At 55.4% G+C, this 133,018-nt stretch overlaps 10 protein-coding genes across 27 annotated transcripts in view; 2 read left to right on the top strand and 8 right to left on the bottom strand.

Moving 5' to 3' along the window:
- The window catches only part of ITGB4 (integrin subunit beta 4), a 29,863-nt gene extending 27,631 nt beyond the window's left edge, over positions 1–2,232 (top strand). For all 7 annotated transcript variants that reach the window (XM_059378949.1, XM_059378948.1, XM_059378947.1 and 4 more), the window contains 6 exons: positions 130–279; positions 771–959; positions 1,044–1,199; positions 1,286–1,450; positions 1,543–1,653; positions 1,771–2,232. In XM_059378949.1, coding sequence (XP_059234932.1) covers positions 130–279; positions 771–959; positions 1,044–1,199; positions 1,286–1,450; positions 1,543–1,653; positions 1,771–1,910 — 911 coding nt within the window. In that variant the 3' untranslated portion in view covers positions 1,911–2,232. The remainder of the gene's footprint in view (positions 1–129; positions 280–770; positions 960–1,043; positions 1,200–1,285; positions 1,451–1,542; positions 1,654–1,770) is intronic.
- A 115-nt stretch (positions 2,233–2,347) lies between these two features.
- On the bottom strand, positions 2,348–8,014 carry GALK1 (galactokinase 1). The gene is made up of 8 exons (XM_059378950.1): positions 7,791–8,014; positions 6,701–6,890; positions 6,103–6,222; positions 5,790–5,925; positions 5,479–5,660; positions 2,892–3,042; positions 2,631–2,793; positions 2,348–2,545 (listed from the first exon to the last, which is right to left on the bottom strand). Exons 1-8 carry the CDS (start codon positions 7,953–7,955, stop codon positions 2,474–2,476), a joined length of 1,179 nt encoding a protein of 392 aa, XP_059234933.1. The 5' UTR covers positions 7,956–8,014; the 3' UTR covers positions 2,348–2,473.
- Positions 8,015–16,957: 8,943 nt separating this feature from the next.
- Positions 16,958–19,358, bottom strand: LOC132003991 (histone H3.3A). Its single transcript, XM_059379999.1, has 4 exons — positions 19,219–19,358; positions 18,628–18,765; positions 18,351–18,504; positions 16,958–18,262 (listed from the first exon to the last, which is right to left on the bottom strand). Exons 2-4 carry the CDS (start codon positions 18,753–18,755, stop codon positions 18,134–18,136), a joined length of 411 nt encoding a protein of 136 aa, XP_059235982.1. The 5' UTR covers positions 18,756–18,765; positions 19,219–19,358; the 3' UTR covers positions 16,958–18,133.
- Positions 19,359–23,135: 3,777 nt separating this feature from the next.
- UNK (unk zinc finger) lies at positions 23,136–55,921 on the top strand. Of its 3 annotated transcripts, none has more exons than XM_059380892.1 (16): positions 23,136–23,364; positions 41,035–41,244; positions 42,106–42,282; positions 42,437–42,567; positions 42,945–43,080; positions 43,669–43,786; positions 44,743–44,827; positions 46,371–46,513; positions 46,941–47,141; positions 47,720–47,785; positions 48,277–48,451; positions 49,363–49,464; positions 49,597–49,785; positions 52,744–52,925; positions 53,468–53,725; positions 54,480–55,921. In XM_059380892.1, the coding sequence occupies exons 1-16, from the start codon at positions 23,261–23,263 to the stop codon at positions 54,633–54,635; spliced, it is 2,433 nt and encodes an 810-aa protein (XP_059236875.1). In that variant the 5' UTR covers positions 23,136–23,260; the 3' UTR covers positions 54,636–55,921. The 3 variants fall into 3 exon arrangements, with proteins under 3 accessions (XP_059236875.1, XP_059236874.1, XP_059236876.1); XM_059380891.1 differs by having other exon boundaries at positions 23,186–23,364; positions 42,124–42,282; XM_059380893.1 differs by lacking the exon at positions 46,941–47,141 and having other exon boundaries at positions 23,187–23,364.
- Positions 55,922–56,854: 933 nt separating this feature from the next.
- Positions 56,855–70,382, bottom strand: UNC13D (unc-13 homolog D). 5 transcript variants are annotated; one of them, XM_059380886.1, is made up of 33 exons: positions 70,243–70,382; positions 69,692–69,839; positions 68,944–68,979; positions 68,571–68,678; positions 68,410–68,469; positions 68,257–68,323; positions 67,833–68,013; positions 67,471–67,515; positions 67,268–67,336; positions 67,012–67,081; positions 66,814–66,918; positions 66,613–66,705; positions 66,426–66,529; positions 65,568–65,685; positions 65,338–65,462; positions 65,128–65,218; positions 64,986–65,042; positions 64,801–64,898; positions 64,645–64,696; positions 64,433–64,566; positions 64,202–64,322; positions 63,731–63,874; positions 63,454–63,552; positions 63,149–63,355; positions 62,906–62,974; positions 61,712–61,791; positions 60,258–60,363; positions 60,099–60,170; positions 59,610–59,693; positions 59,396–59,516; positions 59,035–59,158; positions 58,392–58,588; positions 56,855–57,723 (listed from the first exon to the last, which is right to left on the bottom strand). In XM_059380886.1, exons 1-33 carry the CDS (start codon positions 70,365–70,367, stop codon positions 57,602–57,604), a joined length of 3,432 nt encoding a protein of 1,143 aa, XP_059236869.1. In that variant the 5' UTR covers positions 70,368–70,382; the 3' UTR covers positions 56,855–57,601. The 5 variants fall into 5 exon arrangements, with proteins under 5 accessions (XP_059236869.1, XP_059236870.1, XP_059236871.1 ...); XM_059380887.1 differs by having other exon boundaries at positions 69,715–69,839; positions 70,243–70,328; XM_059380888.1 differs by lacking the exon at positions 70,243–70,382 and adding an exon at positions 69,970–70,060 and having other exon boundaries at positions 69,715–69,839.
- Positions 70,383–71,094: 712 nt separating this feature from the next.
- WBP2 (WW domain binding protein 2) lies at positions 71,095–79,212 on the bottom strand. Of its 2 annotated transcripts, XM_059380896.1 has the most exons (8): positions 79,096–79,212; positions 76,501–76,609; positions 75,117–75,252; positions 73,903–73,995; positions 73,155–73,289; positions 72,866–72,988; positions 72,364–72,440; positions 71,095–72,246 (listed from the first exon to the last, which is right to left on the bottom strand). In XM_059380896.1, the coding sequence occupies exons 1-8, from the start codon at positions 79,152–79,154 to the stop codon at positions 72,193–72,195; spliced, it is 786 nt and encodes a 261-aa protein (XP_059236879.1). In that variant the 5' UTR covers positions 79,155–79,212; the 3' UTR covers positions 71,095–72,192. The 2 variants fall into 2 exon arrangements, with proteins under 2 accessions (XP_059236879.1, XP_059236878.1); XM_059380895.1 differs by lacking the exon at positions 73,155–73,289.
- An 11,785-nt stretch (positions 79,213–90,997) lies between these two features.
- TRIM47 (tripartite motif containing 47) lies at positions 90,998–95,500 on the bottom strand. Its single transcript, XM_059379047.1, has 6 exons — positions 94,686–95,500; positions 93,531–93,626; positions 93,044–93,274; positions 92,665–92,863; positions 92,183–92,257; positions 90,998–91,911 (listed from the first exon to the last, which is right to left on the bottom strand). Exons 1-6 carry the CDS (start codon positions 95,373–95,375, stop codon positions 91,271–91,273), a joined length of 1,932 nt encoding a protein of 643 aa, XP_059235030.1. The 5' UTR covers positions 95,376–95,500; the 3' UTR covers positions 90,998–91,270.
- A 10,555-nt stretch (positions 95,501–106,055) lies between these two features.
- On the bottom strand, positions 106,056–111,013 carry TRIM65 (tripartite motif containing 65). 2 transcript variants are annotated; one of them, XM_059380431.1, is made up of 7 exons: positions 110,929–111,013; positions 110,048–110,593; positions 108,694–108,789; positions 108,224–108,457; positions 107,966–108,140; positions 107,799–107,864; positions 106,056–107,320 (listed from the first exon to the last, which is right to left on the bottom strand). In XM_059380431.1, exons 2-7 carry the CDS (start codon positions 110,453–110,455, stop codon positions 106,746–106,748), a joined length of 1,554 nt encoding a protein of 517 aa, XP_059236414.1. In that variant the 5' UTR covers positions 110,456–110,593; positions 110,929–111,013; the 3' UTR covers positions 106,056–106,745. The 2 variants fall into 2 exon arrangements, with proteins under 2 accessions (XP_059236414.1, XP_059236415.1); XM_059380432.1 differs by lacking the exon at positions 110,929–111,013 and having other exon boundaries at positions 107,042–107,320; positions 107,723–107,864; positions 110,048–110,797.
- A 1,267-nt stretch (positions 111,014–112,280) lies between these two features.
- On the bottom strand, positions 112,281–118,244 carry MRPL38 (mitochondrial ribosomal protein L38). Its single transcript, XM_059380433.1, has 9 exons — positions 118,126–118,244; positions 117,842–118,018; positions 115,360–115,494; positions 115,070–115,278; positions 114,487–114,559; positions 114,311–114,356; positions 113,220–113,378; positions 112,843–112,979; positions 112,281–112,639 (listed from the first exon to the last, which is right to left on the bottom strand). The coding sequence occupies exons 1-9, from the start codon at positions 118,190–118,192 to the stop codon at positions 112,503–112,505; spliced, it is 1,140 nt and encodes a 379-aa protein (XP_059236416.1). The 5' UTR covers positions 118,193–118,244; the 3' UTR covers positions 112,281–112,502.
- Positions 118,245–119,819: 1,575 nt separating this feature from the next.
- Positions 119,820–133,018, bottom strand: part of FBF1 (Fas binding factor 1) — a 23,014-nt gene continuing 9,815 nt past the window's right edge. For 2 of the 4 annotated variants that reach the window (XM_059380601.1, XM_059380600.1), the window contains exons 11-31: positions 132,917–133,018; positions 132,471–132,609; positions 132,209–132,342; positions 131,352–131,451; positions 129,836–130,315; positions 128,620–128,718; positions 128,184–128,272; positions 127,956–128,014; positions 127,044–127,199; positions 126,846–126,946; positions 126,512–126,718; positions 125,759–125,866; positions 125,535–125,674; positions 125,327–125,445; positions 124,394–124,516; positions 124,115–124,300; positions 123,504–123,680; positions 123,286–123,423; positions 123,077–123,194; positions 121,549–121,658; positions 119,820–120,955 (exon numbers count right to left, since the gene is read on the bottom strand). The exon at positions 132,917–133,018 is cut by the window's right edge and continues 18 nt beyond it. In XM_059380601.1, the coding sequence (XP_059236584.1) occupies positions 120,872–120,955; positions 121,549–121,658; positions 123,077–123,194; positions 123,286–123,423; positions 123,504–123,680; positions 124,115–124,300; positions 124,394–124,516; positions 125,327–125,445; positions 125,535–125,674; positions 125,759–125,866; positions 126,512–126,718; positions 126,846–126,946; positions 127,044–127,199; positions 127,956–128,014; positions 128,184–128,272; positions 128,620–128,718; positions 129,836–130,315; positions 131,352–131,451; positions 132,209–132,342; positions 132,471–132,609; positions 132,917–133,018 (2,969 nt within the window). In that variant the 3' untranslated portion in view covers positions 119,820–120,871. The remainder of the gene's footprint in view (positions 120,956–121,548; positions 121,659–123,076; positions 123,195–123,285; positions 123,424–123,503; positions 123,681–124,114; positions 124,301–124,393; positions 124,517–125,326; positions 125,446–125,534; positions 125,675–125,758; positions 125,867–126,511; positions 126,719–126,845; positions 126,947–127,043; positions 127,200–127,955; positions 128,015–128,183; positions 128,273–128,619; positions 128,719–129,835; positions 130,316–131,351; positions 131,452–132,208; positions 132,343–132,470; positions 132,610–132,916) is intronic. The other 2 variants (XM_059380603.1, XM_059380602.1) reach the window with 2 other exon arrangements.

Raw genomic sequence — 133,018 nt, 5'->3', positions numbered from 1 at the left:
AGGGTGTGGCAGGGTGAGCGAGCTGCCAGGCGGGTGCTGAGCAGAGACCTGACAGCCCAGGGAGGTCAGGGGACAGAGGTCCCGCCCAGGGAGCCCCGCCACAAACTGACCATGGCCTCCCATCTTCAGACCCCCGCTTGGCTGCCGGTGTGCCCAACACACCCACCCGCCTGGTGTTCTCGGCCCTGGGACCCACATCTCTGAAAGTGAGCTGGCAGGAGCCACAGTGCGAGCAGGTGCTGCAGGGTTACAGCGTGGAGTACCAGCTGCTGAACGGCGGTGAGGCACAGCTGCTGTTGCCGGGGCTGCGGGGGTGATGTCTTGCCAGGCTCAGCTCCGGGTCGGGACACTTCGGAGCATCCAGCTGGATAGGAATCCCTCCAAATCCCTCAAACGCTAATGATCCCCACCAGACTTTCGGAGTCTCTCTTCCATGCTCCTCACTGCCCTTCATGGCCTTCTCTCTCCGGAGTTCTCATCCACCTCCCTGGGCCTCTCTCCAGGTTATTCCCTCTGCTAGGTTTTGCCTAACAAGGCTTCACTGGCCTAGGGGACCTAGAGCCTCTGCTGGCATGGGAGGTGGGAAGTGGGGCTTCCCTGGGAAGACAAACTCACGGCAGCATGACCCGGGGCCCATCAACAGCCAAAACATAGTGGAATTTTAGACTGCACTTATCCCTTGTATAGTGTACAACCTAAACAACCAACCATACCATACCAGGCTGGGGCTGGGAATAATATTGCTCCCCTGTCTCCCACCCCCATCACAGGAGAGCTGTATCACCTAAACATCCCCAACCCCAGCCAGACGTCAGTGGTGGTGGAAGACCTTCTGCCCAACCATTCCTATGTGTTCCGTGTGCGGGCCCAGAGCCAAGAAGGTTGGGGCCCAGAGCGCGAGGGTGTCATCACCATTGAGTCACAGGTGCACCCCCAGAGTCCACTCTGCCCCCTGCCAGGTGAGCTGCCTCCCCACCGCGTGGCTGCCTCCATGAGGTCTCCTACGGACACAGACACTGACATCCTTGCTCTGCTATGTCCAGGCTCCACCTTCACTTTGAGCACACCTAGTGCCCCGGGCCCACTGGTGTTTACTGCCCTGAGCCCAGACTCGCTGCAGTTGAGCTGGGAGCGGCCACGCAGGCCCGATGGGAACATCCTTGGCTACCTGGTGACCTGCGAGATGGCCCATGGAGGAGGTACTGCCTGCCCCCAGGTCAGGGGTGGCCACGGGAGGGATGGAGAGGGAGCTGCAGAGGCTAAAGCCATCATGTTCCCTGTCCAGAGCCAGCCACCACGTTCCTGGTGGATGGTGACAGCCCTGAGAGCCGGCTGACCGTGCCGGGCCTCAGCGAGAACGTGCCCTACAAGTTCAAGGTGCAGGCCAAGACCACCGAAGGTTACGGGCCAGAGCGTGAGGGCATCATCACCATTGAGTCCCAGGATGGAGGTAGGCTGCCTCACCCCTTCTTAGCCCCTGCCCCTTCTCTGGCCACCTCTTCTCTTGGCCTCATCTCTGACTGGCCTATCTGCCCATGCCAGGCCCTTTCCCACAACTGGGCAGCCATGCTGGGCTCTTCCAACACTCACTGCCAGGCGAGTACAGTAGCATCACCACCACCCACACCAGTACCACCGAGCCCTTCCTACTGGGTGAGTTACTGGGCAGGGGATCCAGCTCTCCTTGCGGGGAAGTGGGAGATACGGAGCTCACGGAGCAGGAGAGGCAGGGGCCCCAGGCAGAGTCCTTCAGTGCGTCCTCCCCTGCAGATGGACTGAGCCTAGGGACCCAACGCCTGGAAGCAGGTGGCTCCCTTACCCGCCACGTGACCCAGGAGTTTGTGAGCCGGACGCTGACCACCAGTGGAACGCTCAGCACCCAGGTGGACCAACAGTTCTTCCAGACCTGAGCCCCCCAACCCTTACCCACCCGGGTGCAGGAACCTGGGCCCCCACCCCGCCACCTCTCTCTGGCTCTGGCTTGGCTCCTCCACCCGTGGACTCCTCGTGGCCCAGCACACCCAAATGCTGACCACAGGGCCACTGCCTCTGGCTACGGAGGACGGAAGGTGTCCTCTGGGAGGAATAAAGGGCGCAGAGGTCCCAGAAGGCCCTTCTGGCAGCAACGCCCCTACCCCAGGCCCAAGCCCATTTGCACGTAACCAAAGAGCTGGAACCAGCATGACAAGGCCCCTGCTTTGTTCCACACTTAATAAAAGATTTTGCTACCGATTGGCCCTGCCCGGTCGTTCTCCCAGGGAAAGCCTGCACAGCGCGGGGGAAGTGCTTCCGACGTTGCTCCTTGGATACCCAAGCACACACCCACCTCTAGAGGCAGGCAGGCGGGTCAGTGGTGGGAGGCACAAATTTATTGAGCACCCAGATGCAGAGGGCAGGTGTCCGGGGCCTGGAGCTTTGTGCCTTGCTGCCTGGCAGGCCCCATGCCCACCGGGTGCCATCCCCGGGGAAGGCCTCACCAGTGCAGCACCTTGGCGCCATCGGCCGCCTGAGAGAGGTAGAAGGTGGCGGTGCCAGCATACTGCTCCTGCGGGAGAGGCAGGTGGGGGTCTCAGCACAGCATGGCCCTGGGAACCCACCCCTCCTACCTCTGCGTGCCGGCGCCCGCCCACCTGTATGTGCTGCATGGCTTGGGAGGTGGAGGCGGCCTCCAGCAGGGTCACGGTGCAGCCTCCAAAGCCACCACCAGTCATGCGGCTGCCGTAAACCCCGGGTGCAGACAGCGCAGCCTCAACGAGCTGGTCCAGCTCAGGACAGCTCACCTCATAGTCATCCCTGTGGAGAGGACGGAGGACAGGAGGACCTAGCATGGCCCCCTCCCAGGGCTTAGCCTCACCCTGGGCACTGGGCACTGGGCACCCCAGGGTCCTCACCTGAGCGAGTGGTGGCTCTCCACCATGAGGCGGCCAAAGGCTCGGTAGTCCCCACGGCTCAGGGCGGCTGCCGCCTGGGCTGTGCGCCGAATCTCACCGACCACGTGCCGCGCACGCCGGAAGCCTTCCTTGCTCACCAGGTCTCTGCCAGCTGGGGAGGGAACGGGGTCAACGGACCTGCCACCCACCACCTCTGAGCCCCTACCGATGTGGGGATGGGGACGCCAGGCGGTGGCCTGGGGGTGGGCTGCGAGTTGGGAGACCTCATTCGGACAAAGCTGTGCCCAGAACTTTGTGTTGGTGACTCAGGTTCGGAGTCTCTCCCCCACCCCCCGACTATAAAATGTCACTTGGGGGGGGGGGGCGGCTAGGTGGCTCAGTGGGTTAAAGCCTCTGCCTTTGGCTCAGGTCATGATCTCAGGGTCCTGGGATCAAGCCCTGCGTCACACTCTCTGCTCAGCAGGGAGCCTGCTTCCTCCTCTCTCTCTCTGCCTGCCTCTCTGCCTACTTGTGATCTCTGTCAAATAAATAAATTAAATTAAAAAAAAAAAGTCACTTGGGGGCGCAGCAAACATTGAGAGAACCCACAGAGAGCCCCCCCTCCCAGCAGGGGGCCTGGTGCACAGTGGGTGCTCAGTAAACAGCAGGGGAAGCCCCAGACCCTTGATGCTTCCAAGCTGAGGAGCAACACACGGCTGCCTCCCGGAGCCCACGGTAGTGCAAGCGGGAGAAGTCCTCCCGCTGCCGCTCATGCTGGAGCACCAGTGGAGCCTCCACTGGAGAGGCTGGGGCCCTGGAGCCGGGGGGCAGCCCAGGCACACATCAAGCTGCAGGGCACACCAGCATTGGGCTGTCCTCGCCAGTTCATGCGGAGGTGGGGAGAGCAAGCCGATTCGGTAGGGTCAGCCCTGACTGCCAAAGGCTTTGCTGCTGAATTCTGAGGGCCACGGCGGTTTGGGAACAGGCAAGGGTTTAGCGTTGAACTAGGTGACCAAAGCGACCACCTTGGGCAGAGAGGCCGAGCTGGGAGACCCAGGCACCAGGAGCCAGACAGCAGCCGCTAAATCCTCAGAAAGCCATGGTGTGGGGGGAGGAAGGCATGGAAGGGACAGAGATGGGAGAGGGGACATAAGGACACAGGTGACCAAGGTCTCGCATAGCAGTGACAAGGGTGAGAAATAACCACCAAGGGGAAGTCAGCAGGGGAAGCCTCTGGGGAGGATGGATGCAGAGTTCCATTGGGAATCAGGTGGAGGCTCCGGAACCAGAGGTGGAAATGGGGGGAGGCTCCAGCCGGGGGAGCAACGGGCTGCAGGCCCCAACCCCAGGTGGCGGCGGCGGCGGCTGAGGACTGAGAAGTGAACATAGACAACAAAGTGAGCCATGAGCATTATGGCACAGGAAAGAGGTTCAATTTTCAAAGAGAAGAGAACTGGCCGTGTTTCCAAGCAGGAGAGGAGCCAGGCAGGGCATAGGAACCAGGCAAAGGCCTTTTTACACAGGACTCTGCAGAAGGCAGAGGCAGCACTGGGGTCCCCAGGGAGGGAAGACCCCCCCACACACGAGTGGTGGGGAAGGTGTGCAGTGGAGCGGAGGGATGCCCAACGTGTTCCAGCATGAAAACCTCCGTCAAGGTCACCTACAATGAGCAGGCGGGGCAGTTCTGAACGGGACAGTTCACCAAGGAGAAGGACAAGACAGTCCCACAAGGCTGGCCAGCGTCCCGGCAAGGGGCACCTGCACCCTGCCAGGGAGCGCGCGGCTCCCGAGGCCAGCAGCCTGGCCCGCAGCTGAGAGTACAGGCTGGGGGCCGAGCTGCCCACTTCGAGGCTCAGCACTGCCTCATCCAAAACACGCAGAGTAGTAACAGCCTCTGCTCTACACGGTATGGCAGAACAAGGGGATGTTGACCTGAGCTTCAAACTATCAAATATACTATCTTCCCGGCCACATGTACCAGGAACCATTCAGATACATGCACCTTTGGACTCTGCAATCCTACTCCTCTGAATCCAATCCTAAGAAAATACCGAGAGAACACGGAGACACTTATGTATGAAACTGATCGTCACGGCGTCATGTGCAATCGTCAGCAAATGGTCACGTTACAGCACACTCATGTGCCGAACTTGTCTGTAGCTTTCACAGGCCCTGCTGATGACGTGCCTCTGCCGGCCCAGGTAAGAGTTCTCAGATAACGTTAGAAAAAGAGAAACAGGGCGCCTGGATGGCTCAGTTGTTAAGTGTCTGCCTTTGGCTCAGATCATGATCCCGGGATCCTAGGATCAAGACCCGCATTGGGCTCTCTGCTCAGCAAGGAGCCTGCGCCCCCTGCCCCTCTGCCTGCCTCTCTGCCTACTTGTGATCTCTCTGTCAAACAAATAAATAAAATCTTTAAAAAAAAAAAAAAAAAAAAAAGGAGAAAACAATATGAAGATTCCAAGCAGCCCTGCTGAGGTTGGCGGGTCTACAAGGTTGGGGGAGCAGGCAGAGCATAGCGGAGGTCCCTGGAAATGAGGGGTTCGTGGCAAGGTCAAGGCTACACGGAGGGCCCGGCTGCCCCTCAGGGCCCCCAGCCAGCTCTCACCCTCTAGCTCCTCCAGCCGCACCTCCCGAAGGCTCTCCTTGCCCAGCGCCCGGGCCACCTCTTCGCACTGCTGCCGCCGCAGCGGGTACTCGCTGGAGCCCAGGGAGTGGCGGACATTGGAGTTGGTGATGAGCACGGCCAGCTTGGGTTCTGACAGCGGCACCAGGCTTGTCTCCAGGGACCTGGCATTAAGTTGGAGTGAGGAAGAGGACAAGCCCAAGGGTCCGCGTGCCACACGGGGCAGCCAGGGGGCCCTGCTCCACCCAGAAGCTCCTGATGATGGGGGGGAGGGTACAAGGGGAGCCCCTGACCTGCAGTCAATGAGCAGCGCGTGGCCTTTCTGCCCCAACAGTGCGATGAGCTGGTCCATGATGCCACAGGGCACCCCTGCGAAGCTGTGCTCGGCCCGCTGACACACCTGAGCCCGGGCAGCTATGGACCCCGAGTCTGCGGCACAGGGGAACTTGGGGAGGCTAGGGCCCAGGAGGGGGTGTGTGGGTTGGGAGCCATGGGAGCTCCAGTGACACTCCAGGGAGGTTCCCCACACCCTTCCCGAAGGCACAGCAGAGGGAAGCTCTGACAAGCAGAGGAGGGCTGGATCGGGGGCTGGGATCTAGGAAGTACCTGGGCAGAGCTGCTGCAGGAAGGTGTACGTGGCCACTTCCAGGGACGCGGAGCTGGACAGCCCACCCCCCAGGGGCACGGAGCTGACCACCACTGCGCTGAAGCCAGGGAGGGGCGCAGCTGGAAAGAACGGGTGGTGGTGAGCTGGTCCGTCTGGGACGACAGGCCCGCAAAGGGCAAGTATTTTAGCAATGAAGGGAGGTGACAGCCTGAAAGCTGCTTCCAGGGACAGGTCTCAATTGTCAGAGGCCACCTTGGGCCCAGCACCCTTCATCCTACCCTCCTAAGGTAAGCTACTTAACCAGCAGCTGAGGTACCTGGCACACAGTCTTCCTAGCTCTCCTCCTGGTTTAGGTCTCTGGAGGCCAGCAGGCTAGAGGTTCGAATCCTGGCTCCTCCCATCATCTAATGGGCAGTTGAGGGAAAGTTCTGGAACCTCTCTGGGCATCAGTCTCATCATCTGTACAATGGGGATACTCTCCTCCTCCTGCAAGCTACCGGGGGGGGGGGGGGGGACTAGATGAGCTAAGGAGCTTTGTAGCTGAGAGGTGGTGCTCCTAGTACTAGTGCAAACTTGACCCTGGCCTCAGCCCCATACCTGGGTAGTGCTGAATCACTCCCTTGACATAGTTGGCCCAGCGGGGGGTTCCGGGCTCCAGTGACCTCTGGGCTGTGGGCAGCGGAAACTGCAGCCGCCGGGGTTCATCAGCATCCTCCGAGGTGGTGAGGAGGGAGACAAGGCCATCCGCCCGGGGGCTGCCCACCAGCACAGTCACAAGCTCCAGCGCCTGGCGGGAGAGACAGGGAGTATGTAAAGCTTCTGCCCGCTGACCAGTGAAGGAGGCTCCCTCCCATACTAAAGTTCTGAAGAATGAGAGGTTTCAGTCCCTTGGAGGCTCAACAGGAAAGGAATGGGGGGTGTTTCGGGGAAGAACCAGAGTGCTGAGTTGGCCCTGGGGGCTTGGGTCCTGCCTCTGTGTCTTCAGAGGCAGGGCGGGAGCAGCAGACGTGCAGTCCTGGACTCTGCCCTGAACACGGGCTCCCAGCTATGGGGCGAGGGGGAGGAGAGCTCGGAAGGCAAAGAGAGTCAGAGGAGCTCCAGCTGATGCCTTGCCATCGTGGAGTAGTCTCAGGTGCGCGCGGAACCCACTCACTTGCCAAGCTGCACCAGGTGAAAAGGGCCCCAGCTCTAATCGCTGCCCCAGGAAGAATCAGCTCTGTGACCTTGAGCAAATCAGTAGCCCTCTCTGGGCCTCAGTTTCCTGTCTGTAAACTGAACCGGCTGGGCCCGGAGCTCTAGGGCTAGCTTCCTCAAGTCTGCAGTCGGGGGCCCCTGGAAGACAGAGCCCGAAGCGTCCCCTTCCGCATGCTCCGTCGGGGCCCAAGTCGAGGTGGCTCCCAGATTGATGGCGAGGATCGTCAGTCTACAGAGGGCGGGCTCGAGCGACGAGGCGTCGGCACACCCCCTCCTAGCTTACTTCCTCGCGGATCCCCCGCTTCCTCCCTTCCCACGTGGGAAACTCCCCCTCCCCGGGTCTCTCCCATGCGCTCGTCCCCCAAACTCCGGGGAGGTTGGCTAAAGTTCGGTGCGGCCGCCCAGCATCCATGCAGGGACTAGGCACCTCCCCGCGCGCCGCAGGCCTGCCCTGCCTCGGGGGAGGCTCGGGGTTCCCCTCCCGGCCCCTCACCATGGGCAGCACCAGGCCCTGGTTGTAGTCCGTGTGCTCCCCGATCAGGTTGACCCGGCCGGGCGCCGACACCGCCAGCTCGGGCTCGGCCCCGAACTCCTCCCGGAAAGCTCTGCGGGCCTCGGCCAGCAGCTCCGCAGCCTGGGGCTGTCTCGAAGCGGCCATGACGCCTGCCCTGCAGCGAGGCCCGGTAGGCGCGGGATGCTCGGGGCGGGGCGGCGCGGGGGCGGCGCGCATTCCTGTACGCGCCCCCCGCCCCCACCCGGGGCTCCTCCCGCCCCCGCCGAGCCGGGCCCGCCCCGCCCCGCCTCCCGCCCCCAGCCACCTGCTGGGCGCGCTCGGCCGCGTCTCCCCCTGACGCCCCCACCGGGCAGGCGGCGGACTTTGCGAAAGACCGGCGGGTGCCCAGTAGAGCGGTATTGGCTGGGCTGGAAGATCTGGGCTGCCCTTCCCCGACCCTGGCGCCGCGTTCTGTGCTCCCCACACCGGCCCGTCCGTTCACCTACAGCCTGAGCTGGGGGAGCCCGCGTCCAGCGGACCTGGATTTCCCAAAGGGCTCTCCTAGGTCCTAGAGTCCTGCCTCTGTGCGAGGGCGTCAGACCCTGATCCTGAGTCTCCGAGAGGGGCCTAGCACGCGGAGTAAATTGAGACCAAGAAAGCCAAGTTTGGTGGTGACCAGGGAGCCGCTTTCTACAGGCCCCTTTTCTAGACTGGCCCCGCCGGGATAGCTGTTAGCAGTGGAAGACGGAAGGAGGGTGGCAGTGGCCAGCCTCTCCCGGAAGGACCGACGGCAGCGGGACTGTGGGCCTCAGCAGGTGCTTCCTCAGTCCTGAGCCTGGGATGCGGAGGCTGACACTCGCCACTTCCTCTTTCACCGGCCTGCATCCTGAACCTTTAAGCGGGTCCCAACCCCCACCTGGACACGGGTCTGCGGTTGCTCCGATAGGAAGCCGCGGGGCAGAAACGATGAAATGTTAGCAGCCTGTTTGGGACGAGGGTGGGGGCTTGGTGGAGAGTCGTGGCCAGAGATAGAGCTTGGGATCTGCTCAGGGGTTTGCCCAAAATGTAGCACTGAGACTCTTACCGTGATGAGCACCAGTAGTGCATAGAATTGTTGAATCTTTATATCCTGTGCCCGCAACTCATGTAACACTATATGTAACTTATGCTTCAGTTTAAAAAAATGCAGCTCTGAAGACTGCTGAAATAAACATGGGGGTAAATCTTTGTGACCCTGGCTTAGTCAGGGGCTTTTTAGATGTGACACCCAACGCACAAGAGACAATAGGAAAATGGATAAGCTGCACTTCATCAAAATTAAATACTTTTGTGCCTCAGGGGGCAGCATCAAGAAAGTGAAAAGACTGACTGAGCCACCCAGGCGCCCCACCAAAAAAGTTTTTAAAAACAGTTTTGAGGGGGCACCTGGGTGGCTCAGTGGGTTAAAGCCTCTGCCTTTGGCTCAGGTCATGATCCCAGGGTCTTGGGATCAAGCCCCGCATGGGGCTCTCCGCTCAGTGGGGAGCCTGCTTCCCTTCCTCTCTCTACCTGCCTCTCTGCCTACTTGTGGATCTCTGTCAAATAAATAAATAAATGAAATCTTAAAAAAAAACTTTTTTGTTTTTGAGCCACCTGGGTGGCTCAGTCAGTTAAACGCCTCTTGATTTCAGCTAAGGTCATGATCTCAGGGTAGTGAGATGGAGCTCTGAGTCAGGCTCTGTGCCCAGCGGGAAATACTCTTGAGATTCTGTTTGTCTGCCTCTGCCCCTCTACCGTTTGCCTGTGCGCTCTTTCTCTTACTCTCTCTCTATATAAAATAAATAAATCTTAAAAGAAAAAAAAAACACCTTTGGGAAATATGACAATTCCAAATTTCATCTAATGGCCTGCTTCTTTCAAGCACTCAGTAAAGCATTTTTTGGCATAGGCAAAACAAGAGGATCAGTGGCCCTTGAGGCCAGTTGAAATGGGATTAAACTCACAAACCACACCTTCCAGGGGGTACCACTCTCCGAGAAGGGTGGTCTGCACTCCTCTGTGAAAGCAACTCCTCTGTGAATCCTTTACCCGCCTGAGCTTTGACGTCTCATAGTTCTGCACCCAGATCTCTGCCCAAATCTCTGACTATCTGTGTGATCTGAGATTTGTGTGATTTCAGGCAGATGACTGCACCTCTCTGAGCCTCCTCAGTCTCTTACCTGTGAAATGGGGCTAGTGATTGCCGTGGTAGAAAAGCCTAATGAGGGGCGCCTGGGTGGCTCAGTGGGTTAAGCCGCTGCCTTCGGCTCAGGTCATGATCCCAGGGTCCTGGGATCGAGTCCCACATCAGGCTCTCTGCTCGGCAGGGAGCCTGCTTCTTCCTCTCTCTCTCTTTCAGCCTGCCTCTCTGCCTACTTGTGATCTCTGTCAAATAAATAAATAAAATCTTTAAAAATAAATAAATAAATAAAAGGTGATTTCCTTTAAAAAAAAAAAAAAGAAAAAGAAAAGCCTAATGAGCTTATCTTCTAAGAGGGCCCAGCCCAGCACCTGGCACTTAGTAAGCACAGAATAAACGTTTGCTGTTATCATCAGTCATCCATTAATTCAACAGATATAATGGACTGTCCTGTGCAATTGGCCAGATAAAAGATAAAAGGTGCTGGTGCTCTCTGGGAGAGGAAGACACAATCTGGCTCCCTCTGGCTAAGGGCTCTGCAGGAGGAAAGCGCTATCTGAGGGAGGAAGGGAGAGGAAGGCTCCTAATCCCTGTGCGGCCTCTCTCTTTTTTATTTCCGTTGTGTCAGTTTGCTTGAAAACACACCTATTTGCCCAAGGTTCGTTATTTGTATTGTTTTGGTTGTTCTCGGAGAACTTGGCTTCAACGGAGGGTCAGTGCTCCTGTTTGCTCGCCGATGAACTCTGAAACATTGATTTTCATTTGGAAGATGTGTTTACTCTCGGTTTTTGAGTCCCATCTAGCATGTTACGTGAAATCTGTTCGGAAGGAAGTCTGCCCCTGACTTTTCTTTTCTTTCTTTTTTTTTTTTTTTTAAAGATTTTATTTATTTATTTGACAGAGAGAGATCACAAGTAGGCAGAGAGGCAGGCAGAGAGAGAGAGAGGAGGAAACAGGCTCCCTGCTGAGCAGAGAGCCCGATGTGGGACTCAATCCCAGGACCCTGAGATCACAACCCGAGCCAAAGGCAGCGGCTTAACCCACTGAGCCACCCAGGCGCCCCTGCCCCTGACTTTTCACCCTCCCTCCCATTTCCCCGGCCAGATGTGACAGCACCTCAGGGGAGGTGGCACCTTCGTAGGGACACTGCATCCCCAGCCAAAGTCTGTCCTCTGCTCTGCCGGCTGAAAACTCACCAATATCAGCACAGCCAGAGGCAACTGTCTCACAGGACTGAGGCATCATGAGAGAATTCCCAGGGATTCCCACCATGGGGATATACTGTCCAGTGATGGGAGCCGCAGCATGCCGGCCAGAAGCCCAGTGGCTGAGGCAGGCCTAGAGGTCACTGACACACATCAGTCCAGGCCGTAGCACCAACTGGCTCCTGACTGAGGACAGGGCCTCTGGAGACGCCTCTTCTTTGCCGGAGTCCATGGCTATCTTCACGCCCACTTCTTCACCCGTGGATCCTCCCTGCTAGACCCAGTTTTTCATGCGGCTGAGGTCTCTGGGCTCCCTGCCGCTCTGGTTCCTCAGTTGCAATGACAGCCTGGTTCCCTGATGGGACTTGGGTCCACATCTCTCGCTCTAGTATCTACAGACTTCGGTCTCTGAAAATGCAGACGGCCCACCCTCTCATTCATTCTGGGAGCTTCTTTTTGTGATTGTTCCCAGAGGGTTGACCTGTCTCCTGATTTGGAACACCTTTGCCCTTCAGCAATATTAACGATAACCACTTCTGTAATATTGATACTACTAACCTCGAGCTTTGTGGTGAGCTCTGGTATCAGAGCTCGTGATCAAAGCCCAGTATCAGAGCCCCGGGCAGTGGCGCTGGTTGTTTACTACCAGGCTGTGCTCTGATTGGTCAGTGCCCTTGACTTCTATTGTCAAATATTTTTGGTCACCAGGCTTTGCACAGGTTATTTCATTAAATCCTTACAAGCCTATTAGGTAGTAACTGTGTTTATTCCCACTTTTACAGATAGGGGAGCACAGATGGGTGAAGGAACTCATCCCAATGGGAGAGCTGGGTCTTGAACCTGAGCCCAGCTGCCCCTGAGCCTGTCTTCTCAGTCACCACCTGTCCCCCGGAGCATCCTAACCAGCTACAGCTCCCGTGCAGTAAGGTGTGAAGACATAAAGCTCACATTGAAATAAGGGATTGTGGGGGGCGGGGGAGGGGGAGGCGGCTGCTCTCTCAGACCGTGGCAGCCCCAATTTCTACACAGAACACTCCCAATTCGGAAGCCAGGGCAGGACCCAAAGCTCTTGGGAACTGGGCTGATTCTTTGCTCCCTCCCCGTGCCAGGAGCAGATCCAGCCAGCTGTGCCGTGGGGCTGCCAGGGCCATCGGGCTGGTCAGCAAACACGTCCGGAGCCTCTGCTGGTTGCCAGGCATGACTCCAAAAGCAAGCGAGGCTCAGGCCTTGCCTTCAGAACATTGGGAGCTTCTTGTCCCTCTCTGGCCTCCAATGCTCCTGCTAAGAGGGGCCAGCTTCAGGCTTTGTCTTTTCTTTCTTTCTTTCTTTTTTAAACATTTATTTATTTGACAGAGAGAGCACTAACAGGGGGAGCAGCAGGCAGAGGGAGAAGCAGACTTCACGCTGAACAAGGAGACCAATGCAGGACTCGCTCCCAAGAGCCTGAAATCACGACCTGAGCCGAAGGCAGAGGCGCCACCAAATGAGTCACCTAGACGTCCCCAGGCCTTGTCTTTATTTGATGCTCCCACCGTGTCCTTGAAGTTCCCACCCTCTAGGCTGATGACCACCATGCCAATGGTCAGGGAGAAATCCAGACTCACGGGATGCAGGGGACAGCTTAGGGCCACAGCCATCTCTTCACACTGGGTGCTGCAGCTGGTCCGGGCCTCCAGGCCATAGCGGATTGGGCATGAGGACTGAGATTGGCCTGTCAGGGAGGGGAGCTCCAGGATGTAGCAAGACCCTCAGGCCCATGATGCCTGGGCCTTGGACCCAACCCCATCCATCCTGTCCCCTCTGCTGAGGCTCTTGGCACAGTACTAGGTGGTGAGGAGTTTGTGGGGCAAGGTCCTGAGGCCCAGCATGTCTAACAGAGAGGGTAGCAGAGGAGCGGGGACTAATGGAGCCCGGGTATCACCTCCATGGGGACGTGCACGGTCCCTCACACACCCCTCAGCAAAACGCCACCCAAAGCCCCCTAAGCTTGCAGCCCACCAGCCTCCCTTCCCAGAGCCTTTCTTCCTTTTTTTTTTTTTTTTTAAGATTTTATTTATTTGACAGAGAGAGATCACAAGTAGGTAGAGAGACAGGCAGAGAAAGAGAGGGAGGCAGGCTCCCCGCCGAGTAGAGATCCTGATGTGGGGCTCAATCCCAGGACCCTGAGATCATGACCTGAGCCAAGGGCAGAGGAGAGGCTTTAACCCACTGAGCCACCCAGGTGAACCCCAGAGCCCTTCTTGTCAGTAGTATTGCTGGTGCCTGAGATGGGCTTCTCCCTTTCTGGCCACCCTCCATTCCACTATGTGCATTCCAGAACTACAGCTTTCTTTCTTTTTTTTTTAAGATTTATTTATTTGACAGAGAGAAATCACAAGTAGACAGAGAGGCAGCCGAGAGAGAGAGAGAGAGGGAAGCAGGCTCCCTGCTGAGCAGAGAGCCCAACGCGGGACTCGATCCCAGGACCCTGAGATCATGACCTGAGCCGAAGGCAGCGGCTTAATCCACTGAGCCACCCAGGCGCCCCGAACTACAGCTTTCTGAACGAGAGCTGGCAGCTGCCTGGAAGAAGACCCCAGACGCTGGCACCCTTTCCAAGTCATGTATAATAACCTTAAAGCCCTTTCAGGGATCACAGCCTCACCAAAGCTCCCCTGCCCTTGCCTCCCTGGTAGAGGAGGTGACTGCAGAACTCTTAGCTTCCTCCTTGGGGAAAGGCGATGGTGGAGAAGGAAGGTCCTCTGCTCAGGGCAGAAGACTAAGAAATGCTGCCTGGCCGACAGTCCTGGCCCTGGCAAACATCAGGCATGATGCTCAAGCAAGGACACCAGAAAGGGCAGGCAGCACATCACAGAGAAGTTCTATGATGCTGTTTGGAACAATGGTGGGACCCCTCACTGCCAGGGGCTGCTGGGCCGTTAGCAGAGCCATGGAGAATAAGGACCCCCAGGAGGGAGGACAGAGGCTCTGGTCCTGCCTTACAGCACAGCCCTCTATGTATAAACTCAAAGCTGTCCCAGCTGCACTCACCTGGGCCTACAGCCTTGCTCATTCTCCATACGTGCTGACAAAGGGCTCAGGGAGCCAGAAGGGCAGCCATCTGGCCCAAGAGGGCACTTTCAGCCTTCTCCCTGGGGGTGGTTTGGGATTTGGGTCGGCAGCCTGGGCAGGGGCTTGGCTCTTCCTTCCTTCCTCTAGCCTTGGCCTCAGGAGGGCAGCTGGAAGGCCAGCTGTTTGTGCTGAAGTTCCTGGCCAAAAGCCAGGCCCAGCTGGATGGACATCCCTGAGGAATGTCCACAGGGGCAGGTGGGACTACCATTGGGCTGAGGGAAGGAAGAGGCTGTGGGGCCCCAACAAGGCAAGCCAACTGCGCTCGTCTCCCAGTGCCTGGGGTGGGACTGACCGTGGGACGCGGGCTGTGATCGCCTCAGTGAGGTGGCTATGAAGTGCTCCCAACCCAAGGGATGGGGAGGTCCGGGTGGGGACCGGATGTGCAGGGTGGGGTCTCAAAGCTCTTGGGCCCAGTGGACCACAGCACCACCAGAGAGACAACAGCTGCAGATGGGTGTGGTGAAAACTGCGCACCTCGCCCTTGTCCATGGCAGGCAAGGTTGGCCACAGGCCTGAGCGTCTGATCTCTGGCCCTCAGCTGTTGCCCTGAACACAGGATGGCCCTGTCGGCAGGAAATGAAGGGCAAGCCCGAGTCTCCCACCAGCCCAGTGGCAGACAGCTAGCTGGACTGCATCTACCCTCTACTACCCTACCTGAAAGTGACCCAGAGGGGCCTGCTTTCCCAGAGACCCCCGCCCCAATGTGCCCACCAGGCAAGAGGCAGTCCTTTCAAGGAGCCAAGTAGGGAAGAGCCCTGAGGAGTGACTGAGGACATGAGTGGGAAAGACATTTCCAGTCCAGCCAGTGGGCTCAGGGTTTCTCTCTCTACACTTGTATAGGAGACGTTGGTCAGGTGGCAGCAGAGGCCCCTAGGGGGTTGGGGAGGCCTGGCAAGGGGCATAGGATGGTTCTTGCTGGCCTCTCGCCCAACTGCTCTCCTTCCTTTCTGGCAGGGTGACAGGGACCAGTTGACTTGTTATGTATGGGCAGATCTCCGGAAGTCAGCCAGGTTCGATGTCCTTGCCTCTCTGGTGGTTTTCTTCCATACCACCTTAAATTCTGTAAATAGGATGTAACTTCTGTGTGTTGTCTAAATCATCTAGTCTACCTACTGACCAGCTTACGGATGAAGCAGGGATATTTTACAATCCAGCAGCATGGGCCCACGGGTGCACACTTACATTAAGTCTGCCTGGCAGAGAAAAGAGGGAGTGAAAGGTGAGACAGGACGGAGCACGGAGGGAGAGCAATGGGGGTCACCCTCATAAGGGTGGACCTGGCTTGTGACCAGCAATTTCACAAACACCTAGGCCCTTCGGCTACCTTCTGAAGGGCACAGGCTAAGAGCTTCAAGACAAGGGCAATGAATGGCTTGGTTCAGAATCTCCTGGTAGCAGGCCAGAGTGCTGGCACTTCCAGCCCTTAACTGGTCTGGTTGAAACCAAGTCCGTGGACAGTCAAGAAATGCAATTATTAATACACAGGTTCACCAGGCATCACTTGGCCCTGTCCAAAGCAAATTGTGACGCGTATCACCTTTCAGAATAGGGGGTCTGCCTGTCATTACTGAAAGCACCCCCCACCCCCACCCCGGCCCAGGAGTCAGAAAGCAATTTTCCAGGCATTTCCCCACAGGAAATTTTGTGAAATAGAAGTTATCAATTCAAATGAAGACCACTAACAAGATGAAATAGTCTCAACTTCAAAAACTTTATTTTTGTCTCATCCATCAAGGGCACAGGATACCTTCATCGGCTCCAGCTTTTGCCTTTCTCCTTACAGATTGTTCCATCACCTAAACCCAGGGTTATCCTGTGTGGGCAGCTTCCTAGAACCAAAAGATATTTTTGCCTTCTGGGTTAAGAATGCTCAAGCAAGTCTGGAAGCACAAGCTGCACTATTTAAAGCAGCAAATTCCCAGCTGCCCAGTAAAATCCACAGACCTCTACATCAGATGTAGGGAAGATGCGCTGGGGGAGAAGGTTCAAGTTTCACCTTACTTGGGTCATCACAACTAGTGAACTGAACAAACTGACATCACCGCAGTGAAGTCTATTCGAACTCAAGACACTGCCAGGTACACTCCCCATTAGGCCGTCCAGGATCGCGATGTCCTTCAGCAGCACAATGTTGGATCATCACAACTGGGAAGTCACTGTTCCAGAGCTGGTTACAATGAACGTTCTAGAAAACCAGCTCTTTTTATACTGGACTCCACCTCTGATGCGTCACGGAGGCTCATTAAGTTGCCAAGAATCAAACCTATTCTGGCTTGCCTCTCTCCCTAAGTCCCTTGAATTTGAAACCAAACATTTTTAAAAAATGAAGCTACTTTATGAGGGCACAACTATCTTTCTATAGCTACCAGCTCCAAATACACAGAATGCTGGTCTGATGACCCGTGTGGCTCTTGCGCCCATGTCTTGCTGACATCTAGATGCTATGCATACAGTGTACCATCAAGGGTTAAGAAAACTAGCTTTATACTGAAAAAGCAGCTTAGACCAACAAGGAGTTTTAAACTTATGTTGAAATAATTTGTATTTATACAAATTATTTTTGTGTATAAATGGTTCCTTTGTCTACCGAGCAAAACCAGGTATAAACTAAGCTCAAACTTCAGGATACAAAGAATCTAGATAATGGATGTATTTAAGCTTTGTATATTCAAATGTAGGTTTTTGACACTTGGTTGAATAAACAAGTTTATTTGTAAATTTAGTCAACATACATAATTAACCTGAAGACTTCAGTAGAAGGGTAATTTTTAAAAACCACCTGGAAGGCCATCTCTATAGTGATTTTCCCAGGACCATGTATCAGATGTAACCTAATCGACACCATCTTAATTGGCAGAGGTTCAAGCTGGAGTTGTGTGCCCCTCCCCCACAGCAAGTTTACTCTAAGGATTATTATAATACAAACTCCACAAGGAAAAGAACTTCGGTATTGTTTCCTCTTGGTAGAGAAGAACTCAACCTAGTTATGAGACCAACCACAACACAAAGAAAAGCTGCACTAACTAGTTTAGATTATTAACAGATGATGCTGGTGTGAATAACTCGGTATTATAGTCTAGAGCCCTTATAAATAAAATCCCCCCATTAGTGTTTGCATTAATCAGCTAGAGGGTTAGTTAACATGTGGTAGAATGAGGACTTATGCAAGGTATAATTTGCAAAGCATTTTACTATTATGAAAACAAGTGCAGTCTAGTTAGGAGAAAACCAACTTGACTTTAAATTACACACACCTTAATGACAAGACTCCCCACCACATGTGAATGTAAAACATTTAATTTAAAAATGTTGACACTACAATATATAAAATAGCTATTATAAATGCACATAGTGTATTCTATAGCTGCCAGGTTTACTTTTTTTTTCTTTTTCCTTTTTTTTTTTTTAAGGAAACTGTAAGTTACACTGTGGTTAAGACTTGTATCTTCACCCTTGAAAAAGCCCACATTCTATCACAGTGATGTATGGTCAGACTTAACAGCCCCAATTGTTAAACACTTGGATCAAGTCATAACCAGTTTTATTGCAAAAGGACCCTGTACACATTTATCAATTCTAGTACCTTAATAGCTACCCAACAAGTCATTAACATACAGAAACATGCATCATGAGAAGCAAGAAGTATCACCCATCCCTTCTGCATATTAGCAACTTGTCACTCCTGAGCAACAGTGCTCACATCACTGAGGTCTGTGAACAGTCACTTTTCGCATTCATCCTGAGTGAAAGATGGAATGACTTAAGTACAAATGCAACATATTATAAACAATTTCTTACAAAAAAAGTCACAAATTAAACCAAAGTATTTTACAGAATTTACTACAAAACACCATAAAAACTGCCTTCACTTAAGCTCTCTCTCCCCGTATCCGGCGAGCCAACTGGATGTCTTTGGGCATGATGGTGACTCTCTTAGCGTGGATGGCACACAGATTAGTATCTTCAAATAAACCCACCAGGTACGCTTCACTGGCCTCCTGTTGAGGACAAGAGCCACACTATTAAACTCTTCGCGGAGAAGCCACGCACGAGCCCTCCGACCCTACACAGCCGCGCTCGCCTTACCTGAAGCGCGCCAATGGCGGCGCTCTGAAACCTCAGATCGGTTTTGAAATCCTGGGCGATCTCCCTCACCAACCTCTGGAAAGGCAGCTTCCGGATCAGAAGCTCGGTGGATTTCTGGTAACGACGGATCTCCCGAAGCGCCACGGTCCCGGGCCTGCAGCGAGCAGGGGAGTGTAAGCGGACACCCGGGACGGACAGAGCGCGGCGCCAGCCCCAGGACGCGCTCCCGCACGGGCCGCGCGCCGCCCCGTCATTGTCTGCCTGCCGCCTCGCCTACCTGTAGCGATGAGGTTTTTTCACCCCACCGGTAGAAGGGGCGCTTTTCCGGGCGGCTTTAGTGGCCAGCTGTTTGCGGGGCGCTTTCCCACCCGTGGATTTACGGGCAGTCTGCTTGGTTCGGGCCATTTTCTTTTACCTAAGGAAGACATCCGTGATTCCGGGGCCCCGGCGCTCGTCCCCCTGGGGGGTCACGGGGGGACGGGCTCGGCGCCCCTGCCCTCCCGCCTCTTCACCGCGGCAGATGGCCCGGGGCCGCCGCCTCCTCCCCCTCCCCTAATGACTCAGGCTGCGAGGAGCGGCAGCAGCCTCCCCCGGGAGGGGGGGTGCGGGGAGGAGTCACTTCCCCTCCTCGACGGGCGGAGGCCCCGCTTGCCCGGAACCCGGCGTCAGGACCTCTGAATCACCACCGGGCAAAGAGGCGGAGACGCGGTTCCGGAACGAAGCCCCAAGGGAAAACCTCCCGGACCCACACCCGACGCCGGCAGCCCGAGCAGCCCGCACCAGCCAGCGCTCCGCTCCCAACGGCTGAGGCCCGCGGCATTAACGGCCGACGGGGCCTCGAACCACGAACAAACCCCCCAACGCTTACCCAATGCCGAAGTCTTAGATCGCTTCTTCGACCGCCGCGCTGCTCCTGCTGCCCAGTAAAGAGCCGCAGTCGCCGAGCAAGGAAAAAGAAGACCCTTCAACGACCGACCAAACCGCTCTGTGCTCCAAACCCCCCCTTTGCCTCCGCTTTTATACCCACGCTTCACGCTGCGTCCCTGCGTCATAGGGGCCTCATTTGCATACACCAACGACTTTTTCTATTGGCGGGAGCTTTCGCCGACGCGCTGACATCCCCGACACAAAGGCCGTGCTTCGGCCCCGCTCCCGGATTGGTGGGCATCTAGGCCGCTGATTGGCTGTTAAAGTGGCCTAATGATTGGATGAATGCAAAGAGGAATGGACGAATCAGAGGTTAGCACGAAGCGGCTCTTCTGATTGGATAAAATGAAGCTATGTTTGGATCCTTCCCTTGGTTCCAAAGCTCTACAATAGAAAGTCAATGCAAATGAATTGCATTGGTCTGTATGAGGACTTCAGGGTCCGGATGGTTAGGAATCCAACCAAATTCGCATCTCGCCAATAAAATGCAGGAGGAGAGATTACTTCAGGGAAATTCTTATAAATGTTTTCCAATGTAAAATAAAATGTGTTCCTGTGACTATTTACTTTCCCATATTGATAGTTACGTACATAGAGTAAAAGAATTAGAATTCAGCAAATCATGTTGTGCCACCAAGTATTTCATGTATCACGCATATACATTTTAAGCAAAAAGCAGTTCTTTTGTTGGTGGTGTAGATAGGGGTAAATAATAGACAAAAAAATATGTCAGTGTATGGTTTTATAAGAACTGTTTTGTACATTCTTAGGCTATCACAAAATATTTTGTGATTTCAATAGCTTAAGGAAGTAGCCTTCTAAGCAACATTTTTTTGAATTATGTCATTCAACTGAATGAAATGACTGCAGACAAAATTGACATAGTCCTAGTACAACATTTACATGTCCATTCTAAATGTACATGTCCTTCTAAACAGAAGAAAATGAAATTAACACGTGCCCTTGTATTTAATGGTACATTGGCATAACTTCTAAGAAACACGACAAATGTATAAAAATGGTAATCCCTACTTTTGCCTAAATAAATGTCTTTGATAGATTGTAATGTTCAGTTCTCCTGATGATACAGGTATATAGAATACCAAAGCAGGGTAAAGTTTGAGACCAGCCAAACAAAACTCAGAAAATGGAAGTAGAGTTTTGTGCATTTTATTCCATAGTTCCCACTCTGGGTTTACTGAATTTTTTCCCCCTGAATACTTTAAATCATCCAAATTCCGTTTACATGTGGATTTCAACTCAAATAATTATTGTACATAAACACAAATACCTCAAAAATTTACTTGTGACATCAAAGGTCTGCTCTCAGTATCAGCAGCAGGGGTGGGGGGTGGGAGAATGCTGTATATGAAGAAGCTGCTATGGTAAAAATATCTTTCACCCAATCTCTGGTACCAAATTCCTCTCATTTCTGCCCTCTCAATCTTAACAGGTACAATTTGTATTTAAATATCACCTATGTAAACTTTTATGCAATAATTTGGTGAACTTTAATTTCTGCCTTCGGCACAAAGTTTACAGTAGGGGAGGAATTAAGTTTTCTGTTTCATTCATGTAATGCTGAGAAACCAAGATGGAGGCTCTTGCCCTGTCCTCAGAACCTGAGGAAGCTAAGAATCAGGGCACTAGTTAGATCCCACACAAAAGGCTCTCAAATGTTCTGGGATGTAACCAGAAAAATACCCTGTTAACATTTTTTGACTGCCCAAATGGCCTGGAGAGGGAATTGGTTCCTAAATTAACAACCCGTTCGTGTTCCATGGATTTTCTAAAAGATCCAGAATCCTGTCTGTCCCAAGCCTCCAGAGGACAGAAACTCCAGTTTTGTTTTCTTTCTTGTAGCTTGGCTGATTACTAGAGGAGAACTAATTGCTCCAGCAAAAACTAGGTAAAGATTCACATTCATCCACTTAAAGGACCATTAGTGGGAATAGTTTGTCCTTACTCGGCTGTCATACAGCTTTTTCTTTTTCCTAAGTTAGCACAGGAGAGGAAAAGCAACACAGGAAATGGGAAAGAACTAAAAATGTTTATACAATCAAAACAATGTGGAATGTGATGCAGCATGTAGGCTACTATCCTAGTTCCTGTTCTGGCATGGGCTTGCTGAGTAACTCTGTGCAAGTTACTTCTCTGAGTTTTGGTTTCCTCTTTTGTAAGTTAAACAGTTTGGATGATATCATCTCCCAATTTTACCAGTCCACACTCATTTTGAAGCTTATGGTATACAGCTTACTTAAAGCCTAGTGCTGTGAACTCTATTTCTTCATTCACATCGCGCTTAGGTATTTTGGGGATAACATACAAGTCAATTACTTGGATTTAATAACAGCGTTAAAACAATACACTACAACTTTTATTTGTCCTTTTGGAATTTTTCATCTTCACACGCCCCTAGTGGTTAAACAATTGATTTGGCCTGTTTAGGAAATACCAGTTTCTCAACTTTGTGGGCTGACAGTTTGGCTTCTGATGTGAGGTTACTGGGGACTAAATAAAATAAGTGTCATTCTCAAACATTAACAGTTTTCCATTCACTCCACCCTCCCGCATCCCTAAGGTTAATTGGGAACATTTCTCTTTAACGTGACAATCACTAGACTAGTTAACCTATCTAATCAAATATAAATCAGTCTTAAACACATGGGATTTAAATAGATTCATTATGGAAAGCAAAGTTAAATGACAAGCGTCAATATTTTATCTATGAAGAACTTCATAAGGGGGGGGGGCGCCTGGGTGGTTCAGTGTGTTAAAGCCTCAACCTTTGGCTCAGGTCATGATCCCAGGGTCCTGGGATGGAGCCCCCCATCTGGCTCTCTGCTCGGCAGGGAGCCTGCTTTCCTTCCTCTCTGCCTGCCTCTCTGCCTACTTGTGGTCTCTGTCAAATAAATAAAATCTTAAAAAAAAAAAAAACCTTCATAAAGGTGGAATTGGCTGATTTGACAAAAGCCACACAGTGAAGAACTTCGCCCGACGAGTGGGAATGGGGCTCGGAAAACCCAGAAAAGCTGACTTCCGGAGCAGGAAACTGCAGTGGGTCATCAACCGCACCCCCGACTCAACCCCAGGCTCGGCCTCTGGACACTAGGTGACGCTTCTCAACACCCCTGCAACTTGCTAGTGTACCTGAGACTGTTCTAGACGGAGATTAAATTCGTCCTTGGCCCCTAACGCACTGGAAACAAGTCGGTCAGGCCAGGCGTCGAGCAGGGGAGCGACCCAAGCCGTGGAGTTCCAGGTTTCAGGGTTGGTAAAGGTTTACGCGCGTCTCAGCAAAGGCGCGGGAACGGAGTACTGCGTCGTGCAGCTCTACTTTAGCAAAGATTTCTCAGGCTGACTTCTGGTAGGCAGACTTTCCTTCATGCCTCCCCCGTTAGCCTGGTCGCAGGCATGAAGAGGATGTTGGCGGACTGCAGGTGCCTGCAGCACAAAGGCCCAGAGCTAAGGACGGACAATACAGATTCTGAAGCACGGCTGGGGCCGGCATCAGCATTGAACCTAAGACCTTGTAAGTCTGGTGGCGAGATAATTATTACACTGTTGGTGGTGAAACTACACTTGGATTGTTTCACAGAGGTCGTCAGGGCCTCTCTAGCTGCGGGCCCTTTCCACTCCAGAGGCTCCAGTTTCAAGGAAAGCTCTCCTACGACACTGGAAACGCACTCTTAAGAAGCAGGGACGCAGCAGGACTGCAATCCCCACAAGCCGTGGCGGGCCCTGAGCATCCGGGACACCGTCCGCAAGGATCCCTGGGTATTGTGGTCCATTCCTTTGGCAGCAACCCTCTGCCGACGGTAAAATTCCAGCCGAACGGAGGACCACAACTCCCAGCAACCCTTGCTGCCGTGCGGGGGGTCTTCACGTTCTCGTGGCGCGGCGCAGGCGCACTGGGTCCTCGGCGCGGACCGCGCAGACTGAATAATAAAAGGGGAGCGGCGAAGAGGCAGGAAGACAGGACCATGTCGAAGGGCCCCGGGCCCGGCGGCTCCGCAGCTTCCTCGGCGCCCCCGGCCGCTACCGCTCAGGTGCTGCAGGCACAGCCCGAGAAACCGCAGCACTACACGTACGTAGAGCCCCCCCCCGCCGCGCGCGCACGCCTGACGTCAGCGGCCAGCGTGAGTCACGCGCGCAGGGAGAGCGCGAGGCGGCCTCTCCCTCCCCCCCCTTCCTCCTCCGGCCCGGCCCAGACCGGTTCCAACCTGCTGGGGCCGGTCCCAACTGCCTCCAACTGCTACCAACCCCTGGTCGGGCCGTGGGGCGGGAAAGCCGGGCCCCGCCGCTGAGTGGGGAAGGCGGGAGTGCGGGGTGCGGAGAGCGCACGTCTCAGGCCGGGCCTGTGAGGCCTAACTGTTCCTCAGACCGTAAAACCACAGTATCAGGCCCTTGGGGGGCGATCAGAAGCCCAGCCCAGAACCAGGATGAGCGCCCCGGGGGCCGGCCCTGCCGCCGCTGCGAATGACGGATGGCGCGAGGTTCTGTCAGGCGCCCCGCGTTCCGTGCCCGGGAGGCCTTTTGTGTCCCCGAAGCCCGTATGTTGTCTGTGGAGGCCCCTCTTGCTGGGAACTCGCAGGGACAGCCGACCCGGCCTGAGTCGGGGACCCCGAGGGCGATGGGGTCCGAGCGCGTCTTCAGGCCCAAGCGAAGTGCGGTAGCAGAGGGAACCCCGACGCTCGCCCCGCAGGAGTCCAGTAGATGGAAAACCCGCTCCCTGGGCATCTGCCTGTGTCTGAGGGGAGGTCCCTGCCTCCTCGTGTCCTTCCAGGCACGTTAAAGGACCGCCTAGTGCGAGGTGCCTCGGGAGAAAGCAAGCTGCAGAGGCGGGCCCTCCTGTTCAGCAAAATGTTGGTTTCCAGCCCCCCGTCCCCCGCCTCCAATGCTCCTTGCGCGCCTCGCCTCCGCTTGGCGCTCCCAGGTGCTGTGCGTGTTTAGAAGGACCCCCAGGTGGACCTGAGGCTGGCAGCCCTGGAGAGCCACCCAGTACTGCCCCCCGGTGAGCCGGGAGCAGAGGGAACTAAACGAGACAGGAGGAGCTCCTGTGTGTCACTCACCGGAGTAAGCCCCGTTAGGAAGCTGTTCTGGGATTGGGGGACATGGGTTTTAGGAAGCATATTGGTTTCTTTGTGAGGTTCCCTGCTATTGGTTGAAAGAAGTTGAAGCTCTGTCTTTTCTTGGCTACAGTCGGACTCGTGTTAACTGTTACTTTTCTACTGTGGCCATTGCTTTGCGGGTCCTTCCTCCCTGGAGTTGTTTCTGCTGTCCTTCCATCGGTTTTGGTGAAATGATCTTACCTTAGAGACTTCTGATCGGTTGAGTGGTTTGGTCAAGCCACAGTATGGTTTTGATTTGAAAATCTGCAGACTTCCCATGATTGGAACTTCTTCATAAAGTGGTTGCTCGCATCATATTTTTCAGTAACCTACAATACTTGGGGTTATGTTTCAGCAACCTCTGTACGTTGTGTCATTGAGTAGACTGGAATCTGTATTAGGGTTTTCTTACCATTTGGAATTGACAGATGAAACAAGTCAACATCTGTGTAAATGTTAATAACTGATTTTTTGTTCTGTTGATGCTTATTTGTTTAAAATCTCTTTCCATTGCTTATGGGGTAAGTGCAGAGTAATCACTCTGGACTCTCAAGGTGGCTTAGAAATCAACAGAAAGCCCAAGTTTAACTGGGTGATTGGAGGTTGTGGGTGTTCCCATCTTTTTATTTCCTGTTAAGTCTTCATTTGCATATATGTTTGCATTTTTATTTCCGAAAATCAGAGGTAGACATCTTTTGTCTTCCTTGGTAGATTTATGGGCTTTCAAAAGCTTTGATGATTTGGAAAACTTCATTTCCTTGTCATCTGAGGTCTTAGGAGCACAGGGAGTTTGAGGATACAGATGTCGGCACCTGTACACATACTGGCACTGATTTTCTTTTCTTTTTTCTTTCTCTCTTTTTTTTTTTTTTTTTTTTTTAAAGGTGAGCCCATTTGTTACCCTTAGAGGTTAGACCACAGGAATATTTTTGTTTTTCTTTTAATATTTAAGATTTTGAGCTGGCCAGTATTTTTTAAATTCTCACTTGCAACATGAATTTCCAGAATTTGTACCAGTCGAATATGGCCTTCTATATTGCATAGATCCCTTTATGGAATAGAGATATAAACCCTTTGTGTGTGTGTGTGTGTGTGTTTGTTTTGTTTTGTATGTTTGTATTTTTTTACCGGTTAATTTCTTTTTTAACTTTTTAAAACTTACTTGTACATAAATTACACTAACTTTGTGTGTTTTATATGCCTGATATTATTTGAGATAACGTGCTATGCAACCATCTTTGCACTAATCCAGAAGAACCTCTTTTTTTTTTTTTTTTTAAAGATTTTATTTATTTATTTGACAGAGAGAGATCACAAGCAGGCAGAGAGGCAGGCAGAGAGAGAGGAAGGGAAGCAGGCCCCCTGCTGAGCAGAGAGCCTGATGTGGGACTCGACCCCAGGACCCTGAGATCATGACCTGAGCTGAAGGTAGTGGCTTAACCCACTGAGCCACCCAGGCGCCCCCAGAAGAACCTCTTAAAACTGAGTGCCACTCGAAGCACCTGGCTGGCTCAGTCAGAGCATGTGACTCTTGATCTTGAGGTTGTAAGTTCGAGCCCCGCACTGGGTGTAGAGATTACTTAAAAAATAAATAAACTTCAAAAAAAAGTTTAAAAATTGAGTGCCACTCATCATAATGGCAGACAGTCTTGGTAAACTTGGTTGAATCTACCAAAAATAAATGTTGCCTTTCCATAGGCAGTATTCCATAGACATTGCCTTGCCTTCTTGCCCCACAGATAAAATCCTAGAATTTGAGCTCTTTTTCCTAAACCAAGAGGAGTATTCATAACATAGTTTGAAAGATAGTTTTGTTGGTATATTCCCCCTAAACTCATGAATAATCTTGCTTTAAGAAAAACTTTGAAATAATCCTTTTAGCCAGTTGGTATAGTCGGCACTTGTGCTAGACCAGAGGAATTCGACCCTTTAGAAAATGGCTGTTAGAATTTCCTCTTACTCAGCTCCAACTGTCCGATAGCAGGCAGTCAGATGATAATGTGCACGTATCAGTCCTCTTCCAGTACAAGAACCACCTGACGTCTTGCTAGGTAATTTGTCCTTTTATTTGATGAAGACTGAATTTGATCCATCTGTTTTCAGAACAGGTCCATCTTGTATATTATATTTGAAGAGTTTTATTAAAGCGGTTTTATGAATGGGAAATTTTGGAGCAATTGCATTCCAAAATCTATCTACGAATTTAGCTAACTTTGGATTTTTTACTGGATAACAGTTATATTATTTTAAGTGTATAGTTGAAAGGTCACCCAAAAAAACATGCCCTCCAACATATTCAGGTTTCTGCCTCATTATTTTGATCCTATAACAGGATGTAAGCCTTAAAGACATTAGATCATCTTTGGATTCCTTTGCTTGCAGTTGATTCCCAAACTTATTAATGCCCTTGAGGTAAAGGAAAAATGTAATTCTAGTTTCGTGAAGGTTTTTTTTGGACTTTTTCTGGCCACTGGGTGATTTCTTATAGGTAGAGGATAAATGCTTTATAGCGTCTTCTAGCCAAGTTTTTTTTTTTTTTTTTTAAACTTAGAGACTGTTCCTGAGCATCTTTAAACAGGGTTAATGTGGCAGTACTTCCATAGATAACTATTTTGAGGCAAATTTGTTAATTTATACATCATATATTTTTATTTTTATTTTTTTAATTTAATTTATACATCATATAAATGTTCCGAATTTTACTTGATTGCATCAGACTGTGTTTTGGAAAACCCAGGAAATGAATACATATTTAAATCATTATTGCAAATTGCAATAAAATTGTAAATACATTACTAGAGTACAACTTGTTGCACAACAGAAGTCACTGGAAGTGTTGCTAGGCAACCTCAGCAAGCATGAGTTCAGTTACCAATAAATGTTTCTGGATCTTGTTTACTTGTTTATCAAGTAGAACTAATTTCTTACGGGACAAAAATTAAGAGCTCGTTGTGATCTTCACTCAGGCCCACAGAATCCCCATTAATAATTAAGTGCCCATGCTAAGGGTAGAGTCAAGTGTAGCACCTAGTTGATATTTGCTGTGAAAGTAATGATTAAAATGAAGATTTGCTTAATGGTTAAGTTTTTTTGTTTTAATCCAGCTATGTTAGATACTAAAGAAGGCTTCCCCACAATCCATTTGCATCTGCTTTGACTGGTGGTTTCTATCAACCTACAAAGACTGACTTATTGGTGAGGGCAGCTGGACAACTCTGAGAGCAACTTAGAGAAATCCATCTTGGGCACACTCTATAAAGGAGCTCCTTCTCTGGAAATAGCACCCCAGATAAGTGCACAAAAGCAAGACACCCTCGTGGACCTACTTCCTCCCGCTTTCAACACCCTGATGCCTGAAGGTGAGGTCTCCTTCCTGTGTGTCTTAGAAGCCGTGAGCTCATTTAGGTAATGAGACCCTGCAGCAGCCCGAGCACCACATACCGCAGGCTTTCCCGCCAGACCTTTGCCTAAAGGTTATTTTTCTCATAGGAGAAGCTCTAGGTCACAAGTATGCTAAAAGTAAGGTTGCATTTAAAGCTGCATTACTTTAAATACTGGACTGGTATAGGGATTATTTTCCCAAATGGGGCAGAATTTATTTAATGATTAAGTTTTCCGTTTTGTCGTTGTTACTGTTTTTAATCCAGCTATGCTTGGTACTAAAGGAGGTTTCCTACATTTGCATCTTCTGTAGTTTGAAATCGCAACTATGGACAGTTATGGCTAATCCTAGTACATTGTCTTCCCTTCTTTTAACATCTTGGATGAATTTGGGGCACACTAATGTGTTAAGTGAAGATGGATGTTGAATGTAAGTTTCTCTGCCATTCTTAGCCAATATATAAACATTACATTAGTGTAATTGCTAAAAATGCCAAGAATTTCGGTTCAGTATCCTTCTGGACAATGTAGCTTTCTTGTTTTCTTACCATAGAGATACTGTGTAGATTCACACCAGCCAGCCATCTTTAAATACCTGCATGGGCCACAGAGAGATCTGCGGAGAAAGTGTGGGTAAAATCAGTACATATGATAATAGGTATGGGGTTCATTTGGGGGGTGATGGAATGTTCTGGAATTAGATAGTGATAGTAATGCTACAACATGGTGAATATCCTAAGAAGCACTGAGACGTACACTTTAAAATTGTGAAATTTTTATGTTGTGTCAGTTATATCTCAGTTATTGTTTTAAAAAGTATTTTTAAAAAAAATCAGCACGTGAGAGTCTGTCAGGCTCATGTGGCCTGTCAGGGCTTGGCAGCATGGTTTGGTGTGGAGAGCCTACAGTTTATGAGAACCTCCTTGGTGCCCCTTTTCCAGCCTTCTCAATAGCTCAGTCCTTTTATATCCATTCTAGGTGAATGACCCGTGTTCTGGGTCCGAGGAGATCCTTTGAGATAAGAAGTGCATATTCAGCAAGTTTGAGACTCCTGGATGTTGGTGGTTGTACTTCACTTTGTCTCTGAATTGATAGCCGTTGTAAGGAACAAGCACGTTGTCCCCACTGCCTGTGTAAAAACGAACTGAGCTTCCTAGAGTGGGTGGGAGATAGAAAGTTGTTCTTGCTGAAATGTGATGAATTTCACTCTCAGGTAGTTTATGGTGTTTTAATGTTCACATTGACATTTCTTTAAGGACGAGCCACATGTTTTAGGCATTTTAAATTCTATCAGTGGCTATATTTTAGTTCTAATAATCACAAATTTTTTATTATTTCTTTATACAATCCCTCAACTTTCACCCCTTTTTTCTTTGCCAGTGTGTAGAATTTGACAGCAGTATCAAGAGCTGATGAGGAAGAGAAGATGGAAAGGAGTCTAGCGACTTAAAAATCTCATAGCATTCTCTGTGAGGTGACCTTTTTCCTGCTGGGGCTCAACTTATTTAGGAGATAAAGAAGATACTCAGGCCTGTGATAGTATCAACATGTCCTATCTGAGCTTATTTGAAATGTTTCATCCCTTTCCTTATTCTTTATATTACAATTTACTTTTTGTGTTCCTAAGTCGACTCATTTGTTTCCTACTAGTATTTGAAACACCATGTGGCCAACATGAGTCCTAACAAATTGACTGCTGATGAGGAGGGGAAAGGCCCATGTGCCCACCTTCCGGTGAGATTTTGGCCTTGTCACAGAACTACCCCCATGGAGGAGATGTAGCTATGCTTAGCAAAGAAGAGGTTGAGAAAATCTTTTGGCCTGGTGTTTTATGATGTAAAAGTTTCAAATAGTAGTTTTTATATGTAAGTTTTTATTAATAATGGTAAGAATATTGCTATGTCTTTTTGATGTAACTTTTACTGCTTAGAGGTGCCAAGTATTTGGTAGCCCACCACATTAGGATTTGTGTAAATCAGTCTATCCAAATATAAAGTAGAAGCCCATGCTTGTATTTTCTTACTTTAAAAAAATCCAAAATTTAAATTTTATGATTGAACTAAAGAGTACTTTATAATGAATATATAAAATGAATATTAAATTTCCAGGAGAGTATGTTAAAGTTAACATTTTTGTTTTTTATTTTTAGTAACTTATTTCATGGTTATTGTAATTATGGCCTGTTAAAAACTCCCTTACAGGGGCCCCTGGGTGGCTCAGTGGGTTAAAACCTCTGCCTTCGGCTCAGGTCATGGTCCCAGGGTCCTGGGATCAAGCTCTGCATCAGACTCTTTGCTGAGGAGGGAGCCTGCTTCCCCCTCTCTCTCTGCCCACTTGTGATCTCTGTCAAATAAATAAAAATCTTTAAAAACAAAAAATCCCTAACATATTTTGAACAGCTTCTAGAGAATCACTTATGCTTATCTGCCCTTACTGTTGTTTTTCTTTGTAGCTCAATTGAGAAAAGCGTAATTAACAGTGCAGTGTTTAAGAGTACTGACTGCAGGGCCAGACTGATTGGGTTTGAAGCCTAGCTCTGCCACTTACTAGCTGTGGGACCTTAGGCAAGTGACTTTCCTCTTTGTATGTCATTTTCCTGAGGATACTAATGGTACCTACCTCATGGAGTTGTTACAAGGTCTAAGTGAGTTAATATATGTGAAGTGCTTAAAAGAGCACATGGCATTTAGCACAGTGTATCATTCTTACAAATATTTGAACAAGACCCAAGTTACTGCTTTCAGTTTCATTGCTACCTCCTTCAACAGCCTTAACCAAATGCTGCTTTAGCTACATCTACTCCGAAGTGGATTCATCAGTTCCTAGGGTACATGTGGGTCAGTGTTGTCTTAACCACTGAGCCACCCAGGTGCCCCTGAGCCACCCAGGTGCCCCAGGGTCAGTGTTGTCTTAAGAGAACATATTCCTCCCCTCTGTGTCCATTCAAATTTCACTCCAGGTGCCCTTCTTCCAGTAGCCTCTGTCCGCTGCTTGTATTCTACATGATGGACTGGTGTTCCGAACGAAACAGATCTGCTCTTACAGGGCCAAAGACTTTGTTTTACAGAAAACAGTGTACAAAATAACACAGCAATTCAAATGTATATACTCACACATTCATCAAATTGGGGGTTTTTCAGGCCAGGAAGACTGAATTAAGTCAAGGTATTATTATTATTTTTTTTCTTTTAAAGATTTTATTTATTTGACAGACAGAGATCACAAGTAGGCAGAGAGACAGGCAGAGAGAGAGGAGGAAGCAGGCTCCCTGCTTAGCAGAGAACCCGATGTGGGGCTCGATCCCAGGACCCTGGGATCATGACCTGAGCCGAAGGCAGAGGCTTTAACCCACTGAGCCACCCAGGCGCCCCAAGTCAAGGTATTATTTAGGGAAGAATGAACCAGGGTTTTCAGTACTCCTCACATACATTCTCCAGAATCAGTGATATGAGTGAACCTTCTGTGAATTTTCTCTCCTCAGTTTTATCAGTTCCAAAATCTTTGGGTCAAGGGCACAGTCCTAGGAAGAAGGAAGTAGGGACATGGAGGACTGACTGCCAGCACTGTATCATTCAGGCCATTCATCATTCAGTTCTCCAGGCCAGCTCACAGGTGTCAGACCTTTCCCAGTGAAGAGTGGGGGCTGCAGTCATTTTCCCATGAACAGCGCCCCCATGTGAAAGCCTTTGCTTTTGTAAGTGCCTGTAGCACTTAAACTTGAGGTTCCTGTTTATGTTTCTGTGTGTTAGGATAGTTCCGTTGTATCCAGGAGGTACACACTGGCTCTGAGGTCCTACTATATGAACTCTGGCTAAAAGTCAGTTACAGAATCAAAGCCTACCTTAAATGTTCAGACATACTCAGATTCATTAGACGCTGACTTTATTTGCAGTACTATCTGAGCTTGCTTTTCTGCCAGAGAGAATGTTTTAAACCAGGAGCACCTGAGATTTGGAAACCAAATCTCTATAGCCCTATAGTGCTTTTTCGGAATTGTCCAAATATTTGCCAATTAAATTTTAGCTTTATTTAGTCTTTTTTAAAAAATTTTTTAAAGGTTTTATTTATTTGACAGAGATCACAAGTAGGCAGAGAGGCAGGCAGCGGCGGGGCGGGTAGGGGGAGAAGCAGGCTCCCCACCAAGCAAAGAGTCCGATGCGGGGCTCGATCCCAGAACCCTGGGATCATGGCCTGAGCCTAAGGCAGACACTCAACCCATTATATATATATATATATATATATATATATATATATATATATATATATATATAATATATACACACACATATATATAAGTATATATATGTATAAGTATATATATATATAAGTACATATATATATATAAGTACATATATATCATGATCTGAGCCAAAGGCAGACGCTTAACGACTGAGCCACCCAGGTGCCGCAATATTGTGAATTTCTTAACGAACAAAAAGGTTTTAATTCTATAAGTTATTAATCATAATTCAATAAAGAAAAGTCAAGATAACTTCTAATGTCAGTAATACTGGATGTATTTTCCCTTCTAGGTCCCCTCTCCCCCAGTTATAGTCTGGTGACATACTTCCATAATTTTTCTTGATAAATCTTTGGTTTGTACCCAGTTTTTGCCAAATAGTCGTCATAATACCCCTTAGTTTTGGGAGGAAAAAGAAAAAGGAATTTAATATATCTCTAGTGATCACACATTCCCAGGAATTACAGAACAATCCTGGTTACTTTTCTATTCTGCATGTGAGTCTGATCTCAAAATTAGCATTCAGGGTGAGGAACAAGGCTGTGCAGACATTGTGGGGAAGGTAGCTGGAGAGGTTACTGGTTTATAAGTCTCCAGGAGAAGCACGTAAATCAGAGATCGGAATTGCTTCTGTTTGGTGGGTTAGTGTACAGCTGCTGTGGACCAGGCTTGTACCACTTGCGAAGCTCTAACTTCTCTTGAATATCTGCTGTGGGCCAGCTCTTGCAGAGGTGCAGAAATGATGGACATGGTGACATACAAAGCAGTTGAAATCAACTGTTCTAGGGGCTCTCTGGGCTGTAGTCATACCTTGTAGTGGAAACCTGGAAGGAGCGTGACTAACTCCAGTGGGCTGTGTCAGGGAACCCTTATATGGAGAGGAAGCCACAGGGGGATCCAAACCCCAGGAGCGATATGATCAGAAGTGTAGGGATGTGAAGGGAAGGCTATGGCCTGTTGGGGAACACCAACTCCAGAGCAGAAGTCGGCAGACTACAGCTCGTAATGCCGAATGCAGCCTGCTGCCTGTCTTTGTATGGCCTGTGAGCTAAGAATGGCTTTTACTTTTTTTTTTTTTTTTAAGATTTTATTTATTTATTTGACAGAGAGAGATCACAAGTAGGCAGAGAGGCAGGCAGAGAGAGAAGGGGAAAGCAGACTCCCCGCTGAGCAGAGAGCCCGATGCGGGGCTCGATCCCAGGACCCTGAGATCATGACCTGAGCCGAAGGCAGACGCTTTAACCTACTGAGCCACCCAGTTTTACATTTTTAATGGTTTTTTACATTTTTAATGGTTGAAAAAGAATCGATATTATTTCATGACACATGAAAATTATGTGAATTTCACATTTGGGGATGCAGAAATAAAGCTTTAATGGAACCCCCCACCCCCATTGGTTTCCATGTTGTCCAGCTGTTTTTGCACCGTAACTGCAGGATTCCGTAGTTGTGGCAGAAACCGCACATGGCACTCTCCTTGCATGGTACTGCAGTTCGGTGTACTACAGATGGCAAGGACACTCTTAAAACGTGACAGTGTTTCAGTGTTTGCAGTGTGCTGTGTATTAGCACACCACGGTGTTTTGTTTATTCCTTATTAACAGTGCTTGCCAATCAGAACAAGCGAGGAGGAGAAAAATGGACTTTGGAATGTCATGTTTTCAGGGCACAATGGAGTGTAAATTCTTTTGTAACTAAATTAGATGGCAAAGCTGTCTTAGTAAAAGCTGTGCTGTGAGACCAATCAACATTACCAGACTAAGGAGTTGTCATTATAGTCCCAGTGCATAGGAAGGAAATGGTGAAAAAAATTAGAAATCTTAAAGGGACTGTTTTCATCACAGCAGAATTTCTTCACAAAAAAGAAAATGAGGCTATGACTGGAGTAGGTTTCTCGAGTGGCTCATTGATTAGCTGAGCTAGGAAAGCTGTCCTGATGATACTGATACTGATGATACTGAGTGAATTACATTGTGTGTGATTGCAGCAGCTGAAGAAACTTCTCCTGAGCAAACAAACTTGTTTAAAAGCATTAGCCTTTTGTCAAGAACAACTTCTCAAATGTGGAAGTCCGTGGGAGGAATAGCAGTAGTCACAATACCAGGCAAATGATTTCATGTGGTTTTCCTTCGGTTCTTGATGAGTCAACAGATGTCACTGTTAACTGTTCAGTTGATTCCTTCATGGAGTCAGTGCCTGATCTGAAGTGCCTGAAGAATTAGCATCAGTGAATAGTTACTTAAAACAGTGACAGCTGAATTAAAAAACAAAACAAAACAATGACAGCTGAGAATATTTTCAAAAAAGTTAAAAACTCAGTACATCCTGAAGTATGATCTGCTAATATCTGTTCCAGCTGATGGTGGTAAGAATAGAGGTATGGAGCAGAAAAAGATATAACTGGCCAAATAAACAAAGCTTTTGAGAATGTAAGCTCTTTAAAGCCTGTAGACTTATTCATTGTATTCATCCGCAGGTATTTTGCAGAAAAATATTTGAATCCACCGTTACTGAACTGTTAAGAGTCAGCAATGAACTTTACTTCCTCTCGTGGACTTCACCATGATAGTCAATGCCATGACTTTTTGTTAGAGAAGCTGAATATTCTGGCATGCCCTACTATACCGTAGTCTGATGGCTGAACAGTGGTAAAGTTTTCTTGTAAATTCCTGAGTTCAGGGCTGATGCTGAAACTTTTCTGAGTGAGAAGAATGATTCTCAGCCACTATTCTTGAATGTTGAAAAGCTTTGGAAATTGGCTTTTTCTGCATACTTGATAAGGCTAAAATTGCAAGGCAAACAGCCTCTTTGCAAATCGTAAGTTGTAGTAAAGTTTCTTCGACATCTAATGTTTGAATCATGTCATGTCAAGCTACTTTATACACTTCAGTTTAAAGGCAAGATTTCCATTCCTACACAAAGTTACTGTGGATGATTTCTGAACACAAACTACTGTTCCAGCAGTGATCTTGCTGCTGGATGTGGATGCAAAAGAAATTTCCTTATTTCAGAATCCATTTACCTGGCAACTAAAGAGTTTACATCAAACCTTCGATTGGAAGTGATTAAAAGGCAACTATCAAGACTCTAATAGAATTCTATAGCTGTCTTCTAAGAGAAGAATGTGCTCGATTAAAATCACGCTTGTGGAATGGTAACCGCATTGGGCAGTACCTGTCTATGAAAGACATTTTCTTTTTTTTTGTTAAAGATTTTATTTATGTATTTGACAGAGAGAGACAAAGCGAGAGAGGGAACACAAGCAGGGGAAGTAGGAGAGGGAGAAACCGGCTTCCCCCTGAGCAGGGAGCACAACATGGGGCTCTGGTCCCAAGACCCTGGGATCATGACCTGAGCTGAAGGCAGATGGTTAATGACTGAGCCACCCAGGAGCCCCGTGAAAAGATATTTTCAAAGATGAAATTTATAAAATCTGATGACAGAGTCTGCATTAACAGATAAACATTTGTAATCGATTTTTTTTTTTTTAGTTTTTTTTATTTATTTGACAGATCACAAGTAGGCAGAGAGGCAGGAAGAGAGAGAAGGAAGCAGGCTCCCCGCTGAGCAGAGAGCCCCATGTGGGGCTCTATCCCAGGACCCCGGGATCATGACCTGAGCCGAAGGCAGAGGCTTAACCCACTGAGCCACCCAGGCGCCCCAACATTTGTAATCAATTTGATGAAGGGACCTTAACTTTCCAAATCTTATCTTATTAGAGCCTCTACAAAACTCGTAGTCAATTACTATGTTTTGAATTTCATCAAAAAATGTGGAAGTTTGTTTTCTCTTGTTCTGTGAGTACATATTATTCTCAGTTTGGCCTCCTGGCCCTCAAGGTCTAAAATACTAACTGGTCCTTTATAGGAAAAGTTTGCTGACCCTGCTGTAGTCTGGTTTGTTGTTGGGGAAGAGAATAGGTCAGGGGCAGCAAAGCAGTAGAGCCCAAGTGAGGCCATGCAACACTATTCTAGAATCCGTGGGGGAACTAGATAGGGATTAGAATACCAGCTCCTTTCTCCCCATTGCCTCTAAACATATGTAGTTTTTATTTCTTTTTTTTTTAAGATTTTATTTATTTACTTGACAGACAGAGATCACAAGTAGACAGAGAGACAGGCAGAGAGAGAGAGGAGGAAGCAGGCTCCCCGTGGAGCAGAGAGCCCGATGCGGGGCTCGATCCCAGACCCTGGGATCATAATCTGAGCCAAAGCAGAGGCTTTAACCCACTGAGCCACCAAGGTGCCCCAACATATGTAGTTTTTCTGTCACTTCTGATACTTTTCTGTTTATTTAAATTCTCTTTGTGTGAAACACCCACACTGATAAATCTATTAAGTTAGTGTGGAATAGGATTTAAGGTTTAGCTGGAAATTGAACTGGTAGCAGTTGAATGCTTGATACAAGCTTGATATAACACCTCCTTCAGGGTGATGTAATTTTCTGAATTTATTAATCCCTTATGCGCTATCACTGTTAGTGGAGCAAGTGATTGAATTTAGATTTCCAATAGCCTGCTTTTTGCTGTTACTTACAGTTTTGGAAAATAAAAATAACCCAATAAATATTGAAAGTACTTTTGATTTTTTTTTTTAAAGATTTTATTTATTTATTTGATAGAGATCACAAGTAGGCAGAGAGGCAGGCAGAGAGCGAGAGAGAGAGGGAAGCAGGCTCCCTGCAGAGCAGAGAGCCTGACGCAGGGCTCGATCCCAGGACCCTGAGATCATGACCTGAGCCGAAGGCAGTGGCTTAACCCACTGAGCCACCCAGGCGCCCCAGTACTTTTGATTTTTTTAATGAGGCTTCATATATTTGATTTGAAAAGATTTTAGGAAAAGTATTAATAGTTGTATAAAGTGGGATAACAATATGATAGGTACAGTATGGTCATATCTGTGTAAAAACACCAAGAGAAAATTTACGAAAAGGCTGATAACATTAGTGATGGGATCAAGGGCAACTTTGCCAGTTTTCTAAAGTTTTTATAAGTGGGCATGTGACTTTCATAATAATCTTTTGCATTTACAGATAAACCAGTGGTGGGATAATTAATGTGATGTCCTGAAAAGGAGTGAAAGGTAGCTTTGATTTAAGCTCAGCCATGGGCAGACTGGGCAGACGTGACGGGCACTGCTTAGAAAAGGTAAATCTCTGAGCAGTCGAGGTCCATCCCTTTTTCTGATTGAAGGCGTGGCTTTCTCGAACAGAGCTCTTACTTGCCCAGGGCCTGTGTGGTGTCTGGACTTACTCTAGCCATAGTAGTTCACCAAGGCCTTGCAGTTTGGAACTGTTCTGTGTTCCTGGCTTTTACCCCTGAGTGTGGGTATTCCCAGGAGATGGGAGTGTGAAGAGCTTGGTGGTGTGGCCCTTGTGCCTTCCTCAGAGCTGGCAGGGAGAGTGAGTAGTTGGTATGTCTTCTCTCCTCAGACCCCAGGACTTCTTGGGTTTCCCGAGAGTTGGTTGAATTAGAGTGAATTTCAACCTGTTTAGTTCCTTAGATCTTGAACTTTCAAAGCCTTAAGATGTAGAGATGAGTTGGAGCATAACAGTGACAGTTTGGTTCATTTCAATCCATGAGAATAGGAAAGTGATTTCTAAGTGCTTTTCTCCCTGCATCCTGGGCACTGCATTGCCTGTGAGCACAGGGTCAGAGTGGGAGGGGGAGGATGGGAAATTCTGGACAAGTGTTTTGATTCCTAGGTAGGGGGTGGTACAGTTCCATTCACGGTTTTAGCAAAAATGTTAGAAGTTTCTCTCCTGATTGTCGTTGGCTAAAAGTGGGCTCTGTGTCTGCATGAATTTGGTCACTCAGCCCCTTCTCTCATGAGGGCTTTTCTGCAGGATATTCTGCCCTATGTGCGGAGTTGCAGGTTTCCTGCAGTGTGGTGCTTTTCACAAGGGAATGGGGATGAGGCTCTCACCTCTCCGCGCTTTGCTGCTTTGTCTGCTGGCGGTATCCTAAAGCTGTAGGGGTTCTGCAGGCTTTGCCTTTTCTGTGACTTCAGTTCTTGTGTTCATCCAGCAGACTATTTGGTTCTTACTTGCTGCCAAGGATTTTATAATCTAGTAGTAGAGAAAAATGTACGATTATTAATATGCATTGCAGGATAAAGGCTATAAAAATGTCTAGAGAACATGCTGACAAAACTTCAGAGATTCTAACTTTTAGCTGAGGATAAGGGCAGAAAGGGGAGGACCAGTGGAAGCCAAGGCACCGTGGAGGTAGTGGTATCAGATTTATTACCGTTGAAGTCAGTCTCGAAAGAGGTCTGCAGGTAAGGAAAGGGACATAAAGGGAAGTTAAAGATCTATTTGCAAGACACCAAGGACTCCAGTTTTAGCAGCTGGAATGGAGAGGAATCAAGGGAAATAAGGCTGGAAAAAAATACTGGGCCAGATGCTTAGGGCCTAGAATGCCAGGCTGAATAGTCCATGTTTATCTGGAACTACTGGGGGAAACTAAAAGACTTTTAAGAAAGTGAGAATTAAATTTGGGCTCTAGGAAGAATAAAGGAATGCTGTGTAGTAGAAATTGGATAGGGGGAGAGGCTGGAAGCAGAGACTGGTTTATTAAAAAGTACAAAGTCCCTGGCCTACCACTTAACGTGAGACCATTTGTTGCCTCTTGTCTGTCCTCTGGTATCCCTGCGAGTCAGTGCCCTTGGGGAGCCCTGGTATTTGTGTGTGGCACTGTGGACAGGGCTGTCCCAAGCAAGCATGTTGCCGAGGCTCTCCTCCAAGAGGACAGACTATGCCCAAAGTCAGGGGGACCACATCTTAGAGTTCTTCCCTGGCTGCCTCCTGGTTTTTTACTGAGGCACTGATACCAAGCAGACAAGTACCACTCAGGGTTGGCACGTTTAGCAGATAAAAATACAGGATGCCGGTTATATTGCAATTTCAAATAATGGGTACATTTTTATTATTAGTGTGCCCCCTGAAATGCTTGGTTTAATCTGAAGTTCTGATTTAACTGGGTGTCCCGGGGTCTGACAGTCCTAACTGCTCTTCACTCTTCTCTGCTCCTGGCCCCGGACTCTGCTTCCTTCTCTTTCATTTTCCACCTCTTAGCTCCTGAGTTCGTCTCCTAGTGGGTCCAGAGTCAAATGAAGTATGTGCTGCCCAGGAGGGAGGAGCCAGGGGTTAGGAAGGTGGCTGTCCCGTCTCAGTGCCAGGGTTTGGGACGTGGGTGCCGCACGAGGTACAGCTTTCTCTCTCACCAGACAGAAAGGAAGACCTTGTGTTCCGGCGCCACACCTTACCTCCTTCCCCTTTCCAGTTCCTCTCCACCCCACTCACATCCCACAAAGGTACTTGGAACTCTGGACCCAAACATACTTTCTAAGCTCATACTTAGCCCTTTGCCTTAAACATCCTTCCCACATTCTTCACCCACTAGCACCTCCCCATTTCCCTTCCTCTGTCCTAGCCTGTGCCCTTGGTGCTGGGTTCCCAAGGAACCCTCAGCCAACCCCCTTTAGAACCTTTCCCGCACTTGATTGATTCTGCCTGTTACTTGTATGTCTCTCCCAAGAAATTATGGGCTTTCAGGGGCAAGGATCTGCTTCTTCATTAGGGTCCTCAGTGCGTGCTACCGTGCTTGCACCTAGTAGCTGCTCAATAAACGTGTGCTGCATGAGCAGCAGGCTCTATTTGGAAGTTTTTACTGCCCCTTAAACCGTTCTTCAGGGAGCACCCAGCCCTAGCTTCCCCTGCCCAGTGCATACGTCTGAACACACTCCACACATCAATGAGGAGAGGGTTTTTCAGCACTTTTCGTTAGCGTTAAAGAAAACTTGTCTGGAAAGTCTCACCCTCAATCTGCCTGTCCCTATACCTTCTGTACGCCCAGACTAGTCAGGCCCCCAGTATCCGGCCGTGAGCCACATCCTCTCACCTTTGTCCCATGCCTTCTAGTTCGGGTGCGGCTCCAAGCCTTCAGGTTGTTGCTCCCTCTGTGCCGCCTTCTGCACACAATCTTCTGTGCCTTCTAGAATCATCCTCTTAGCTGGCATCAGATGCCCTCTATCAAGCCATTTGTTGCCTGCATTGTTAGGGCTTAAGGGAATGAATAAAGAGAACTACACTGCCTGCCTGTCCCCGCTGTGTAGGGGCTCCCAAGTCTAAGACCCCCTTCACCTGGATCCATAGAGTTAGCCAAAACACAGATGGATGGCATGTTCTGTAAAGGGGGTAAGTGGGTCTGGGGCCCTCCACTGGGTGGTGCATGGGCGAGTGCTCTATTGGGGTCTCTTGGCTGTTATGTGCAGAGTAGAGGGACAGAGGTTGGGAGGAGGCCAAAAGGGCAGTGCCCCCAAGTCTCCGGGTTAGTCAGGATGTAAACCGCCCCAGCTGCTGTGGGTGTGCAGTTGGGAGACCATTGGGGGCAGGCAAGCCTGGGAGGAAGAGTCCCTGCAGATGCTTCTGTAAAAGGAGCTCCTTCCCAGGCACGAACCTGTGTCATGCTAGGAAGTGTCTCTGGGAGCCAGCAGGTAGACAGGACCTTTTTTTTTCTGACTCAGTAGTTCAGAGGAATGCCTTGTGACTTTCAGTTCCAAAGTAGGAGCCTCCCTAGCCCTCAGCCTGGAGCCTCACCCCTACTCCTGGGACAGATGAGACCCTCAGGGATCTGGGTCCCCTAGGCAGCAGAGGGCCCTACAGGAGTTAGGGAAAAGCTCCTCATGCTCTTGTTTGCAGCCCTGTGATCAGTGGTTTGGCCTGGGAAACCTCAGGCAGGTCTCAGAGAGCTAAGCCGCTGGTTAAGGCCTCCACTGGCTGCCATGGGAGACCGCTGACGCCTGTGGTCTGTGGTTCTCGCTCTTCAGGCTGGCTTGGGATCGGGGTACTGGGAGGGGTCTGGATGCTAAGGTCCACCCTTAGCTCTGGGCTTCTGCCGCTGTCCTAATGGAACTAGCACCCCAGCATAGGGCCCTCAGAGGACTTGGTGGCTCACTTCTTGCTGGGAAGCAAGGGGCTTAAGTCTCTGCTCCTGGCCCACCCTCCGTGGGGGCTCTCCCTGCAGGTACCTGAAGGAATTCCGCACAGAGCAGTGCCCACTCTTCGTGCAGCACAAATGCACTCAGCACCGGCCCTACACCTGCTTCCACTGGCACTTCGTGAACCAGCGACGTCGCCGTTCCATCCGCCGTCGGGACGGCACCTTCAATTACAGCCCGGACGTCTACTGCACCAAGTACGACGAGGCCACAGGCCTCTGCCCGGAGGGCGACGAGTGAGTGTCCCACCCCCGCCCCCCGGAACCTGCCCTCAGAGGAGCCTTATGTCTCCTGGGTCAGGTGCCCTCAGAACAGGTCGGGCAGAGTCTGGAAAGCCAGCCAGAGGCTACTTTGGGGAGTACTCCTGTTGCCCGGCCTGCCTTCCTGTGGCCTGGACCTGGGGCTCAGACCCCGCCATCCTGTGGGGGAGTCCTCTTCTTCTTTACCCACTTTTGGGAAACCTGTATAGCCTTTTCTTCTCCTAAGTAGAAGAAAAGGCAGGCCTGGGCACATCACTGAGAGGGAATGTTTGTTGACCCTGCTTGTTTGAGCCCTGCAGAGGTGTAGTGGGAAGCACTGCTGGGGATCTGTGGGTACAGCTCACTGAGCCATCCCTGTACTCACACTTTTCCCAGAGGTCCAAGGCTTATTCTCTCCCACCCCCTGAGCCCCGTGCCCCCAGCCTGGTGAAGCACTGGGGCATGAGAGGTGGCCCATGCTCGGAGCAGGCCGTTCTCTGTGGAGCGCTGCAGATCCAGGCAGCACTTATTCTCCCAGGAATGTGCCCTCCCCCACCCCCGGAGCTTTTCTTCAAGTCAGCCCAGGGCCCTGGCCAAGTAGCCCGAGAGGACTCGCTAAGCAGGCTGAAGTGGGAATCCTGGGCCCTTGTGGGCCCCCTTCAAGCTACAGCGTCTGACAGGTGGTGGGAGCGGGGGTTATGTCCCCGAAGCAGGGCCTGTCAGCGCTGGCCTCCTCAACCAGCGCGCCGTCCGGGTGGTGGGGAGAGACTTCAGGGGGGAGGTGGCGCTCGTGGGCTAATGGCCCAGGTTCCATGGGGCAAAGGTGAGTGACCCCCCACCCCATACACAACGTTTCAGGTGCCCATTCCTGCACAGGACCACAGGGGACACTGAGCGCAGGTACCACCTCCGCTACTACAAAACTGGAATCTGTATCCACGAGACAGACTCAAAAGGCAACTGCACCAAAAACGGCCTGCACTGCGCTTTTGCCCACGGGCCCCATGACCTCCGTTCCCCTGTCTACGACATCAGGTGGGCTGGATGCCATGCTGGGCTCATGGCTCTGGGCCAGGGTGGGGGCCCTGGCTGCTGACACGGGGACTGCCGTAGATGGAGTGCAGGGGCCGGCACTCTGGGTCTCCCCTCATGCCCCGTCCCCACTCTCTGTCCTCTCCTTTCCTCCCAGAGAGCTCCAGGCCATGGAGGCCTTGCAGAACGGCCAGACCGCAGTAGAGGGCAGCACAGAGGGCCAGACAGCTGGGGCTGCGAGCCACGCTATGATAGAAAAAATCCTCAGCGAGGAGCCACGGTGGCAAGGTAAAGGTGGCCCCACAGATGGCTGTGCCTCCTCCTGCCCAGTGTCTGTTCCTCTCCTCTTCTGCCCGGAGCGGCCCTAAGGGTTTGGCTCACCGCCACTTCTTCATCCCACCTTGCAGCCAGCCACAGCCCTTCCATTCGGGGCGTTTCTGGGGAGTTTCTCCAGACATGCCTTGCCCGTAGGCGTGCTTATGTACGTGTGGTGTTGACCCTCGTGACGCTGCCCTTTTTGATCCTGTGAGCCTTGAGTGTCTCTGGTGGGGGGGGGGGGGTCTCAGTCTTGGCATTGGCACATGAGGCGGTCTGAGCTCCTGGTCTGAGCTCCTGGCTTCTCCTGCCTCACCTACATGACCCCTGCCTCTGGCCCCCTTGTGTAGAGACTGCTTATGTGCTGGGGAACTATAAGACGGAGCCATGCAAGAAGCCCCCGAGGTTGTGTCGCCAGGGCTATGCCTGTCCCTACTACCACAACAGCAAGGACCGGCGGCGGAGTCCCCGGAAACACAAATACAGGTCCTTTGGCCTAGGCAGGCCAGTCATGGGAGGGGGGGCGGCAGGGAAGGGATTGCGGCGGGGGCTGCTTCCGGGGTGCTTGCAGGGAGGCTGGAAGGCCAGCCCTGGGGACTACAGGCTTGCAGGTCCCAGATATAAGGGGAGGAAATAGTCAGGACAGCTGAATGATGGGGAGTCCTCTGGGATCCTCCTCTGGCATGAAATGAGGTCTTGGGTCAGACGATCTCCAGGGCCCCTCCTGTTCTGATTCTGAGGGGCAACTGCAGGGGCCAAGCCATCGTGTAGGAAATATGGTTCTGGCTATAGGCTGGCTCTCCTGGAGCGACAGAGTGCTTGGCAGTAGGATCTGGCAGAAGGGGAAAGAAAGTGCCCTTCTTGCTGATAACAGCCATGCTGCACCACAGAAGCAGAGCCAGCTTCTGGCCGCAGTAAGGCTCTTACTCGGCAGCACATCTTTTCTGTTGCGAGCCTGGCCCTGTGAAGCAGGGAGACCAGAGACGACCCTGAATAGGCATGTAGTCGGCATTCCCCAGCTCCTCCTCTCTCCCTCTCCTGCATCCCGCTGACCCCACTGTCTGATTGTACCAGGTCATCTCCGTGTCCGAACGTAAAACATGGGGATGAGTGGGGAGACCCTGGCAAGTGTGAGAACGGAGACGCCTGCCAGTACTGCCACACGCGCACGGAGCAGCAGTTCCATCCGGAGGTGGGCGTCGGCCTGGGGCTGGGGCCCTGTGAGGTCTGTGGGTGGCTTTATGTGCCCTTTTGGGGAAGCCAGGAGACAGGAAAGGAGGGCCTGGGCAGGTGTGGGCAGAACTCACACCGACCTCATCCTGGAAGAGGCCCCCACCCGTGCAGTGCCTCAAGGAGCCCTGCACCCGACTTTGGCAACTTGTCTTATTCTGAGCCCATAGTCCCCGAGCAGCCTCCGCTCCCGATTTTGTTTCCCCTCCGCCTCCTGACTGGGAAGGCATGGCCTGGGCGAAGTGACCTGGCCATTCTGGGTCACTCGTGATGCTTACAGTCCAGTGACATGAGGATTCAAAAGACAAGAAAACCCCTTCTAGGTGTTGTGTTTCTTGCAGATCAGAGCTTATGGTAGCTGCTGCCTCCTACCTACCTCCCTGCTGTACTTCCCCCACCCACTGGCCCCATGGGTAGCCTTGGGCTATGTCAGTGTCCCCAAAATCTGGGATAGGGTATGTAGAGGCACATGCTGTGCATGGTCCATGGAGGCTAGGACATCCTGAGGTAGACATATGGACAGAGGCCTCCTTATGGGGGTCGTAGACAGCAGGATGGAAAGTTAGATGTAGATCCCACCCTGGTGGGTGGGTGCTGCCTGTGATCTTGGCTTCCTTGACACCCAAGAGGGACATTTGGAAGTCACAAACCTGAGTGGAGAAGCACCATGGAGAAGATCCCTTTGTGAGGGCCGAAGTAAGGCTGGTTGAACCTGCGACCCTAGAATGGAGGCTGTCTTTGGCATGGGGATGGCCTTATCCGCTTCAGGAGTTTGAATATCAAGAATCAGTAGGGAGAAGCTTAGGGAAGTGGCACGGGAGGAGAAAGATTCCTAAGCCGACCCTCCTGTGTTGAAGGCACCCATGTCTGCCTGTTCCTCTTTGCCTAAACCTGACCTGCCTCTGCTCTACCCTCCAGATCTATAAATCCACCAAGTGCAATGACATGCAGCAGTCGGGCAGCTGTCCCCGAGGACCCTTCTGCGCCTTCGCCCACGTAGAACGTACGCTGCTCCCGTTGCCCTCTCCGCCCTCTCCCCTCACCCTCTGCTCGGGCTGTCAGAGGAGCGGCCTCTCGTCGGCTGGCCAGCAGCGGGCTCTGGCCTCACTGGAAGTTCTGGTCCCCCCAGCACACACCCCCCGGAACTGGCCTCAAACCCTGGAGCTTCCAAGGTCGTGAGACAGAGAGCAGGACCGGGCCCCTGGTCAGGCATTCACAGTCCCAGGCAGGGTGAGGCGCCCTCCCAGAGCCAACTAGGCAGATCTCAGCAGCCACCCTGTGCCACATCCGTGGCAGACGTCACTAACTGAACCTGGCGCTCCGTCCTCCTGAGAGCACAACTGTGCAATGAAAATTGACTGAAACTTCCTCGTGTTATTTTATTATTTTTTAATATTTTATTTATTTGTTTTTTGAAAGACAAAGATCACAAGTAGGCAGAGAGGCAGGCAGAGAGAGAGGAGGAAGCAGGCTCCCTGCTGAGCTGAGAGCCTGACGTGGGGCTGGATCCCAGGACCCTGAGATCATTACCTGAGCAGAAGGCAGAGGCTTTAACCCACTGAGCCACCCAGGTGCCCCCCCTCGTGTTATTTTAGATTTTCTAGTAACTATGTTTTTTTAAAAAAAGTTAAATTTTAAGATGATACAAAAATGATAATCCTTTCAAAAATAGTGTAGAAAAAATATTTTTACTTTTTTCCCTCCAAACGAAGTCTTTGAATTCTGTTGCACACTTGAGTAGGTGGGTGTAGCACGTTTCAGTTTAGACCAGCCCCTGGTAGCCACATGGGGCTCACAGCTGCTGCGACCGACAGCGTGGCTCTCGATTCTTTTTTTTTTTAAAGATTTTATTTATTTATTTGGCAGAGAGGCAGGCAGAGAGAGAGGAGGAAGCAGGCTCCCTACCGAGCAGAGAGCCCGATGCGGGGCTCGATCCCAGGACCCTGAGATCAAGCCGAGCCGAAGGCAGTGGCTTAACCACTGAGCCACCCAGGCGCCCCACGGCTCTCGGTTCTTATATCATGCTCCAGACCGCTGCCCGGGTCAGAGATGGAGCTCAAATTAGAACCCCCGTCCGCCACAAACCACTGCTCCGGCTGTCCTTCCCCTCTTTTCAGGCTCAGGCGTTATTTCTGGGATTAGAGGCCCTTGGGAACGGGGAGTGTATTCTCGGCACGGAGGTCATCCCCAGCTGGGTCCACTGATTGAGACAACACAAAGAAGTGATTAATGGCTCAGGCTCTGGAGTAGTACAGACGAGAGTTCGCCACCCAGGGAGATTAACTTACCTCTCCGAGCCCCGGTTTTCTTATCTGTAAAATGAAAACCACAATATTATTTGCATCTTCCGATTATTGTGAAGTTTGCAGTTAATACAAATTGCTTGGTGCAAAGTAAGTGCACAGTATGCAGTATTAATAGAAAGAAGGTAGGACCCTTCCCTTTGTGTACAGGGGCATGGTCTCCTTTGAAAAACACCCAGATGTGGTTTTGGAGGGACAGAGCTGGCACCGAGCCTGCTGACACCCTGATCCTGTCTTTTGCAGAGCCGCCTCTCGGTGATGATCTACAACCTTCTTCAACTGTGTCAAGCCCCACTCAGCCGGGTCCCGTCTTGTACATGCCATCTGCTGCCGGAGACTCGGTGCCCGTGAGCCCCTCCAGCCCGCATGCCCCTGACCTCAGCGCTGTACGTGCCTGTCCAGGGAGTGGGTGGGCACTGTGCCTAGCCAGGAGCCAACACCTGCCTCTGATGCCCCCACTTCCTCACAGCCTGTGCTTGGGACGGGCACCCTGGTATTTTGCCTCAGGCCAAGGGGTTCTGCTCTTTCTGCCCCAGGGTTTTTCTGTCAAAATCTGGTGGAGGGTGGTGTACCCACAGCCTGTGTTGGTCAGCCTGGATAGAGCTGGTAGAAGGGATACAGGCCTTCCGTCACACTCCCCCCAGAATCTCCTCATGAGGTTCGGGGGTCCCCGCATGGTAGCTGATGCCCATTGGCAGATGGAAACAGAACTGAGCTCCCTGCTGAAGAACCTCCTTCTGAGAAGGGGATAGAGGATGGGCCATGCCCCAGCCCACATTTTGCCCACCAAGCCACTCCCTTTCTTTTCTGCAGCTCCTCTGTAGAAACAGCAATCTAGGAAGCCCATCTAATCTCTGTGGCTCCCCCCCGGGCTCCATCAGGAAGCCCCCGAACCTGGAAGGCATTGTCTTCCCTGGGGAGTCTGGCCTCGCCCCTGGCAGCTATAAGAAGGCTCCTGGCTTTGAGAGGGAAGACCAGGTGGGAGCCGAGTACCTGAAAAATTTTAAATGCCAGGTAAGGGATATAAGGGGAAGCCCAGTGAGGTTAGCCTTGTCCCTGCATGGGGCAGGAGAAGCCCTGGAGGGCTGTCTTGGCCCAACTGTGGGGAACAGGACTGCGAGCTAGGAGGCCCCTGTCTTCAGCCTCTGCAACGCTAAGCAGAGGGAGTGAGGCTGTCCCATTTTACAAACGAAGGCAGGAAGGTTAGCGCAGCCAGGTACCTCACTCACCCTGTGAGCCAGTTAACAGAGGAGCAGGGACTCCTGTCTGTCTTGTGACCCCAGAGCTCATCTTCCCCCTGCCCTGTGCTGCCTTGGTGGAGTGGCAGGGCCTTGAGGAGTAGGACAGAGGGTCCTAATTGGACTTAACTGAGGCTTGGAGTCACCAGGGAGAAGAACAGTTCCCTTGACTCCTAGCGTAGGGAAAGGAGTAGGGGTGGGGAGGGAGAGCAGGGTATGTGTACAGAGGGGAACTGCATGACACGGACCTTCAGCCATAACGGGCCATGGCAGGTTGATGCTTGGGAGGACTCCTGGACACAGGGGCCCTCCCTAGCACCACATTCATCTCCTGTTCTGACTTTCCTCTCTTAGGCCAAGTTAAAACCCCATTCACTAGAAGCCAGGAGCCAAGAGCAACCTCTGCTTCAACCCAAACAGGTATACAGCCCTCAGCCCCCTTTCTGCCCTTCTGGCATTGCTATTGATAGGACAGGCCCAGAGTCCCAGGCCTCAGCGAGTAGGGCCACTGCTTACCCACAAGCCGAGGGCAGGACTGAAGTGGGGCCCCAGCCCCAGCTCCGGAGAGGGTAGGGTCAAGCCCAGGAACCCCTGACCTCAACTGCCTCACTCAACTGCCAAAAACAGTATTTCTTGCGCATCCGTACTATGCTAGGCACGGGGCTGACTTCTCCCTTCCCCTGTTACAGGACTTAGGGGGAGTGGGCCCTGCAGCCTGGGAGCCACAGTTCTCCCACCTCCAGCCTGTCGACAAGGTGTCGAGTGGGTGGGGTCCTGTCTGGGCATGGGGGCGTCCGGAGGCGAGCGGGGATTCGCCGTTCCCGTCCGCGCCTCCCAGCCCCCATCTCTCGTCCCGCCCTGGCCTCCGTGAGCGGCCGTCCCATCGCCGCCGCCTCCCTCTCTCGTTGCAGGACGTGCTGGGCATCCTTCCCGCTGGCAGCCCCCTGACCTCAAGCATCTCTTCCAGCATCACCTCCAGCCTGGCAGCTACTCCCCCTAGCCCTGCTGGCACCAGCAGCGTCCCTGGCATGAACGCGAACGCTCTGCCCTTCTATCCCACCAGCGACACGGTAGAGTCCGTCATAGGTAATTAGGCCATTTCTGATGCCAAGTCCAGGACTGGATCTGGAGTTAGAGAAACTAGGTCTCTGGAGTGATATTCAAACCAGCGTACTTGTTACTTCAGACATTTGTCTTGGGAGAGTCAGAGGGCGGGCACTTTGAGCCCTTTGGAAAGGGAAAATGAGCCCAAGGTGTGCACCAAGACTAGCCCTTATAGGAAAGTAGCCTCCAGTTTGCTCGTCATGCAAATTAGAAAGAGATACCTCCTCCTCTGGACAAGCACAGTTTCATTCCATGACATAGGTCATTCAGCCCTCACTCATTTTCTCAGTAGGTATTCTTGTATAGCGAACAACTTGTGGAACTGTCCTCAGAGCTCCTGGTCAGTAGAAGCCACTGCCCTTCTGTCTAAGCAGTCATTTGTGGGTTCTGCTTTGTGCCAGATCCTGTTTTAAGCACTGGGATGTTAAGAGATGCCAACACCTGCCCTCAAGGAGGGGCGTGGTTCCCAGCCTCCCCATCTAGTCTAGCAGAGGGCTGTGGGTATTCATCAAGCACCTGCTGTGCACTAGCCACTGAGGGCCCAAAGGCTTGCTTGCCCCCGGAGAACTCAGGGCTGAGACATCTGAGCGGTAACACTAGGAGACAAGACCAGACCTCTGTCCGAGTCAGGAAGTCTGCACTGGGTCCCCTGGAGGTATCCGTGAAGGCTTCAGAAAAGAGCCACTGGAGCTGGACTTGGCAGGGCAGACAGCACAGGGCATCTGTGTTGGCAGAGGAGCAGCCCGACAGGCAGAGGCTTGAGAGCATGGGTCTAGAGGGACTGAGCACGAAGAGGCGGCAGAGGAGGGCAGGTGGGGCCCGGAGGCCTGGAACCTCAGGGTGGTGTGGCCTCTCGGCCGGCAAGGAGGCTCACCCCCCCTCTCTGTCTCCAGAGTCTGCCTTGGATGACCTGGACCTGAACGAGTTCGGGGTGGCTGCCCTAGAGAAGACTTTCGATAACAGCACAGTGCCCCACCCAGGCGGCATCACAATTGGTACTGGGCAGCGGGTGGGCGGCATGCGAGGGCGGGCTCCTAGGCCCAGGGTGGGCATGGGCTGCCCCCTGCTGGTGCGGCTGCCCCCTAGCTTGCCCTGCCCTCACTGGGCCTCCGGGGCCTCTCTTCCAGGTGGCAGTTTGCTGCAGAGCTCTGCGCCCGTGAACATCCCCGGCTCCTTGGGCAGTTCTGCTTCCTTCCACTCGGCATCCCCGTCCCCTCCTGTCAGCCTCTCCTCACATTTCCTGCAGCAGCCCCAGGGCCACCTGAGCCAGTCAGAAAACACATTTCTGGGGACCTCAGCATCACATGGATCTTTGGGTAAGAGGGGGTGCGTGTCTCTGAGACCTGGGGCAGGTTTGGAAAGTGCTTTGGAAGGTGCTTTGGCCACTCTGTCCACAGCCAGAGGCAGCGTAGAATGGAGGTTGAAGCCAGTGACTTATGGCTTGGAGGTGGGTCGGGTCCCTGTCCTACGTCTCCCTTAGCTGATAAACCTAGACAAGCAACTTAGCCTCTCAGTTTCCTCTGCTTTAAAATTTGTATCATGGCAGCATCCTCCTCGTAAGACGGTGATGAGGCTTAAGTGGAATAACGTGAGGAAGGGCTGGGTCTGGGGCCTGCGTGCAGTGAGAAGCCGCGGCCTCCAGCGCCAGGGCCCAGGTGCTGCTCACGCCCGCGTGCTGGTTCTGCCCGGTCACCCAGAACTGGGGGAGGTGGGCTCCCAATAGCCAGCTTCACAGGAGACAAAGGGAAAAGTCTGAGTAGGCTCAGAGTGGTCTTCCTAGGAAACAGAGACACCAAGCAGACCTCACTGGAACCCCCAAGGCTATTTGCTGCACAGCGGCGTCAGAATGGTGCGGACTGTGGCTTCTGGAGGGCACGTCCATCACAGCCGGTAGAAGCAGGGGGTGGCGAGCCACAGGCTCCCCAACCGGTGGGCAGGCGGGTGTGGGTATTCAACGGCTCGGTACCCAACGTGCCGCCTCTGCTCTTCGTTCCCCAGCCCCAGTGGCTGCTGGAGCAGATCAGGACTAACCCCCACTGAGGGTGCTGGGCTTCCTGGTCACACAGAGCCTCAGCCTCTGAGCCACATTTGATGTCCTGACTAGGCTTGGGAGCTCGCTAATCTCACTCCAGAGATTAGGGCAGCACGTTGCTGTCTTAGCATATTTCTGGTTTGGAAGGGGCTATTCCATTTTATGTTGAGTCTGTCAGGGTTCGATGCTTTCGGTTACATTTGTCTGATCTGTTCGGATTCTGGAAGCATCTTGACTGTAGCCCTTTCGGTGGCCGCACATTCGTTCATTCCTTCTCCGTGTAGTTGAGCAGAGCTTCTAGGTGCACTGTGAGCTCAGCGGTCCCTGCTGGCGTGGAGCCATGGTCTGGTCAGGGAGGCAGAGGAGCACAGACATCCAGAGCACACTTAGGGACTGTCGCTGTTGGGTGGAGCCAGAGGCCTCGTTTGTGATTCAGAGTAATGGGGACCTGACCTGGATGGTCAAAAGAGAGGAAGTGGCTCCTCTCCAAGAGAGAAAATACTGCCTGAGTATGGAGTGGAGGGCCTGGGAAGAGCTCGCTGCTGGGGCGGGCTGGTTGGTTCTGAGTTCTCTCCCCTGAGCACATAGGCTCATAGATTGTGCACCTCTCAGGCTCTCCACACAGGATGGCATCGCTCATATTTTGGATACACTTATATTGCTTGGAGGGCTCTGGAACATCCTGGCTAGATAAGTGGGGAAGGGAGTAAGACAGAAATTATTAGAAGGATGTGTGGGCAGAAGGAGGCCAGACGTGGATATGGATCCCCCTCTGGAAGATAGGGGCTGCCCCAGGGGCCGCAGAGCAAGACACATGGTGTTTTGACAGAGGTAATCCGCTGTCAAAAGACAGCAAGTGTGTGGTTGGAGGATCACGCGGCTTAGCGTACTGGAAGGAGTGAGCCTTCGGAGTCAGATGCCCTGAATGTGTATTGGGTTTATTACTTCCTGTGTGTGTGTGTGTCTGTGTAAGATTTACTTATTTATGGGGTGCCTGGGTGGCTCAGTTGGTTGAGCATCTGCCTTAGATTCAGGTCATGATCTCAGGGTCCTGGGATCAAGCCTGGTGTCGGGCTCCCCGCTCTGTGGGGAGTCTGCTTCTGTCCTTATGCCCCACTTATATTCTCTCAAATACAATTGGAAAAAATACATATTTAAGAGAAAGAGAGCATAGGAGCGCTTGGGTGGCTCAGTAGGTTAAAGCCTCTGCCTTCCGCTCAGGTCATGATCTCAGAGTCCTGGGATTAAGCCCTGCATCGGGCTCTCTGTTCAGCAGGGAGCCTGCTTCCCCCTCTCTGCCTGCTGCTCTGCCTACTTGTGATCTCTTTCTCAGTGTCACATAAATAAATAAGATCTTTTAAAAAAAGAAAAAAAGAGAGCATAGGAAAGGACAGAGGAGAGAGAATCTCAAGCAGACCCTCTGCTGAGGGTGGGACCTGACACGGGGCTTGATCCCAGGACCCATGAGATCATGACTTGAGCTGATACCAAGAGTGAGACGCCCCACCGACTGAGCCACCTAGACGCCCCTACTATTTGCATGATTCTTAGCAACAGTGTATTTGTTTTTTTTTTTTTTAAAGATTTTTTAATTTATTCATTTAACAGAGATCACAGGTAGGCAGAGAAGCAAGCAGAGAGAGGAGGAAGCAGGCTCCCTGCTGAGCAGAGAGCCCGACATGGGGCTTGATCCCAGGACCCCAGAATCATGACCGGAGCCGAAGGCAGCGGCTCTCACCCACTGAGCCGCCCAGGCGCCCCTATTTGTTTATCGTAAGACAAGGGGAAAGAACCCAAGGCTCCCCGAACTACTCCTGCTCTAGCTGTGCCATCATCTGAGGCTCTGGGCTGCATTTTTGCCCCTGAACTCCTCCCAAGCCTTACAGAAGGTGCAAGAAGGCTCCCCCTCCCTTTAGCCCAGAAGTCAGTTCACAGTCACAGATTGCCATCTGCAAAGCTCCTCTCCCTGCCGCACTTCCCAAGTCCCCTGAATCACCCTATGAGGCAAATGCTGAGGATGCCAAGCCTCCGAAGTGCCAAACTTGGAGTAGCAGGTGGTGCTCAAGTAGGTCTGATGCGACCGTGGGCCCTGCACACTCCTGTGAGGCTCTCCAGCCTGACATTGCTGAGGCCTTGCCCAGCTCGCCTCTTGAAGCTTCCCAGACAGGGTGGGACAGGACCAGGGCCTGGGCTCAGGCCTGAAACCCTCCGGGCTCTAATGCTCCTCCCTTTCCTGAGGCAGGTCTGAACGGGATGAATAGCAGCATCTGGGAGCATTTTGCCTCTGGTAGCTTCTCCCCAGGCACTTCCCCGGCCTTCCTGTCAGGGCCAGGGGCTGCTGAGCTGGCCCGGCTGAGGCAAGAGCTCGAGGAAGCCAACGGCACCATCAAGCAGTGGGAGGAGTCCTGGAAGCAGGCTAAGCAGGTACTGGGCGCCCACACCCACTCGCCTTCCCAGGGCCAGTCGGCATCCAGCCCGAGCCCATCTTAGAGCAGGTGCAGGAGCGGGAGGGCAGCAGAAACTCAGTTGTATTCCCTCCTTTCTCCCGTGGAAACACTTACCTTGCCAGTCAGGACCCTGGGGTGGCTGGTGTCCCAGGCCCGGAATTCCCACTGTGAGTTATTTGGTTTGGTCCCACAGCACCGCTGGCCTCTCCCCAGAAGCCCTAACTTCCCAGGGCTCCAGGTCCAAGGTTCTAGATTCTAAGAATGGCTCCTCTGTCCATCTGCGGCATCCCCAGATCTGCCTAGTGCTCCCCTGCTGTGTTGGGCTCAGCCCCCTTCCCTGCCTACAGAGGGTCTCTCGCGGGCCCTGACATCTCTCTTCTCTGCAGGCAGTGCCCGCCTCCTCCCTCCCCAGCAGGCCCTGCAGCCACAAGTGGCCCATGCAGGCTCCCAGAGAGGTGCTTGCAGGGGACACGGGGGCAGGGGGCCGTCATGATGAGGCGCTGTGTGTTGGGCCCACAGGCTTGTGATGCCTGGAAGAAGGAGGCAGAGGAGGCCGGTGAGCGGGCCAGTGCAGCCGGCGCCGAGTGCGAGCTGGCCCGGGAGCAGCGGGACGCACTGGAGGGGCAGGTTAAGAAGCTGCAGGAAGAGCTGGAGCGGCTGCACTCGGGCCCCGACCCGCAGGCCTTGCCCACCTTCTCTGACCTGGAGGCCCTCTCGCTCTCCACGCTCTACTCCCTCCAGAAGCAGCTGCGGGCCCACCTGGAACAAGTGGACAAGGTCAGCCCAGGAGGTTAGGGGAGCGCTGGGCGGGGCATACAGTAGCCTCAGGACTTTGACTCTGATGGGTCCATGGTTCTTCCTTCTGAGAGCCTCTGCCCACCTGCTGGGCCGACCCAGGATGCTGCCCTGGAGGGGAGGAAGTGTCCCTTCTGGGGGAGGTGACAAAGGTGGAGGTGGAGACGCAGCAGTGCCCGCCGCACCCCCGTTCTGGGCAGTGCTGACCCAGGACACGTCACTAGGCCTGGGCCTTCAGTAGCATCAAGGTGCTTCTCCCCTCGTGAGTTCCGCACATACCAGCACACGTTCCAGAACGGTTAGGTCCCCAGGGCTACTTTGCATTCCTAGGTGCCCGGCTGGATGCCCAGGGAGCATGGCACAGCAGAAAAGCACATTCTTTCCTTCTCCGGGCATTTGTAGCCAGGCCTCCCTGTTCTCCTGTGGGGACTGAGGGTCGCTGCAGGAGCAAACAAGGCAGAGGCTTTGTGGGAGGAAGAGCCTGTCGGGGCAGGAGCTGTGGAGCAGCCCTGGGCCTCCCCCCTCCCGAGGGGGGCTGGGAGCAGACTTTGGGAGCCTTGAGGGCAGCACCCTGAACTCCAGCTCTGCTCTCTGGCTTGCTGGCGGAGGCCTGCGAGCGTGCTGCGGAGCTCTGTGCCTCGGTTTCCTCGCCCCAAGGGGGCTGAAGCGAATGCGGAGCGCGCTGCCGGTCTGCCAGGGCCGGGCCGGTGAACACCGCATCCTCCTCCCTCCCCAGGCCGTGTTCCACATGCAGTCGGTGAAATGCCTTAAGTGTCAGGAGCAGAACCGAGCGCTGCTGCCGTGCCAACACGCCGTGCTGTGCGAGCTCTGTGCCGAGGGCAGCGACTGCCCTGTCTGCCAGCCCAGCCGCGCCCACACCCTCCAGTCGTGACCCTGCAGGCCTGGCCCCGGCCCGGCTCAGATCTTCTTACCTAGGACTTTTTAAAGTATATATATATGTATGTATGTATGTATGTATGTATATGTATATGATTATATGTATACATTTCTGTACGTGTGCAGGTATGCGTGGGCAGCAGTGTGTGAACAGTGTCCGTGTGTATATCTGTACATAGATATAGACACACACTTTAAAACAGACTTACCAAGCACTTTTTAAAAGAAACTATTTTGCAGCCCTGCCCTTGCCCACTCTCTCCTTTTCCACCGCAGAGACAAAGGCCCCTCATTGCCCACCGGCTTTTTGGCAGGGGATATGTTTCTGTCTCTTTTTAATGTAGGAAAACTAACTAGTTTGAACTTTTTCCTGGGGCCCGAGCAGGAAGCTGAAAGGGGCCAAGGGGAGGAGCCAGGCCTTCAGGGCAGGCCCTGTTCACTGCGCCTCCCCAGGCCATGGCCAGAGCCAGGGGTGTGGACATCCCCAGGGCCAGACCTGGTTCCCAGCCATGAGGCTTGAGAAGGGGGGTGTGCTGGGGTCTAAGCCAGCCTAGCTCCTAGGTTTACCAAATGTGTATTTAGTCTGGGGTTGGCAGGCCAAAGCTGCAGGGGCCAGCCCTGCTCCCATGCCTGGGCCCTTGAAGCTCCTTGAGGGGCAAGGCCCGGGAGTTCTACCCCTCAGGTTCCTGAGGCCAGGAGTCCTCCTCAGTCCTCTCCCTCCGGGCCCCCAGAGCAGCCTCCCTGGCCCCAGGACCCCTTACCAGACTGGCACTGCCCTCTTCATAACCCTCTAGCTGCTGTCAGCGACCCCCTCGCTGCCCTCCCTCCGGCAGCGGGGCAAATGGCGGGAAGGAGCTGCGGACTGGGGACCAAGGCGGGGCGTAGGCCCTGCGCTCCTCACCGGGAGGGGCTCCGTATGCATTCCTTGGTGCTCTCTTGAGTGCAGCTGACGTCCTGCCCGTTTGGAGCAGACGCCTGTGTACGTGTGTGTGCGTGCCTGTCCAATGTATATTGTGTCTTAGCTTCCATTTTAAAAATTGTTCTGTACAGAAAGATGCAGCGGGGGCGGGAGGGGCAGAGCGGGCGGAGGGAAGCCGCCCTTGTCCCAGCGCTCGGGGTCTGGGGTGGGAGCGAGAGGGCTGTGAAGGGTCTGGCCTGGCCCAGGCTCCCCCTTGGGCTCAGCACGAAAGGGCTTTCAATGAATTAAGTGAAAACTTTTTTTACAAAAATTCAAAAATCAACAAAGCTCCAAACCTATTGGAAATAAAATATGAACTTACAGCCGTAGCTTGTTCACTTGGGGGTGAGGGAGAGTAGGGCCCCAAGTAAGAGCCTCTGATGAGTTAGCGGGCCCCCCTCAGCCCCGCGCCAGCCCCAGCGGGGCCACGGAGCAGCTCAGGCCTCTACCCAAGGTGTGGCTAGGCAGCTGCCGCCACCTTCAAGCCCCCAGGTGGCTCCAGGCCCCTAGACGGAGCTCAAGTGCCCTCCCACCCAGGCCTGCTCGTGCAAATGAGTTGGGAGACCTTTAGTCCTGGGGACTTCCTAGGCTTGGGACCCACTTATTGGCTGGAACCTGATGCCTGTTTGGTGAAAGACGACAGGCCCCTCGTCTCCCAGAGAGGCAGACACCTACTGCTATCTCAAAAGGAGGAGGAGGGTCTCCGCCTTTGAGCCACCTGCTTCCCCTGCTCAGAGCTGGCCTAGCCTGTGCCTTGAGAAAATGCACCCACTGGGCTCTGTGTGGGGCTCAGGTTCAGAGCTGGAGGAGTCTTGAAGATGATCTCATCTGATCTCCAGCCCACATCGTACAAAGGTTAAGGGACCCAAACAGGGTCATATAGCTAGAATGACAACCTGGCCTTGGGCTCTGACTACCAATACAGGGTCCACCTGGACTAAGTCCCAGCCTGGCCTAGGACCTGCTCCTCTCAGCCTTCACTCATGGGAGAACCCCCCCTCCCCGGACTCCCAGTGCTCCCATCGGAGTGCCGGGCAGCACCCACAAACGGACATGCCTAGTCATGTTTTGTGTGAAGCCCTGTTTGTGCATCAGTTACTCCCACGCCTGCTCTAGAACATGGGGGAGTGAGGGGTGGGCCAGGCCCCAGGTTGGGGGCAGCTCAAGGTCTCCTGACGGCTGAGGAGGGGGTTTGCATGGCCTGACTAATCTGGGCCCCAATGAAGGCCGACAGTATAGTTTCTTAGAGGACAATGGATTTTTTCTTCTTTTATTTTTGCTAAGAAAGTCCCTAAGTGGCAGATACTGTCCCAGGGAGGAGGTGTCCTCAGCAGACCTGGCTGGCCAAGCTGACTTTTCTGCTTCTGCTTCTCCTTGCCAACCCCACTGCCTGCCAGCCTTCACCTCTGAAAGCCAGAAGGTCCTTGGCTCGAGGCTCCCCGGCCTGGGAGAGGACTGAGGCTCCCCTCATGACAGCCGCTGCCCTAGCCACCAGGGCAGCTGTAGCCTGGTCTCTGGCAGGGTCCCCTCCCCTCCGCAGGAGGCTTTGTTCACTAGCCCCAGTGAACCAAGGTTAGGTGCTCAAGAATAGGCCCAAGGGAGCCTAACCTCCACCCCAGTGACTGAAGTGGGCCTGCCAGAAAGGGGGCTGAGCCGCCTCTGCCAGAGCCCGGCGCGGCGTCTCCCCCAGGGGCCACAGACCGCTGCCCCGCCCCCCGGCGCTGCCGTCCGTCAGGTAGAGAAGGCAGAGGCCACGGCTGAAGGCGGCCTCAGGGCAGGAAGGAGGGAAGATAAATACTAACAGGGTCCTGGCACCAGCACCACGGGCCCCTACTCTGGCAGAAGGACCAGAGGTGATCTTCACGCTGGGGTTCCCCAGACTTGCAGGGTCCTTCTGGAGCATTCGGCCAGGCTGGGGGGCTGGCACTAGGGTGGGGAGAACCCAGACCTTTCAGGAAAGCCGGCCCCTGCTGGGCACGCAGCCCCATCCCTAACCTCCACTGCTACTGCCCTGGCCTTGGGGCGTGCTGGGAGGCCTGCTTGGCCCGCTGCCGCCGCAGCCTCACAAACACCTGGGCCTCCCGATCACCCTTCCGGCTCTCCAGCAGCTGCAGGACGGGATCCCCTGTGGAGAGAGGCGTTCGGGCGTCAGACTGTGGCGGGGGGAGGCAGTGCCTGGGTAGTGGCAGGGGGCACAGCATAGACCCATTCTCCAGCCATTCTGGAAACCAGGAAACACACCAGCCAAGCTCACAAGACAGCCTGATGGATAAGGCGAGATGCATGACGGCGCTGGCACCGACACTCCGACCCAACGTGCACTGGAAGAGGCCAAGTGAGATGTGCCTCGGGGTCCAACTGTTAGAACCGCAGTCTAGCTAGTTAACCTCTCTGTGCCTCAGTTTACCCGTCTGTAACATAGCTGTACTAGCAGCTGACACATGAGGCGGCCCGTAGTAAGTGCTCAGACGTGTCACCTGTTCTTACCGTCCAGCCTGGAGAATGCCTGGCGTGTGCGCCCCCGTCGGAGACCCAGCCTCTCCCCCCGCCACACTGCAGAGTCACACGGCACTTGGCCTCCCAGATTTCACTGCTCTCCCGATCAGCCCGAGAGATCCACTCAGCAACACGAGACCCCACGCTGACTCCGCTGGCTTCCACGTCCAAGGGGGGGGTTCCTCTGACCCCAACTTCATTCGCTTCCCTTGGGGCCACTGCCTGACCTTCATGGGCCGCCCCTCCCCTGTACCCCCAATGCTGGGCCACAGCCTCTGCCCCGGGGCTCAGGCCTACCGTTGAGTGCAGGGTAGGTGAGGGGCAGGCGGGTCTGAGGCACCTCGCCAGGCTCCTCAGTCCCGGTCAGGCCTGGCACCGAGCGCAGTGGCAGAAAGGCCTCCCCTTCCAAGTCATCAGCCCCCAGCGTGTCATGGTCCAGCACCGTTAGCAGGAGGCAAGCTCCGTCCTTCAGGCATGGCTCAGCGGGCACCAGGCTGAATGGGGGAGAGAGTCCGGCTCGGCGGCCTGCCCCCTACATGGTCCCCGGCACCCCCCGCCCCCACACCGTTCATCTCTGATTCGTGAGGACAGGCTGGAGCTGAGGGCAGACAGATGGGGGTTAGGATGGCAAAGGCGTTTCTCAGCCGCCTCTGCGGGCTGGGACTTTAAACCCGGGGCCTGTGTTCCCCAGACCCTCCTGTCTTGGGGAACAGAGCACCTCAGGAGCAGGACCATTTCCTGGAAGCAAGCCTCTAAGTCCAACAGGCAGGGGCCTTCTCCCCTGCAGTCCCACTCCTCCCAGGTCCCGGCAAACCCCTGTTCCAGTGGCCCCTCCCGGGGACCCAAATGCGTTCGTTTCAGAACCGGCCTCAGGCGGCAGGAGCAGGGCTGAGGGGAGTCCAGGGCTGGGGAAGGGGGGCAAGCAGGGGAACCCACTCACAATTCAAAGGTCTCATCAAACAGGGGGTGAAGGTCCTTCTTGTGCTTTTGGGTTTCCCGGGGGGCCAGCTCAGGGAACTCGTGCCTGGGCTCCAAGGTCAGCTGGACAAAGGGGTCGCTGGAGCCTGGCAAGTGGGGAGGTCACCCGGGGAGATGACGTTGCCAAGGATATCCAGCTCCCCGCCTCCAGTGCCCAGCTCCGGCCGCTGTGCCCTGCTCGGCAGCACTGCCCCCTCCTGGGGGCACGAAGGAAATGCACCCAGCGCTCCCTCCCGGGAGAGCGGCCAGCCAGGGACGCGAGGGGACGTTGTGGGGTACAGAGTGAGGACGCGGGGAGAAGCCGGTGGGCAGCCCGCACTCACCGTTGGAGTCCAGGGGCAGCAGGCTGGAGGCGCTGAGCAGTTCCACACGCAGCTTCTGCTCAGAGGCGCGGTAGGAAGCCTTGACTGTGACCGCCCCCAGCTCCTCAGAAGTGGTTTCCGCCTAGGGGTGGAGCGCGGGGCCCGTGAGGGGCAGAGGGGAGGGGAGGCGGGGCTGCAGGTGCGCCGGGGGCGGCGCGGAGGGAAAGAGCCTCACCTGGCGCTGGATGCGGCTGCAGAAGTACTTCCGGATGAGCTCCCGACTGGAAGCCGCCTGCAGCTCCAGGTCCCTCTGCAGAGCCTGGGAACGAGGCGCAGCTGAGAAGCCCCCTGAGCTGTCCCAGTCACCCCCGTCCGGTGCCGGCAGCGATGTGATAGCAAAGCTCCGGCTGTCGGGGAGCCTCGGCTGGTGAACGCACCCTTGGGGTGGCCCCGGGGGACAGCCGAGGCACAGACAGGGTGGGCTTCACAGCTGTGCACCGCCCCCCCACAGTTGCACAGCCGCCCCGTCACCGAGTTTAAAGAAGCTTCTGCTTGGTTGAATGCTCTGTTGTTGCTGTCTTTCAATTCTTAGTAATTTTTGGAAAAGGGGGCCCACATTTTCTTTCTGTGCGGGGCCCTGTAAATTACGCAGCTCGTCCTGGACACAGGTGATCACAGAAAGGCAGGTTCCCCCTACCCCGCCAGCTCACCAAAAGCCCCCTACCTGGAAGTCGTCTGTGTGCAGCGCCGCGGGTGGCAGGCCACAGCCCTCTGCGTAGAAGCAGATCTCCAGATTCTAGGGGTGAGACGGCAGAGGTGACCTCACCCGGATTATCACTTGTCTCCAGCCAGCGTGATCACTTGTTGGCCCGGCTGTTCTTACCTGCAGCGCAATCTTCAGCCTGCTGGAGGCCAGGGGGCAGCTCCGCTGGGAGGCAGCCGCGTCCGTGAGCACCTTGAGCGTGTGGGTCCAGAGCAGGGTCAGGAGACTGCGCGGGGGGGAGGTGGGGAGGTGCAGAGGGACACCAGTCCAGCCCAGGAGGGTGGAAGAGGAGGAAGCAGAGACACTCTTGAGAAAGAGACCCAGGCTCACCCCCAGCTCTTCCCCAGCCCACGCTCCCACTCCCACTGGCTTCTCAGGTAAGGCGGGGACCAGGGCAGCAGGCAGGAGTAGAGGGAGGGAGGCAGGGCTGGTCTCCTGAGGGAAGACAAGTGCAGGGGAGCGGGGGGAGGGGGCAGATGGGGCCAGTCCCAACCAACACGCTTCACAACCTAGCAAAGAACCTTCCTCAGTAGGATTATCAAACCCCCACAAGAAGGTGGGGCGGGGAGCCTGGTCCCCAAGTGACAAAATGATGATTCAATATGGGAGTGGCCAGAAGGAATAGGAGGTCGACCCGGATTAGCATCTACTACCCCTTGGGGAGAAAAAAGTAGCAACCAAGCCACAGTCCTGCTAAGTACCTGAAATAACGGAAATCACATGTCAAAGGAGAGTCACATGGTTCAGCACAAAAAGCAAAAATGGGGTTGCATCATTAAGAGTGGGGAAGGTCGCATTCACGGCAGGTAATGGACTGAGTGTGTTCGCGATTCGCGTGCTTCCTGTGCACCAGTGTTCTAACTGCCTTTGAGACTGTAGTGAGTCAAGTCCGTGCAGTGGAGTTTTAACTGTTTCGGCTGAACATTTGGCATACTGTGCCCCGAGAAATAACAACAGTGGGCTCCCTGGCCCCCCCCCCCAGCCACCGGGAGTGGACCTCCGGGGGGAGGGGCAGCAGCCTCAGAGCCCAGTTCCTGTGGGGAGAACCCACGGTCATCGTCAGGCAGCTCAGCACCGACCACTTCCTTTGCACAGGGGCTGCGCTTGGGACCCCATGTGACTCACTTGATCCTCACTAGAGGCCAGAACTGTGACTGTCGGCATGGAAAACTTGAGTAATCCGCTCAACGCACCCACCCAGCAGCAGCAGAACTAGAGTCTGAATCCAGGTGGGCCAGAGCCCACGTCCTTGACCTCTAATCCTGCTGCCTGCCTGGTGTGCCGGACCCCTGCTTTAAGAGAGACCCCAACGAGAAGTTCCCCTGGATCCTGGGAGAGACACCAGTTGCCTGTAATGTTAGGAGGGACAGAAAGCCCAGGGCTAAGGGAGAAAGGGCAGGCAGCTTTCTGCTCAGCCTGAAGGGAAATGGGCAGGTGTGTGAAGTAGTGAGCTCCCTGTCTCTAGGAGTGAGCACTTAAGCAGAGGCTGGTTGCATCCTCCCCTGAAAATGGCTGAGGCCAGGGAAGAGGGGCGGGGCGGGGGGGGGGGCACGGAGCGGGAGGCCACCGCATACCTGCTGAAGTTCTCCTGCACCAAGTTGGTGTTCATGTAGCAGAGCTTCACCTCCAGAAACTTCATCAGGGGCAGAATGGCCTGGGGAGAGGGGGGTGGGCGGCAAGTCTGGCTCTGGCCCACGCCCATGCCCTGACTGCCCATGCCCTGACTCAGAAGAGGAAAGAGGGCCAGGAGCGTTCGCCTGCTCCATTCAGAACGTGTGCCGGAGCTGAGGGAGCCCTGCCCGCGAGGGGCTCCGGCCGCCCCTGCCTCCTCCAGGGCCCTCCAGCGGCCCGTGCACTGTCCTGCTGCAGGGTCTGGCCATGCCCTCCCCTAGAAACCCTCAGGGATCTTTCTCTCGCTTCCTCGAGGTCCTGACTCAGCTGTCACCCTCTGAGTAAGGCCTTCTCTACCACTGTCTAAAAATATCTTTAAAAAAAAGCACAGGGGCGCCTGGGTGGCTCAGTGGGTTAAAGCCTCTGCCTTCAGCTCAGGTCAGGATCTCAGGGTCCTGGGATCGAGCCCCACATCGGGCTCTCTGCTCAGCAGGGAGCCTGCTTCCTCCCTGCCTCTCTGCCTACTTGTGATCTCTGTCTGTCAAATAAATAAATAAATTTTTTTTTTAAAAAAAGCACAAATATGAATACAAATCTTCATTTTCTCCTGTACTTACTAACACGTCACCGCACACACACACTCATGTAATTCTAGGCACAGCTGTGGTTCTGGCTCTTCCTCCACCTCCCCTGGCAGAATGTGAGCTCCGGGAAGGCAGGAGTTTTATCACTTTTCCTCCCCGATCCACACCTCCGTGCCTAAATCTATGCCCGTGACAGAGCACTTAGAGGGTTGCTGAATTACGGAGTGACCTTCTCGCAGACCACAAAGGTGGCATCACTCGGTCTGCCCCCGGACAGGTGGGCACGCCGGAGTCAGCGGGCTCGCAGAAACAGGGAACTCAGAAGGCTGCACACCCCTATCAGTTCGGCTGCGAGGCTAAGCCCTCCCCACCTGCGTGCGGTCCCCAGGCGGATTTGGGGACAGCCCGCGGGATGACCCACCCCTGCCCCCTTAAGCATCCAAGCAGGAAACCGAGGCCCAGGAGGGAACATTTCCTGCCCAAGTCTGGGGGACTCATCTCTGACACCCAAGGTCTTCTTGCCCCTACCACCCTAAGCCCCTCTGGCAACGGTGACTGGGGAGGGCCACTCACATCCTCAGGCAGGACAGATTCCTTGACGCCCACGAGTTTCCGGATGTGCGTGGCGATGCCCACCTCCAGCTGGGGACACAGAACAGCAGGAGGGAGGCCGGGGGGTGAGCATGTGGGGACAGGTGAGGTCACAGGGAGCCTGAGTTTCGGTTCAGGGAGGGGTGGCAAGTCCTGCTGGGGGTGCTTCAGGCCGAAGAGGCCGAGGATGGGCAGGGCGGGGTCCCTGCGAGGGGGACAGACTACCTGCTGCGCCAGGGTGCGGACGCCGGTGCGGATCTCGTGGCCCAGCCCGGCCAGCGCGCCCTGCAGCTGGGCGTGCAGCGTGTTCTGCAGCTGGTCCTGCTCCAGCACGGCCCCGACGCGCTGTTCCAGGGCCTCCCAGGCCAGCTGGGCGGGCAGCTTGCCGATCACCAGCCGCAGCTGCTCCATGTCATTCACCACCACGCACAGCTGAGGGCAGGCACGCGGGGCTGTGGCCTCCTGAGCTCGCCGGGAATGGCCGTCCCTACCCATCACCCCCGGGGCCGACAACCGGCTCTGGTCCTTACCATGTTGGCTGCCTGGCCCTGGTCCTTCTGGCCTGCCGAGAGCTCACGGGCCCGGGCCTTTATAAGGCTGCAGTAGACCAGAGCCAGCCGACAGGTGTCCTGGGGTGGGGAGAGGACAATTGGGGGCCCCAATGCGGGGAGGCACGGAAATCTCAGTGACTTGGGGATTTAAGACTTAGCCCCTTGGAGGCTGCTAGGGCAGGAGCTTGGGAGAATCAGGGCACGTCAAACGAGGCTGTCCTAGGAAGATGGGGAAGGACACGTGAAGTTGCTGCACCTCCACAAACTTGACGGTGATCATGAAGGCCTCCTCTGGGTCGGGCCAGTCCAGCTGCCGGGCAGTGTGGCTGATCTGAGCGAAGCAGGTGGACAGGTCCACGGCAGATGTGCTGTGCTTGGTCAGTTCACCCAGGGGCACCAGCTGCGGGGGGAGGGTGCAGACCGGAGGGCTCAGGGCTGGCCAGATTCATGCTCCTCCCTCCCTCCTTCCTTCCCCAGGCATTCAGAGCCTCTACGGCCACCAAGCAGGTGGGCAGGGGGCCACAAGGGGCAGGCAGGCTCCACCCAGACCCCCAGGCTGCAAAGATCAGTCTGGAAAGGAAAGCCACAGTTAAAACCAGGGGTATCGGGAGGCAGCGGGGTACACACAACTGGCCTCAAGAGCTGGTCACCAACTCTGCGCATCCTAGAGGTCCCAGCAGAGCCCCAAACCCCATAGCCGGGCCCCCGTCTCAGGCCCCGCGCCTACCTCATCCATCTGCACGGCACGTTGCACCCGCGCCAGGGCCACGCTGTAAGTCTTCTGCAGCCAAGAAGGGACGGCGGGCTGGAACCAGCGGTGAAAGCCCTCCAGGGCCAGGACTCCATCCCTACGGAGAGCTGGGGCTCAGCCTGGAGAATGCCGGAGAATGCCCGGGCTAGTGCGGACCCGCCTTGACTTTCTCTTCTCTTTTGTGCCAACAGCCGGCTGCCCACCTACCTGTCTGTGGGGCCTGGTCGCAGCTGGTAGAGCTCCTTGAGGCTGACATAGAGCTGGAATAGACTCTCGCCCATCTCCGGGGACACGGGGCTGCCCGCCACCGCCGCTGTGTGGTCCTGTACCCGCTTGGCCACCTGCAAAGGGCAGGCAGTGGGACAGGGCTCCGGAGCCAGGGTGCCGGGCAAACGCTGGAGACCCAGGGGGAGACTCACCAGCCACTGAAGCTCCACAAAAGCCATGGAGAAGAGGTCGACCTTGAGCGTGCTGCAAGGAAGGCCACAGGTGTGACCCGGGAGCACCTCCGGGGCCCTGCTGGTCCCCATCCTGAGCCCCTGCCGCGTGACCTCCCTACCCAGCCACCTGCTCACTTCTGGAAGATCTTGTTCCACGTGTGCCGGCACTGCAGTAGGTCGCCGATGACGTCCTGTACCAGGCTCAGCAGGGCTTTGCCTGCCTCCAGCAAGCCCTGGCAGGGACAGAGGGGCGCTGAGCAGGCCCGCAGGGCCTGAGCACCCCGCCCACGCCCCCTCCTGCCCTGCCCAAGCCCCCCCACCTGCACCATGGGCTGATGGTGCTGCTGCTTCAGGTGGAACCACTCGGTGGTGCCGGTCTGTGGGCAAAGAGGCGGTGAGCGGGGAGGGCTGCCAGGCTCAGGTCCGTGCCCACCTCGTCCCCAGCGTGAGCACCCCCCGCACCCTGAGCGTCTCGGTCACCAGCCGGGGCAGAGGGGCGCTGTCAGGGCACAGCTCTCCAAAGGCCTTCATCTTGCACATCTGTACCAGGACCCTGTGGAGACAGGCAGCTGTGCCCGGGACCCTCCACCCACCCACAGTGGCAGCGGGCGCCCCCGGAGGGGTCCCCTTGTTCCCAACCTCACTGAGGGAGCGGGAGGGGGAGCCGCTGACCTGAGCAGAGACTGCAGCCGGGCCGGGGAGTCGGCCATAGACAGGGGGAAGACAGAGCGGAACTTGTGGATGAGGGAGAGGCCGTAGGCCAGCAGGCTGCTGAACGAGGCGGCCAGCTCCTCCAGCTGCGGGCCAAGCATCGGGAGCTGAGCGGGGGGGGCCCGGGGCCCAGAGCCAGCTCCCCCAGCCCTGCCTGCCCCGCGCGCTCCTCGTCCCCCTGCACGGCCCACCTGTTCTCCCTTGAGCCGGCCCTGGATCCACTGGTACTCGATGCTGGTGATGGGGTGCAGGAGGCAGCTGCTCGGGAACTCCAGGCTCTGGTAGAGCCTGCTGTAAGCCAGCCACTGCCTGCGGCACATGGGAAGCCCTCAGCCGGCCAGCGGGGGGAGGGGGACTTGGGGGGGAACAGCGAGACGCCCTGCCCCCACCGACCTCCTGGGGAACCCCCATGAAGGTGCTTTTCAAACAGGTAAATTAAACTTGCGTCGCTCCCCACCTGTCTGGGGATACCGACCTGCTTGTGGTCCTACAAGCTGTCCCTGTCCCCACCTCCGTCCACCCCCTATTCAAGTGCCAAGTGTCCGCCGTGGCCCCGGGCACACCTCACCTGCACTCGAACACCTTCCCACAACGTACAAGGGCCCAGGGGACGTGGCGGGCCCTCGCCAGGGATTTGGAAATGCCAGCGCACCAATCTGTTGACTCCAGAGGCCTGGAGCTGGGGCGCAAGGCTACCTCTGGGGCAGGGGCAGCAAATTCAAATGCCCAGAAGGGACTCAGAGAGCGTCAGGGAGTGACTTGGGCCAATGGCAGCCGTGAGGGGCTGGGGAGGCCCCGCGCTCTGCCATGTGTGACCCCTTGCAGCCCAGCAGGACGGCGGCACTTGGGGTACACAGGAAGCTGGAGCTGTGACTCTGTATGGAAAACCTCCAGATTTTTAAAGTGGGCAGTGGACTCAAAAGCCTGACACACGGTTGTGGCCAAACAGAGATCTTGCAAGGCTTAGACTCCGGCCTGCCAGTCTGTAGGCGCACAAGCAGGGAGGGAGAGGCTGGCGCCTCCCAGGCGACTCTCCCAGGCGCACTCACGCCATGGACTGGTGGAAGTCAGAGAGGTCCTTCTGTGTCGCGTGGAGAAAGAGGATGGTGGCAGCCTGGGGACTCAGCGACCCGTCCCAGGAGGTGCTGCCTGCCTGAGGGCACAGGCAGCAGGGTATCAGGACCTGGCCAGCAGGCCCCTCACCCCCCTCCTCCCCCAGCTCAGGGAGGGCAGTACCTGGTGCCGGGTGACCTCATGGGACACCAGCTGCTGGAGCAGGTGCAGGTGCACCGTGTAGCTGGGCTGGGAGCGGCTGGCTGCCGGAGCTCTCTGCAACGGGGCCGGCGTGGCCGTGAGGAGAGGACCCTGTCCCTGGGGGCAGCCTGCCCAACCCGGACAGGTCACTGGAAGACGCCCTTCTCCCGGCCCCGGACCTACCCGCTTGTGAATGAACTGGAACTGGAGGTGGCACTGGCCGCGGTCCGGGTAGGTCTCGGTGCAGGGCTCCAGAGGGTACCAGTGGTCCTCTCGGCAGCGGAGGTCCTGGGGGGCCAGAGAGGCAGGAGCGGCCCAGGCCCATGCTTGGTGTGGGTCCAGAGTCCCTCCCCCAAAACCCTATTTCCTGACCCCACTCACCTGTAGCCTCACGACGATGTTCCCCAGAAAATCGTCCTGGCCTTTGTCCTTCCGAGCCTCCTTGAAGATCCTGTTCCAGGCAGGGGCCATGAGAGGGGTGGGCCAAGACACTGAGGTGTCTGGCGGGGATCTGTCCCCCTCCTGCGCCCCCCTGGGCCTGGACAGAGCCTGTAGCCCAGCGACCGACATGCACACACGGGGAGGGCAGAAAGAGCCCACACTGCTTCCCCCGGGAGCCTCTTCCCGGGCCCTTCACCTTCGCAGCCCGTGCAGATCTGTGAGCTCCCCGAGCTTCTGCCTGACGGACTCCACCGCGTCCATGTCCCTGCGGGGGCCAAGGTGTGGGCAGGAGACAGAGAGGCTGTCCCGGGAGCCCTTGACCTCTTTGGGAGAAGGTCCTGCCATCCTGAATGCCCACCCTTCCCTCCCGGACCCCTACGGGCAGGGTAGGCCCCTCACCACATGTCCAGATGGAAGCTCGAGCTGTTTATGTCCTCAAACTCCCTATGGGGGGAAAAGGACCAGGCTGAGGGCCTTGGAGGGCCGGACCCCACCAGAGCCTGTCCTGGGAAGCTCCCAAGCCCCCCGCTTAGCCACTGTCCCCTTTGAGCCCCTTCTTGCAAACTCCTCCTCCCTCCCCTAAGGTAAGGCTTGGGCCTGGCCCCCAGATCAACCCAGCGGGGCCCAACCCTCCACACCCTCCACACTCTGGCCTAGAGAGCAGGCCCCGCCTCCAATCAAGCCAAGTCCCCTCCCCCGAGCCAGGAAGTACTGCTGCTCTCCCTGAGGGGACAGGGCCGGCGCTGGGCTGGGCCACGCACAGGATGAAAGTCTCCTCCCAGACAGGGTTGAGGGTCTGCTCGATGACCTGGGTGCGGTGGGTGTGCTCCTCCGGGATGGTGTGCCTCACCACAGCCTTCTGCCGACGCCGGGACCCAGGGCTGCCCCCCTGAACGCTCACCCCCTGCTCAATGCCCAGCAGGCAGTAGGGGTCACTGAATCCTGGCGAGGAGGGGGAGGACAAGGCCACCTGGGTGTCGGCAGGGCTTCCCGGGGAGCTGCCCTCATCACCCCAATCCAGGGGCAGAGTCCCTCCCCATCCCAGATTCAAAGGCCCTGGGGCCAGCAGTGCCCAGGGGACATCTGGGAGCTGGGAGCTCCAGCTGGATTCTGGGACAGACAGACCGCTGGGGAGGAGGAGGGGCTGGGAAGGGGGCACTCAGGGTCCCTCCCCCACCTGCTCACCACTGACATCTTTGCCCAGAATGCCCTTGGCTTGTTTCACGGTTGCCTTCAGACAAAATATTGGCTTCTAGAAGGACAGAAGGGTGAGCCTGAGTCCCAGAGGGAGCTGGGCTTCCCAGCCGCTGGCCCAGGCTGGTCCTGGCCCAGGGTTACCTCAAGCTTCTGGACGCGCTGTAGCATCTCCTGGTGCTCCTCGGGCTCCACGTGGAAGGCCTGGTGGGGCAGGAGCGTGGGAGGCTGAGGGCCCAGGGCAGGGGAGAGAGGACTCCCTGGTGGGGGCAGCAGGTCGGCGGGCGCAGCGGGGCCGCACTCACCTCCCGCAGGTACAACAGGAGCTCCGAGGTCTCGCGCACATGGCCGGGCTCAGGCTGCCCCAGACGGTGCAGGACGGTGTAGAGAGCTTCCTCGTAGAGCAGGGCCCGCTGAGACACAGCAGGGTCACCTCAGGAATCCCCGGCCGCCACTCCAAGGTGAGCCCCCGCCCCCCAAGCCCATCCTGGCACCAACACGGCACAGCCAAAGCTGGGACAAGGCGCCCACGGTGCACAGGCATGGCGGGTTAAGGCCCAGAAGGGCCCACCGCCCACCCCACCCCCGCCCCCTGCGCCCTGTGGCCACCTGCCTCAGCCAGTACCCAAGGACTGTGTTCCCAGCACCTCCCTGCCTCCCCAGCACTCCGATTCTTACCTCCTCAGGGGAGAGGTGGTGGGAGGCAGGCTCGATCTGGGGAGCAAGGTGAAAAGACAAGGTGGCCCCGAGGCTTGGACCAGGGCTCAGACAGCAGCAATGCCTCCTCCCAGGGCAGGCCAGGCCGGGCCCGGGGCTGAGGGCTCCCTAGTTCCCCGCCTCCAACCCACCAGCGCCGCACACCTGTTCCCACAGCAGGCCTCCTGCCAGTCCAGCCCCTGGGCCGCCCTCCTCAGCCCCCGGCCCGTGGCTGAGGTCCATTGGCGCTCAGCGGCCCCGGCAGCGTGAGCTCTCTGCACCCGTGGCCCCTTCCTTCCCCAGAGGAAGCAGCTCTGCTTATCGGGCGGCCACGCTCCGTACCCGAGCGGCGGAAGTGAGGCCCAGCAGTGGAGGTGGGAGACGGAGGGTCATGCCAGGCAGGCCGGGGACCGCTCAGCGGATCCCCAAGCCGCCCGGCCCACAGCAGGGCCACCCCCTGTCTAGTGGAGCAGGTGTCTTTAGAGCGGGAAGACCGGAGGCTAGGGCGGGCGGGTGGCCCCTCCAGAGGGAGGGGACTCAGAGAGGCTGCGACCCCAGACTCGAGGCCCAGGATGGCCCAGAGAACACACAGCAGACCCTGGCCGGCCAACCCAGAAGGCCCTGTCCAGGAGCCGCGACAGGCAGGGAAGGGGACCGCATCCTCAACCGCAGCCCGCGAGAGGACGACTCCCGCGCCCAGAGACCACAGAGCCCCACCCTGGCCACTTGCCTCCTCCTCGACGTCACCCCTACCTCCTGAGCGCCGTGGGCGGGCGGATCCTGCAGGTCTCTGACCCTGCGCCGCCTTATCTTGATGGCCTGGCGCACGAGGGGAGGGCGCCGCTGGAGGTGGGACAGCAGTGTCGCCATGGTGGCCGCTGCGCCGCCGCCGCCGCCGGGGAAAGATAGAGAAGCCACAAGATTATGCAAAGAGCACGGGGTGCCACCCTGCGCCAGGGAGGGGTGGGGCCGGGCAGGCCAGTGTGCGGGTTCTGGTCAGGGTTTCACCATCTCAAAGGCCTACAGCTCCCTGCCTCCCGCCGGCCTGGGATCCTGGGAGGAACTGTCTCCCGCTGGAGGTAGGTGGCCCCAGCAGGCGGGCCCAGCCCCACCCCACCCCACCCCGCCCTCCCACGGAAGCCCTGGTGCGCGTTTTGGGGTGCGGGGGTCCAGGACTCCCCGGCAGGGGGCGTCAGGGCCTGCCCCACAGTGACGGTGTGCCCAACCGGACCAGGGACCCAGGGGAGACACCCTGGCTTGGGGTGGGGGGCGGTTTCTCACCCACAGACTTCCCTGAACAGGCGAAGACCGAGGGTGGGGGTGGGCAGGGCACTGGGTGGAGGCTCCGGAGACGTCTCCCCAGCAGGCAGCCGGTGGCTCAACTTGCTCCAGCCCACAGGTGACATTCCACCAAGGTGAGCGGGGCGGAGACAGCCCTGAGCCCCCGCCCCCACAAGGAATGCCAGGAGGTGCTCCCTTCAGATGCCCTTGTAGGGGCCGGAGCCAACTCCAGGGGCTCCTGGGTGAGGCTGGCCGGAGGAGGTGGCTGGAGAGGCAGTGCTGCCCAGCCAGGAGGGACAGACACATGGACACTCCAGCGCTCCAGCGCTGGGCTTTCTCGGAGCTTCCAGACTCACTGGTGGCGTGCCCACATCCCCCTCCAGGCCAGGGCCCAGCAGTGTGCAGGCCCAGGGAAGTACTCTGGCTGTTTCCTCCGCACCCCTCCTCCCAGACACAGAGGTTCCCAAGAAGTCACACAGTGGAGGGACTGGGGGACATGTTCCTCCCGCAAACACCTCATGGCCCGGGGCCGGGTCTGCATTTCCCTGAGGTGGTGAGCACAGCAGGTCAGCGAGGGCCTCCAAGGCCTCGGGCCCAGGACAGCTGCTGGGCTGCGCCAGGCCCCAGGGCACCCCCGGGTGGACCAAGTTGCTGAGTAACCACCACGGAACAGTGGGAGGCCTTCCCGGCCCAGGCAAGCCTCCGAGTGCTGTGGGAACAACAGGCTCTCACACGGGGGAGGGCACCGTCTCCCCAGAGCCTCCCCCGAGCCTCCCCCAGGGCCCTCAGCAGCCAGACCGGTCTCTTCTCCCAAGATCTCCCACTGGTCACCACACACAGAGCCAGAAAGGGTCCAGTCACTGCATTTTTACTACTTCACATTTTCAGCGAACAAATCAAGGTGCAAAGAGGGTTTATTTAACATTAATATATTAACTGGGTTTTTTTGTTTTTGTTTTTCGTCAAATAAATAGGGAATTCTCATTAAATAACCATCTCCTCACTTCACGGCCAGTCCAGAAGCAAATGAAGAGCAAATATTAGTGCATCCAGGGGGCAGATCACCAGTTAGGCATGAAGCTTAAAGGGAAGAGGGCAAGGGGACAGGGCTGGTGAGAGGTCACAGTCGGCACACAGGCTCAGGCCAGGCCCCCGGGGCAGGGACCTCTGTTCCAGCCCACCCAGCAGCCCCCAAGGGGTATGATGGAATGAACATGCATTCTCCAGTTCCAGTCGGAGAAGCCCCTTCTACAGGGAAAAGAGAGAAGGCAGAGGACAACAAAAGCCAAACGTATCCAGAGGGAAGCAGCGGCCTGGCCTGACGCCGCCCACCCCTTGGACACTCGCGTGGAAGCTCCCCAAGTCAAAGTGGTGGCAACAGGTGACCAAGGACAGGACAGGGAGGGGAAGGTGAGCGTGACCGGGCTGGAGGCTGGCTGGGATCGGAATGTGGGCTGACAGTCCGGCGGGAAGGTGGCCTTCCACGGTGAGGCACAGGCCGGAGCGGAGGGAATGTGGGGGGGCCCGGCGGGGGCCCCCAGGAAGACGTGAGGCTGGTCTGAGGGAGTTCACAAGGCAGAGTAGAAAGTGGATTCCAAAACGAGGGAGCTGGACTGCGGAAGAGGAGGTGGCCAGAGAGTCCCTCCGTGGGCAGAAGCTACTAGAGCAAGACAGGAACGAGACGAGGCCCGTGCTCCGAGCAGAGCTCCGGAGACGGCGGGAGGGAAGCGCTCCGAGCAGTGCCGCGGGCTCCGAGCTAGAAGCGGGGAGGCACGGCTCCCGAGTCAAGGGCCCCCCTTCCCTCAACACGAGTTCCTGGGAAGTGATTTATAATCAGACCTGGAGGAAGAACAAGGCCCTTCCCTCACCCCCCAGCCCCAGTCTCAGCCCGGAGGGGAAGGGAAGGGGAGGGGAGAGTGATGAGGGGTAGGAGGCAGGGGCGGGAGGGGTCTACTGGGTCTTCTTATCTTCTGGGGGGTAGTAGGGAGGCGGCGGAGGCTGGTTCTAAGGAAGGAAGGAAAAAAGATCTCAATTAGAACAATTAGAAGGTTCTTGACAAGACAAGGTCTCCCCGCCCCCCGAGCCCTGCACACTGGCCGCCCGCGCCCGGCGCCCGCTCACCGTGGGCATGTAGACGTTGTGCGGGTTGCCCGGGTTGTAGTAGGCGCTGGCCGCCGCTTCCGCAGCCTTGGCTTCAGCTTGGAGAGCAAACACACTCGGTGTCAGCCCCAGCGGGGAGGGATTCCCACCAGGTCCCACTCCCAACGGCTGGTGCTACCCGATTCCTTCTAGCTCCTTCCGAGCCCTCGCTCCCGACCTGATCCTCCCCAGGATCCCGCCCAGGGCACGCTGCCACCTTCCGGTTGCGGATGACCAGACTGACAGAGGGAGACCTTCCCTGCCCCAGGGTACCACCCGGCTAGCCGGGGGAGCAGAGGGGGCTGCGGTCCAGATCTCCACCAGCAGCCACCACACTGCTGGTCTCCTGGACTAGGCCAAGGGCACGGGTCATTCGCCATCTGGGGCTCCCGGGCCAACCTCTAGCCATTCTCTGCAGCTCTCCGTGCAGCCCTGGAGACGAGCGGGCTGATCCCCCAGGAGTGGGAGCGGCCCAGGGTCTCACCTGCCGGAGTGGAGGGGACATCAGGGCCGCTGACTGGAGGTTCCATGGGCCCAGGGTAGGGTGGTGGGGGAGGCTGCACATACCCCATGGCCCCGTCCATCATGGGCGGTCCCGGATAGAACTCTGCTCAGCGAGAGAGAAAGGGACCCAGTGAGCAAGCCAGCCCCGGCTCCATCAGCGGGCACCTCCCGGGCCTCTCCAGCTCCTCTATCCGTCCTGAAGACTCCCCTCGGCAACCCCCTGGCCTGGGTGGGCGGGGTGAGGGCTGGGCAGCGAAGGACACACTCACCAGGTGGGGGCGGTGGGTAGGGGTAGCCAGGAGGGCAGGGGTACATTCCATTGGCGAATGGCGGGGGAAAGACATAGGCCCCGCCGGGCATGTGGGAATACCCATAGGCTCCATTGGGGGCTTCGCCTCGGGAGGCTACAAATAAGTACAAGGGGAGAGAGAAGTGAGTGTCACCTACTCAGGGGGGCTGCAGGGTCCCAGGAATGTGCAGAGCAGACACGCCTCACCCCGCCCCACTCCACTCCCCACCCATGCTAGAGCCGGCCTCGGTCGGGGAGGAAGTGAGGGATCTGGATGGGGACACAGGCCAGAGCCAGGACAGGGGTGGACAGACAGACGGATGGACACAGACAAAGAGGGAGGCTCGGGGATGGGGTCCCAGACGCGGCTGGGGTGAGCTGGGGACAACACGGGGATGTCTGCTGAACTTTAGACTGTTCTACGGGAGCTTAACGGTTGGGTTTCTTGTTTTTTTGAGGCCGCAGTAAAACGTCCTCGAGTCCCAAGAGTTTTGTCCCAATGTCCCATACAGGCTCCAGGCCGGGTATACCCGGCCTTTGAGGTACAGGCCAGAGTGATGCTAGTGACAAGTTTCCTTCCCAATTCCCAGCCCCGGTCGGCCCGGGGTCCAGAGACTTATCTCTCGAGTGCTTAAAAAACAAAACAAAAAGTGAACAAACTCAAACAAACAAATTAAGATCCACACATTTAAATATGTCTTCGCCCCGAACTTTCAGAGCACTGGTACCTTGAGATGCCACCTGTAGCATCCGTTGTCCGAACTCGATGGCGCCCCCTGCTGTAAAGGTCAACTTGTAGGACGCAGCGCCTTCCCATCCACCTGGGAGGGAACAGGCCGGTCAACACCTCCAGAGAAGAACCCAGGTTACACCCAGAGAGCCGGCTCTCTGTTCTCCTGGGTCTCTGTCCGGCGCCCCCGGGGAAAGGGCAGACCCCGCAGCACCCACCCGCTTCCCGCACAGCTGCTTCTCGTGCGCCGCCCACATGGGGGCGTGTCCGCAGGACACTCTTGGGGACAGGGGACTTTTCTTTCTTGGAACAAGCTTCCCCAGTTATCCCATCCCCAGCCGGGGAAGATCATCAGCACTAGAGCCTCCCACACCTCCATGAAGCAAGTTCCCGAGCAGTTTCCTTCAGCAACAAGAGACATTCAAGTTCAGAGCAGATCCCTCCTGAGGGGCCTAAGGACGGACCCCTGGCCCCTCTAGCCTGGCTTCTGCCCAAGGGGAACTGTGAGCTTCTAGAGAGCAAGACTCAACCTGGCTGGGTGTGAGGGGGAGGCCAAGTTCAACACAGAGGTCTCTGGTGTCTCCTGCCCGCCACCAAGCAAGGCACCTTCAGGCAGGAGAGAGGCAGCTGGCTCTTCCTGGCCTTAGGGAAAAGGTCATTCCCCAGCCCTGACACAGGTCTTCGCACACCTCAAAGGTGAACACACTCCCCAGGTCACGATGATCATTTGTACTTATTTTTTCAAGTCACCTGGCCGATTTCACTCTGACAAGGTGAGACGAGCTGCTACCTTCAATGTAAGCCTCTCCTAGCTCTTGTCATTCAAAGGCCCACCTCTGCTCGACAGTTGGCAGCCCTGGCGGGGGGTGGTGGGAGCTAATCCAGAGCCAGGAAGAGGACAAGGCTGGGGCAGATTAAGAGAGCCAAAGACTGCAGCGCCCACGTGGCTCAGCTGGTTGAGCATCTGCCTTCGGCTTGGGTCGTGATTTCAGGGTCCTGGGATTGAGCCCCAAGTCAGGCTTCTGGCTGGGCAGGGAGCCTGTTTCTCCCTTTCCTTCTACTGATCCCCTGTCTGTGCGTGCTTTCTCTCAAATGAATCAATAAAATCTTAAAAAAAATAGACAGCCAAAGAGGGTGTCTCCAAGACAGCAGAGGTGCAGCCAGAGCACTGCTCTGGGAGCCCCATCTGTGTCCCTGAACGCCATCACCCACCTCCTGCTTCAGCCTTCACTGTTCCCTTGATGTAATTTGCACCAAACACGGGTTGCTTGATCTCACAGTCCTTCATCAGATAAAACGGCATCATGAAGGACTGCATGGCATCTCTGCCTTTGGACAGAAAGATGATCTGCAGGGAGACAGGAGGAGAGCCATCAGTGCCCATGCCACAGCCTGCCCGCTCGGCTATCACTTCCTGCGTGTGAGGAGTCTGCCCCTGGCGCCAGGGCCCCGCGGCCCCAGGGCACACTCTGCACCAGAAGCTCCTGGAGAGCTCTGAAAGCGAAGGGCCTGGGGGGCTCCGACAGATAAGGGTCTGCCCTCGGCTCAGGTCACGATCCCAGGATCCTGGGACCGAGCCCTGCATCGGGTTCCCCGCTCAGTGGGGAGCCTGCTTCTCCTTTTCCCTCTGCCTGCTGCTCCCTGCTTGTGCTCTGTCAAATAAATAAAATCTGGAAAAAAAAAAAAAAAAAAAAAGTGAAAGGGCCTGCGTGCAGTCTGGCTGGAGAGGCTGAACGTGGGAGTGCACGAGAACAGGCCGCTCACAGCCTCACAGCACACCCCAGAGGGACAGGCTGCTCTGGTGGATGTGCCGGGCAAGGGAAGGGCTACCAAGGTCGGGCAGGGGGGCTGGGGAGGGCAGGAGGTGCTGGCTCCCGGGAGAAGGGGGCTGCCCAAACAGCAGGAGGGTCCCAGCTGCACTTGGAAACCCTCTTTTAAAACCCTTCCATCTGGGACTGAAGACGCCACCAGAAAGGAGGTTTTCAGGCTCCTCCTGTCTCCGCTAAGTCGAGGTGAGGAAAACTTGAAGATAGGCCCCTGTCTTCCGACCATCTTTAAATCTAACTCTCGGTAGCTATGGGCAGTGAACCTTTTCCAAGAATGGCCATTTGTCTTTCTCTGGAAGGCTCTCGGTCGGCCTGGGTCATTCGCAGGCAAGGCCCGAGCTGCAGTCTGGCACTCCTGGCTCCGCCGGGCCGTGGCGGGCTGTCTGCCCAGCCTGGAGGCTCTGCGTGCACTGCTGTATCCTGTTTACCACATTTGTCCCTCTGGTCATGCACAAAGGCCTTGTGGGCTGCTCTTACAGAAATCAAAGTCGTAAGAGCTCCCCACTCCGGGCCCAAGGCATCCCAGCAGCTGTACCCTGCGGATTTTACAGGGACTGCTCCAGATTCTGCATGGATTCAATGGCCTGGGGTTGGTTCAGCTGCTCAGAGAGGCTGGTGGTTCTAGAACCCAGGCGCAAGTGACAGAAATATGTGGAGTGAGCAACTAACGCTCCTCAGGTTCAGAGGCCACCGGGCTCACGAAGCTGACCTAAGACTCACAATGCCCCCAGGAACCATGAACTTTCAAACCGTCACATGGTGAGACTCACCCGGTAAGGGGTAAGGTAGACGGTGCCTTTCTTGGTCCCTTTGAAGGCCTCGGGCACGTTCTTCATGTCATTGAATGTAAGTTCCACATGGTCATAAGACATCAGGATGCTGGGAGGAGAAACGAGAGGACAGACCCTGATGAGCCAGCTCGGAGCCAAGCCCTGCTTTCCCCAGAGACTGGACCCTCTCCCCGCAAGCAGGTGTCTGGCACATCGGGTCTCAAACCTGTCTGGACACTGCGGCAAGGAAACCGTTAATATAGCCTTGGAAGGGATGAGCAAGGTGGGGGTCTACAGAATTTCCCCAAGCCCCACATATACACCTCCAGGTGACCACAGCAGAAGAGCCGAGGACATTAAAGCCGTAACACCATCATCCCTTAAATCTCGTTAGATTACCTGGGTTGACTCCCCCATTTTCTTCTCAGTCCCTATGATAAGTGTCTGTTTTCATTGGCTTATTAGTAGTGATATATAAACCCTCTAAGACACGATCACACATGACCAAAGAGCTTATGTACGGTTCCTTTAAACCTGGGCTTCCTGAACTGGGTCTACAGGGCTGGGAGTCCACGAAGCCCTTGAGATGACGGTGTCCGCGCACTTTCCTGGAAGAATCTGCAGCTTTCATCGCTCTCAAAGGGACTCATTGCTTGAAGAGTAAGGCTTGATATTTTACCATGAAATTTTATTGTTTTTTTTTTTTTTAATATTTATTTATTTGACGGACAGAGATCACAAGTAGGCAGAGAGGCAGGCAGAGAGAGAGGAGGAAGCAGGCTCCCTGCTGAGCAGAGAGCCCAATACGGGGCTCCATCAGGAACTGAGCTGAAGGCAGAGGCTTTAACCCACTGACCCACCCAGGCGCCCTACCCTGAAATTTTAAATGCTAATTTAAACTCCAACTGCCGTACACACGATTTTTTTCAGGAATGAGGCCGAAGTATCTTCTAAAACAAGGCACCCCATTATTTAGCAGCACAGAGCCTGAAGCCAGGTAGGAGGTTCACCAGCACAGACACAGTCTTGTCCCACAAAGCCCCACTGAGAAAGAAAAATAGTCCCAGGAGATATTACCAAATGGCATCAAAAGTGTTTTTCCAGGCCCGGGACTGGCTCGCACACAGAGAGACTCACAAACCGGGGAACAATGTGAGGTTTCTCTGATTATACGATAACAAGGTCCAAGTTCACAGGGTTCCATTTGTCTTCTTCCTCCTCCCAAGCATCACAACTGTCTTCACTGGGGAAGGTAAGTGGGAAAGCGGACTGGCACCAGCACGGAGAAGTCCGGCTCAGAGAGGGCCTGAGTGGCTTGGCAGATCGGTTAAGTGGCCGACCCTTGGTTTCTGTTCAGGTCACGACCTCCGGGTCCTGGGACCGAGCCCCACATGGGGCTCTGAGCTCAGCAGGAAGCGTGCTTGTGGATTCTCTCTTTCCCTCTGCTCCTCCCCACGCCTGCGCTCGGGCCCTCTCCCTCTCTTGCAAATAAATAACTCTTAATATGTATATATATCGTATACGTATATACGTGCGTGTGTATTTACTTAAGAAGCACAGCTCAGAGAAAAGAGATCATTACCAGAACAGGCCGGTCCCGCAGACCCTGAGCAGGTAAGATGGTGGGACCATCAGCATTCTGAAGCCAGGGCACCCCAGGCGTTCTCCTGACTCATCAAGCATTCCTGGATGCTGGCCTGGCAGGCTACAAGGCTCTGATCCCACCAAGTCTCTTCTGGGGACTCAGACTCCTCATAAGCCTTCTGCCTTCAAGAGGCATTTCAGGGTCAGTACAGTTCAACCAAGGCTAGAGCAAGAGAGAAGCCCCCGAAAAGTCCAGAGAGGGGAGAAGAGACAACAGAATCGATCTGGGGTTGGCGGGGTGGAAGAGAAAGTCAGTCTAGGGCTGGGAGACCTCTGCTCTGGAAGGTGACCCAAGTCAACAGGCATTCAAGAGACAGACGCAAGGACGGACGCCGCGCTAGGAGACGTGTTGGGCATTTGACAAACATCTACTGAACTGGACCTCTGGGCCTCAGTTTCTCATCTGGGCGCTCAGCAGTTCTGGAATATGCCGGAAGGCTCTGTACTGTAGTTAAGCCTGCGGACTTCAGAGCACACTTCAGAGCACAGTCGTCCTTCCCGGAAGCCCGTCTGTGTTATTCACAGCTCTGCGATCGCGGGCAAGTTACTCAGCCTCCCCGCGCCTCAGTTTCCCGAGCTGTAAGGTGTGCAGCGCAGCATCCGCCGCGCCGCGCTCACACCTTGAATGAGGCGGAAGAGGAGCGCGGCCTGGCACGCAGCACCCGCCCCGAAAGCGGCAATTACTTTTGTCTAAAGCTCTTCCCACCTCTCGAAGTCCTCGACCCCCAGGGCCCCACCTGTCTCCCGCAGCCCCGTCCCCCTCCAGCCGCCCCACCCCCGGCCAATCGCGACATCCCGGCCGCTCCTGCCTCCGGCCCCGCCTCCAGCCGTTACCCCCACCCACCGCACCCCGACAGTTTACCCTGCTCACGGGTGTACCCCCCACCGCCCACCCGCCCGCCTCCCACGCCCGCCCTCCCCTCCTCCAGGATCCTTCCGCAGTGTTTTCACCTCTCCGTGTTGTTGACGATCACTCCGCCGCCCTCCGAGTGATTCTTGTTGAGCGCCATAGTCTCTCCGAAAAGGGTCCCGAGACTCCCAACGCAGTGCGCTTGCGCCCCTCTACGGCCCGCCCCTAGTGGCGTCGTTCGTATTAGAGTCAGCCAATCACAGCTCTTGTGCGGAGCCTGCCCAACCACCTGATCTCGAGCGTCACGTGGTAATAGTTTACTCGCTTCCCCCCGGCCCCCCAGTTTCGCCTGCATCACAAACAAGCTGAAGACTACAATTCCCAGAAGGCAATGCTCCCTCAGTCGGCTTTCCTCTACGCTTGCGGAGGCATGCATTCTGGAACTTGTAGTCTTTTGACTTCCTGATTGCATAACTAATCCGCCGGTGCGTTCCCCACTGCCCATCCCCTCTTCAAAGGAACAGGAATAAATAGTTGGACCTGCCACAAAGGAATTAATCGTAAAGGCCCTGAGCACAAAAGTGCACACTCACGGGATAGGGACAGTAATCTAAACCAGGTGTGGGGAATGGTGAACAGTCACCTGCTGGGGCATCTTTACTCGCTCAAAGAGCTTTTGCGAAACCCCGAGTCCGTGACTTTGCCCCCGGTTCGGGTCGTCACCGTAGCGTTGGAGATGAGGGCAAGGCCCGGGTCCAGGCCGTGGTGGCCCAGCGGGCTGGCTGGTAGAGAGGCGTCAAGAAAACTTCCCGTCCGAGTCATGAAGTCAGACCCAAGCCCTCCGAGGTTGGGGATGAGAATGTCCGTATGGGGAGGAGAACCCCCGTGCCCGGACCTGACACCTCCACCAGCCTCACAGTGCGGGCGGGAGGGCCCCCACCTTCCGGCCGCCTCCATCGCGGCGGGCCTAGCGGTGGCACTGCCCCTCCTAGAAGGTTCTGGCTCTCAGTCCGGCCCGCCCTGCAGCGACGCAGCTGGAAGACAGACACAAGATCGGCAGTAATTGAACCCCGCACGAGGCGAGACCTGCAGCCTCATTATTTGTCTCACAGAATAGAGCTGACTCATGGCAGCCTGGGACCCAGCCCTGGGCGGCGCCCTTGGGCAGCTGTAGTTATTATGGAAACTACCCCCGCCTCGGAGGTGGATCTTTAAGGGGGCGGGGGGGGGGAGGGGTGTCCCTCCCCACGGGGCGGTGCTGGTGCAATGTTAATCCTCAGGGATAAGGGATCAGAGTGTGAGTTGAAGCAGACAGCGGATTCCCTGGCACGTGATGCCCAAACCTGGGGACTCATCTGCGATTTCTTAGGTGAAGTATCAAAATCCAGAAAAGGTTATGAGACGTGTAACAGCCTTTTGTGAAGTCTTAAGCACAAGCAGGTGGGACCCTGCAGGACAAGGGCAGTGAATTACTGCATAATGGACGCGGTGAGATCTGCCCCAGCAGTTAAATTAATTTTGGCACAGGAAGTCTATGCCGCTGTTTTTTAAAAAATGACGGCAAATTCTACATGCAGACAGAGAAAGACTGCCTGTCTGTTGGGTTCAAACACAGGTGTATGAATATGCTACAGCAAAAAAAACAAAACACAAAAAACTTCTGTTTGTATTAAAGTTAGGTTTTAGATCTACATATAAAATTTCTGGAAAGAGCCACCAGACATTGTTTTTGGCATGATCCCCATGCCACGTGGGTCTGGGAATTGGGGTGGGCTGGTAACTCCATATATTGTATACTTCCTCGTACTGTTTAGTTGTTTACTGTGCACATTCTAAATATTAATAACATTTCAAAAAGAGCGAGATCCACCCAGTAAAGGTTATGCAAGAATGAATGCTTTGAGGACCATAAAAGGGAAGGTGGGGAACAGTCCAGTACCGCCCCCCCCCCCACACACACCCCTTTCAGGAACTCCATCCGTGGCAGAAGCACTTACAGCTTTGGGAGGCCTTGTTAAGAACTAAAATACGCAATCATGAAAACACGGTATACACAGCTGTAGCCACACTTAGGCCTCCTGACAGGAGAGGAAATGTGTTGAAGAGGAAGTCAGAGTGGAGATGAGCTAGCAGGCTTAGCTGGTTCCAGTGTCAATGTCCAACTTCTCCAAGTTTAATAAAAACATATGACTCAGGGGCGCCTGGGTGGCTCAGTGGGTTAAAGTCTCTTGCCTTCAGCTCAGGTCGTGGTCCCAGGGTCCTGGGATCTAGCTCCAGACAGGCTCTCTGCTCAGCAGGGAGCCTGCTTCCTCCTCTCTCCTACCTGCTTCTCTGCCTACTTGTGATCTCTGTCAAATAAATAAATAAAATCTTAAACAAACAAACAAACAAAAATAGGACTCAGGGGCACTTGGGTGGCTCAGTTGTTAGGCTCAGGTAATGATCTCAGCGCTCTGGGATGGAGCCCTGCATCGGGCTCCCTGCTTGGCAGGCACCTGCTTCTCCCTCTCCCACTCCCTCTGCTTGTGTTCCCTCTCTTGCTGTGTCTCTCTCTCTGTCAAATTAATAAATAAATAAAATATTAAAAAAAAAATATTGGGGCGCCTGGGTGGCTCAGTGGATTGAGCCGCTGCCTTCGGCTCAGGTCATGATCTCAGGATCCTGGGATCGAGTCCCGCGTCGGGCTCTCTGCTCGGCAGGGAGCCTGCTTCCCTCTCTCTCTCTCTCTGGCTGCCTCTCTGTCTACTTGTGATTTCTCTCTGTCAAATAAATAAATCTTTAAAAAAAATATATATATATGACTCTGGGGCACCAGGCTGGCTTAGGAGAGCACGCGACTCTTGGTCTCAGGGCTGTGAGATTGAGCCCCATGTTGTGTGGAGATTACCTAAAAATAAAATTTTTAAAAATAAAAAGAAAATCTTAAAAAATAATAACAGTAAAATTAAAATATATGACCATGTGAACACATTGTTAGAGTTACTTCCAGCTGTGAATTGGGCAGTGGTTTCCAGCACCCATGCCGAGGGGCTCAAGGGGAGTTCATTGCTGAACCAAGACACTGGCAAAGGGCTCCATCTGAGCCCAGGGCTCAGACCTCAGACCTCTCCTGCCTTGGAGTCCGCACAGGCTCTGCGTGTTTCCAGAAATGGTCACTTTTTGCTGAGTTGTAACCGTTCCTATTCTCCAGAGGGAAGCTTTTTTTTTTTTTTTTTTTTTAAGATTTTATTTATTTATTTGACAGAGAGCACAAGGAGGAAGAGAGGCAGGAGGGGGAGCGGTGGGGGGGAAGCAGGCTCCCTGCTCAGCAGGGGCTGGATGCAGGGCTGGAGCCCAGGATCCTGAGATCATGACCTGAGTGGAAGGCAGAGGCTTAACCCACTGTGCCACCGAGGCACCCCCCACCCCAGACCAACTTTGGGACAATTTTTATTTTAGATTTTGTTGTTCTCTGCCATTTTCTAGTTTAGTTTGTCATTTGAAAAATTGCTAATTGCTATGCACTAAATTGATTTTGCCACCTCCAGCTTGAAAACCTCTGTTCCAGAAGAAAGGCTGAGGTGGGGGGGCGTGATGGGCGAGGGAGAGAAGGGAAGGCTGGAGTTGAGGCCAGCACCACTCCGCCATGGGGACCTGCATCCACCCAGCGTCTAAAGCTGATACTGTCTCCTATTTAGGGTTCCCGAATTGGTATGCTAAGGGGCTGTATCCGTGTGCTGTAGGTAAGTCCCGGCCTCTTTGTGTGGTCCAGGAGTTGTGTGGATATTACCTCCTTTCTTCACTCTTCACGTGGTAGCCGACTCAAAGACAGAGAGCCATCATTCCCATCTCTTAGCCAAGAGGGCCGGCAAGCCTTCTTGATCCCGGGGTGGGCTTATGGGTTCTCTAGCGGGATGGCCTCCGTGCTGGCTGAGCACAGAAGTGGCCACCTCCTCCGAAGACAGAAAGGCCCACAGTGTGCAGCTGGGGCTGTAGGGCTGGACCGGGGTCAGTGGCTGGACCTAGAAAGGGGACGGGGTGCTTCCCAGAGCCCAGAGACAGGAGCAGAGTTCGGGGGATTCTCCAGGGGTAGGCCCCCTGCCCTGCTCCCACGCAGCAATCCCAGGAGGTGGGGTGTGGCTGTTGGGAGTAGGGGGGCTGAAGGCCAAGAACTGTGGTTTGGGGTTGTGTGAAAGGGTCCAGTCAAGAGGCAGAAACCACTGTGGCTACTGGACCTGGGAGCGTTCACTGTAGAGGATTAAAATAAAGCTATGGTAATGGAAAAGGTGAAGGAACCCAGGAGTGTGAGAAGCTGCCACCACGGGGGGGGGGGGGGGGGGGGGGGGGTCTTCGTGCGGTGGGGGGGGGGGGGGGGGGGGGGGGTAGGGGGGGCGGGCCTGGGAGCAGCTAGAGACTTGGGGCTGCCCCCACTTTCCAGCCCAGCAAGCTCTCTAGTGCCCCCTGGTGGTCGAGCCTGGCAGGGAGCCGGCAGCGGTGGCCCCCAGACCCCAGCATCTGGAAGCCTGACGTAAGGAGTGAGAGTTATGGGTGGAATTGTGTCCTCCCCAAATTCATATGTTGACATCCTAACCCCTAGTACCTCCGAATGTGACCTTAAGTGGAAGTAGGCTTGTTGCTGATGTAATTAATAAAGATGAGGTCATTGGGGGGGGCATCTCATCCATTAGGACAAGTGTCCTTATAAAAAAGGAGAAATTTGGACCCAGTCAGGCACACAGAGAGAAGGCCAAGGCCATGAAGGCAGAGATCTACAAGCCAAGGATTGCCACATGTTGTCAGCAGACGGTCAGAAGCTAAGGGCCTGGTACCGATTCTCCCTCACAATCTCAGAAAGGACGAAATCTGCCAAGACCTTGCTTTCAAACTCTGGCTTTCAGAACTCCAAGACTAGTTCAGAACTCCGAGAATAGTTTCTGTTGTTCAAGCCACCTATTTTGTCGTCCTTTGTTCTGACAGCTCTAGAGGACTGCGACAGTGGGTTTGGAGCAGAAGGACAACAGCTGGGCACGATCCCCAAACCTCGCTTGGCCTGGGGGAGAGGAGGCTCACCGTGCAAGGACCCTTGAGCCCAGACGATGGGCCTCTCAGCAGCGGTCCCCATGGAAAGAAGATTCCCAACCCCCAGAGAAGCTCTCCTGGTTCGAGGCACTGTGTAAACCCCAGATGATTGTTCTACCTAGGACCCCCACCGCCCCTCCAAACGTCCCTGAGGTTGAACATCTGACTCTCTTGACAAAGGGCAGCTCTGCGCGACGTCGGAGTGGCAGACGCCACGTCAGGCCCGGGTGATGTGGACGTGAGCTATTTCGGGCCACGTCATTTTGACTGGGTCTTTCAGTGACGCCTGTTCCTTGCTCCTCCATGGGGAGGCAGAGCCAGGGCACGTCTGGGGTTTTTTCTGGTTGCTATGGAGATGAGCCCCACCCCACGTTCCCAGCCCAGACCTCCAGGCTCTGTCAAGTTCAATGTCCCCAGCGGCAGCTGCAGGGTCTGTTGCAGCCGTTCCCTGCTGAGTGTTTGCGCAAACCTCCCCCTGCCTGTTTCCACTTCTGTGCCTCCCAAACCCCAGAGAGCCAGAAAGACATGGGCGTCACCTCTGAAGGTGTCCCCTCCGCAGCACTGAGGAGCCACCCCTCGGATGGAGGGGCCTCAGGGAGAAGAGAGACCAGGAGAGACCAGGAGAGGCTGTCCTGGATATGGGCCCCTCCCTGCTTGGCTGGATGCTCCTTCCCAGAGGTTGGGGTGGGATCCTCTTTCTGGAAAGACGCAAGGTGGGGGCATCCTTGGTCCTTCTCCCCCACTTTGCTGTCCTTAAACTCACGCCTCACCTAAACGACAGAGTGATTCTATACTCTCAAATCTGATCGTACTGTTTCCGCATGTGACACCCTGCTCTCAGGAAAAGCCCAGAATCCTGAGCAGGCTCTGCCCAGCCAGACCTGGCTTGTCCAGCCGGTGCTGTTCCCTGCCCTCATTGCCCTCCCGCTCGGCCAGGCCCTGCCCGCACCCGCCCTGGTTGTCCTTGGCCAGCTGGCCTTGGCTCTCCATCCAGGAGGTCACCCTCGGAAATGCACCCCCAACTCTAGCAGGGTCCCAGGCCACCTTTTCTTTTTTTCCGTCTCCGGGGAAATGTAGGTTTTGTTTTGTTCTGTTTTATTGTGGTGGAGGGGAGGCAAAACGTTTCCTCTGTCTTCCTGGGGTCTCTAGTGGGACCTGAGAATTAAGTCAACATCAAACCGATTAACAGGAGAAAAGCAGACAGATTTTACTTTTGTAGGTACCCAGGAGACTTCCTGGGAAAAAAAGACCCCAAAATTTAGGCCTAACAAGAGGTTGCACCAAGAGGAGTAATTTTGGAGAAGAAGGCTTGAGGAAGTTGTTTTAACAAGGCTGATTTGTACAGATGTCTCTAGGCCTCAACATCCTCTCTCTGGTGATAAGAACGCCCTTTTCCAGCTGGCGTGGGGAGCCCATCTTCACATGGGAGTTTTATCTCCTATTTTCAGGAAGAAAAGGGGGAGGCCAGAAGGCACTTCCTGCGTCTGTTGTCTTTCAGGTCTCTCTCACACAGGAGACACGTTCTGAATCCCCTCAGCGGTAAGATACACATAACATAAAGTGTACTCTTTTGGGGTGTCTGGCTGGCTGTCAGGAGATCATGGGACTCTTGTTTTCGGGGTTTGAGTTTGAGCCCCAGACTGGAGGCACAGTTTACTTAAAAGAAATGAAGTGTTTTAGTATATATTTATTTATTTGAGAGAGAGAAAAAGAGAGCATAAGCAGGGGGAGGGGCAGAAGGGGAGGGAGAAGCAGGATCCCCAATGCGCAGGGAGCCCCGACTGACTGACTTGGGCTCCAACCCAGGACCCTGGGATCATGACCTGAACTGAAGGCAGAGGCTTAACCCACTGAGCCACGCAGGGGCCCCTGTTTTTTTTTTTTTTTTTTTTAAAGATTTATTTATTTATTTATTTGACAGAGAGAGATCACAGGTAGGCAGAGAGGCAGGCAGAGAGAGAGGAGGAAGCAGGCTCCCTGCTGAGCAGAGAGCCCCATGCGGGACTCAATCCCAGGACCCTGAGATCATGACCTGAGCTGAAGGCAGCGGCTTAACCCACTGAGCCACCCAGGCGCCCGGGGCCCCTGTTTTAATCTTGTCAAGGGTACAGTTGGTGTCATGAAGCGCCTTGTCATGAGACCTCCGTCACTATCTCCAGATCTTTGTTATCATCCCAAACTGAAACTCTATCCCCACTAAAAGCTGTCTAGCCCTCTCCTCCCCCAGCTTCTGTTACCGACCATCCTCCTTTTTGTCTTTGAATTTGTCTAGCGTAGGAAACTCATATAAATAGAGTCATACAAGAACTATCTTTTTTGCTTTTGGCTTATTTTACTTAGTGTAATGGCTTCGAGGTCCATCCATGTGGGAGCAGGTATCAGGTATCGTCCCTTTCTGAGGCTGAGTCATAGTCCGTTATATGTAAATACCACATTTTGTTTATCCGTTCATCTCTCGGTGGACATTTGAGTTGCTTCTACCAGATGGCTACTGTGAATAACTGCGAGGAACATGGGTGTCGAAGTATCTGGTCAAGTTTCTCTGCTCAGTGCCCTTGGGTTTCTCCCAAAGTCCAGTCTCAGCCCTTGGGCAACAATTATCCTGTAGCCCTTTGTGAGGTCCCATGAGGGCAGGGCATGCCTATTTAGGTCCCTGATACCTGTATCCTTAGCACCGAACACAGTGCCCCACACTGAATAAATATTGTTAAATGAGTGAGCGAAAGTTTCCAGTCTTAGTGAGAGGATGTAATGTAGTGTCCTGGCAAACGAAGGTCTGGACTCATCCCAGCTCCTGAAGAACAGATCTGGAGATCTCCCAAGGATTGACAAATCCTCCAAGAGTACTGCTTTTGCTCAATTATTCTGGGGAATAATAACAATAGCAACAACACTTCTTGAAAACTCACTCTGGAGGCTCTTGGGTGGCTCAGCCAGTGAAGCGTCTGCCTTCAGCTCCAGTCATGATTTGGGGGTTCCTAGGATGGAGCCCCACATCGGGCTCTCTGCTCAGCAGGGAGTCCACTTTCCCTCCCAACCCTGCCTACTTGTGATTTCTCTCTTTCTGTCAAATAAATAAATAAATAAAATCTTAAAAAAAAAAAAAAAGAAAAAGAAAAAGATGAAAGGAAAGAAAACTCATTTTGTGCCAGGGCTTGTGCCAACCACGTCACCTAAATTATCTCTTTCAATCTTCGAAACAATGCTGTGCCATTCCAGTCTTATCCTGTTCCACCACGGAGGAAACCCAGGCATGGAGGGGCTCAGAACCTGCCCAAAGCTTATGGCCAGTAAATGGCGGAAGAGGAATTTTTAGCCCAAACTTTCTGATTCCAAAACTCACACTCGAAAACATTCTCCACTGCTGGGGCAGAAAAGCGTTGCTTTTTATATTAAAGCAAAATGGGAGCTCTTATGGAGTAATATTCAAAGTCTGAATGTCTTTTAAAGATCAGGTACACAGGATACCAAAGCCTATTTCCTGCCTGCCTCAGTGCTCTGCGCCATGGATCTCTGAACTTGGGTCACCCCAGCTCCTCCGAGGGTCCTGGGGAAGGAGGTGGAGGGTGAGGGTGAAGCCCATGACCGCCTCCTAAGGGACTCCTGCAGTTCCTAGAATCTTCTGGAAGATGTGCTGTGTAGCAAGGAAGTGGCCTACATCCCACTCTTTGCATGGTAGCATGTAATGGGAAAGCGTGTGTCATATGTGGGGCTGACTGGGCTGCAGACCCTGTAGCCAGATGCCACCTACACCCCTGCAGGACCTTTAGCACCAGCCCACAGGGCCAGTGGCAGCCCTCAGCCCCGCCCAGTCCAGCCCTGTCTTCCTGGCCAGGCCCTCTGGGCTTAGCCACAGTCTGGGTCCAGCCTCCTGCTGATCCTGGGAAGAGGGAAGTATAAGGAAGACTTCTCTGTGAGGGACGAGTAGGGAGAGGAGAGGATGGGGCCACTTTCCTCCTGGAGTGTGTGTGGGGGAGGGTGTGGGGGGTGCAAACAGGGGAGGATACAGGACCGCGCCTGCCTAGCCAGAGCCGTGCTTAAGGCCACAGCTCAGCCCATTGTTGGGAGCTCTGGAGCTCATTTTCCCACAGAGACAAAGCCCAAGTGGAGGTTGGCTCCCCGCCTGGCCCAAAGGAGCCAGATTTAACTAATAGCAACACAGCCTCTCCACCATTGTGTGTGACCAGCAGGGGCTGCTCGGCGGGGTGGGGGTGGGGTGGCTCTGGCCGAGACTCAGGCAGGAGCTTGGAGACCACAGGCTCTCGGGGCAGCTCTGCCAAGGGCTCTGGTGGCCGTGGGAACTGGGGTGTAGTGGAGGGCCATTCTTACACAGGCAACACTGCTGGGAAGCTCGGTGTGTGCACGTGTGTGTGTGTGTGTGTGTGTGTTTAGATTTCTAGGCACAGGACTTACCTAAGCCGTGGAATGTGGAGCTGATGTCCCGGACGGGGTGGAGCCAGGGCAGCTCCAGCACGGCCCCGTGCCTCAGTTTCTTCATCCGGAAATGATAGCGGTAGAAAGTTTGGACTAGATGGCTGGTTTTCTAATATTTTTTTTCTTTTCTTCTAAGATTTCATGTCTAAGAGACATAGAAAGAGAGCACAAGTAAGCAGAGCGGCAGGCAGAGGGAGAGAGAGAAGCAGGCTCCCTGCTGAGCAGAGAGCCTGATGTGGGGCTCAATCCTAAAACCCTGGAATCAGGACCTGAGCCAAAGGCAGCCACTTTAACCAACTGAGCCACCCAGGTGCTCTTAATGTTTATTTTTATTTATTTTTTTAATTTTAGATTTTATTTGTTTATTTGACAGAAAAAGAGAGAGATCACAAGTAGGCAGAGAGACAGCAGAGAGACAGGGGGAAGCAGGCTCCCTGCTGAGCAGAGAGCCCGATGTGGGGCTCGATCCTAGGACCCTGGGATCATGACCTGAGCTGAAGGCAGAGGCTTAACCCACTGAGCCCCCCAGGCACCCCTATTTTTTTCTTTTATACACTTTCTCTTTTTGCCAGCCATCTGGATGAAGCATGCACTGCCTCCTCTGCCAGCCCGCCCTGCCTCAGTGTACCTCCTTGGAGCCTGAGATCTTCTCCAAGCACCTCTTTTTTTTTTTTTTTTTTTAAAGATTTTTATTTATTTATTTATTTAACAGACAGAGATCACAAGCACCCAGAGAGGCAGGCAGAGAGAGAAGGAGGTGAAGCAGACTCTGCTGAGCAGAGAGCCTGGTGCCAGGACCCTGGGATCATGACCTGAGCTGAAGGCAGAGGCTTTAACCCACTGAGCAACCCAGGCACCCCATTCTCCAAGCCTCTCTCACACAGACCGTCCCGCTTGCTCTAGCATATCCCAGAGTCACCAAGCAAGGGCAAGGTTGAGGAGAACGCCCCAGGTGGGAGACAGCGCTGAAAGCCGAAGTCCGGCCCGGATGGCCCATTGCTAGCTGTGCAGCTCGGGTGAGCCAGTCTCCTGCGCTCAGCTCTAAAGCTGTGGTCGCTGGGATTTGGCCTTATGATGCCTGAGGTTCCAGGAGCTCTGGAAGCCTGGGATCATTCTGCAAGCGGCAGGGCCCGCCATGGCTCCAGGCTTGGCTAGTCGGGGCCGAATTCCAGCCAGGGGCCCCCTCTGTCTAGCTTACGTTCCATGACATGCCAGGGCCCTGCAAAGCCAGGGACCCGAGGTTCCTTACAAAGGGAGCGTGTGAGGCACTTGGTTCCTTACAAAGGGAGCGTGTGAGGCAGGAAGTGCCAAGCCGGGGGAGGAAGGGCTGACACCCAGCAGACGATGGGGCATTGGGGGGTGCTCTGTGGAAGGGGGGAGGCTGGCTGCAGGTGCCCGGACTCTAGCAAGCCCCCCTCAGTCCATGTGAGTGACGGTGACAGGAGCTGCCTTCCCCATTCTGGAGAGCTGGGGGCCCTGGCTGCCAAGGAAACCGTTTTGAAAACACAAAGCACCAGGAGCAAGGAGGCCCCGCCCGGAAAAACAACATCCTGGCTGCTGGGGCCAAGGCAGAGCTCTGAGGAGGGGCTATTTTTAGCAGCCCAGGCAGGGGAGGACTTGTATGGCCTTGCTGTCTGGCTGCATAACTCACCCATTGTCCCGTCTGACCTTGGGCTAGCGATGGAGAGGCCTCTGTCTGTCCCTGTCTTCCAGGCCCGGACGCCTCGAGGGGGCTCCTGGGCCACAGAGAACCCAGGGACCAGGACTGGCCTGGAAACACTCTCGCTGTGTAGCCTCTGGGGTGGGCACCCCAGGCCAGGCTGCGGGCCCTGGGGCAGCAGGGAGCGCCGGGCTTTATTGGGAGAGAAGCAAAGGCTCTGCTGGGGTGCAGGGCCCGCCCGTGTGCCTCAGTGTACCTCCTGCGTGGAGCCCCGTTCCAGCTGCGTGACTGGGTGTGGACACGGTGAGGCCCGCTCTGGAGGAAGAGGACAAAGAACCCTTTCTTGGAGATATTCTCGCCTCCAGCCACACCCTGGGGCCTGCTCGGCCACAACCCTCCGGGCTGAGAAGGTGTGTGTGTGACAGACGCTGGAGCTCTCAAACTTTCTTGCCCACGCCCAGGAGTAGTGTCCTGCTCTGGAGGCGGGGGGCAGTGTGCGGTCCGCATTTAGCCTTGGACATGAACACCAGAAGGCAGGTCCAGGATTGGATTGTGGCATCCAGGATGAAAATAGCTCACAGGGACAGGCCATGAGGCAAAGGCTCCGGCAGCCAGAACAAGTGGGGGGCTGGTCCCCTTGGGAGAAGCCGCCTTAGCTCCCCCAGCCCAGAACTGGGGAGCGGGCTGCCCCAAAGGGCAGAGGCCTTTTTTTCAGCCTCCTCCTCCTGGGCCAGGGCTCTCCCCCAACCTCTGCCCCCCACTCCAGGAATCCTGGAGACCAGATTTTCAAGACCAGCTCTCCAAAGATGAGATTTCTTGGTGGGTGGAGAGAAGGATAGAAAAAGGAGTCATTCATTCAACAAACATTTATTCAGAACCTACTGTATGCCAGGCACTGTCCCAGGAACCTGGAAAGGGTGGGGGCTGGGTAGCCTGGATATGCCCCTGCTCTGGCTTTCCCTCCCAGAAACAAGGCCTGTGGAGGAACAGGGTCCGAGGGGCACCAGAAGGGGCCTGGGGGCCTCCTCCTCGAGAGGCAGAAGGCCAAGTATACGGAAGGTGCGGGCCTCTAGGAACGAGAAGCCTGGGGCGGTGGGGGGCTCCGAGGTGCCTTCCATCGGGCATCACCTCCTCTTCAACACGGAGATGCAGGACTTCTTGAGGGGCCCGATCTGCAGATGGGCGTCCACACTCTCTAGGAAGAAGGCGGGCTTGAGCCTGCGAGCGAAGAGTCCCGCAAAGTGGCTGTCCAGGCGGCTCTGGAAGGGGTCAATGGGCGAGGCCAGGGAGCTGCTCCGGCGGGCCCGGGAGGCCTTCAGCCTCCGAAGAAGGCTCATCTTGCCGTCCCGCACGGCATAGAAGGTCAGGGCACGGTCGGCGTATTCGAGGCAGATCCCGACGGTGGGCGAGAAGGGCTGGGGCAGGGGCGCCTCGAGCCCGTGGAACCAGACGGAGAAGCTCCGGCCGTTCCACTGCAGGCAGCAGGAGTGGGCGTTGCGGCCCAGGCGGCCCCGGTCGTAGGGCTCTTGCGGGGAGAAGTCTTCGGCCATGACCCCCACACTGACCCAGCCCTCGATGATCTCCACCTCCCAGTAGTAGGTGCCCCGGTCCAGGGCGCCCTCGCCCAGCACCTGCTCGCAGTGGGTGAAGCGGGTGGGTGACTCGGGGTAGTTGATGGGACACAGCACCCTCTTCACACCTTTGGTCCCGAACAGTTGCAAGTACTTGTCTGCCGTGTCGCTGTCCAGGTCCACGATGTAGGCAACTGCTCCCGCGGAGGGGGGAGAGACAGGGGGCTCAGGCGCAGGCGCGGGCGGGACAGCCTCTCTCCCAGGTACCCCTCTCCCCACACACAGTCTCTCGGCTCCTTAGCGACCAGCACGCCTCAGCCCCACCGGAGAGCACCCCGAGAGCGGACCCAGTTCGCCCTAAGGATGAGGGGAGTGGGAATCCGGGTCTTCTCGTGCCAGGGCTCAGCCCAGCAGCCTTGGGAGGGCCTGGTGCAAGCCGAAGGGAGAGCCCAGGTGGCCACTTACACTTGAGGAAGTAATCCCTGGGAGCCTCACTCTCGAGGCTGTTGGTGCTGTCGGGGTCTTGGGACTCGGCATCGGCTGCAGAAGAGATAGTGGGGAGGGGTGCTCTGCAGTGGCCCGTGGCTGGGGAAGGGGTGCAAGGCGCCCCTGTGACCCAAATCCCTCACACCCGCGACAGGCACACACCCCAGTATGGCCCCCTGTCTTCACCTGCAAGCCTGGTCCTCCGGCTCTGTCCCTGCTCTACCTCCTCCCCGCTCAGCCCCTCAGAAGCTAGACGGCGGCGCAGGGGAAGCCCCCTCGGCACCCAAGGCTGTGGCTGAAGGGGCTGGACTGGTCATTACTGAGCTGTGGCTCCCCTCAGGACTCGTGACCCACCCTGCGCCCAGCGCACAGTTTCTGTCTTCCGTTCTTGAATGGATCCTGGGCCTGGGGGCCTGTGCAGGGAGCCTGGGGAAGGGTGAGTCACCTGGGGGGCCACCCACCTTCTGTGCCCAACTTCTGTAGCTCATCCTCGTCGCCGCCCAGCCCCCGCAGCTGCTCCCACTGGCTGGCACAGGCCACCGTCAGGGCGTCTCTCACCGCCCGCACAGCTTGGGAGGACTTGGTGAAGCTGAGCTCCCTCGGGGGACCGGGCCCAGGGCCACACCCCTCCTCCAGGGCCAGCCTCAGTGCCAGCAGCTCCTGTGCCGGATACGTGACTTTTAAGGCCTTGCTGGCGGCCGCTCCTTAGGCTGTGGGGGATTGCGCCGCTGGCTGGATGGCACAGCCCCGGGGGCCCAGACCCCACCCCCCTGCCTTCCCTCTCCATCCCTTGCCTGTCCCGGCTTTGCGCCCTCTCTGCCCCCTACGAGCTGCGCTGACCTGCAGGAAGCTGACCGAGTCGGCCTCAGGGACCTGGCTGAGGTCCTGGCGTGCCCGGCTGAGCCTACTGCGCTGTTCCTCCTGTCGCCTCAGGTCGCCCTGGGAGCGGCCCAGCATGGTGGCCTCCCCTTCCTCAATGAAGCCCAGCACCTCCGTCTGGAACCCCTGCAGGACAGCTGCGGCCTCGGTGAAGAGCCGGCACACCCTCTCCCGCTCTGCCAAGGCTGCGCTCTGCATGGGATGACACGGGACTAGGGTGAGGGCAAGAACAGCCCCCTTCTTTCCAGACCCCCACCTTCCCACCCTGCCCTCTTGTGGGGACAGAGGGACCAGATGGCCCTGTCCCAGAGCTGCTCGGGCTCAGCGGTGCTGCAGGTGGTGCCGGGAGGGTAGGCTTCTTTGGAGAGGACCAGAGCACGCGGCCGACGCCCGTTGCCCGGAGCCCGCTGCAGGACCGCACAGGCACAGGGTCAGCGTAGGGTCCAACCTTGATGAGGGCCACCGTGCGTCGGGACTGTGCGATGCCAGCACCCAGCTCGTCCATGCGGTCCTCCACGGCACTCAGGACTTTGGACTGCTCTGCCTGTGGGCGACACCATTAACTGACACGGGGCCGGCCGAGGCCGTAGCCCTACCTAGGGCTACCAGGCCTCAGCAAGAGGGAAAAGAGGGATGACCCGAGAGTGACATCTGTGTATGGGGGGGACTGGGAGTGGCCATGATGTCCCATAATAGGCCAGAGGTGCCTCAAGGCCAGGCAGGTGCCATTCCCAAGTGCCTGGCACTGGAGCACAGGCCGGCAAGCTTGTGGGCGGTCAGCCTCCCCTCTCTGACCAGTGGGCAAGTACAAGGCCATCCACGCTCCCTAACGCTGCTCCCACTCACTGGAGAGCTCCTTTCAGTGAGGTAGAGGCAGAGGTAGTGGGGTAGGTGCGGCACAGAGGGCGTTCAGCTGTCTTAGGGATCCCTGTCCCCAAAGAGCCTGTGTCCCCAATTTAGGCCTGAAAAATGGGGATTCCGGGCAAGTCCCCTGGGTCTTGTGAGTCACGGCTCCAGGCAGGAGAGACGGAAAATCCCAAGGCCAGCGGCGCCAAGACCGGGCTGGAGGCCAGAGGAAACTGGGGGTGGAGGTAGCTGACGACTGGGAACACATGCTCCCACCACGGGCCCCTGGACCAGCTGGACAAGAGCGGTCTGTATGCTGCGTCCACCCTCAGCCACACTCCTGTCGCCTGCCACACCCATCTCAACCTGATGCCTGAGCCCAGGCCAGATCTGAGCGGGAACCGGCAGGAACCCGGCCCGGCGGCGCAACAGCCGCTCTGCCAGAATCAGCCGGTGGAGACCCCGCGGGCCTGACTCTGCTCTCCCTTGCCTTAGACCCCCATCGGCCCAGACCCCGGCTTGCCCTACCAGTCCTTTTCGCGTTCTCTCTGGGCCCCTCCACACCCCATTCCCATCTCGAGCCGCGGTGTGGATGGATGACATTGTCAGAATTGGGAAGGACGGCAAAGAGTCTCAGGTTAGAGGAGGACATTAGGACCCTATCAGGAAAAGGGGTGGGGGGCGGGGATCCCTGGGCCCTCGGCGGCCCCCGCGCGGCCCTGACCCGCCCCGGCGCGCCCCCGGTGCCCGCGCCCACCTCCTGGAGGGCGCGCTCCTGCTCCAGCGGCACGAGCTCGTGGCCGCGGTGCTCCTGGGCGGCGCAGGCCTCGCACAGGCACACGCGCTCCACGCGGCAGTAGCGCTCGAGCGGCCGCAGGTGGCGCGGGCACAGGCTCTCCTCCAGCCGGCGCAGCGGCGGCACTAGGCGGTGTCCGCGCAGCGCGGGGCTGCGCTCATGCGGGCCCAAGTGCGCCGAGCAGAAGGAGGCGAGGCAGGAGAGGCAGGAGAGCGCGGCAGGCAGGGCGGCGCCCTCGGGGCACGCGTCGCAGCGCACCGGCTCTTCGCCGCCGGGCCAGGGCTCGGGCGCGCAGGGGGCCGAAGGCTCCGGGGCGCTGGGCGGCGCGCTGGGCGGCGTGGGCTCCGGGGCCGGCGCTCCCGGACCCGGACCCGGACCCGGGCCGGGCCCGGGCGCGGAGCCCGAGCCCTGGCGGAGCTGCAGCAGCTCGGACAGCGTGTGGTTCTTGCGGAGCTGCAGGCCGTCGGGGAAGGGCTCCTGGCACAGCGGGCAGCGGGCCGCGCCTCCGGGCCCGCCGGTGCCACCCGCACCGCGGTGCGGCCACAGCGCGCTCAGGCAGGCCAGGCAGAAGTTGTGGCCGCAGGGCAGCGTCACCGGCTCGCGGAGCGGCTCCAGGCAGATGGGGCAGCTGAAGGGCCCGCTGCCGTCCATAGCTCCGCGGCCGCGCGGGCACCGCCTGTTCTGCTCCCGCCCAGGGAGGGACCCTGCCCGCTCGCGCTGCGGCACCGCCCCCTGGGACCGAGGCCAAGGGTCCAGCCCCCTTCCGTCCCCGGCTCGGACCGCCCCCAGCGCCGCAGACCCGCCTGTGGGTCTCGGTATACCCGGCGCTGGCCAAGACTTCGCGGGGGGTCTCCGCCCGCGTGTGCCCCACACCTCCGGCCCCGTGTGACCCCGAGGGGCTCCTGCACCACCGTCCCTGCTGGTCCAAGGGGAGCGCGGAGGGCAGAGAGTGCGAGGCGGGCACACTGGAATGAAGCTGGGAAGTTCACCCCTCCATCACCCTCAGTTCCCCCCACAGCCGGGCCCCGGACTCCAGAGGGACCGGGCGTTCCCACCCGTTGCCACCGGGCCACTCCAGACCCTTCGCGCTCCAGACCTCCCCGAGGCACTTGTTAGCAAAGCTTCTGAGCTGCTGCTGACTGCAGAGAAAATTAACCGCTGATGTGCGCGTGTTTTTGCCCCTTAGCGACTCTATTTACCCCTTGTGGGGAACTTGGGCTTTTCCAACCCTGAAATGGGAAGTTGCTGTCACCCTCCAAGTCCCTCGTGTGAGGGAATTCAGTTCCCCTTCACGGACCCCCACCCCAACGCCCAGGCACTTGCGGTGTACCTGGGTCTGGGGGGTATGGGTTCCCCAGATGGAGGCATTGAAGGCTCATGCAGACATGCACTTAATGTTTAAAAAAATAAAAATGGCGGGACGCCTGGGTGGCTTAGTCGGGGAATCATCTGCCTTCCGCTCAGGTCAGGATCTCAGGGTCCTGGGATCGAGCCCCACATCCCCGCATCGGGCTCCCTCCCCGCCCCCTCCTGCTAGGCTGGAGTCTGCTTCTTCCTCTGCCACTCCTCTCTGCTCCTGCCAGCGCTCTGCGCTGGCTCGCTCTCTCGAGAGTGTTTTCTCAAATAAATAAATAAAATACTAAAAAAAACTTTTTTTTTTAAATAAAGTGGCAACAAAATAGATTAGCTTATAACCCAAAGTATAAAATAAACATCCATGGGTTCATACTGATATAAATAAATGACCGGGTAAACAAATGAAGAAGCATAAGCAAATTTCCCATTGAGAAGATTGCAAAATAATTGTTGTGGATACTCTGAGTTGGAGCCTGATTTCCCACTCCTTTAAAGCAGACTGTGCATAGTGATTTTCTTCCAAAGGGAGCAAAAGAGTCACTTCACAGTGGCGAAGCCTGGCAAGCATGACCCCAGCAGGGTGATCAAGGTCACCATCAACATTGCTAGTTCCCGTGGACAGTAAGTACTGCTGACAAGACGGTCTTCCTCCCCCAAGCCCTTAGCCCAGTCTAATCAGGATCAAAACACCACACAGGGCGCATGGCTGGCTCTGGGTCCTGGGATTGCTTCCCACCTCCTGCTCCCCTCTGTTCAGGAAGTCTGCTTCTCCCTCTCCCTCTGCCCCTCCCCACCACTGTGTGATGGCTCTCCCTGAATTAAATAAATAAAATCTTTTTTTAAAATTAAAAATAAAAAATATAGAAGAATGGAGACAACCCTTCCTTATCTGCCAGACCTCCTGCTGATGAGAGTCCAAAGAGGAAGAAATAAGAGGGTCAGGGGAGGGCCATTCCATCCAGAAGTGGGGCTGAACTTTTCTCACTGCCAGAGCCTTTCTTGAAGCTAGGTGCACCCCTTTCCGAAGTAATGCTTTTATTTATTTATTTGCTTGTTTATTTATTAAAAAAAATTTATTTATTTATCAGAGAGAGAGAGAGCACAAGCAGGGGAAGCAGCAGATGCAGAAGGAGAAGCAGGGCCCCCACTGAGCAGGGAGTCGGAGGCAGGACTCCATCCCAGCACCCTGGGATCGTCGCCTGAGCCCGAGGCAGATGCTTCACCTACTGAGACACCCAGGCAACCCCAAGTAAGGCTTTTAAATGTACAAAGCAAAATGCATAGGATTTCATGGAAACTGATTACACTGAAATACAGGTACAAAATATTAAGAAGATAAATTTGTGATATCTGTGTTTCTTTTAACATCTGATGGAGGCCTAATCATTTATTTTTTTTAATTTTTAAAGATTTTATTTATTTACTTGACAGAGAGAGAGAGATCACAAGTAGGCAGAGAGGCAGGCAGAGGGAGAGGGAGAAGCAGGCTTCCCGCTGAGCAGAGAACCCAATGCAGGGCTCGATCCTAGGATCCCGGGATCATGACCTGAACGGAAGGCAGAGGCTTAACCCACTGAGCCACCCAGGCGCCCCATATCATTTATTTTTGAAACAGTGATGAACGTAAGTGATATTTCAGGTTCTGTGTGACCACGTAATATACTGTGAAACTCTCTGTAATTTCTCCTGGTGACAAGTCACAGAACTGCTAACTCCACTGTGGTATGTTCTCTCCGTTTGTAACAGAAATGCCAAATTTCAGTTCAGAGAAGAGTGAAAATACAGAGAATTTTCTCACCAAAACTCCCAGCTTAAGAATGTCTAATTTAGGGGCACCTGGGTGGCTCAGTGGGTTAAAGCCTCTGCCTTTGGCTCGGGTCATGGTCCCAGGGTCCTGGGATTGAGCCCCGCATCAGGCTTTCTGCTCTGCAGGGAGCCTGCTTCCCTTCCTCTCTCTCTGCCTACTTGTGATCTCTGTCAAATAAATAAATAAAATCTTAAAAAAAAAAAAAGAATTCTAATTTAGAAAGATGCTATGCATAGCCTCCTTCCGTCTTTCCTGGAAGGAGAGAAGAAAACGAAGATCTATGAAATACTAAATGAGGGGTGCAATCCGGGGGGACTCACTGGAAGAGGGGGCGGATCCTGGAGGGCCCTTTGGATGAAGGAGCATCTGGGCTTTCACAGGTTGCTAGGATGCGGGCATGCAGAAACTAGAGCGGGAAAAGCTCCTCCAGCTGAGGAGTAGCAGAGGAAACCGGCCTGGGTGTGCCCAATTTGGCAGGAAGGCGGGTAATGAGTTCCATACGTTGGTTTCCACAGGGATCACCACTCGCTCATGACTGTTGCTATTTGCCAAGCCCCAGGATCAGTTGGGAGGCTCAGGCATAGTGCCACCAAGCTCCAAGGCTTGGCAGGCAGGCTGCCCAGGCTCGCTGAGACCACAGACCCGCCTGGCTCTGGAGGGGTGAGGGGTGCCAGTTGGGCTGGGGCGTGTTCATGGACAAGTGCCAGCCGGCCTCCGGCTTCCCAGCCCAGAGCCTGCCCAGGAAGATCTGCGTCCCTAGGAAAGTATAGAGCTGTGATTTGTCAAGACAGTGGTGATGTTTTTTTTTTTTTCTTTTCTTTCAAGATTTTATTTAAAATCTTTACATAGGGACACCTGGGTGGCTCAGTGGGTTAAAGCCTCTGCCTTCAGCTCAGGTCATGATCCCAGGGCGCTGGGATCAAGCCTCGCATCGGGCTCTCTGCTTAGCAGGGAGCCTGCTTCCTCCTCTCTCTCTGCTTGCCTCTCTGCCAACTTGTGATCTCTGTCAAATAAAATCTTGAAAAAAAAAAAACTTTAAATAAAAATTTTAAAAATTTAAAACCTCCGAGCCAAAGGCGGAGGTTTTAACCCACTAAGCCACCCAGGTGCCCCTCCATCATCGTAGCTTTAAGATTGCCCAACATATTCATTCTCTTTTTGGAATGAATTGGCTCCTAAGGGGAGAAGGTAATGCATTTTTGAGGTCTGCAGGAGCACGCTCACGCCTGCGTCTCACTCTGCCTTTGCAAGAACTATGTCTTGAAGGATGAGAAATGGAATTCCGACAGTTTACGTATCTTGCCAGAGGTCACACAACTCATCCAGAGGAGACAGAATGCAAACCCAGAAAGTGAAACCTGACAATGATCCTACACCTCATATATGAACCTGTCTACAGGGCTGCAGTATTGCTTGAAAGGGAAAGAAAACGGTCAGACTGAAGCAAAAACAAGCAAAAGCCTCCCAGCAAACGGGAGTAATGAGCCAGCCATTCCCAGCCTCGCTAGCGTCGCATCTGTGAAATTGACACGGGACCCAGACCATGTCCCAAGGTAACACTGAATGGTTTTGATGTACTTTTCTTTTTACGTTTGTTTATTTATTTATTTTCAGTAATCTCTACACCCAACGTGGGGATCGAACCCATGACCCCAAGATTAAGAGTCGCATGCTCTTCAAACTGAGCCAGCCAGGCACCCCGTTTGGATCTGTATCCATTTCAAAATAATAGAATTTTAAAAGTAATTAAACTTTTTAAAATTTAAATTCAATTAATTAACATACAGTGAGTGTATTATTAGTTTCAGAGGTAGAGTTCAGTGATTCATCAGCTGTATGTAACACCCCGTGCTCACTACATCACGGGCCGTCCTTAGTGCTTAGTGCTCATCGCCCGTCACCCCATGCCCCCAGCAGCAATCCTCAGTTTGTTTCTTATGATTAAGGTCTCTTATGTTTTGTCTCCCTCTCTGATTTCCTCTTGTTCTGTTTCCCTCCCTTCCCCTATGCTCCTGTTTTGTTTCTTAAATTCCACATGAGTGAAATCATATTGTTTTTCTGATTGAATTATTTTGCTTAGCATAATACCCTCTGGTTCCATCCACGTCATTGGAAGTGGCAAGATTTTTCATTTTTTTGGTGGTTGAGGAATATTCCATTGTATCTATATACCCCATCTTCTTTAGCCATTCACCTGTTGATGGACATCTGGGCTCTTTCCATAGTTCAGCTATTGTAGACATTCCTGCTATAAACATTCGGGTGCATGTGCCCCTTTGGATCACTATGTTTGTATCTTTAGAGTAAATACTCAGTAGTGCAATTGCTGGGTTGTAGGGTAGCTCTATTTTCAACTCTTTGAGGAACCTGTTTTCCAGAATGGCTGCACCAGCTTGCATTTCTACCAACACTGTAAAAGCATCCTCGCCAATATGTCGTTTCCTAACTTGTTAATACTTTACTACTTTTGGCCATTCTTACTGGCGTTAGATGGGATCTCATTGTGATTTGATTTGTATTTCCCTGATGTCAAGCGATGTTGAGTATTTTTTCACGTGTCTGTTGGCCATTTGTATGTCTTCTTTGGAGAATTATCTGTTCATGTCTTCTACCCATTTCTTGATTGCATTATCTGTTCTTTGGGTGTCGAGTTTGATAAGTTCTTTATAGATTTCGGATATTAGCCCTTTATCTAATAAGACATTAGCAAATATCTTGTCCCATTCTGTCAGCTGTCTTTTGGTTTTGTTGACTGTTTCCTTTGTTGTGCAAAAGCTTTTTTTTTTTTTTTTTAAGATTTTATTTATTTATTTGACCGACAGGGATCACAAGTAGGCAGAGAGGCAGGCAGAGAGAGAGGGAAGGAAGGAGACTCTCTGACGAGGGGCTTGATCCCAGGACCCTGAGTCGAAGGCAGACGCTTAATGACTGAGCCACCCAGGTGCCCCAGGAGCTTTTTTTTTTTTTTTTTTAAAGGTTTTATTTATTTGACAGACAGAGATCACAAGGAGGTATAGAGGCAGGCGGGGTCAGACGGAAGCAAGCTCCCTGCTGAGCAGAGAGCCCGATGTGGGGCTCAATCCCAGGACCCTGAGATCACGACCTGAGTCGAAGGCAGAGGCTTAACCTACTGAGCCACCCAGGGCCCCCGCCCCAAAAGCTTTTTATCTTGAAATCCCAATGGTTCATTTTGCCTTTGTTTCCCTGACCTTTGGAGACTTGTCCAGCAAGAAGTTGCTACGGCTGAGGTCACAGAGGTTGCTGCCTGTGTTCTCCTCTAGGATTTTTTGATAGATTCCTGTCTCACATTTAGGTCTTTCAACCGTTTTGAGTCTATTTTTGTGTATGGTATAAGAAAATGGTCCAGTTTCATTCTTCTGCATGTGGCTGTTCAATTTTCCAACACCATTTGTTGAAGAGGCTGTCTTTTTCCATTGGACATTCTTTCCTGCTTTGTCGAAGATTAGTTGACCATAGAGTCGAGGGTCCATTTCTGGATTCTCTATTCTGTTCCCCTGATCTATGTGTCTGCTTTTGGGCCAGTACCAGGCTGCCTTGATGATTACAGCTTTGTCATAGACCTTGAAGTCTGGAATTGTGATACCATCAGGTTTGGTTTTCTTTTTCTACATTCCTGTGGCTATTCAGTGTCTTTTCTGGTTTCATACAAATTTTAGGATTATTTGTTCCAGCTCTGTGAAAAATATTGGTCGTATTTTGATAGTAATGTGTAGATTGCTCTGGGAAGCATAAACATTTTATGCTTAAAATGCTTAAAATATGTTAAAATATTTTAATGTGCTTAATATGCTTAAAATATGTTAAAATATTTTAACAATATTTGTTCTTCCAATCCATGAACATGGAACATTTTTCCATTTTTTTGTGTGTCTTCCTCAGTTTCTCTCATGAGTGCTCAATAGCTTTCGGAGTACGTATCTTTTCCCTCTTAGGGAAAGGTATCTTATGGTTTTTGGTGCAATTGTAAATGGGATCGACTCCTTAATTTCTTTCTTCTGTCTCATGGTTAGTATATAGAAATATAGCATTTCTGTGCCTTGACTTTATCTCCTGCCATGTTGCTGAATTCCTGTATGAGTTCTAGCAATTTTGGGGTGGAGTCTTTTTGGGTTTTTCACATAGAGTATCATGTCATCTGCAGAGAGAGTTTGACTTCTTTGCTGATTTGGGTGTCTTTTATTCCTTTTTGTTAACTGCTAAGGCTAGGTCTTCTAGTACAATGTTGGACAACAGTGGTGAGAGTGGACACCCCTGTCCTGTTCCTGCCCTTAGGGGAAAAGCTCTGTTTTTTCTCACTGAAAATTTCGCTGTGGGCTTTTGTATATGGCTTTTATGATATTGAGGTATGTTCTCTCTATCCCTACACTGTGAAGAGTTTTAATCAGGAAAGTATCCTGTACTTTGTCAGATTTTTTTTTTTCCCTGCATCTCTTGAGAGGATCATACAGATCTTGTCCTTTCATTTATTAACGTCGTGTATCACAATGATTGATTTGTGGATGTTGAACCACCCTTGCAGCCCAGGAATAAATCCCTCTTGGTTGTGGTGAGTACTCTTTTTAATATACTGTTGGATCCTACTGGCTAGTTTCTTTCTTTCTTTTTAAAAAGATTTTATTTATTTATTTGACAGAGATCACAAGCAGGCAGAGAGGCAGGCAGAGAGAGAGAGAGAGGAGGAAGCAGGCTCCCTGCTGAGCAGAGAGCCCGATGCGGGGCTCGATCCCAGGACCCTGAGATCATGACCTGAGGCGAAGGTAGAGGCTTTAACCCACTGAGCCACCCAGGCGCCCCGTACTGGCTAGTTTCTTGGTGAGAATTTTTGTATCCGTGTTCATCAAGAATATTGGTTTGTAATACTTTCTGGTGGGGTTTGGATTGAGGTCTGTTTTTTTCTGGTTCTGGGATCAAGATAATGCTGTCCTCATAGAAGGAGTCTGGAAGTTTTCCTTCCATTTCTTTTTTTTTTTTTTTTTTGAACAACTTCGGAAGAAAAGGTGTTACTTCTTCTTTAAATGTTGGGTAGAATTCCCCTGGGAAGCTGTCTGTCTCTTGTTTGTTGGGAGATTTTGATAACTGCTTCCGTTTCCTGGCTGATTATGGGTCTGTTCAGGTTTTCTATTTCTTCCTGTTTCAGTTTGGGTAGCTCAGTTTCTAGGAATGCATCCATTTCTTCCGGATTGCCTAATTTGCTGGCCTAGAGTTGCTCATAACATGTTCTTATAATTGTCTTTCTTCAGTGTTGGTTGTGATTTCTCCTCTTTCATTCATGATTTTATTTATTTGGGTCTTTTTTCTTTTTGATAAGTCTGGCCAGGGGGTCCTCGATCTTATTATTTTTTTCCAAGAACTGACTCCTAGTTTCATCAATTTGTTCTACTGTTCTTTTGGTTTCTATTTCATTGATTTCTGCTCTAATCTTTATTCTCTCCTCCTGCTGGAGTTAGGTTTTATTTGTTGTTCTTTCTCCAAAAAGTAAATAATTTTGAGCCTTGTAACAAAAGCTGGCCGTTCTGTGTCCCAGCTGCTCCAGATGCTTGCTCCCATGACTGCCAGCTTCAACATCTTAGCTATTACTTTTTGCATTTAGTGCCTCATCTGCAAAGCACATGCTCGTTAGCCTTGAAAATCCTGGTGGATGTTCATGCTCAAGTTTCTGGAGACTTCAGTTCTTTACCACTTCTCTTCTGTGTTGAGTTCCCTATTGCTTGGGTCTCAGGTCTTCCTTCCCCTTCATTGACTTTACTTCTTTCCTTTGGAAAAGCACATCTTCTGGGGGCTTCCTGAGAATGGATGTGAAAGTGCCTGCAATGGTCTTTGTTCAAGCTCTGACACTGTTTGGCTGGGTATAGAATTCTAGAATGGAAATCCTTTGTCCTCAGAAGCCTGGCTCCATAGTATTCTAGCTTCCTGTCCCATGTTACTAGAAGCCACATCTCCTACATTCGCCATGCTGTTCCCTCCCATCCCTTCCTGCCTGGGGAACAGCAACCTCCAACCCAACTCCCTCAACTCCCCTGGCACCTGAGGCGTCTTTTAAAATCTCTCCTGTCCCCTTGCCCTGTCTCGGTGTGCCTGTGTGCCCATCCTCCTGATTCGGCCTCAAAGAAGCCCCAATACTAGAGGGGCAGAGATTTTGGAAACACCCACAGGCTAATCAAATCCCCCTCACAAATGTTACACCCCCAAATCCATGCTCTTTTTTCCCCTCCCAATGTGTTTTTCCTGGAGAGGAGACAGACTTCTGTCAGAACTGGGTGGATTGAGGGCATTTCATTTGAAGCAGCTTTCCAATAATTTGCAAATGCCTGCCCCATGCCTACTTGAAAAGCACAGTCTACAAAAGGGCCAGCGGCATCTCATCTCATAAATAAGGTCAACAGTCACAATAAGGAACATTCCTACAGAACAATATGGAAAGGACTGACGACCTGATGAAACACAGTATCATAGAATGAAGACCCCAAACCCTTCCCACCACAGAAGCAGAGGGGGCTCTCTTCCTTTCTCTCCCTCTTTCGGAGCGTGGGAGCAGCCTGTCGCACATGCGTGCTGGGGCTTTGGGCTGGGGGGTGGGTTGGGGGTGGTGATGGTCAGAATCTGTACATGGCGAGAGCCACCAATGCCGGCCACTGGGCCGGCCCAATCCTGCTTCCCTCCCTGCTGGGTCTCTCAGCAACTGTTGGCCAAGCTGTGCAGCAAGGTGACTGTCTACTGTCACTCAGTCAGGATGTGCACTGCGAGAGCCCCCTCCCCATGTCTGGGGAGTCCCCAACTTCGGAGTCCTCCTCGAAGCTTGTTGCCCGGGCTGTACTGACCAGAGGCCTGGCCCCGCTCTTGAACAGAGCCACAGGCTGGGGAGGCACCTGCAGGACGGGGCGTGCAGCTGGGGGCCACAGCTGGGGCCACGGGATTGCATGTGTTATCCTTTAAAAAAATTCTTGCAAAATAATTATTCATGAGTATGTAAAAATGCACGTATAGCACCAACAGTTGTAAAGCCAGCATCCTTGTAACCACCACCCAGATCAAGAAATGAAGTGTTCTGAGTAACAGAATTACAGCTGCTCTAGGTCACAGCGCCCACTTCCAGAAACACTAACAAACGTACGTCCTGGTATCATCAGGAAAGCATCGTTGGAGTAGGAAAAACAAAAACTTTTCTACTCGAAGTAGGAAAAACAAAACAAAAACAAAGTAGGAAAAACAAAAACAAAGCCAGTGCCAGCCCAGCGCTATACACAACACTGTACTTAGTTCCCACACCCTGGGTGATGGGGGCAGGGGCCAAGGCTGTGCCCAGCTAAGACGGCTGATCGGAGCGGGGGCGGGGAGGGCCTGCCTGCCTCAAGGTTGCTTCATTTTGACCACATGTATACAAAACAGAATCTTCAGGTGCTCATCATTATTATTATTATTGAAGATTTTATTTATTTAAGGGGGGAGGGGTAGAGGGAGGGAGCGAAAGGGTCTTACGGAGACCCTGACATCAGGACCCGAGCAGAAACCAAGACACCCAGGTGCCCCTTATGCTTCTGTTGAGTAACTCCACTGAACTCAGCCTACCTACATAGCCACGGACAGGGGCAAAGCTTCCTGCTCAGAAATACACATTGTGGTGGAATTTTTACAGCCCCAAATAAAACAATGCCAACATGTCTGATATGGGGTCCCCTGAGCAATCCAAAAGTAGAGTGTCCTTAGGAGAGCTTTCACAGGCAGACAGGGCACACAGTAGAGAGTATCCTTGGCTTGCCCAAGTTTGCCCCTCTGCCACCTTGCGTTACACAAGACCTCCAAAGGTACCTGTCCGCACTAACCAAAAGAAATCCGGAACCATGCTGGGGTGCCTGGGTGGCTCAGTGGGTTAAGCCGCTGCCTTCGGCTCAGGTCATGATCTCAGGGTCCTGGGATCGAGTCCCGCATCGGGCTCTCTGCTCGGCAGGGAGCCTGCTTCCCCCCCCCCTCTCTCTCTCTGCCTGCCTCTCCATCTACCTGTGATTTCTCTCTGTCAAATAAATAAATAAAATCTTTAAAAAAAAGAAATTCGGAACCATGCTAATGCAGGTCTTTTAGGAAAGCCAAGCGGCAGAATTTGAACTTTTGGAGAGTGGAGGGTACCTGTATTAGGGAAATAAATTCTGATATTCATTAGAAAGATTGTTTATATGGTAATCATTCAGGGGAAAGTATTAATACCATGAAAAATGGGTATGCTAAATTACAAAAATGCAAAAAACACAGTGTTTTTAAAATGCAATCACAAGGATGTACAGAGGCAACGAAGATCTACCAAAATGTTAACAAAAACAAAAATAAAAGAGGAAAGAAGTAAAAAATCATTTTCTTTAGGTTTGCTGCAGGAATTGTCCATGCTTTGTGGCCACCCACGACCTCCCGCCCACCGCCGCACTCCTTTGATCTACGTCACCTTCACGGGAGGCCAGCGGGCCGCGGAGTGTGAACGTGCACCACACTGTGCGGGGAGGCCTGACTGCGCATGCTCTGCTGCAGGACCAGGAGCCCACGGGCGCTGCGCCAGCCTCAGACCGCCGCGGCAGCGTGGAGAAGTGGGCTCTGCTTGGGCAGCGTCCTCCCGTTTTAGTCCCTTTCTTGTCCCCGTGTCCTTCAGTGATGCTGGAGAGTGACCTCCGGTTGGGGGCGCCCTCCCAACCTCTCTTCCCAAGTGGCGCCGCCTAGTTCTGAGTTGATCTTCTGGCCCAAAGCTCGTCCCATTATCGCTGTGGCCTCAGGTCCCCAAGCTAGGGGCTGGGCAGCTTTTGGGCACAAAGGTATGGTGGCCCGTTCCTGGCCCAGAGCTCCATCCCGTTCCTTCCTCAGCTGGGCTCCGAGGCCTCTTCCTGGAGCTCCGAAGGGAGCCTGGCCTCGGGCCGATGGCACAGGGTCAAAGTCCTACCCTCCAGGAGCCAGAAGACAGGGTAGAGGGGCTGGGTGAAGATGGCATGGAAGGTATGCAGGGGCTGGGCCCTGGGCTCCAGGCTGTAGAAGGTGAGGCAGCCAGAAGCCAGGTCCAAGTCCATGCCCAGGAGCCGCCCCGACACCTCTGGGAGGAGCTGGGCCTCCCCGTTGTGCCAGGCCTGCGCCCTGTCCTCCTGAACACAGAGCCCCCAGGAGCTTGGCCCGCGCCCGATGTTGTCCGTGTGGGGCCCCTGCTTGCGCCGCGTCAGGTCTGGGTAGGCGACGCCCAGAGTCACCGAGTGGTTAGATGTGCGCACCTCCCAGTAGTGTCGCCCGTCCTGGAAGCTCTGGGTGCACCGCACCTGCCAGAGCTCGAAGCTGCTTGGCCCAGCCAGGTCCCGGGGCTTGTGACGGTGCTTTACCTGCTGGTCCTGCCGAGATACGTAGAGGTGGCGATTGGCGCTGTCCGGGTCGAAGGTCAGATTGCGGTAATCTGTCAGGGACAGACGGACGGGTGGAAGGTGAGCGGGCAGGCGCCTGTGAGCCTTCACCGTCCTGTCCCCAGAGGCAGAGATGGCAACTGGAGCTCTGCCAGGGCAAAGCCACACGGCTGTCAGGCGTGCAGCCAGGGGCGATGTCCCCACAGCAGGCAGCCACCTCGTTTCAAAGATGAAAAAAAATGAGCCTCCCCAAGGTAACCTAACTCGGTAACTGGTGGGAGAATCATAACCAAGCCCAGGTTTGCGGGGCCAGAATCTGCTTACATGCTCTGTTGGGTCCACGTGTAAGAGCCTGTCCTCCTAGGACAGGTGCACAGAGGGGGAAGGGCATGGGGCAGACATCCTGGGCAGGGCAGTCATGGCATGTGCCCCCCCCCCCCCAGGTATACACGCACCTTCCCAGACATGCACAGTGTACACATGAACGCACAATGCACACACGTCTATGCACACACATGCCGGTCTCCTTACTCTGCCAGAGTTTCCTCCTCAGTGGACAAACTGGGCTTGGGACTGGTGCCAGGGGACCTGGGCCCTCTAGGAAGCAAAGAAGTGTTAGGGCAGCAATGGCCGGGGGAGTCCTGGTGGGCAGAGTTCTGACCCGCCCCCCAGCCCACCCGCCGTGGGGTCAGCCTTACCCACAGGGCCTGAATCAGCAGCCTCAGCAGGTGCCCTGGGGCGGTCCCCCTCCTCCAGGAGGAGGCCACACAGCTGGCTCAGTGACTCCTTCAGGCCGGCCAGCTGCTTATCTGCGTCCCACTTCAGAGGAGTCAGAGGCCCAAGAGGCGCTGGGGGGGCCAAGAGCTGCGATTCCTGAGCCCCAGGGACAGTTGCAGTGAGCCTGTGCGCTGGGGGCAGGGACGCTGGTCTCCCCAACCTGCCCTGAGGCCTGCTACCTGGAGGAAGGTGCGGTCATCCAGCTGCTGCAGGAGGTCCCGGACCCTGCGGTCATAACAAACCAGGGCCTCCCGGTGGCCCCGCAGTCGCTGTTCTGCTTCCTGGGCCTGTGCTAGTGCCTGGGTCTCGGCCACCTTGATGTCCTTCAGTGCCAAGGCCCGTCGCATCTCCAGGGCCTGCAGCAGGCGGCTGAACTTGCCTGAGATCATGGAGGCCAGGGTGCAGGCTGAGCTCTGTGTGGGCGAAGGAGTGGTGGCCTAGGGCGGCCCAGGCCAAGGCTGCCCTCCGGGCTGAGGGGTGGGGATGTGGGGAGCCAGGGCCCCTGGAACCTTTCCCCCCGACCTGCCTGCCGCCCAGAGGCATTTTCAAGGCAGCTCACACCTACCACCCAGTGTCCTGGGAGGGCCTGGGGGCTGCCCACAGGACACAGCTTGAGCACGCAGTGGGGTAGAGCAGGTGGGCCCGGTACCTGGATCTGGCTGCTTTGCTGCTGCAGCTCCTCCAGCTGCCTCTCCGCCTGGGTCACCTGCTGCTGGCTGACCTCCAGCGTGGCTCTCAGCTGCGCCTGGGTGCCCACCAGGGAATAAGTGACAAGAGGGGACTGGGGATAGCTGTGAAGTCCTCCCCTCAATCAAGAAACAGGAGGGGATATGGGGAAACCCCTCCTCGTGCTGCCCCAGGCAAGGCTGACCAGTGGACCGGCCCGGTCTGAGACAGGCGTGAACGGGGTCAGAGTCCCCGGGAGACCCAGACAGAGCCCATTCCCAACCCGCAGCGGGGAGGTACACAGGCAGAGCAGAGACCTGGGGCTTTAAACCTGGCCTCCAGTTCTCTTGCAGGCTGAGCAACCTGGAGAGAGCACCCAAGGTCTCTGGGCTGTAAACATCCCGCACTACCCCCGTCACTAAATAGAGGGAGCCACACTTCCGGCTTCCGTAGCCGTGCAGGGAAGGGGGGACAGGTCCAAGCACCGAAGCTATGACCAGCGGGCAGTGTGGCACACGCACAGGGCGGGTTCTTCCAAATGCCTGGCCAGCCAGACCTCAGCCCCAGCTCTGGGCACGGGGAAGAGTTCACCCCTGTTTGTGACTCCTCTGGTGCCCTGGAGGGTCAGAATGTTGTGCTCTTATGGGAGCAGGACAAAGCAGCATTCCCAGCCCCTGGTCAAGAGTCTTTTGCTTCTGCTTCTCCAGGCCACACTTCCTTTATGAGTCAAGATCCCCACTTCACAGATGAGAAAACAGGACAGAGAAGTTGTTAAACTGGCCGAAGCTGTCAGATCTTGCCAGACCCATTGTCTCTGCCCAGGCCCATGGCCTCCCCCACTCTACAATGTGCCACAGGCAGGAAGTGGGGAGGGGCACTCTCCTAGTTCCACCCGACTGTCCCCCAGGGATGCACGTCTGTCCTCTCACACCTTGGGCGTGCACATGCCCCTTCAGCCTGCACCTGCCATTTGCTTGTACCATCTGCCACTCCCTCCCTCCCTGTCGCTGTCACCTGCTGGCCTGCGCTGCCCACTTGCATGGCCAGAGCCTCAGCGGTAACATCTCACCGTCATTCTCTGTGACTTCTGAAGCCACAGGGGCGCCCTCCAGCGCGCTAACATAGTCGCCTGCAGAGCTCTTTCCTTCACTCCATTTCAGCCCCTCCGTGCTGGGGTCGTAACCCTGGGCCTGTCACCAACTCCGAAATCTCTATTCCAAGCACCTGTTTTCCCCTATTATTCGGGAACACACACGAACATCCCAAAGCCGCCTCCTGCTGAAGCTGCCCGCCCCAGCCCGGGCGCCGAGAGACAGGGCAGGGGACCCCGGTGTCACCTCGCGCTCCCGACGCTCATCGTCCAGTAGGGCCCGCTCGTGGAGGAGACACTCGTTCACGGTGCACGCGCTGCATATGCAACGAGCCTCGGTGCGGCAGAAGAGGTCGAGCGGCCGCCCGTGCCGGGGACAGCGCGCGCCCAGGGCGGAGCCAGAGGCGGAGGCCGAGTCCGGGCCAGGCCCCGCGCGCATCGCTTCGAGCACTGCGCTGAGCGCCACATTGCGGCGCAGCTCGGCGCCGTCGGGGAAGGGCTTCCGGCACTCGGGGCACGCCTTGTCGCAGCCGCGTCCCCAGTCCCCGATGCAGGCCCCGCAGAAGTTGTGGCCGCAGGACAGCGTCACCGGCTCCACGTAGAGCCCCAGGCAGATGGAGCAGGTCAGCACGTCCTCCAGCCGCGGCGCGGCCATGGCGAAGGCCGCAGCGAAGCTCTGCAGGCGGGGGCCGAAAGTGGGCGGGGCTAGGGGCGGGGCCTCCAGGGTCGGGTGGGCGGGGCGGCGAGGGGCGGGCCCAGCGGGGCCCTGCGCAGGACGCGGGTCCTCCCGAGCCTGCGGGGGAAGCGAGGGCGCGTCTAGCTGGAGCGGGATCGGCTGTCGCCTCCCCTACCACCGACCTGGGCCCTCGCGGCTCCCACTTTCTTCCGTTCGTCCGGGCTCCGAGCCACCCTTGCTGCCTCACGCCGCCCCGGGGTGGGAGTTGCGGTCCGCCTGTCGGTGGTCCCACCCTGGGAGCTCCACCCTTTCCCCCAGACCCTCTAAGCAGCTCCTGTGTAGGGGAGCGGCCCCCGCCTCCAGGGACCAGAAACTTTGGGAACCCCGTTGGGCTTCGGAGCCTCTTCCTGGCTGAAGTCCCCCACGCAACACCTCTGGGCCCATCTGGAAACCTGGACCACAGCAGCTACTTCCGGCCGTTTCGGCGATGAAAGGAGACCGCACGAGGTCGCCGGGTCCGTGAGAGCGCTGGGCACGGGCTGGGCTCCTTGGCGGGCTCTCCTGCCGGAAAGTGCTCCGCGGCCCTATTCTTTGTGCTGTTTCAGCCATCTGCCAGATTGGGGTGTCTCCTTTCTCTAAGCTGCGACAAACTTTGGTGCTTTTAAAGTAAACAGTGAGGTGGAAATTTCTGGTCACCGACTCAGAGACCAATCGAGTGTTTTTCTTCACCCCCCCCACAGTTCAATTGCTCTTGGAATCCACTCTCCGTGTGGGCCCCCTGCTGGGGAGTTCATTGTTCGCAGGTGGGGAGTTCTTCTGGGAGCTTTTATTTATTTATTTAAAGATTTTATTTATTTACTTGACAGACAGAGATCACAAGTAGGCAGAGAGGCAGGCAGAGAGAGAGGCGGAAGCAGGCTCCCTGCTTAGCAGAGAGGCCGTCGCGGGGGTTTGATCCCAGGACCCTGGGATCATGACCTGCGGGGAAGGCAGAGGCTTTAACCCACTGAGCCACCCAGGCGCCCCTCTTTTTTTAATTTAAAGAGTTTATTTGAAGGAAAGAGAGCAGAGAGCGAGCACACGAGGGGTGGGGGTGTACCAGAGGGAGAGGGAGAAGCAGAACTCCTGCTCAACAGGGAGCCCAATGCAGGGCTTGATTCCAGGACCCCAAGATTATTACCTGAGCCGCCCAGACGCCCCTGGAGCCTCACTCTTTATAGAGGATTAGCAGAGGAGAGGGGTTCTGGGTCTAACCCACCTGCCCTGGGGCAGTGTGCTGGGCCACAGGGAGTTGAAGGAGGATTAATTCCTTTTTTTGCTAACCAACCTGGCCTAATTTTGAGGTAGGGTTCCCTCTCGTGCAATGCAGCACTCCAGCTTCTGTGTTGTAATATGGGGAAGGTAGGTCTCCTCTTGACTGGCTACTTAGAGAGAGGAGAAAAAACACACTAACCACACAGAAGGGTACAGGGGCTTCTGGGTGTGCCCAGAGGTCTCACACCTGCTGCTCAGAGCACCCCAGCCTGCCCCCGGGAGCCTGCCACTAGCCATGCTGTGAATATCCAGCCAGGAGCCAACGCTCAGGGCTGGCAAAGCTCTTTCAAGAGCTCTGTGGGAGCAGCCAAGCCCCACTGCCTTTCTTCTGGACCCATCTCCAGCCCCCTGATCTCAGGGCCCGACACTCTTCAGAGGCAGAGTTGAGGGGCTCACCTCTTGAGGTAGGAGCCAGTTCTCTTTCCATCCACGGAGGATTACAGAGCCATCGTGGGGTTGGAGCGCTCCCAGAACACAGATCCAGACTAGCTACAGCAAAAATCCTCTTTATTCACATGTCCTACCCCTGCCACCACTCCCAACAGTTCTTTTCATTCCCAAACCCTGGCCCTGCTGGGAGAGCCACAAAGGGGCTGCCTCAGGCAGGGCCTAGAAGCCCACAGCCCCGCCCAGTGGAGCTGTGTCTTTATTGTCCCTGCTGGCGGATCCCGAGGCCTGGTCTGCTTTCTGAGGTGGGTGGCACTCTGGCCACTTAGTAGATGCCGTAGGTGGGTTCGTGACTGTCCCTATACCGGTCCAGGTAGCGCAGGGGCTGCCGGTGGGGGAAGCGCTTCTGCTTGGGGTGGTAAGGGGGTGGCCGCACGAACTCAAACACAGGCTCCCGCATGTCTGTAGGAAGAGGGGGTACGGGTGTGGACTGACGCTGGACTGAGCCCCTCTCCCTCGTCTGTTAGCCTGCGACTGCCCAGCCCGCCCACCCAAGAAGGGGCGTGCCTGCCAGTGGCACTTCCCCCTGGCAGGTCAGGAGAGGCCTGTGAGCTCAGGCCAGCTGCCCCTGCCCGCCCCCCCCCCCCAGCCCACTCTGGCCTTACCCAGAAGCTGGTGGAAGATGTGGGTGACCGAATCATCCCAGCGGCACTGGAAAAAGGCCAGGCCAGCTGGTGTCATGGCTTCCTGGTGCTTCTTGTAGAAATCAAAGGTATGGAAGGTCCGCTGGGCAAGCTGGTAGCTGTAAGAAGATGGGGAGCATTTAAGAGCAGGGAATGGGGCCTCAGAGCCCCACACCCCTCCTGCAGCCCCACAGGGAATCCTGAGAAGCCCCTTAGGATCTGCCTAGCACGACTACCCACCTGCTGCCCACCTCAAGCCCAAGTTAAGAGACAGAGAACCGAGCAGGACAGACCATTTCTTGGGAAGGTGGCCCGAGAGGGGATAGAATGTGTTTGGGGGGTGGGAAGGGGGAGATTACCAGGGTGAGGGCCGGGTGTCCCCAGAGAAGTCAATTGGCTTATCCTGCTTGAAGAGCAGGAAGGCGAAGCGGTGGAAGCCGGAGCCGCGGGCAGGGAAGGGGGGCAGGTATGGACAAGTCTCCTGTCCTTCAGCCATGCTGTTGCCTGGGATATTGGTTCTGGAGAGAGGAAAAGTATCCATGAATTATCATGGATAATTCCCTAGATACTGATTTCACTTCCTGGGAGAACAAACCCTAAATGATCTTCATCCGACAGTCAAGTAGGAAGCCCAGCTCTGGGACCCCCTGGATAGATTCCAAACTTGTGAAGGAAACAGGAGGGGCTCAGAGGCTGGGGACGGATTCCTAGAGACGGTCAGGGAGAGAGTGAGGTCTAGCAGATCATTTACGAGGCCGCAGCGAGCCAGTGGGGCCGGCTGGAGAGCCACACCAGCTCTGGGCTGCATCTCTGTTTCCTGAAGGCTCCGGGGTTTGTGAGGGAGCATCTGCCCATCACGACACCATGATGGCCACTGACCTGCCCCACACAGAACTCCCCAGAGGGTCCCTCTGCTCAGACCGGTAACTGCAGTGACTAAAAATGAGAGAAACCAGCCTCCCAGTCACGCCCCAATCACCCAGAAGTCCCAAAGCTGGGGTCAGCCACCTGACCTCCACCACCCTGGTGCCAGAGCCAAAGACCACTGAAAAATAAGAAGAAACTCAGCTTGGGCAGCCACAACTGCCAGAGGCCTCTCGCCGTACTGTCACAGAGCCCCTCGGGGTGGCTAAGGCATGGGGTGGCATCGCCCTAGATTTCCAGAGGGGGAAAGGAGTTCAGGGAGACAAGAGGCCTGTGAGAACAGCCTACTGCCTGCTTTTTCTTCCGGACCTGTCTTCAGCCAGTGGATTACAGGGCTCTTGCCAGCATCCGGAAGCAGCAGTGTGGGCCGCCACCTCGGGGGTGGCGGGGACAGGGTGGAGGTTTAATCTAAAATCCCACCGCCAATCCCCAGTGGAGCCCAGACTGACGTTCAGGTGCAGCTCTTTCCAGCACGCCAGCGCCTCCTCACACGTCTCTGACCCCTTCCCCCCACCCAGGTACTCACACCAGCCAGTGGACGTATTCGGCATCTGGCTCCAGCAGGTGTCCGTCTGCACACAAAGAGACCCCACTCACTGCGGGGCCCTGCGGCCCTTGGCCCTGGCCCCGCCCCCAGCTCCCCAGAGCCCTGGCTCCTGGGAGGTGAGGGAGGCAGCGGCCTGGAGAGCCCCAGACACCTACCCAAGTTGGTGAGCAGCAGTGTCCACATGGAGCCCTTGTCTGCCTCATAGGTCACCTCCGGGGCCTGGGCAGCCTGATGGGGAGAAAACAGGGACAGTGTCACCCCCACCAGGGACAGACCAGCTGCTGTAAACTGACCTTCTGGAGGGCAGGAATCTGAGGGAGCTTTGGAGAAGGGAGAGCCCACCCTGAACCAAACGCCCCTGACGGTCCTTTGAGGGGGCAGGTCAGCAACAAGAAGCGCGTAGAAGGAACCCGCACAGTTGCCTGGCCAGCACTCCCTCTGAACCACAGGGTGGTCGGCACATCAATGCGCAGGGGCTAATGGCAGGAGCACGTCAAGATGGCGCTTCTTTTCATCTTATATTCCTTCCTTCGTAATCACCGTGCTGCTGTTTACCAGGAAACCAAAAGGGGGAGACGGAGAACAGAACCCCAAACCGGCCTACACAGGTACCATGCTTATACCCTTAACCACCGCAAAACCACCTCTGGAAGTGCTTTCAAAAAGGAGCTGTCTGGGGTCCCGTGGTGAGACGTGTCTGCACACACAGTGTGGGAAAGGGGACGAGCGAGCAGTTACCTCCGTGGGCGTGACCTCATTGCCGAGGTACACAGGCATCAAGTCGTCCTCACCCACGGCATAGGCCACATGCAGGGGGACTCGGGGCACAAAGGTGGCACCGTGGAACAGGTCTCGATAGAGGCCACAGTACTCAGCCAGACGCTGCTTGTGGTAGGGGCCACAGGTCTTCTCCCACTCGGCCCGCACAGCGTCCAGCGGGATGCGTGCTATAAGGGATGATGCTGGTTAGGATGCCCGGTGGGGGCAGTGACACTGACACGGTGGGGCCCCTCCCTGGGAGGGCTAACCTGTGCGGAGGCGGGCGGCTCGCTCCTCCTCTGAGTTCACTCGCAGCTCTCGGAGGATCTGTTTCCGCTCCAGCAGCTGTTGGGTCCGGCAGACCTTGGGTGGGGGCAGCCCAATGTCAATCTTGTCTTTGGGATCTGGGGAGGGAAGATATGATGGAGAAAGTGGGATCAAGTCTCCGTGAAGCTTCCAGTCCTACCTAGTCCTCTCACTGGCCCAAGTTCTGCTGGTAAGCTACCCTTTATTCACAAGACTAAATCATACCGTGCAGTCGGTTTCACAGACCCGAGTAGGGTCCACCTGCTAAGCCAACTGGATTAGACTTGAGACTGCATTTTCTGATCCCTAAACCAGGTCACACTGTCTAGGTCATGGGTTATACAGGTAGATGATCATCTCAATTATGGTGGGGATGACCTTTAAGCCTGTTTACACCTGGCCACGGGCATCCATCTGAGTCCCTGGCAGAATTAGCTGAAGGTATAAAGACTTAAAAGCAGCAGGCGCGCCTGGGTGGCTCAAGCCTCTGCCTTCGGCTCAGGTCATGATCTCAGGGTCCTGGGATGGAGCCCCGCATCGGGCTCTCTGCTCAGCAGGGAGCCTGCTTCCCCCCTCTCTTGGTCTGCCTCTCTGCCTACTTATGATTTCTCTCTCTGTCAAATAAAGAAATAAAATATTAAAAAAAAAAAAAAGACTTAAAGAAGCATTTCTCATACTTTAACGGACTCACCATACAAGTCACTTGGGAAATTTGTTAAAATTCAGATTCTCAATCAACGGGTCAGTGTAGGGCCTGACTTTGCATTCCTAACAAGCTCCTAGGTAAAGTCTGTGCTGCTAGTCTCAGAACACACATTGAGTACAAAGGCCCAAGATGACTTTCGATCCAATACTTTTTCTGTTTACATTAGACAGCAACAATAAGATGCACTGAACCCTGATTAAAGATGGTTTTGTCTAAAAAAAAATCCAATGGACAGTTTTTTTTTTTAAAGGTTTTATTTATTTACAGAAAGAGAGAGGAGTGGGAGAGGGAGGAGCAGGCTTCCTCCAAGCAGGGAGCCCCATGTGGGGCTCGATCCCAGGACTCCGGGATTGTGACCTGAGCCAAAGGCAGACTCTAACGACTAAGCCACCCAGGCGCCCCAACTGCGACCTTTAATATGACAAATTTGTGACGGTTGTTTTATTTGACACCGAGGAAACTGAAGCTCAGGCAAGTCACTCTGATAGGGAAAATGAAGGACTCCACAAAAATACGCTTTTTGCTCCTTTTTCTGCTTTTTCTTTTTTCTTTTTTTTAAAGTAGACTCTATGCGAACATGGGGCTTGAACTCACAACCCCGAAATCAAGAGGTATGTGTTCTACCAACTGAGCCAGCCACTCACCCCTTCCTGCTTCTCTTTTTGCTAGGACCCACACCCCCACTTTATGGACGTCTTTTGTAAGGAATGAGGAATTAATGATGTCTTTAGAATAGCTAACATCTAAGGAAGAAGCAGGTAAGAATGACCGCATGAAGCCACAGCATGCGTGTTCCAGACAACCAGCTCTACACGTCTCAATGCCAAGATTCCCGGACTCCAAGGAATAACTCCTGGGCCCTTATCTTCGTTCTAACTGGTTCCTGGATGCCTGAGAGGACATATGCACCAGACCGCCATCCTCAATAAAAACCCCCAGGCCCCAAGCAAAGAAGAGATTCCCTCCTCTCCTTTCTGAATCTCCCGGACACTGTCTGTACCTGCACTCTTTCTATACCTTCCAGAAACTCTGCTTGCACCTTCTGCTGCCTGGAATTTGATTCTCATCGGTCGTGCATCAGGGATCCTTCTCTAGGTCCCTGGACCTGGCCTGCCAGCATCGACTCCTACGAAGCTGATCTGGGTTTAAATCAGGCTCTGTGGATTCTATCCGTGCATCCTCGACCATCATAAAACTGCCTCCCTAAATGCCTTCCAAAGGGATGTATCAGGAAGTACGTTGCTCAAGGGCAGGATCCCCGAGTCATTTTGCCCAGAGCTTTCAATTTCATTCAGGAAAGAACTGCACACCGATGTGCCCAGCACTATGCGGGCGCAAGGACCAAACAGTGGTCACGTCAGGCAAGATCCCTGTCTTCAGGGATCCCAATATGGGGAGAGGACCAGTGAAAAGAAAGTCAGGATAGAGTGTGGCCAGGGCTACACACAGTATTTTAGGACCACAGAAGAACGTTCTAACACGGAATTTGGGGCGGGGAAGAAATCTGGGAAGGATTTTAGGAGTATAATAAGGTTGAACTCTTAACAGCGGGGTAAGGGGATCTTCCAAATAAAGGAACCCAAAAGTGTGAAAAATCCTGCTGGGACTAAACCGCCCAAGCTGCGCACGTGGGCGCTGACAGACCCCCTCCGCCGGTGCTCGGGGAGGACGCCGGCGGCTCCCCAGCCCCCCGAGACGCGAGGCCGGCGCTCACAGCGCCTGCTCCGGTCGCCCCGCACCTGACTCCCCGAAGTACTCCCGGTAGGTCCGCCACCAGTGCGGGTTCCTCGCCTCCTGCTCCGCCCGGCGCCGGTAGCGGTCGAAGCTGCGGTATTTCTCCAGCCGCTCCAGGTTGCTCACGTCGATGTCCTCGTTGGGCATCGGCCCTAGAGGGGCGGTCCGGCGGCTCAGGGCGGCTGCGGGCAGACAGCGGGACGTGAGGCTAGGCGCGGACGCTGGCTCGAGCCCCGGGGCTCGGGGTACACGGGGACCTCCACGAGCCCCCCCACCTCAGACCCCTCACCCGAGGTGCTGAAGCCCCGCCACCTCTGACTTCCAAACAGCGCGGCTCGCCACCAGGGCGCCGCCATCTTTCCCCAAGACGGCCCGCCGCCGCCGCCGCCGCCGCCTAGGACCCCGCAGAGGTGGCCGGAGCAGCGCCTGAGCGCCCCGCCCGGCCCCGCCCCCGGGCTGGCGTCCTACGAGCCCCGCCCCCGCCGGGGCTCCGATTCCTCCTTCCCGAAAGGGTCGAGATATTTCCCACGGCGTCGAGCTCCGGAAGTGCCCGGTGGCCGGCGGGGCGGAGCTTCGGGCAGTGAGGAGGCGTGCGCTGCAGCCTGCCCCTCTGCAGAGGGCACCGAGAGCCTCCCAGCACCGAGGCAAGCGGCGCGCCGGTCCTCGAACCCCGGCGTCTTGTGTCCTAGGACGCTCCAAGGACGGGCTCGCTTGGAACTGAACTGTTTGAAAGTTGAGCACGGATTTCCACATGCATCAGTGGAAGCAAATAACGAGCACGGATGGCTCTTGAAGTGGAAGGAGGGCCCCTACCCCCCACCCCGTGTCTTTTCTCATTGTCACTTAACACCTGTACTTATGTCTACAGCAAAATGGGTTAAGCATGTTATGACCTCCTGCAGTTTATAACTTTGAAGGGAGAAGGAGCAGCAGCTACACAACTGTGTAGCCCTCTAGTCTGTGGGCTGGGGTAAAAATTGATGGAAAGAGAAGTAAGCTACCTCCCACACCTTAATGCCAGGGGCAGGGACACGGAGCAGTCAGAGGCACTAAGTATCATTACAACAAAGGGCGGTGACCCGTCTCTACTTGGCTGTCTCATCCAGTGACACCACCCAGTGGTCCAAGCCAGAAACCTGGGGGTCCTCCTCCAACCGCTTCCTTCCTGACCCTCCATGCTAGACATCAGGTCCTGTGGGGTCACGTTTTCATGACGCCTGACTGCCACCCCCAGGAGTGCTGTCCTCCATCTCCCCTGCAAGCAGCCTTCTCACCTGCCCCCTCCAGTGTGTCCCCAGCCTGGATGTGGTTTCTAAAGTGCAAATAGAGGCTCACCGTTTAAGAGTGAGTGCGTACCCGCTGCCCTGAAGGTAAACGAGGCCATACAGACTGGCTTCCTAATTCTACGCTCATTTCTCTTTGTCTTGAAGGCCAAGCCCGCCCCTGTGGGTCTCCTTGCCCGGTGTCCCCTCTGTCAGGGGACTCAGTCAATGTCAGCTCCTGCCAGCTGTGCCCATGCTTACAGCCCTGCAGCTCTTCACACAGGGGCAACTCCTCTAGGTGTCTGTGGAGAGACGAAGCCGAATTCCCAGCTTCATGACGTTTCCAAGGGGACACTGATGCTTCCCTCCCCGGTGGAGGCACCACCCCAAGCAGCAGCTTGGAGATCTCGTGCCCCACAAGAGCTCGGTGTGCAGCATGGTCTTCTGGAAGGAGGCAGCGGAATGAGATGGCTGAGACACTGGGGCTTTGGAATCTGCCTCCAAGAAGAGGCCCTGCTATTTACTGTCACCTTGGGCAGGCGATTTAATCTCCCCAAGCCTCTGTCCCTTCATGTGTGAGGTAGGACAGAAGTCAGTGCAGCGATTCCAGAAGGTCCCAGCACCAGACAGCTTCACAGCAGTAACGGTGCTATAAGGGAACCCGTCTAAGAAATAAGCATAAACTCTCAGGAGTCCTGGCAAGTTCTAACAACGCAGTCGCTAAGAATACACCAATTTAATGGGTCCAAGACGAAGGCTGGAAATTGCTGGTAAATGAAGATCCTTCTGAAAGCGGTTCTGAAGGAGCAGAGAGACAAACGCAGCCTGCTGGTACCCCTCAGCCTTGTCCTGCTCTGCCCTTTGTCCTCCAGGGGAAGGTAACCAGTCGCTGGCCGAGGGAAGCCGCTTCAGGAGTGACCGTGGTTCTGTTAGTGGAATCCATCCATCCTCGAGTTTGCTGAGACAGTTGCCAAGCCGCCGCCCCTCTCCCGGCACCCCCGCAGGGAGAAGGGCAGAGGCGCCCTCCCAAGGGGCAGCAGTCTGGGTAAGGCCCCATGGGGGTCCTCGGGGCTCTCCACCCCCCACCCCAGCTGCAGCAGGGGCTCCCTTGTCTTTGGCCCCAGCTGCTCTGGCTTCGTAGCAGGTGGACAGGAGAGAGGCCTCTCTACTGGTCCCTTGGAAGGAGGCGGGGACTTTCTGCCAGCCAACCTGAGAGCACAAGGCTGCGAGGTAACACCTGGCTGGGAACGTGCCCTCCCTGCCTCCTCTGTGACCCCACTCGCCTCCTCAGTCAGGAGGATAGAAGGCGCCTCAAAACATGTGCTCTGACTCTATGTCCCAGTTAGGGAGGCAAGTCCGTGCTGTCTCAGCTGACTGCTCAGACAGGGAGGCCAAGAGCCTGCCCGTGGTGTCTCTCAAAAACACTCCCCTGCCTCAGAAGAGGCCCAGGAGAAAACATCTCCCAGCCACCTGCCTGCTGAGGATGGGGGGGGGTGGCCCACAGAGCCCAGTGAGCCCTTGGATCTGAGCTGGAGGCCCGGGGGAGGAGAACCGAGGCTGTAGCTGGCTGGGTCATGGGGCACCCTTGGCATCACATCTCCCCAGAGGCCACTGGTCCTCAGGCCCTAGAGGCTGGATGTGCTCGCACCCTGTCCCCAGAAGAAGCTGTAATCAGGCTGTGGGCGCTCCCTCCTCAGAGTCGGCAGCCAGGGTGGCTGTTGGGGGAGAGCTTTCCGGGGTTGGAGGCCTCCGCCGAGCAGCCAGCGGCGCCCTTCAGGCTGAATGGGATGTCATATTGTAGGAGGCTTTCTTCAGGGTCTCCAGGAAGAACTGCTCATTCTCCAAGAAGTCACGGTCCTGAAAGCAGAACTGGGTAAGCAGTGCCTCCCCTCCCCGGATCCCTCCTGCACCCCCTTCTGGGAACAGGGATGCTGGCTCGCAGGACTGAGGGCCACTTGCTCCCTGGCTCTGGGATGCAGTGGGGGTGGTGGGGGCACAGAAGTGAGACACAGCCATGGTGAGGCCCCTTGTCAGCACATGACTTCACCTCTGTAAGCCTGTCTCTAAACCGGGGATAATAACATCACCCGCCTATAGGACTGGGGCCCGGGGGATGGGTAGGGCTCGTACTGCACAAACAGCTTTCAGCACGGAGCCTGGCACCCAGGGAATGCTCCGTAAGTGACCTCTCCTATCATTCCGATCACAGGGTTACTGGGAGGCTCAACCAAGATGGTGCAGGTGCTTCCCACAGAGCCAGGCCTGGAGCACGCGTCTTAGACATGCTTGGTGGGCATTCGGCCCATTATTCCGGGGTAGGGGGTGCTCAGCCCTCCCTGCAGCCAGACTGGGCTCCTTCCTGCCTCCCACCAGTGGGAAGAGAGGAGCCCTGGGCCCCAGGGGGCAGTGGGCAGCTCAGGCTGGGGCCGCCTGCTACTCAGGACACTTACCTGCTCAGCTGTGTGCCTCAGCAGCACCAACTTGGCGTGGAGGTGCGAGGGGCCCAGGCTGGTGGGGGGTCGGCCGCACTGGGACGTGGTGGGAGCAGGAGCCACAAAGGCTGCAAAGGTCCGGGCGGAGGAGGAGGTCAGGGGTGGCGGCGTAGCGGAGACAGCAGAACAGCCACAGCTTGACCCCTGGAGCCTTTCGCCATTGTGGTGGCAGCAGCCGGGCTAACCTTCTGGGCACTTCCACCGACTCTCAAAAGCCTTTGAAAATGCTCATGGGCGGCGCCTGGGTGGCTTAGTTGTTAAGTGTCTGCCTGCAGCTCAGGTCATGATCCCAGAGTAGTAGGATCGAGCTCCGAGCCCCACATCGGGCTCCCTGCTGGGCGGGAAGCCTGCTTCCCCCTCTCCCACTCCCCCTGCTTGTGTTCCCTCTCTCACTGTGTCTTTCTCTGTCAAATGGATAAATAAAATCGTTAAAACAAAACAAAAACAAAAAGAAAGATGCTCATGGGATCCTACCTGGCAAGTCCAATGCTAGGTATTTTCCCAGCAATAATCAGGCAAAAGTGTAGAGAGAAATAATCAGGGAAATAATCAGGCAAAGGTGTAGAGAGAGAGAGATATATATATATACAAACACTTCCATTGAGGTGTTGATCTTAGTGACAAAAATACCCACTCAGTAGGGAATCAATAAAAACACAGAACATAACGGACAACGATGCTGATCAAGAATTATGGTCAAATGTCAGGTGCCTGGGTGGCTCAGGGGGTTAAAGCCTCTGCCTTCTGCTCAGGTCATGATCCCAGAGTCTTGGGATCAAGCCCCACATTGGGCTCTCCGCTCAGCAGGGAGCCTGCTTTCCTCTTTCCTCTCTCTCTCTGCCTGCCTCTCTGCCTACTTGTGGTCTGTCAAATGAATAAATAAAATCTTAAAAAAAAAAAAAAAGAATTATGGTTAAATGTTTAATCACTGATAGGAAAACATGTTGCTTGTGCATGTTTCTGAATGAAAGAAATCAAGGTAGAAAACAACGAAGATGATCTTGATTTCTTTTTAAAACACACACAGTGTAGAATGCTGTGCCCCAAAACGTTAAAGAATGAGGTTGAGGGACGCCTGGGTGGCTCAGTTGGTTGGGCAGCTGCCTTCGGCTCAGGTCATGATCCCAGTGTCCTGGGATCGAGTCCCACATCGGGCTCCTTGCTCCGCAGGGAGCCTGCTTCTCCCTCTGCCTCTGCCTTCCACTCTGTCTGCCTGTGCTCGCTCTTGCTCACTCTCTCTCTCTCTGACAAATAAATAAATAAAATCTTAAAAAAAAAAAAAAAGAATGAGGTTGAGAGTAACTTTTTACAAAGCAGCTTTCCTCTCTCTTATCTCTTAGTTTTCCCTAACAAACGTGTTGCTTGTGTAACCAGGGACTGGCGAGAGGACTTGAACAGGCCCCGACCTCCAGTGGAGGGAAGCTGCTCTGGGCACTGGCCCCCCGCGGCCGGCCCAGCCGGCGGCCCATCCTTTGGAAGCACTCACCACTCAGGCAGGAGGCTGCCGGGCCCTGGGTCCTGGGGAGCAGCATCGAGGGGCTGGAGGGCAGGTCCTGTCGGACATGGTCCAGCCGCAGCCTCTGCTGGGCCAGACTCAGATGCTCCTGTCCCCGACCCGGAGAGAGAAGGACGTGGCTGTGAGGGCGGGAGGTGGGAGGGGGTGGAGGGGCTGGCCGGAGCTGGGGGGTGGCTTGCCTGGTGCACGCGCTGCTCCTGCTGCCACAGCCGCTCGTGCTGCTCCTGGACGAGCTGCAGCCGAGCCTGTTGCTCCTGCTGCACCTGCCGGGCCTCGCGCAGCGCCCGCTGCCCCTCCTCCAGCTTCTCCGAAGCCACCTGCGGGAAGGCCCCGGGGTCAGCGGCGGGGGCTGTGGGGGGCTGCGCGGGCACCCCCCGCCAGCCCAGCCGCCAGGCACCTGGCTCATGCTCTCCACTTCCTCGGCGCGGAGCCTGGTGCGCAGGGCGGCGGCACTGATCCTCTCCTTCTCCAGCCTCAGCTCCTGGCGCTCCCGCTCCACAGCCTCCCTCTCGGCCGCCAGCTGATCTTCCTTGGCGCGGAGCTCACTGGCCCTGATCTTTAGCTCGGCTTGCTCCTGGAGACCGCAAGGCCTTGGCTCCGTGCCCCCCTCCGGGGCAAACTCCCCCCACCCCCCTCCTCCGCGGCTCCAATCCACCCTGACTCTGGGGGAGGCGGTGGGGCAAGGGAGTCCCAGGACAGGTCAGAGAGGTCTGGGGCCAAGCCTCGGGGCTGCCTCTCACCCCGGGGCTCAACTCGTCTGAACCCCAGCCTCCTTGCTTTAGAATATCTAAGGGGAACGTGATGACGACTGAATGCGAGAACGTGTATAAAGCACGGAGGGCAATCAAAGGAAGCTGTTATTACGAGATTATTGTTTTCATTTCTACGCTCCTGTTATCTCCAGGCACTCTGCTAGGCGGAATGCATCCCCAGAGAGGAGCAGTGGGGGCCGGGGAAGGAAGGGCAGGGCTGCTGAGCTCTCGGCTGCCCTGGAGGTTTGCGGTCTACCTTGGCCAGGGTGACGAGGGTGCCCTCCCGCTGCGCGTCTGCCTGCAGCGCCCTCTCCGCCTCACGCTCGGCCTGCTCCTTACTCAGCTTCTGCTGGGCATAGAACTCGGCCCACTCGGCCGCGAGGCGCCGCCGCTCCTCCCCACACTTGTGCATGACGGACTTCTGCTCCTCCAGCAAGGCGCTCTGGCACGAGGGGGCCCGGGCACGGGGTGAGCGTCCTTAGGCTTGTGGCAGGGGTCACCGCTACACCGCTGTACCCGGCGTGGTTGCACTCACCTTGGCTTTCTCCAGCTCCTCCCGCTCCATGGAGATCTGCTGGACCATGACCTTCCTCTGTTCTTCTAGAGCACGCTGCATGGACTCCGCCCGGGACTGCTCTGCATTCACCCGCCATCGCTCCTGGGGGCCAGGTGAGTGCTGAGAGCACACGTTCCCTGGACGCTCCGCCCGCCCCCCTGTCCGGCCTGACTGCGCCCCAGGGAGCTGTGCAAACCACCCCCGCCTCCGCCTCTCCCACACTATGCCCCAAACACCTCTAGAGAGAGGTGCAGGAGGACAGGTGCCGAGCCGGGCTCCCAGGGCCCAGCTGCTGAGGCTGGAAGCCCGGCCCTTGGTGAGCTACACCAAGGCCTAGGAGCTCCGCGCTACCGCCGAGAAGCACTGGGCCGCCCCACAGGGCTGAAGAGCAGCCACAGCCCTGGTCCCCAAAATGCCAGCTGTGGCACTCTGCCTGCCCATCTCCCGTCCACCCCAAGGGCAGGTGTGAAACGGTGTATGCCAGGGACTAGGGGCCATGCTAGCATGAGCTTAGAAACTTGACTGTGCCTGGCCCGGGCAGGGGATTAAGTCACCAGAGGAAGAACTGAACACGTAGGACTCACAACACAAACACACCTGTTATCTCATGCTGATAAGTCTAGGGGAGAGACAGGAGCGCCTCGGTGGCCATCTCTGGCCAGTGGGTAATTTAAATTCTCTTCTATTTGCTAACTGCATTTTAATTTTTTCAGCATAATATATCACGTTATAACCCAGCATGAAGGAAAGGATATGCAGGAGTTCAAAAATGCATCTCTTAGAGCCCAGGGGGCACAGGCTTCAGTGGATGGAGGAATGTGACGGGCCTGGGCAGGAAAGGCGGGAAGGGGAGCGCGGGGGGCATCCCTGGGGTGCCGGGGAGACGGGCCCCGCCGGCGGGAGGGCGCGCACCTGCTCCAGCAGCCGGCTCTGCTCATTCAGGCGCGCCTCCATCTTCCCGATGATCTCCTGGAGCCGGCTCCTCTCCTCTTCCATGTCCCGCTGCTGCTGGCCCAGCCTCTCCTGCAGCGCTGGGGGGGCCACGGGGCGCTCAGGGCCCGCCCACTGTCCCAGTGGGATGGAGGTGCAGGGAGTGGGGAGCCCATGGTCCACCTGGTACCTCGGAGCTGCTGGTCCCGCTGCCGGAGCCCCAGCTCCCGCTCCTGGGCGGTGGTGAGGTGCGAGGCCTCCACGCGGGAGGACAGCTCGTGCAGGCTGCTGGAGAACTTCTCCATCTGCTCGATGATGCCGTTCAGGGACCTGGGGCCGTGGGGACTGGGTCAGTCTGGCCTCGGGGGCCCAGCCCTGTGACTTGAGCCGGTGGGGCCCGGACGGCGCCCATACCGTGTGTGGGAGGTGGCGCTGGTGACCGCATCGATCTCTCGGTCCTTCAGCAGCTTCAGCCGCTGCAGCTGCTCCTCGTGGTCACGGCGCATCTCCAGGATGGAGGCCCTGAGGGGAGGGGAGGCAGTGAGCACGGGCGCTGAGCTACGCCAGCGGGCTCGGCAGTCAGTGCTCGCGAGGTCGTTCCTTCTCGTCCTCCTCCAGGCACTGCCTCTGCTTCCCTGGCTCCCCATCCTTGTGCGTGTTGGGACCTGCATGCCACAGGCATTCCAATGGGGAGACTCCTTCTGTGACTTAGCAAAGGACACTTGACGTTGGTGTGTAGGTAGCCTTTTCCCGTCCGGCCAGTCTGAGAAGTAGGGAACAGCCTGCTCTGCCCACCGACCGGCTCCTTTATGTGCCCTTTCTTGGTTTTGTTCTCATCCAGACGGGCGCCTGGACGGACACGCCGGGCCCAGGAGTGTGAACCTCTTCCACAGTCTGTCCGTCACCAGACTCGGGCGCTAGCAGGCGAGGGCCTGGCCCTGTGCTGAGCTGGGTGGGGCCCTGCAGGGGTGCCCATCCGGCTGCTGGAGGAGGGCTGGGCCCTCCACCCAAAGGGGGCACTGGGCCAGTGTGCCTGGCCTCGGTCCTCACGTGGAAGGGAAGGGGTCGCGCCTCTGCTGCTCAGCCACAGCTCAGGGTCTCAGACTTCCTCTGGCTGTCCTCAAAGACAGCCGGGCTCTGCCTGTACCCCCGGGGCCTCGCCCTCACCGCTGCAGCTCCCGGAGCCGCTCCATCTCCTGGTCCTTCTCTTGCATGGCAGCCGCCAAGCGCCGCTGGTGCTGGGCTGTGAGCTCCGCGCGGGCCTGCTCGGCTTCTTGGCACTGTGACAGATAGCGGGCCGACAGCTCCTCTTGCTCCCGCCGCAGCCGCTCATCCCGTTGCTGGTACGAGGTTTCTAGCACCTTCACACGGCTTCTGCCAACAAAACACACAGCCATGGGGCTCAGAGGGTGAGGGCGGACAGCCGAAGAGCCGCTCCGGGCACATCGGCTAGGGCCGGCCCCGAGGCTGGGGAAGCCCGGGCGGGAGGAGCGGTGGGCACCTGTGAGCATTCTCGATGAGCTCCAGGTCGGCCTGGTGCTGCTGCTGCAGGCTCTCCAGCAACAGCCGCTGCTGGGCCCGCTCCAGCTCCAGCTTCCGCACCTGGAGAGGGCGGGAGGGTGGGGAGGTGGGCTCCCTGGGCCACCCTCCAGGTCGCACAGCCTTGCCCCCCGCAGCCAGGAGCTCCTCCGTCCTTCACCTGGGCTTCTAGCTCCGCCAGCCGGGCCTGGCTCTGCAGAAGGTCGGCCTGGAGCTCGGCGGTGCTGCCCCGCAGCTGCACCTGTGCGGCCAGGAGCTGCCTCTGATATTCTGAGCCCGGCAACAGGCTCCGCGCCAGGGACTCGGGGAGCAGGGGCTGGAGGAGAGGGGGAAGATGGTCCAGGTAGGGCACAGGGACTCAGCGGAGCGCAGCTACCTCCGGCCCTCCCAGGCCCTGCTCCTGATCTGTGGCCGCAGATGGGGACCGAGATGTGACACAAGGAGGCCGAGGATGAGGCCTTGGAGTTGTGCGGTCGTTGTCCGTCCCGTCCTCCCTCAGCACATGCTCCCCAGCAGGTGTTCCAGATTCTTAGAGCAGCAGCTGAGCCCCAGCAGCATCTCAGCTGTGACAGAAGCTTCCTTTGGCCAGGCCGCGTGTCCAGATGTTGGGCGCCTCTGGACTTCCTGCAGGCTGCCCGCTGCCCACCACCTCCAAAGGTGCTGCTGGGTTCCTGGGGCTTGGTCTCTGGGGTCTCCTCCCGGCCAGGCCCAGAGGTGACTGCCTCCCACGCCTGGGGAACAGGCGGCACAGCAGGGGGAGGCAGCAGCCATAGAGGCCGCTTTCTAGACGGAACAACGGGACACCCGCGGCCCTGCTTTCTGATTGGGGGATTCCTGGCTGCCCCCGTACAGATGCCAACCTCTACCTCCCTCCCGGAGTTGGCAAAGTAGCGGCCACATCTGCCTGACAGTGGCGAGGCTAGAGGGTGAGGGAAGCGCTGGCGGGGGGCATCAGACCCGCCGACATGCAACTCCCTGCAGGCCATTGGCTCAAACCACGGCCGTTGCCTCTGAGCACCGGAGGGTGGCTCCGTGGGCCCGAGGCCTATTCCTGTGTGTCCGCCCTGCCTACCTGGATGGGCACAGGGGGCCCTGGGTGTTCCTCGGAGCTGGGGACACAAGCTGCGGGCTCTGAAAATGAGCAGCAGAGAAGTGAGCAGGAGGCCCTCCCAAGGCCGGGAGGTCACATGTGTCCCTGTGACTTCGGGAGTCCGGCCCTATTTGTCTTCCCAGACCCCAAAGGAAGTTCAGCACCTCTTCCCCCGACAGAGGGGAAGCACAAACAAAGCAGAAAACCAACCAGTGCTGCAGAGGTCTCCGAGAGCTGTCCCCCTCTCTGGGTCACCTCCAGGGAGGGTCAAGGCAGTCTGGTTCCACGTCACAGGGGACCTGAGGACACAGAGATTGCGGGGGGCAGTGGTGGCAAGATGAGCAGCCTGCTGTGTAGAACACAGGGAGGCCAGGAGAGGGTTGGCGTGGGCTGTGAAGGAATAGGTTCAGAGAGCTGACTGGAAAGGCCTGGTGGCTGGCCATTTACTGAGAATGAGGACTTGGTTGCATAAAGGAGACGGGGCTGGCTTCAGGTCCCCTTGGTGGGTAGGCCCCATTCAAGGTGTCAAATACCATATGTCAGATGCGCTGAGTCGGAGCCCAGCATGGCTGCCCCTCATCTCTAAGGACGGAGGCCCATGCAGGCCCAACCCAGCCTCTCACCCGCCCTGGCCCCTGGGACATACCCGGAGGCGGCAGGCCTTGTTGGTAGCTTCTGTGCCGCTGTTCCCAAGGGCCCTCCAGCGGCTGCTTGCTCAAACACCTGAGTGCTGGGAACAGGTTGGCTGAGGAAGTAAATGTTACAGCAAAGGTGGCAGAAGGTTCCGTTAGGCTGGACATGGCTGGGCCGGGACAAGGCCAGAGTATGAAGCTGCTGGCCATTTGTCCCCTCAGCGCCTCTCCTGTTCCATCATCCATCTTAGGAATTCTCCTCCTGAGTCTGAGCCCCTGGGCTTCCACGACCCCTTCCTGATGGCAGAGCCTGCTAGGACACAGTGGATGGCAAGGACCATCTGTTGACAGTCTAAGGAAAAACAATCCACACCTTGCAGACACCAGAGTTAAGTTCAAGTTCAAGGCCTTATTCTGGCGCACATGGTTTTGTTGAGTTAGACCGGGGCTCTGCTTACTCTCTGGCCAGGTCCAGCTCCCTTTGGACTCCTCTCTTCTGCTGTCTGTGGTTCCCGCCCACCTTGGTTGGCTCTCAGGGCCAAAGGGAAGCTTTTCCCTCGGTTTCAGATGGAGGTCAAAGCTACTCTCCTCTTTGACCTCAGCCCTGGGGCTGGGTTACGTCCCCGGCCTGTCACACAATTGCCTACTTCACCTCTTCCTCGCTCGGGCCACACGGCATCTTGCCACTTCCTCCAGACGATCCCAGTCTTGCCCTCTTGCTCCGAGAGGTCACTCACTGTCCTGCCCCACAGGACTGCCACTTGGTGGCTTTTCCCAGGAGTCGCCCCTTACCCACTGTCTTCTCTGGGACTCCCCCAAAGCACGAACACATGTCATGTCCCTTAGCTCAGGCCAGCAGAGGCCCCAATAATTTGGACACGGGATTTTTTGGGACCCCAAGGGCACCGTGGGCAGGGCCCTTGCTCAGAGGCACCAGGATGGCTGCGCCTTCGTCACATCAGGTTACCCTCTGTCCCCACCTGATCAAGTCAGCCCTTGTGCACACGGCAGTCAGGGTAGGAGTGTCAACAGCCCCCCGCCTCCGATCCCCTCATGTCTGCACCGGGGCAAGGATGGGGAGCTCTCTCTGTAGTGTCCGGAGAGGTGAAGAGGCACAGCTAAGAGGCGGCGCAGGCCGGCACTCCTGACTGAGGCACCAAGACGGGCAAGGTTGGCCCCCCACCCCCCTAACCCGGCCTTCCCTCCCTTAAATAGAGGCCAAGCCTGTACCTGCTGGAAGGGGGACTTCCTACTGCCCCCACCAGGTTCTTCTGGCCTCTGGAGGCCTCCGTGTGCTCCTCCCTGGCCAGACCTTGCGACTTCTTCCGGGACAAGGCGTGGCTCAGCCAATCCTCTTCCTCCCTCTCCTCAGACGCTCCCAGCTGGGAAGCCTGGCTGGCTTTGGCAGGGAAACCCGCACCCTCCGTGGGTGGCTTTGGCCCCACAGAGGAGGAGGGCAGTCCAGCTGGGGCAGAGTGCCGGCTTGGGGCCGAGTGCTGGCTCTTGGAAGGGGGCATGGAAGGAGTGGAGAGTGCGGAGCCTCCCCTCTGAGGCTCTCTGAAGGGAGAGGAGGGGAGCAGGTCGGCATCCTTGAGGCCCAACCAGTCGGCTCCTCCCTTCCTGGGGTGCGTGGGGCTGGAGGCCGCTGGCACGCTCTGCATGGAGCCTGGTTCCCCCTTGGTGTCTGCACCACCTTCTGCTAAGAACCTACTTCAAGCAGAGAGGAGGGGGTCTAAGACAGGGCAAGCAGCCATCCTAAGAGCCCCCCGACCAGCCCTTCCCTCTGTGGCTCCGGGCTGACTCCATGGCCCACATGAAGGAGTGAGAGGTTCCCTGGGGCTCCGTGCAGCCAGCCGCCGCCCAGCGAGCGCAGTGCCCACGCCAGCTCAGGCGCAGTGGCCAGCTGAGCGCTGCGGGTAGAACGCCATCAAACGCAGACATCTTGAATTCTACCACGTGAACAGGGGACAAGTCCACCCCTAGCAAACAGCACCGAAGGACCACCATGGGCACGTCCAGAGAACAATGAGCTAGAGCAAGTGGTTTAGGTTTTCCCAACAATAACGTCTGTGTCCATTTATTTGGCCACTGCCTAGAAGCATTACAGCCCCTGGCAGCGTGTTCTGAGGTCTAAGAATGTACTGGAAGTGGGAGAAATGTCAATTCGTGTGTAGGGTTATCTAGCTCGGAAGTGGCTGGCGAAACCAACACAGCGTGGCATTGACACACGTGGCCGCTTACGCCTCCTCAGTCAGTTTGAGATTATTTCCAAATAGAAGACTGAAAATGTATCCCGGGAGAAAAACTCCAGATTCTGAAAATTCTATCCACTAACTGGAAGTTTTGCTACGCACAGGGATGCGCCTGCAGCCAGGCATCACAGTGGACCCCACGGCTGTTCTGGGGGAGCAGGTGGCGGGCAGGAGAGGCCACTAAAGTTCACGGTCTCCCTACCCTGGGACTGAACCACCTTCAGTGAGGTCGGCTGACCTCAGCTATTTACGGCTTTAAGGGTTCCAGGTGGTGCGGGGGGCACCTCCTCCTTTTCCTTTCAAGGAGGCCGGAAGGAAATGGGCCTGGATGGGCAGGACCAGGCAGACCACCCCCTGCTTCAGCACCCGCAGACAGCCACCCCTGGGCCTCGTACACCTGGGTCCCCAGTAGGACTGTTGGCGGGATGGGGGAGGCTGGGGCCCCTCCTCCTTCCTGGTGGGCACCTGCCAGGCTCTCTTCAGGCCCTGCTTACCTGACCGACTGCCGGCGGGACTGGCGGCCCTCGCCGGAGCCCACGGTGGGCTGATAGGCCCCAAAGGTGAAGTCCTCATCGCCCCAGGAATCTTCCTTGTCTAGAAATGAAGAAGCGTATGATCTTGAGCAAGGGAATTTGGCGCTTTTGCGGCTGCAGAGCTCTGTTTGAAAAGACTGAGTGGCGGGGCGCCTGGGTGGCTCAGTGGGTTAAAGCCTCTGCCTTCGGCTCAGGTCATGATCTCGGGGTCCTGGGATCGAGCCCCGCATCAGGCTCTCTGCTCAGCAGGGAGCCTGCTTCCCCCTCTCTGTTTGCCTCTCTGCCTACCTGTGATCTCTGTCTGTCAAATAAATAAAATCTTAAAATAAATAAATAAATAAAAAGACCGAGTGGCTAGCGTGATATGTCAGCAAGTGTGTAGGGGTGAAGCTGCCATAGGGGAGGCAGGGTGTGAGCTCGAGGCCTCAGGATCCTGCACACCGGGCATCACCTGTGAAAAAGGTACCGGTGGGGTCCTGCCCCAGGCCGTGAGAATGGGTTCTCAACAGCTGGCCCCTCGGCCGACATTTGGAGAAACACTGGTCTAGAGCGATCTTTTCCAAACTGTGGGCTGCTACTTATCGGCAGGTCAAGAAAACAATTCCGTGAGTCGCAACCAATGTATTTACACATCTGCTAGTGCAAAAATAAAAAAATAACAGAACACTGAACACGGCAGTGATCGTCCCGTGACTCTTGCCCCGGTTACGACAACATGTGTCGTGATACACGCGGTTTCTCATTACGGGCTGCAGTACGAGCGTGGTCTAGGAGCCCCCCCCCCCACCTCACTGCCCCTGCCCCGCAAGCGTCCTCACCCTGGGGCCTCTGGTACTTCTTGTCCAGCTTGAATTCCCTGTGCTCCCCAGTGCCCGGACGGGCCAGGAGTTTGGTGGCAGTGCCCCGACCCAGCAGCTCATCCAGCCTGGAGCGAGCAGGACGGGGCGCTTCCCTGCGGGACGGGACACACGCTGGTACACGTGAACGCGGGGGGCACCGGGGGCCCTGTGCCGTGCCCGCCTTCTAGCGGGCCCCAGGCAGCTGTATGCACTGGGGTTCCCCGCTCCTAAGGACCCTTACTGGTTGCCCGTCCGCCTCCTCTCTGCTATGGGGCTGTCTCCAAACCCCAGGGTAGCCACAACATCATCTTCCTCATCAAACAGCACTTCTTCTTTCTTTCGGATCGGGGTGTCCCCAGGAGTGAGTGGGATAGATGGACCTAGAGGACAGAACGCAGCGCACAGGTGCCCACAGCCCATCGTGCCCTCAACTATGGTGTCTGAAGGGGTTGAGGGGGGTGCTTCTCTGCGACCTGGACCTCTGGGTGTGGCCGCAAGCAGTGCACATGTCTGGTCTGCATGCGGGATCTGACTCCCCCCACCACCCCAAGGCTCCCACACCCCACCCCCTTGTTCAGAGACACTGCTAATCTCTTGGTCCAGGATCTGAGACCTGTGGTCCCAGCCTGGTGGGGTCTCTGGTTGGGCCAACTGCCTCTGCCCAAGACAAGCACAAGCCCATACTACCTTGATCTCTGACTGGGGCCGGGCTCTTTTCGGAAGCCATTTTACTCTCGGTCTCAGGGGACTTCTTGGTGATTCCTTCCTCATCGTCAGAGAGCAGTCCTG

Source organism: Mustela nigripes, chromosome 16 (genome assembly GCF_022355385.1).
Source record: "Mustela nigripes isolate SB6536 chromosome 16, MUSNIG.SB6536, whole genome shotgun sequence".
Taxonomy (NCBI): Eukaryota; Metazoa; Chordata; class Mammalia; order Carnivora; family Mustelidae; genus Mustela; species Mustela nigripes.
The sequence above is the reverse complement of the archived record's forward strand: the minus strand, read 5'-3'. Positions and strand labels throughout refer to the sequence as shown.

Coding starts and splice junctions, on each gene's coding strand:
- GALK1 (XM_059378950.1), bottom strand. CDS start 7,955: ATGGCCGCTTCGAGACAGCCCCAGGCTGCGGAGCTGCTGGCCGAGGCC. Junction 5,661..5,789: donor GCGCTGCTCATTGACTGCAG/GTCAGGGGCTCC, acceptor ACTTAATGCCAG/GTCCCTGGAGACAAGCCTGG. Junction 2,546..2,630: donor AAGCCATGCAGCACATACAG/GTGGGCGGGCGC, acceptor CCTCTCCCGCAG/GAGCAGTATGCTGGCACCGC.
- LOC132003991 (XM_059379999.1), bottom strand. CDS start 18,755: ATGGCCCGAACCAAGCAGACTGCCCGTAAATCCACGGGTGGGAAAGCG. Junction 18,505..18,627: donor AAAAAACCTCATCGCTACAG/GTAGGCGAGGCG, acceptor TGCTCGCTGCAG/GCCCGGGACCGTGGCGCTTC. Junction 18,263..18,350: donor CCGCCATTGGCGCGCTTCAG/GTAAGGCGAGCG, acceptor TGTCCTCAACAG/GAGGCCAGTGAAGCGTACCT.
- UNK (XM_059380892.1), top strand. CDS start 23,261: ATGTCGAAGGGCCCCGGGCCCGGCGGCTCCGCAGCTTCCTCGGCGCCC. Junction 43,081..43,668: donor CCCCGGAAACACAAATACAG/GTCCTTTGGCCT, acceptor TGATTGTACCAG/GTCATCTCCGTGTCCGAACG. Junction 49,786..52,743: donor AGCATCACATGGATCTTTGG/GTAAGAGGGGGT, acceptor TTCCTGAGGCAG/GTCTGAACGGGATGAATAGC.
- UNC13D (XM_059380886.1), bottom strand. CDS start 70,367: ATGTCACCTGTGGGCTGGAGCAAGTTGAGCCACCGGCTGCCTGCTGGG. Junction 67,337..67,470: donor AGCTTCCATCTGGACATGTG/GTGAGGGGCCTA, acceptor TGGCCCCCGCAG/GGACATGGACGCGGTGGAGT. Junction 63,553..63,730: donor TCACCGTCAAGTTTGTGGAG/GTGCAGCAACTT, acceptor TCCCCACCCCAG/GACACCTGTCGGCTGGCTCT.
- WBP2 (XM_059380896.1), bottom strand. CDS start 79,154: ATGGCGCTCAACAAGAATCACTCGGAGGGCGGCGGAGTGATCGTCAAC. Junction 72,989..73,154: donor CTACCCACCGCCCCCACCTG/GTGAGTGTGTCC, acceptor CTCGCTGAGCAG/AGTTCTATCCGGGACCGCCC. Junction 72,441..72,865: donor TGTCCCCTCCACTCCGGCAG/GTGAGACCCTGG, acceptor TTGCTCTCCAAG/CTGAAGCCAAGGCTGCGGAA.
- TRIM47 (XM_059379047.1), bottom strand. CDS start 95,375: ATGGACGGCAGCGGGCCCTTCAGCTGCCCCATCTGCCTGGAGCCGCTC. Junction 93,627..94,685: donor AGGAGCGCGCCCTCCAGGAG/GTGGGCGCGGGC, acceptor TGTCGCCCACAG/GCAGAGCAGTCCAAAGTCCT. Junction 92,258..92,664: donor ACAGAAGTTGGGCACAGAAG/GTGGGTGGCCCC, acceptor TCTCTTCTGCAG/CCGATGCCGAGTCCCAAGAC.
- TRIM65 (XM_059380431.1), bottom strand. CDS start 110,455: ATGGCCGCGCCGCGGCTGGAGGACGTGCTGACCTGCTCCATCTGCCTG. Junction 107,865..107,965: donor TGCTGATTCAGGCCCTGTGG/GTAAGGCTGACC, acceptor TTTGCTTCCTAG/AGGGCCCAGGTCCCCTGGCA. Junction 107,321..107,798: donor GAGGAGGAAACTCTGGCAGA/GTAAGGAGACCG, acceptor TGTCCCTGACAG/ATTACCGCAATCTGACCTTC.
- MRPL38 (XM_059380433.1), bottom strand. CDS start 118,192: ATGGCGGCGCCCTGGTGGCGAGCCGCGCTGTTTGGAAGTCAGAGGTGG. Junction 118,019..118,125: donor GCGGGGCTTCAGCACCTCGG/GTGAGGGGTCTG, acceptor GTCTGCCCGCAG/CCGCCCTGAGCCGCCGGACC. Junction 112,640..112,842: donor CATCTTCCACCAGCTTCTGG/GTAAGGCCAGAG, acceptor CTCTTCCTACAG/ACATGCGGGAGCCTGTGTTT.